The sequence below is a fragment of the Aedes albopictus genome, chromosome 3, assembly GCF_035046485.1.
Source record: "Aedes albopictus strain Foshan chromosome 3, AalbF5, whole genome shotgun sequence".
Taxonomy (NCBI): domain Eukaryota; kingdom Metazoa; phylum Arthropoda; class Insecta; order Diptera; family Culicidae; genus Aedes; species Aedes albopictus.
This window is the reverse complement of record NC_085138.1, coordinates 434925338-435069516: the sequence shown is the minus strand read 5'-3', so window position 1 is coordinate 435069516 and position 144179 is coordinate 434925338. Positions and strand designations below refer to the sequence as shown.

At 40.8% G+C, this 144179-nt stretch overlaps 2 protein-coding genes and 1 long non-coding RNA gene across 3 annotated transcripts; 2 read left to right on the top strand and 1 right to left on the bottom strand.

The window, feature by feature from the left end:
* The first annotated feature begins 28109 nt into the window (after positions 1 to 28109).
* On the top strand, positions 28110 to 132925 carry LOC115268044 (toll-like receptor 6). The gene is made up of 2 exons (XM_062856539.1): positions 28110 to 28131; positions 125431 to 132925. Exon 2 carries the CDS (start codon positions 126646 to 126648, stop codon positions 131023 to 131025), a length of 4380 nt encoding a protein of 1459 aa, XP_062712523.1. The 5' UTR covers positions 28110 to 28131; positions 125431 to 126645; the 3' UTR covers positions 131026 to 132925.
* Positions 77255 to 78055, bottom strand: LOC134292095 (uncharacterized). The gene is made up of 2 exons (XR_009999460.1): positions 77560 to 78055; positions 77255 to 77490 (listed from the first exon to the last, which is right to left on the bottom strand). It is a non-coding gene; the product is annotated as an uncharacterized LOC134292095 (long non-coding RNA).
* Positions 85466 to 88677, top strand: LOC109414046 (tigger transposable element-derived protein 1-like). The gene is made up of 2 exons (XM_062858334.1): positions 85466 to 85495; positions 87127 to 88677. The coding sequence occupies exons 1-2, from the start codon at positions 85466 to 85468 to the stop codon at positions 88675 to 88677; spliced, it is 1581 nt and encodes a 526-aa protein (XP_062714318.1).
* Positions 132926 to 144179: the final 11254 nt, after the last annotated feature.

The following is a 144179-nucleotide window of genomic DNA, read 5'->3' as shown; positions in this document are numbered from 1 at the left end:
TGAATGTAACTCTTTGCAAATGAATGATCCCATCCCTGCTCTCTATGTAATGTTTTAAGTATAAAATAAACGTGCCAATTACAGATTTGATGGTCTAACTGCTGCATCTCTGCATACTCAAAACATCTTCAGTTTATTCCTTGATCCATCATTCTCTCTATCTTTATCATTGCATCATGCCATCTTCTTTTAACAGGATCAGAAACAGTCGATATCTTCGTTTCATTCCCTCAATCCATTCAGGGGTCCTGATTTCCACTTTTCAACCCATTTTTTGCATCTTTATTCACATTGGTAGCCACGCAGCATCGATCGGTTGACGCTTTTGTTTCGTGAATGCTTTTGCATCCGTTTTTTTTTGTGTTTTCAGAAAACATTTATTATTTCCTTTAATAACCTAGCATTACACTAAAAATGTATGCATTCCATTGAAAAAATCTATTCTAATTATGCTGATAGCTGCCGATTGCTCCCTTTCATTCTTCACCATTCATCATTCACTCATTCGCTTCCGATCCGAACTACGAACGAACAGTAACGAATAGCAATACAAAGTGAATAGCGCACTGTGTCACACCGGTGATGGAATTGTGTGTTCGATCAGGACAACCTGTTTGCTGCATCTTTCTCAACACGCTTCAGCAAGGAAAAATTACTAATATTTTTGGGGAATACCCAGTATCACCGGCGTACTTAGAGGAAAAGCCGAGTGGATCAGTCTTTGCTTTAGAATTTTAGTTATTAGAACATTTCCATGATATTTACCCCACGCAACGATTGTCGAACTAACATTCCTTCCCTTCCCCGATAGATCGTAAGGACGTGGCCAGCGCCGTTATTGACCCAATAAAATTTGAGCTCTTGAAACGTATACATTGAGGATGGTGGCTAATCCCAAGCCCCAAGCCTATTGGTTCTCTGTGCAATTTCGCTAGCTCAGGTTAATCACGGAGTAACAACTACGAAGTGTTCGGTCACCAATGCTCATGCTCATGCTCATTTCAATGATATTTCCCCCCCCCCCCCACATAATCCGCAGAGAACATTCAGAAGTGGCTGAACCACATCCGGATCTTAAAGGAGCATGCTGTTTAGGGAAACTCCATTCCAACTATTGGTGATCTTCCAATATTTCATTAAAATTTCCTTCCAGGGGATTTAAAAAAAAAATCTTCCAGGAATAACTTCGAAAATTTCAATGTTCCCAAGGATTCATTGCAAAAAAATACAGTTAGAATTATCTCCAAAGTTTTCTAGAGATTATCACAGAAATTATTTTCAGATCCTCTTTATGAAACGTTCTTTGAGATACCTTCCGAAATTGCCCAATGGATTTCTTCAGAAAACTCTCCAGGAATTCTCTTCAGATAGTGTTCTGTGAAGAGAAGGTCCATATAACTTTCAGGAAATTATCCACGGATTCGTTCAGAAATGCCATTCAGGTGTGAAAAACTAACAACTGAATTAAAAAAAATACCTTCAGAACATCAAAATTTCGGAATTCCTCCAAAAATTTCTTTAAGAGCTTTTACGCACTTCCTCAGAAGTTATTCTTAAGTTTTATAGAAAAAAAAAAACCTGAGATTTTCTTTGACAGTCCTGTAGACTCCTTCTGATTTTTTTTACGAGAATCCTTCACATTTTTTTCTAATGATTTCTCTGTAGAAGCTGCTATGGATTCGTTTCAAAATTACTTAATTATGCCTTTAGAAATTACTACAGAAATCCAGTCCTAAAATCTACCAAGGTTTCTGTCAAAAATTCTTCCAGAGATTTTTAAAGAAATTTAGGCAGGGATTTCTACGGATATTATCGCAAGAATTTCTCCATAAACTACTCCAAGAATTTTTTGAGGTTGATTTTCATGTTCTGTTTTAGAAAATCTTCTAGAAGTATAGAGAGTCTTTCGGAAATATTACAGGAATCACTTCTGTATTTTCTAATGGAATTTCTTTAAAAAAATCGTAAATGCAATTCTTTAAAAATCGCATCAGAAATTTTTCAGGAATTTCTCTAGGGATTCCAATAAAAATTTACACAGGAATCTATCCAATAACATCTTTGGTCTTTTTGCAACGCGAAGAAATAGGTTGACCTTCCTCGGTCCTAGAATTTCTTCTCGAATTATTTAATGCATGTTTTCAGAAATGTTTCCTAACAACTTCCACAGGAATTCTTTTAGAATTATCTCAAGAGTATTTTCTCAGAATATACAGAAAATCTTCCAGAAATACGTCCACAAATTACTCGAGGAATAATTTCCGAAAATCTTCCAAGACTTTTATCGAAGGATTTCTCCAGGAATTTATCTCAAATTTTCTCGAAGTTGCACCAATTGTTTCTCGATAAGTTTCTCCAGGTGTTTCACCAGGAAGTTCTACAGAAATTCTTCCTAGGATTTCTTTAAGAATTTTCTCTAGCTTTCTCTAAAGATATATTATTGAGTACTTCTTAAAAGCTCCTTAGGGATTCTTAAGGAGATTTCATCAGAAACTTTCCAAAATTCTTGCGTGGATTCCCTCAAAAATATGTCCAGAGACTTCTCCAGAGTTTTAAGGATTTCTTCAGGAATTTAGCAAAGGATTTCTACTAAAGTTGTTCAATGAAATTTCTCAGAAATACCTATAAAATTGTCTTTGAAAGTCTGCGAGCGATTACTTCGGATTTTTTTTTTTTTCCAAGGTCTCCTTCAACAGATCCTTAAGAAATTTCCTCAGGAATTCCTGTTGAAAGTACTACAAGGATTTACTACCATCAGAAATATTTCCTGGGAATCTTTCAGAGATTCCGGCAGGAATTGTTTTAGGATTTTCTCTTGGTTTTTTGAGAGGCTGTTTCATGAACTGCACAAGAAATACAAGAAGAACTAGAGATATTTCTGAAAAAAATAATTAACTTTTTGAAGGTATTTTTTAAAAGAATAACTTGAAAGACTGGAGACCCCTCTGCAGGTATTCATAGAAGAATGTCTTGAATAATTCCTAGAAAAATGTCAAAGCACAGTTTATGGAGTATTTTTTGCAAGAATTTCTAAGAGAATCTTTGGATCATCGAAAAAAAAATATTCTGCAGAAATCCATGAGAAAAGATCTCAATAAATTCTAGGCAACCCTTCCCGGAGGAACTTTATGAGAAACCCGAGAAAGATCTTCCAGAAGAATTTCTTGCGAAATTTCTAGAGAAATTTCTGAGATATTCTCTGAAAATGTAAAGGTACCATAAATTATTACCGAAACAGATCATGAAGAAATATGAATTTCTAAAGGAAACCCCCAAATTTCTAAAAAAAAAATTGAATCTCTGTGAAAATAATTCTTATGGAATTTCAACTTTTGAAATAGCCTCTACAGTAATTCCTTGAGAAGCCCCTGCAAAAATTCCTAGAAGAATTTCTTGGGAAACTTTTACAAGGATTCCCAAAGAAATCTTTAAGAAAACTCTTGGTTATATTCTTGGATCAATTCCTTCAGAAATGTTTCAGGAAATACATGAAGGAATACATACATACACGAACTTCAGTAGCAATCCTTGAAGGAATTTCTTAAAGAGTCCCTGAACAAAGTATCCCAGGAGGAAATCCTGGGGAAATAAAAAAAAAAACATGGACATGAATGTATCCTTTAGGGTTACCCGGAAAAACCTTTGGAGAAATTCTTACTGAAATCATTCCAAGAAATCCTGAAAAGTTTCTTTTCCTAAAACTTCCAGAAAGAGTTTTATAAAACCTCAAAGAATCTCTAAAGGAAAATCTGGCGTAATATTGAAGTCATTTCCATTGTGGTGTACCGCCAATATAGGGAGCGCTGATATGTGGAAACTTTGAGCAACGAGCTCTGATTTTACTACTGCCTGGGTCAGCCGACGCAAATCCCACCTTCGTCACCTATAACTCTGCTGCTGCACGTTCTCGAAAAAATCATAATCCGCAGCGCGACCGTCGCGTCGCCATGATGCAGTGATCATTCATGTGATCGTTTCGACCCCCCCCCCCCCTTGACGACCCACCGAGTAAAGTGACAAAAAAAGAAAATGAGATTTGTTCCGGCCTAAGGTAGTTGAAAAAATTACAACCACAACGAGAAATTGGGAGATGTCAGCTGAAAGCAAAAACTTTCATTTAATCAAACTGAACGCTACATTAAACTCCGTCGAATGCAGACCGACTTGCCAGCTGGATGGAAGCAAAAAAATCAATATCGATATGAAAATACATTGCAGTGATAAAACTTTCGTCGCCAATCGGCCCAAAGTCCCCAATTTGCGATAAATTTCAAGTCTTTTGCACGCTCACTGGAGTCAGCTCAGCCACCTCCCCGTGCCGTGGAAAATCAACCCACCCATCGGAAAAGAGGCCTCTCACAAGCAAACAAATCCTACCTAACGATCCGGACACTCGGACAGCTGACAACTTAATGGCACCTCGGGTTGCCAAATCGAACTCTGCCTGGTGGTGCGGATGCGGTGGTAGCGGGTCGTTCATCTCTGTTGTGTCTGTACGTGGTGCGTGTGGTTTCCCCCCTCAGTTCCCGGTATCCGTATCCAGCATGCCCACACAGATCAGGTTGATTCTGCGAGAACAGTATCGCCACAACAAAACTAGATTGCTAGTACACTATTGCATATCGGTGTAGATCCAGCTCAAGGGGCCTGCAACTCTAAACTTTTACTGAACTCTACTAATAGTGCGCGATTAGTATTTGTAGAATTTTTAGTATTTCCTAATCAAAGCAACATTGCCAATGACGGTTGTCAAGCCTAGTTTGTTATTTAGTTTTTCACTTCAGCCGCTGCAGTCACAGTAAAAACGAAAGTGAGCTTAAACGTTGGTGATTGCGAGCAAGGATTGAAAAATGTGTAAGTTGCATTTTTACGACATTGTTGCAAGTAGTTTTTTGTAAAGATTGCTTGATTTCTTTTCAGGAAAATGGACGAAATACTACATCGATCAGCCAGCCTAATTGAAAATAATTTGGCTGGGCAAATGCGACGGGTTTTCAAACAATAGCCAACAGGACCGGCGAATATTTTCGAAGCGTAGTAGTTGAAGATGCCAGTTGTGAATATAAAAATGAATAACATGCCACTAATAAAATGAACTGGTGTTGATTAAGTTTCTCTTTTCTTTTCCGCTGCATGAACGTGCTACGACTGGCTTGCAGGCCTAATACCAATTCCGTAACTTTGCGGAGAATCAGAGTGCACAGTTATGCTTAGAATCCTTCACTGGCAATAGGCATTGATCATCCGCCTCTAATCTTGGGAACAGACGCTATTGTTAGCCACTCCTCAAGTTTGCAAGAAGCAAACCCACTTCTTCCTTATTAGGCTACCGATCACGTAATTTCCGGCCGGTGCAACGGAGAGGCAAAAATATTAGTTCATGATGACCTCAATAGGTTTTGTAAATATTACGCAATACCAGGCCTTTACCGTTATTGTGGACTCAGTTTTACCTATGTAGAGAGGTTGAACCAAATAAATGAAATTAATGAATTTAGTTTCCCGAAGGATTTTAAATCCCATAAACACGGGAAAGGAAAAATCCACAATGCAGTCGGGAACCGAAATTGTCGAACTTGTTTACAAGCAGATGACATAGGGTATTGGTTCCCTTATTAAGCATGTGGCTCCCATTTTCATCCTACTAAAAACAAAGGAATGAAGCGCTGTTTGATTTGTTTCTTATTTTTGTATTTTTTGTTAGAAGTGAGCACGCATGAAACACAAAAGAACGGAATGAATCGGTGCCGTAATCGCTTGTTCTCGGATAGGATGAGAATGGGAGCGTGAGATTACTGATGGCACTCGTACCCTATTTTGTCAACAAGAGTATCGATTTCTCGCATAGCATCAAAGCAACCGGCCTGCTGTGCTCGCCATATTTGCTTAGTATTTCTTAGTATTTTATAGTATTTTTGACTACTACAGAAAGTTTAGAGTTGCAGGCCCCTTGATCCAGCTGAAAACCACGTCCGCACCAAGTGATGAATGGACTTGAGGGTAGTTCCATTCGGACGAACAAAAAAGCCAATCGATTGAGATTATGAAGTGGATACACGAAAGTCGTCTTCCTGTGTATTCGAAGTCAGAGCGGGAAGAAGTTACCACGCTGCCAACATAGTTCCGCTCAGTCGCTGGGGAATCGCTCTCTAAATTGAAGCATAAATTTGGATCAGTGGAATAGGTTTCGTGATTTACGTGCGAAATGCGAATCCAGTGCAGTGTCACCACCACCACGTTTTTGCTCTAGATCTGCTGAAGAACGTGATTGTGAATATTTTCACGTTTGTTCGACAGCCAGCGGTTCGAATTTAAAATCGATAAAACTATCATAGGGTATCGTGCCACTTGGGCGGTGGCTTCTATATTCGTCTGTTTTCCACTATAACTCAGTCAATTTTGAACCAGTTGACTTGAAATGTTGTACACGGGTAGATACTATACCTACCTCACCGCATTCCAAAAATTGTGTCAATTGGTTCAAATTTGACTGAGTTATAGCAGAAAACAGACGAAAATAGAAGCCACCGCCCAAGTGGCGCGATTCCCTATTACGAACTTTTTGAAAAAAAGTAAACGAAACGCTCATGCTTTACTTTGAATCTGTTATTCCGGGATCTATTAATCATACTTTCTTCCATTTTCAACAGCTTGATATGGGGCGCGATTGCAAATAGCATTTCAAGCAAATGTTATACATGCAAAAAATCAGAAAAAAAAAATATAATTCTGATTTATAAAAATAACTACGAAAACGGCTCGTCGATTATTAGGAAAGTGGAATGATCTCGTGCAGAGATACGTGTAGTATCTAGCCGTGTATAACATTTCAAGTCAATTTGTTTGAAATTGTGCTAGTTATTGCGAAAAAGTGCCCAAAATACCAGCCACTGCCGACATCCAAAAGGGAATTCTTCTAGAAGTATAGTACCGTAAACCGGGGTCAAATTGATCTCTGGGTCGAAATTGATCAGACATTTTTCAGTTAGATTAGACATATTTTGAATGTTTTTCTTACAAATATAGTACAGTATCTGATTTATACTGCTCAATTGTTGTGGGGAAACTATTTAGATCATGCTCAATCTAACTGTAAAACGTCTGATCAATTTCGACCCGGAGATCAATTTGACCCCGGTTTACGGTACTCTCTTGTAGACAACAGGGCATTTTTTTTATTACCGGACGGGATTGGGCCGAAGGGTCCCAGATTTTCATGAAACTTTTTCCACAGGCAGGGCTCATGGATACATGAACAAAAAATGAGGAAAATTCAGGGTCGTCTATTTTCCCGGAAAACTCAGGTGAAAATTCTTTGTTTTCCCCTACTTACACTACTTACTTTGAAAAATCATAACTCAAGAACGAAGCATCATAGAAACAAAGTTATTTTAGAAAATGAAAGCAAATTTTCTCAGAAATCCAAAAAAAATTACACACTGGAATAAGTTTTCCACTAAATTTTCCACAGTTGAGAAAATTCGTAAAGAAAAGCCGGAAAAAACAATGCCCGAACTCGCAGGAAATTTTCACAAAAATAATTTTGAGAAGATAATTCCATAAGCTTTAATCGCTGAAATTTTTGGAATGCACTTTTTTTCGTTTTTGAGTTATGACCAATTTTGTTAAAAATGTCCCAATATGTCTTGTAAACCTTTTCTTTGAAAAATCATAACTCAAGTACGAAGCATCGTAGAAACAAAGTTTTTTTTTTCAGAAAATGAAAGCAAATTTTCTCAGGAATAAAAAAAAATGTAAAGGAAAAAGTTTTCCACAACATTTTCCACAGTTGAGGAAATTTATAAAGAAAAAACGGAAAAACTATGCCCGAATTCACAGGAAATTTTCAAAAAAATATTTTTGAGAAGGTTCTTTTATAAACTTTTATTCTCTGCTTTAAATATTTTTATGGGTTATAAAATAAATGTCAATTTCTAGCATACTTACAGTATGTTTTTGGCGTACATATACTTGACCTGATGGGTTGCTCAAAACAGCCATTTATGATCTGGGCATTCTGGTGAAAAATATTTGTTTTTTGGTGAAAAATATTTGTTTATTTGTTTGTTTACCCTTTTCTTCAAATCGTTGTCTTGTGAAAGCTTTGCATACTTCGACAACCATTTGCAGTCTTCCTAATGTCAATTAGCCACATAGGGTGTGATAAACAGGTTTAAAAACTTATTACACTCATCCGAAGGAGGGGACGCTACTAAGTGGGCTTGAAAAAGTCGGTACGAAGTTTAAAACAAGCATTATATCTTTGAATTCTCTTATGAATTCTCCAAGGAATTTCCGAAGGTGTTAACAAAAGAGTTGATGAATAACTTTTTTTTTTGTTTTTATTATTGTGTATTTTAATTTAAATGCTAACTCTACACTCTAATGAATAACTTCAAAAAACAATTTCTTGCAAGAATTCCGAAAAGACCGAAGAAAATTATTTTAAAAATCCAAAAAAATTCCCAAAGAAGTTGCCAAGCTCATTGCTGATGGATTTGCCTTATTGATTCAAAAAGAATTGTCGGAAAAAATCTAAATAAATTAGCAAACGATTTTAAAAGGTACAGTTCTCAGAAATAAACAACGAAGGAAACTAACTTAACAAGAGCTTAAAAGATACCGAAAGAAATTTCAAATGAATAAATGGATTAATTCCTAAACGGTTTCCAAAGAAACTAAAAAAAAGTGCTTGAAAAATTACCAAAAAAAATATCAAGTACTTTGCCAGATAAATAGCAATATAAAATCCCGAAAGCTAATAAGGAATTATGTGATTACAGGGATCATTGACCAATTACTTGTCGTAATGGACGCGAATTTACGGAATTTAGGGTGTTAGAAGCAAAGGGGTGTAAGCGACAAGAACCCACTTTCCAGAATATGAGGTTTGAAGTCTTTCACCAATTTTTCATCCCATACAAAATGTAAGGAGTTTAAATTTTGACCTAATTTTCTCCTATTAATTGTAATTTTTCTGATCATTGCAATAATAATCTCGAAACCCCGAATTAAACCGTTTATCTGGCTTAAACTCTGAAAAAAAAGCCGCAATTCTGAATTTTGAGCCGCCATGTTTGGACTCCTGGCTTCGATTGTGTTGTTCTTTGCTGTGCATGCATCGCTCCTGTAAGGGGTGAGTATGGCAGCATAATCGATCGCGTTCGCTATTGTCTCGCGTGAAAATCAAAACAATAGATGCGCAGGTGTTTTGTGTTCAGTATTGTGTTGTTCTTTGCTGAGTATCGTGTTGTTCTCTGCAGAGAAGAACATTAATCAAGACTATTAGATGATCGGCATTGAACCACAAAAACCACACAACAATTGGTGAGATCTTTCCAATATTATTTATTAATAAATAATTCTACTTCAGTATATACAGGGGATAGACAAAATGATCGGGACAGGAAAAATTATCCATTCTCAAAGAAATTTCAAATAGCTGTAACTTTTCGAAAAGTGCATCAAATTTTCTCAAATTTTCACTGTAAGTTGATCAACTAGTTGTGTATCAGTGGACAAAATTTGGAAAATTTCGGACTATTCTGCACGAAGTTATAAAGATTCTTGAAAAAGTTATAATTATCCGATAGCCAACTTTGAGCTGCAATATCTCCGGATTCAATGAACCGAATACAATGAAATTTTGACCATTTATGACTTATATAATGAGCTTTGCAAAACTTTTGACTTAACTTAAAATTCTTAACAATGAAGAAAATTATTACGATCTGATTATTTTTCTAATAAAACACCAAAATTTCTTAAACTTCGACATCATTTCAAAATTTTAGATGCTAATTATAGTTCATTTAAATTCCCTCTAATTGATTTGAATACAGATATGTTTTGAAAGAAAGTAACAACATAGGCGGCAATTCATTGAAAAAGTAATGGGATGCAATTTAAAAAAAAGACCAATTTACTAAAAAAAACATAAAATTAATGAAATAGCTATAACTTTTTCTCTTGTTAATAATTTCAAATTGAGTCAAACGTTTTTCAGAGATCAAGTCATAAATGGACAAAATTTCATTGCATTTGGTATATTGAATCCGGAGATAAAACAGTTCAAATTTGGCTATCGGATAATTCTACCTTTTTCTAAAATTTTTATAACTTCGTGCAGAATAGCCCGATCATTCGCAAATTTTGTCCACTGATACACAACTAGTTGATCAACTTACAGTGAAAATTTGAGAATATTTGATGCACTTTTCGAAAAGTTGAAACTTTTGCCTGTCCCGATCATTTTGTCTATCCCCTGTATTTGCATATAAGTTGAAAATTCGCTATTTTCAACATCCTTTCATCTATTGGAAGCTGCTTCAGTTCTGGGCTCTTTCTAAGTTGATGAAGGGATTTATAAATGCAAGGACTTGGCCAGGTGTGTGGAGTTGAGAGAATCTATGACATTGTAAATAGTAGCGACATCAGCAATGCCAATGGATATATTCAACTTTGCAACTCCATCCAAGATTTGTGCAAGTATTCATGCTATGCTATGCTATGCTATGCCATTTTTGGACTCCGGGCTTCTTCCCCATACCATATATACCCAAAGTGTATGTTTTTAGAGACTGAAACTTCATTCAATAGCCATTATCTTGGATTCCCGGGTGCAATCTTGGGTATTCTGGTGGCCATTTTTGAACTTCGGACATCTTCCACATCCCAAATACACCCATATTGCATGGTTTTAGTGCCTCAAACTCCATTAAAACGTCGCCATATTGAATTGGGAGCAGCTATCTCAGATTTTAGATCACCGTCTTGGATAATCTGGTCGCCATTTTCGGTCTCCAGCCATCTTCCCCAAACCAAATATGTCCATAGTGCATGGTTTTGGAGCTTAAAGATCATTAAACATCCGCCGTTTAGAAATATACGACGCCATCTTGGCTTTAAGACCGCCATCATGGATATTTTGGTAGCAATTTTTGCACTCCAGGCATCTTCCCCATTCGAAATATACCCATATTGCATGGTTTTGGAGCATATAATTCTATTAAATTGCCACCATCTTGAATTTTTAGCCGCCATCTTGAATATTCATCCGCAAACTTTGATATTCTAATCACCATTTTTTAGATTCCAGACATCTTCCCCACACCAAATATACCACATTGCATGGTTTTGGAGCCTACAGCTCTATTAAACAGCCTTACTTACCTTACCGGTCAGGCTAAGGCCGGGGTGGCCTCTACTGTACATAGTAGCCGTCTCCATTCCACTCGGTCCATGGCTGCTTGTCTCCAGTTCCGCACTCTGCGTAGGGTCCGCAGATCGTCCTCCACAGCCGCCATCTTGAATTTTATGCCGACATCGTGGAATTTTTGGTCTCCAGTGGTGATTTCCGCACAACATTCGTCAATCATGCTTAAAGATACAAAAATCGGCGCAGTTTGATGTGTCACATGATAGGGCTTGGTTTTGTTTTATACACGGCCAGTTCTACCGGTGTTGGTCCGGATAACTGAAATGGTCATAACTCCGGAACGCCCTGACCGATTCGAACCATTTTCAATAGCATCTGTTGCGGTAAAATTCCGGTTAGAATCGAGCTATAATTCGAACAATCGGCCAATGGGAAGTGTCTTGAAAGTGGGTGACCTTTGTTGAACACATACATACATACATACATACATACATACATACATACATACATACATACATACATACATATACACATACAGACATCATTTCAATTCGTTGAACTGAGTTGATTGGTATATATATTGTATATGACTTGGCCGTCTGAGCCTTCAATCGAAAACTCTTTTTTTGAGTGAACATATCGCCCCCTTAATGCTAGAACTAGGTAAATCGTTTTGGAAAGTGCGGATAAAAATGGCTGGTAAAACTTATCCTGGTATAAAAAAAACTCTTTGTTGGTCTTAAAAGTTGAATTAATATGTGTTTTCAGATTTTCAATTTACAAACTTGTGTTTATTGTGGTGTACGTTTAGATATAAACAAATTTCTTGCGATTTCGCAAAACCAGTTACCTAGTTCTAGCATTAAGGGGACGATAACGCCTTGCAGTACACTTTGGTGTACGAGAAAGGCAAAAAGGTCCTTAAATCTTGAAATCTGAAGATTTTTTTATATAATCAGCTCAAAATCGACTAAATAGGCACTCAAACCCCTTTGCATCTGGGCCCCTCAATTAATAATTATGATTTAACAGAACTCAAAATAAACAACGATTTAAACAGCAACGCAATTTTTTAATATGGGAAAACGAGGTTTATTATTTGCCCGACGTTTCGACACCGGGGTTTTGTGTTCAGGGGTAATTAATTTTTCGTTTTTGGTCTTATGTTTCTTCTAAACGAAAAATTATTTACCCCTGAAGATGACACAAAACCCCACTGTCGTAACATCGGCAAACCTCGTTTTCCCATATTAAAAGACTGTGTATTAAACAGCTACATCGTATCGTAGATTGAAATCCTCAGTCGATCCTCCAGAAGATAAAATAAACTAATTTTCCGACTCTATTCCCGCCTGATTTCAAGGGCGTGGTAGGTTCTATTATTCAATCATTTGATACTGGGTCATTAGGCCGAAGGCCATTAGGCCGAAGGTCATTAGGCCGAATGGTCATTAGGCCGAATGGTCATTAGGCCGAATGGGCATCAGGACGAATTGAAAGTTAGCCGTTGTTTTTACCTTTTCCAACAATTTTTGAGAAAAACTAGTTGAACAATGAAACTAGAAAGAATAGCCTATGTTTTAAAGAAGGAAAAATTTATGAATTGAATATCAGCAATTTCAGCGCCAAAAACTATTTTAGCAATGATACTAGAAAGAACAGCCTATATTTAAAAGAAGGAAAAAATCATGGGTCAATCATATCAGTAGATTCAGCATCAATAAAGTATCTTCGTGCCTGTCACACGATACACACATGCAAAATGGTCATTTGTGGAGCAGACCTGGTGTGATGGTTAGAACACTTGACTATCACGCCGAGGACCTGGGATCGAATTCCACTCCCGACAAACTCACAAAATGTGAGTTCTTCCTTCGGAAGGGAAGTAAAGCGTGGGTCCCGAGATGAACTAGCCTAGGGCTAAAAATCTCGTTAATACAGATAAAAAAAATGGTCATTTGCAGAGGAAGCTCTCAGTTAATAACTGTGGAAGTGTTCATATAACACTAAGCTGAGAAGCAGGCTTTGTCTCAGTGGGGTCGTAACGGCAAGAACCATTCGGCCTGATGACCATTTGGCCTAATGACCATTCGGCCTAATGACCATTCGGCCTAATGACCATTCGGCCTAATGACCATTCGGCCTAATGACCTTCGGCCGAATGGCCTTCGGCCTAATGACCTTCGGCCGAATGGCCTGACACCGTTAGATTCTATGAGATAGTTCAACAATAAGTTATAGTTTCACTTTAACCTTCTTCGTGCATTAGCTTGCGTTCACCTCGTTGACGTAGTGCACGTTTAGGGGTCATAATGACCCCAATGCACGACGAAGGTTAAATCAGCGAGTAACATGCTCTAAACTTCAGCATGAAAATTTATCCAACCATATTCGAAAAGTGGTACGCAAGTAGTGCCAAACAAAACAAAATTAAAGCTCATGAGGTTCCACGTCCGCTAAACAAAACCACCCCCACGGAAAAATTCGGAGCCGGAAGAGTCAACCATGCGCAAGGACGAAGACCCCGCTAGGAGCATCCGGAAATTAGTTCACGAGACCGTTTTGTCGTTACAACTACGGTCCTTCGACTGTTGTTGCCGTTGCTCCATTGCGCGTGGTCCCCTGTAAAGTCCACTCCGTTACACGACCTAGCCTCATCTAGAGCTCTAGTCAGCCGGGTGTAAACGCGGATGCTGCTACAGTACCAAAGCGACTGACTACATAGCCTCTGTGCTCTGGTGCGATCAAAACCAGAGGAACCGCAGTGTCGCTGCTTCCGTTTTTGTCGTCGTTGTCGGTTGCTACACCGAGGCTGGCTGGCGGCGTAAATTTATGCTCACGCTTTTTGGTGGTTCCAAGCGGACCAGGCCCAGGCTCAGCAGGTCCAAGCCGGAGATTCCAGCTCGGACTGGAGGAAACCGTTGCGCGTTGGTGCTGCTGTTGTTGGTGCTCAAATTTGAAATTGCGAAAATTATTTTTCACTGGTCGTAAATTTCCGAACGCTGCTGTGCACTGGACAAAACTACAATATTTTATATGTTTAATAGATGATATGATGGATTTGTTGGTTGAAGCTAAATGTCTGCAACAATAACTCATTATTGTTTTATTTCAAAAATGATTAGAAATCTTTAGAACCTAACAAAAAAATAAAACAAGAGATATTAAGTGTTAAATATGGAACGAGCTCACCAATGAATATCTATCTTTGAATCGCGTGGAGATTTCATGATTTTTCGTCAGTGTATCTAGGACGAAAAAGCACCCGGCGATTCCCGGTGTAAGGATAAAGATGCACTCGATCTACTGGTACCAATGTGTGAGGATGGGTTTGTAACATTTATATGAACGTGAGCAAGTACGTTACGTTGGTACGTTATTGGTGGAATCCGTGCGGGAGGTGGCTTCTGGGGAAATTTTGGGACGAAGTTTTTGGTTCATTTTCGCTTGTGTAGTATGCGGTGCGGTGGAATGGTTCTGGCATCATAGGATACATAACTGCCGTGACTGGATCCCCACAGTAAATCATCGACCAGGAAGGATGTGGACAACGAGACAGTAAGGGAGCAGTGTGTAAGGTGTGGTTTTTGCAACATTGCTCCATATTTTCGGTATTGCGGGGAATGTCGGTTGTGCTCTTCTGTGTAGGATGGAACTACTGCAGCAAATTTTGTGGTATTTAAATGTAGGTATGAGTTTGATTCTTGCTGCGAATGGAAAGTTTTGCAAAGAGAGCATATGATAACTTATTCATTGTACACAACTATGCTCTTGTAACTTCCGGAATATGCTATATCGTGTTCTTACCAAACTTGTGGCACTCGAACCTGCTATTTTTCCATGTGGATTACTTTGTATCGTAATGATCAATGAACTATGATGTTTCAACGCACGTTAGATTAGACAACGAAAAAAATCAATATGCATCTACGAAATTCAGTAAATTCGTTGTGAGGATTAGTTGAATGTTGTGAGGCATCAATCTATCCATCTGAAAGACAGCAGCCACTTTGTCGCCAATATCTACCCCGGTGCTTTACGTATACCGTCTATCCCCCTTGGGCGTTCTCCAGTCAACACCAAACATTATCCCAAATTTCATTCCGTGACACAATTTTACTCCAATGCTCACGGCATCAACCAAGGCAACGCCTTCGAGCTGATAAATCTCCTTTCGTTTCCTTTATTCATCCTGACGTGCCTTGCGGAATGATTTGCGCCCGGAACGACCATGACTCACGCCAAAAACCAACGGCGACGGCGACGACGCCTTCGCCACCCCCAAAAACCAAAAAATTCATGCGAAAATTGAATTTCGATTGACAGTTGGTCCCCATTCCGCTCTCCTGGAGCCTCGTCCCAACAAACGAACGTAAACCCACTAAATGACATCCGAACGAAACCAAAGCGCCAAGTTTGCTTTTCTGCTTTGGCGCGCCACTCCTCATCCCATTTCACCTTACTGCGCATACACATTTTCGGGAATCACCCGGATTTAAGCATATTTCATATCCAATTTATGGCTGATGCTCATCGCTTCTTCCTCTTTTTTCGTCTTCTATGAGAACACCATCATTCGACGAACCAAACCGTGCCACCGTAGCCGTCGTTGTCGTCGAAGGATTTAAATTTATGTTGATGTTTATTAAATTTAGACCACATTGAAGCTTATGTGCCGCCGCACCCGAAGTTCAATTTTTACTCCAGCAGGCAGCCCCTGGCTGACTGGCTGGCAGAGCCAAAGTTGAGTGCGGAATCGGGGATTTGGCGCGTTCCTTGCTGCGATCGATTCGGCGGGCAGATTACGAAACAGGGCGCACAGTGGGACAAATTTTGGGAATAATATTTTACACAGGACTAAACTAGTCAGAACGATAGACTAGACAGGACTAGAGACTAGACAGGACTAGAGACTAGACAGGACTCAGAGACTAGACAGCACTCAGAGACTAGACAGGACTCAGAGACTAGACAGGACTCAGAGACTAGACAGGACTCAGAGACTAGACAGGACTCAGAGACTAGACAGGACTCACAGACTAGACAGGACTCAGAGACTAGACAGGACTCAGAGACTAGACAGGACTCAGAGACTAGACAGGACTCAGAGACTAGACAGGACTCAGAGACTAGACAGGACTAGAGACTTGACAGGACTAGAGACTAGACAGGACTCAGAGACTAGACAGGACTCAGAGACTAGACAGGACTCAGAGACTAGACAGGACTCAGAGACTAGACAGGACTCAGAGACTAGACAGGACTCAGAGACTAGACAGGACTCAGAGACTATACAGGACTCAGAGACTATACAGGACTCAGAGACTAGACAGGACTCAGAGACTAGACAGGACTCAGAGACTAGACAGGACTCAGAGACTAGACAGGACTCAGAGACTCGACAGGACTCAGAGACTAGACAGGACTCAGAGACTAGACAGGACTCAGAGACTAGACAGGACTCAGAGACTAGACAGGACTCAGAGACTAGACAGGACTCAGAGACTAGACAGGACTCAGAGACTAGACAGGACTCAGAGACTCGACAGGACTCAGAGACTAGACAGGACTCAGAGACTAGACAGGACTCAGAGACTAGACAGGACTCAGAGACTAGACAGGACTCAGAGACTAGACAGGACTCAGAGACTAGACAGGACTCAGAGACTAGACAGGACTCAGAGACTAGACAGGACTCAGAGACTAGACAGGACTCAGAGACTAGACAGGACTCAGAGACTAGACAGGACTCAGAGACTAGACAGGACTCAGAGACTAGACAGGACTCAGAGACTAGACAGGACTCAGAGACTAGACAGGACTCAGAGACTAGACAGGACTCAGAGACTAGACAGGACTCAGAGACTAGACAGGACTCAGAGACTAGACAGGACTAGAGACTAGACAGGACTAGAGACTAGACAGAACTAGAGACTAGACAGGACTAGAGACTAGACAGGACTAGAGACTAGACAGAACTAGAGACTAGACAGGACTAGAGACAAGACAGGACTAGAGACTAGACAGGACTAGAGACTAGACAGGACTAGAGACTAGACAGGACTAGAGACTAGACAGGACTAGAGACTAGACAGGACTAGAGACTAAACAGGACTAGAGACTAGACAGGACTAGAGACTAGACAGGACTAGAGACTAGACAGGACTAGAGACTAGACAGGACTAGAGACTAGACAGGACTAGAGACTAAACAGGGCTAGAGACTAGACAGGACTAGAGACTAGACAGGACTAGAGACTAGACAGGACTAGAGACTAGACAGGACTAGAGACTAAACAGGACTAGAGACTAGACAGGACTAGAGACTAGACAGGACTAGAGACTAGACAGGACTAGAGACTAGACAGGACTAGAGACTAGACAGGACTAGAGACTAGACAGGACTAGAGACTAGACAGGACTAGAGACTAGACAGGACTAGAGACTAGACAGGACTAGAGACTAGACAGGACTAGAGACTAGACAGGACTAGAGACTAGACAGGACTAGAGACTAGACAGGACTAGAGACTAGACAGGACTAGAGACTAGACAGGACTAGAGACTAGACAGGACTAGAGACTAGACAGGACTAGAGACTAGACAGGACTAGAGACTAGACAGGACTAGAGACTAGACAGGACTAGAGACTAGACAGGACTAGAGACTAGACAGGACTAGAGACTAGACAGGACAAGAGACTAGACAGGACTAGAGACTAGACAGGACTAGAGACTAGACAGGACTAGAGACTAGACAGGACTAGAGACTAGACAGGACTAGAGACTAGACAGGACTAGAGACTAGACAGGACTAGAGACTAGACAGGACTAGAGACTAGACAGGACTCAGAGACTAGACAGGACTCAGAGACTAGACAGGACTCAGAGACTAGACAGGACTCAGAGACTAGACAGGACTCAGAGACTAGACAGGACTAGAGACTAGACAGGACTAGAGACTAGACAGGACTAGAGACTAGACAGGACTAGAGACTAGACAGGACTCAGAGACTAGACAGGACTCAGAGACTAGACAGGACTCAGAGACTAGACAGGACTCAGAGACTAGACAGGACTCAGAGACTAGACAGGACTCAGAGACTAGACAGGACTCAGAGACTAGACAGGACTCAGAGACTAGACAGGACTCAGAGACTAGACAGGACTCAGAGACTAGACAGGACTCAGAGACTAGACAGGACTCAGAGACTAGACAGGACTCAGAGACTAGACAGGACTCAGAGACTAGACAGGACTCAGAGACTAGACAGGACTCAGAGACTAGACAGGACTAGAGACTAGACAGGACTAGAGACTAGACAGGACTAGAGACTAAACAGGACTAGAGACTAGACAGGACTAGAGACTAGACAGGACTAGAGACTAGACAGGACTAGAGACTAAACAGGACTAGAGACTAGACAGGACTAGAGACTAGACAGGACTAGAGACTAGACAGGACTAGAGACTAGACAGGACTAGAGACTAAACAGGACTAGAGACTAGACAGGACTAGAGACTAGACAGGACTAGAGACTAGACAGGACTAGAGACTAGACAGGACTCAGAGACTAAACAGGACTAGAGACTAGACAGGACTAGAGACTAGACAGGACTAGAGACTAGACAGGACTAGAGACTAGACAGGACTAGAGACTAGACAGGACTAGAGACTAGACAGGACTAGAGACTAGACAGGACTAGAGACTAGACAGGACTAGAGACTAGACAGGACTAGAGACTAGACAGGACTAGAGACTAGACAGGACTAGAGACTAGACAGGACTAGAGACTAGACAGGACTAGAGACTAGACAGGACTAGAGACTAGACAGGACTAGAGACTAGACAGGACTCAGAGACTAGACAGGACTAGAGACTAGACAGGACTAGAGACTAGACAGGACTAGAGACTAGACAGGACTAGAGACTAGACAGGACTAGAGACTAGACAGGACTAGAGACTAGACAGGACTAGAGACTAGACAGGACTAGAGACTAGACAGGACTAGAGACTAGACAGGACTAGAGACTAGACAGGACTAGAGACTAGACAGGACTAGAGACTAGACAGGACTAGAGACTAGACAGGACAAGAGACTAGACAGGACTAGAGACTAGACAGGACTAGAGACTAGACAGGACTAGAGACTAGACAGGACTAGAGACTAGACAGGACTAGAGACTAGACAGGACTCAGAGACTAGACAGGACTCAGAGACTAGACAGGACTCAGAGACTAGACAGGACTCAAAGACTAGACAGGACTCAGAGACTAGACAGGACTCAGAGACTAGACAGGACTCAGAGACTAGACAGGACTCAGAGACTAGACAGGACTAGAGACTAGACAGGACTAGACAGGACTAGACTAGACTAGACTAGACTAGACTAGACTAGACAGGACTAGACTAGACTAGACTAGACTAGACTAGACTAGACTAGACTAGACAGGACTAGACTAGACTAGACTAGACTAGACTAGACTAGACAGGACTCAGAGACTAGACAGGACTAGACTAGACTAGACTAGACTAGACTAGACTAGACTAGACTAGACTAGACTAGACAGGACTAGACTAGACTAGACTAGACTAGACTAGACTAGACTAGACTAGACTAGACTAGACTAGACAGGACTAGACTAGACTAGACTAGACTAGACTAGACTAGACTAGACTAGACTAGACTAGACTAGACTAGACAGGACTAGACTAGACTAGACTAGACTAGACTAGACTAGACTAGACTAGACTAGACTAGACAGGACTAGACTAGACTAGACTAGACTAGACTAGACTAGACTAGACTAGACTAGACTAGACTAGACTAGACTAGACTAGACTAGACTAGACTAGACTAGACTAGACTAGACTAGACTAGACTAGACTAGACTAGACTAGACTAGACTAGACTAGACTAGACTAGACTAGACTAGACTAGACTAGACTAGACTAGACTAGACTAGACTAGACTAGACTAGACTAGACTAGACTAGACTAGACTAGACTAGACTAGACTAGACTAGACTAGACTAGACTAGACTAGACTAGACTAGACTAGACTAGACTAGACTAGACTAGACTAGACTAGACTAGACTAGACTAGACTAGACTAGACTAGACTAGACTAGACTAGACTAGACTAGACTAGACTAGACTAGACTAGACTAGACTAGACTAGACTAGACTAGACTAGACTAGACTAGACTAGACTAGACTAGACTAGACTAGACTAGACTAGACTAGACTAGACTAGACTAGACTAGACTAGACTAGACTAGACTAGACTAGACTAGACTAGACTAGACTAGACTAGACTAGACTAGACTAGACTAGACTAGACTAGACTAGACTAGACTAGACTAGACTAGACTAGACTAGACTAGACTAGACTAGACTAGACTAGACTAGACTAGACTAGACTAGACTAGACTAGACTAGACTAGACTAGACTAGACTAGACTAGACTAGACTAGACTAGACTAGACTAGACTAGACTAGACTAGACTAGACTAGACTAGACTAGACTAGACTAGACTAGACTAGACTAGACTAGACTAGACTAGACTAGACTAGACTAGACTAGACTAGACTAGACTAGACTAGACTAGACTAGACTAGACTAGACTAGACTAGACTAGACTAGACTAGACTAGACTAGACTAGACTAGACTAGACTAGACTAGACTAGACTAGACTAGACTAGACTAGACTAGACTAGACTAGACTAGACTAGACTAGACTAGACTAGACTAGACTAGACTAGACTAGACTAGACTAGACTAGACTAGACTAGACTAGACTAGACTAGACTAGACTAGACTAGACTAGACTAGACTAGACTAGACTAGACTAGACTAGACTAGACTAGACTAGACTAGACTAGACTAGACTAGACTAGACTAGACTAGACTAGACTAGACTAGACTAGACTAGACTAGACTAGACTAGACTAGACTAGACTAGACTAGACTAGACTAGACTAGACTAGACTAGACTAGACTAGACTAGACTAGACTAGACTAGACTAGACTAGACTAGACTAGACTAGACTAGACTAGACTAGACTAGACTAGACTAGACTAGACTAGACTAGACTAGACTAGACTAGACAGAACTCCGCCAAAGATACCTACAGGAATTTTCGTTCAGGAATTTCTCAAGAAAATATTCTCAAAATTTCTTATTGGAATCTGCAAAGATATTTATCACCAGGAGTTTTTAAAGGGATTCCTTCAGGAATTTATTCACATACTATTTCTTGGATTCTTTCTTGTAGTTATGTTATGTACAATTTCCGAAAAAAAAAACTTTCGGAAGCAATTCTGGAGAACTATTTAAAATTATTCCTGCAAGAAGCTTTGAAAGAATCCCAAGAGATATTTATGAATAAATTGCAAGAACAATTGAAAGAAAATTCTTGTGAGAGTTCCTGCAGAAAATGTTTAAGGCATTTCTGAAAAAAATCTTAGAGCCACCCTTGGATGATTTTCCAAAAAAAAAAATGTGCGATTTTAAAGTAATATTTTAAGAAATTTCTGAAAAACTAGACATCCCAGGGAAGTTCTTGAAGTAATCTGAGGAGGAATTTCCGAATAACTTCTGAGAATTATTGGGGTAATTTTTGAAAAAAAAAAATATTGAAGAAATCCCTCAACAAAATTCTTGGAGGGTTTTTCGAAAGTATTCCTAGAGTAACCTCTGGACGTATTTCTAAACGAATTACTGTAGAAATTCCTAGGAACTATTTCGAATAAATTACTCGAAAATTTCGTGAAGAAATTTCAAGTGCTCTCCTCAGAGGAATATCTTATACAAAATCCTAAAGGAATCTTTGTACGAACTCCTCCAGGAATATCTGAAGAAGTTCCTGCCTGAATACTGAAAGAAGTAATACAAGAATCTCTGAGGGATTTTTTGCAGGATTTTCTGGATGAACCCCTGAAGAAATTGCTGAACAGAATCCCGAGGGATTTTCCAATACAATCCCTACAGCAATTCCTGACCCAATCTTTGGTGAACTTCTTGAAAATAGACCTTTACTAATTTCTGAAGGAACCCCTAGATTTTTAAAGTAACCATTAAAAAATTATTAAGGATTTTCTTGAAGAGGGTAGGGTTTATAAAATTCTGCAAGAATATCCGGAGAAATTTCCGAAGGATTTTCTAAAATTATTCCTGGCGGTGTATCAGAAAACAACTTTTACAAATGAACCCAAAAGAATTCATGGAGAAATTTGTAAGGAAATATCTGAAGGAAAGTAGAGAAATTTCTTAAATTATCCCTTCAATTAATTCATTGGCTGAGTTTTCAACAGAAACCGTGGTGGATTTTGAGTTTGAATTCCTGAAGTACTTTTTGGAAATTTTGACGAAAACAAACCATAGAAACATTCCTAAAATAATAATTGTACAAATTAAAAGAGAAATCTCATAGAAATACCCAAAGGAATCCCAGAAGGAATTTCCGATGATCAATTTGGAAGAGTTTCTGAAGCATTATGTGGAGGAATTACAAAAGAAATTCCTATCAAAATTTGTGGAGGAATTTCAAAACTTTTGGTTTTCTTTTTTTTTATCTGTATTAACGAGATTTTTAGCCCTAGGCTAGTTCATCTCGGGACCCACGCTTGGTCCTGGAGGAAGGAAGAACTCACATTTTGCGAGTTTGTCGGGAGTGGGTTTCGATCCCAGGTCCTCGGCGTGATGGTCAAGTGTTCTAACCATAACACTAGGTCCGCTCCACATTGGTTTTCTGATTAAATTGCTAAAAGCATTGAACGTGGACGTGGCTCTAGAAAAAGCATTTGCAAAGAAATCTGTGGATGGTTTTGTACGTACGTACAGATTTTTGAAAGAGTCTTTTTAAAAAAATTTAGGTAACCAAGACGGAAAGGTTTGCTTGAGAAATTTTCGGAGAAATTTCTGGACGATCCTCTAGGGGATATTTTAGCAGAAATTTTTCAGAAATTTCTGAAGCAATTCCAAAAAAAAAAATCAAAAGGAATCCTTGGAAGACTTTTTGGAAGGAACTCCATGAAGCAGCTCTGGAATTAATCTGAAGAAGGTTTTATTAGGGAGTTTTCAATTTATTTTCTGGTGTAACCTCTGCAAAACTAAAGGAGTCAATACAAGACCGTATATAATTGTTTACGCCTTGTTCATTTAGAGGCATACAATTGCAAGATAGTTTGTTATATTTGTTTAGCCAATGATAAACACTAAATAGCCCACAGTGCAGTGCCTCGGATCGGGTAAAACTCAATCGGATTTGGCGCGCAAAGTTCGCAACTGTTTATTGATTGGATGTACTTCAACCACTCCGCAGATCTGATAAATAGCTAGTATGCATTGCAGCTGGCTTCGGCGGGCGTTGTTGGCAAAAAGGGTCTGACTAAGCGCGTGAAAATTCCGGATAAAAAAAAAAAACAAGCAGCGAAAAACGTAATCCCCTGACTGACTGGCACAACGAAATCGCAAGGCAAAAAAGAAAGAAAAAACTGCACACCATTTGAGCCAAGTGGCACTAGGGCAATAATAGTAATAATAATAATTCAGGCTCAAATCAAATATTAATTTTATCCCGATAAATCAAAATCAAATAGAGCTTGCGAATTCGACTGAATGACTGGCTGGCTGGTTGGTGCCAGCGGAGGCAGTGAAACGAATGAAGCAGACAAGTGCGGATCATGCTGGTTGGTGTAGTTGGGTTGAATGCAGTCACACCCTCTCCTTCCCAGTGCAGAGCAATGCATCCTGACTTCGCGGAGTGCAAATACTGGCGTAGGGGACTACCGTAGGACCAGCAGCAGCAGCAGCAGCAGAGTGCAATCCACCGAAGTGCATTGCTTAATAATGCGAAGCTTTGAATTATTATGCGATTGTGATGCAGTTTTTTGAGTGAGTGACTGATGAAGAAGAGGGTCGGTCGTCTGACGATGCATTTGATGAACTCTAATTATGGTGATGATGTGTAGTGAGGGCGGGATCGGAGGAATTTGCTGTTTGAACAGTAAGGTTGGCATCTGTTTGCGAGGGGGATTTTGTTTTAGGGTTTCGAGATGAAAATGTTCGTTTTTCTTGGGTAAACATATCACAAGATTCCATACATTTTTCTTTTTTTTTGTATTCGCTGCATAATTTCTTCCTTGTAACTTGTAGGGTATCGCGCTACTTGGGCGGTGGTTTTCTTCGTCTGTTATTTTCGTCTGTTTTCCACTGTAACTCGGTCAATTTTGAACCGATTGACTTGAAATTTTGTACACGGGTAGATACTATACCTATCTCACCGCATTCCAAGAATTGTGTCAATTGGTTCAAGATTGACTGAGTTATAGTGGAAAACAGACGAATATAGAAGCCACCGCCCAAGTAGCGCGATTCCCTACGTAAAGTTTATTTTTGATATCAAAAACTTCGAAAATTGTTTGCTTTTTTAAATGTTTTGAAAATCGATGAAAAATAAAAATTCGAGAAAAAATCGTAAGAAGCATTTGTCTATTCTGTGGTACATAGCATTTTTTTTTACCGGAAGTAAGCTTTCTACTGAAAATTATAAAAAAAAAATCGGAGGGTAATGTTTTGGAAAATTTAAATTATATGACACCTAACATAGATCCGCGAAAAGTTCTACTCTCAGTGTATTTTCCTCAAAGTCTTTAAAATATTCTAAAACATCTCCGAAGATATCATTTAAGTCCAATAAACCGTTTTCAGTTCTAAGTTTTTGAAGAAGATGTTATGTGAGGAAAAATGGTTCTGTGTTTGTTAATGCAAAAGTAAATGATTCATAAAATCCAGTGCATGAACAATATATCATCAAAACAAAAAAATATCGAATCAGAAATGGGCATTTTTTTCGTGTTTTTGGCTGTAAACCCGAGCAAAGTTTCATAACAATAAGATAACATACTGTGCTATCTGACATCAAATGTTACAATTACCAAAACGCGTTCTCAAAATGCAGAAATGTAACGCCAAGAATAAAAAGTAGAAGAAATACTCGAAATGATCCAAATCAGTTTAGATCTAACACGTTTAGATGAAAAAAAAAATACCACTATCATGATCATACGAGTCGACTGTTGGCCGTTCACTCGTGTATTCTAAAACCGGCCATTCTTACCGGTGTAAACGAAAAATGAATGGAATGGAGGATAGATACATTCAGTACGAGAGTCAGACATGTAGTGTGGTGAAATTCAATCGCGCTCGAGGTGAGTTTCAACAGCCAGTTGTGGTACACAGCAGATCGGTGTGGTGGTGAAACTTCAACACTGATGTTTAATCTTCTCTTCTGCTTGAGCTGCATTTTTCGGAGTTTTACCGAAGCTGCGAGTTGTTGGTATTGGTGAAATGTTTACCATTTCTCGGGTCTCGTGCCGATCGTTTCAATATAATGCAACGACGACTCACACAGAAGTAACTTTGTTTGTATGGTCAGTGAGGGGTCCATCGATGCGCAAATCGATAAAGTGTGTAGAGATTTGGCGTATTTGCTTTGTGCTGGTCTTCTGGCTTAATATGCCATCGAGTTCAACCTTCGGGTCTGCTTGGCATTCGATCCCCAGCTAGCGAGAGCGACGAATATGTCTCGTCTTTGCTTCGATCATGTGTATTTGTTGCTTCTTCATTGAAAACTGTTTTGCCTCGTCAAAAAGGATATAAGGAAAAATATATATTACGGCAGTTTTGTTCTCTTCTTCATGGGAGGTTTCTCAGAGGTGTCATAGAAAAAATAGCATATTCTAGGAATTCAAATTCGGTTTGCCATTATCTTAGCCTTCTTCATGAGTGAATATGAGAAGGCTAACGCCCGACAATGCGTAACGCATTGAAACGTGAACACGCGCTTAATTGGCGAGGGTGCTTTAGTTTAGTGAATATTGTTATGACGGACGCATGTTCGTTGTCGTGCGCGTTCAAATGTAGAAAAAAAATCGGCTGATGGCGGATCGGCCGAATGGTAGAAAAAGTGATCGGATACCACACTATTGAACTCAAAGTTGGCCTCAAGTCTTCTCCAACCAAGCTGAATTATAGGACCAAGTTTCAGGCAATTTGGTCTACAAATTTGAATGGTTTTTGTGGTCAAATTCAAGTTATTCAAATGAAAATTTTTTTTGTTTCTTTTATATTTGATTATAAACCATGGACTTTTTCCATTCTATTGAATGGGTTCAATTATTATACCCATGAATAATTTAAATTTGGGTATTGTTAATCGTTTTCCAACAGTCAGTACTTGCATATTGACGCATGAACATGAACACGATCATGAAGTAACAAATTAACAAAAAATACAACAATTGACAGAGGTAAATGAGCCTTCTTCTTCTTCTTCGAAGATACTGATATCGTATCTCACCGGGTTCCAAAATTTGTGTCAATTTATTCAAAATTGACTGAGTTACAGCAGTTATAGTGGGTTTCCGTGGCCGAGCGGTTAGCGGCGTCAGTCGTTTAAGTGTCTCGTAAGCCACGGAGTGTGGGTTCGATTCCCGATCCAGTCGGGGAAAACTTTTCGTTAAACGGAAAATTCTCCACTGGGCCACTGGGTGTAATATGTGTTGTCCGTTGTCGAATGTTTGTGGTGTTCAGTCTGTAGAGGCCGCAAGGTCGAAGATGGTGTAATTGTCTTTTAAAAAGTGCCCAAAATAGGAGCCCTGCTGAAATGGTTCCACTTCCCTATTTATATCACTGATTAACAGTAGTGATATTTGCAGCCCATTTTCGTTTGATCAGCACATTTTGGGGGCATTATAACTCAAGAGATGTTGAGAACAATAGTTGTCACTGGGCTGGTAGATACCCCAAGCAACACACATGTTATATAAGAGTTATGACAGCGCAAGTTTTGGTTGTATAGACGTTAATTTTACGTAATTCTGTGTTGGATTAACGTCAAATAAACTTCTATACAACCAAAACTTGCGCTGTCGTAACTAATATATAACATGTGTGTTGCTTGGGACACTTGGTTCAACGAATGTCGAGTGATACACAACTGATTTATTGGACAAACGGATGATAACTTATCTGAGAATTCTGATTTTTATATCGTAAAGCGGGAAGAAAATTAGCAAAAATCTGCTTTCAATCGGACGGACTGATAAAAAGTGTATAGTAGACCGAGTGCACTATGGCAAGAATATTTATTTGAGCAGTAGGGACGTTGACTGGTACGAAATTCACGTTGAGCGTGAACAGAAACGAACAGAAACAGAACAAAAACTATTGTTTTTGCGTAACGTTCAAACGGAGACAAAGTGAAAATTGCAGCTTAGCCAATATTGTAACCCTGGTAAGCACGAAGCATCTTTGTATAAGGAACTTTATGGACACCCCAACATGGTCATGATTTCCATTTCTGATATTTTGGTAATAGTAAGTTTAAAACCATACTCTCTTCAAAATTTAATGTGCATTTTGAAATGTATTGCATCAAATCGCTTGGAAACTTTTTACAAACTCACGGGAATGAAACTCAGATAACCTAAAAATAATATATTCTGATTTTGATGCATGATGCATCTCTTAGGGCATAAATCAGTACAAAGTAAAATTTGATGTTTTATTTGTATGGAAAATTCGCTGATTATTATTTTGGTATTGCCATACCTGAGGTCATTATTCACTTGTTATGCCCAGAACATACACCAGTTATTATTTTAGGTATTTTACCTCTTATGCAGGGCTTCTTAATACCTCATTCAAGTTGTAGGTATTCGGGTTTTCCATACCTGAGTTTGGTATTGTTCAGCTATTTTCTCCTGCTCGGGTAGAAATTCATAAATTTCGTCATATTTTATAAACTCGTGTCAACTTCCACAGATCCGATGAATGTCTGTCAATAGAAGAGTACAACATTATCTATCTTTTATCTTTCTATACATTTTCCGATACATAATAGTATAGGTATATACTAAACGCTGTTCTTTTCTTTTTGGTTTCAGGACATCGAGCTAAGTTGGTAAGTATCTGCAGAACTAACAATAAAGTTTCTGTTGAAGAACTTAAAAACTTCCTGTGTTCCTCTAGTCTATTAAACATGGACTACAAACTGTTTACAAAAATTCTTTCGAAACGGATTGCGTTGGTTTTGGATCGGTTATTGGGCCCAGGACAATGTGCAACCGTGGATGGCAGATCCTGTACAGACAACCTCAAGGACATCAGACGTCTTGTGACACGTTCGGTTGAGTCCAAACGTTTCAAAGGATTTCTACTTAGTGTAGATTTAGAAAGAGCTTTCGACAACGTGGATCACGCTTTCTTGTGGAAAGTGCTCGAAAAATTAAGTTTCCCAGCTGGTTTTATACAATGTCTAAAATCGTTGTACAATAAAGCTACCTCCAAAATTCTTTTGCACGGGTTTTTAACACCAGAGGTCAAAATACAATCCTCGGTACGGCAAGGATGCCCGCTCAGTATGATCCTTTTCGTGCTTTACGTCGAGCCTTTGATTAGGAACTTACATGCTAGCTCCAGTGGTGTTCTGGTTTACGGAAAATTCCTGAAAGTGATAGCATATGCCGATGACATTACTATTTTTGTCAGAGGCCAGGACGAGCTGGATTTGGTTATGCAAATCATAGAATCGTTCACTCAACATGCAAGAATACGGGTGAACCTACAAAAATCATCTTTTTTGAGGCTCAACAATGCAAGATCTGGTCTAGACATGGGCAACTCACTCTCGAATCGACTCGCATAACCGAGTGAGTGAACCATGATTCTTTTCAAAAGAGTTACGATTCAGTGAAGTTCATAACGGGTCCAACAATCTGCCAAAAAGAGTTGGCTGATTACGCACTTTCATAATAATTAGACGCAGAACATCGCAATCTTTGCCATTTGATCATTTTTTGTTTAGTTTATTGTGTGGCTGACTCGCACCAGTGATTCGATTCTTTAGGGACAGGAACGAAAATCTGTGTTATCTTACATTTTATCACGTTATGCTAAGATTGTTAATTCGATGTCGAAGTCCGTATCAAGAGAGCAGATTTTCTCAAAAACTGGACATATAAGATAGGGAAAAAAAATAAGAAACAAAACAAACAGCGCTTATATCCTTTGTTTTTCGTAGGATGAAAATGGGAGCCACAGAGTGCATTGGAGAGGCTCGGAAAGTGCGGTCGGTTTTTCGTGGTGGTCGTCGGCGTCGGCGTGCTGAGTGTGTAGCTGAAGGCCGGAATTGCGCGCGCGTTACCTTTGGTGTTTCGATTCATTTTTTGCCATTCGCTTTTTGCGCTTTTTGGTTCAGTTGATGGCAAAGGAAGAAGACCCGGCTTCAGTCAGTGTGTGTAGTGACGGCTCGACAGCTGGAGACAGGATTCGCGCGCGCGTTGCCTTCGATTTATTTTTTTCCTTTCGCATTTTTAGTTCGATTGATGGCAGGCGATTATCCGGTGAGTTTGTTCCTTGTTATTCTCTTTCTATGGATTCTATATCAATTATTATATTAATTCAATTTTATACCATAGGTGATAGTTTGTATTCATATGTTTATAATGTCCTCTTTTCAAATATTTTTTTCATTGACTTTGTATACCGTGTGCGCACCTAACTTTGCGCAGGTCCAAACTTTGCGCATTCTTGTAAAATAACGAAACAAATAACTAAATGTCAATATATTCACCAGTTTAATCATTGCACTCCCAAGTAACAATTTCAATTCCTTTTAGATTTAAATATTTTTATGGAAGCTTTATCACAGCATGACCAATTCATGGAACATTTGTAATTGTTTTTATCAAGAGAAAACAATCTTCGTTCGTTTGCGGTTTTCAAGTTGTCTTCAAGTTAGTTTTGAAATTCGCGCATAAAACAACTGGATTCACAGGAGCATTTAATCTTATAATAAGTTTTAAGACGTATTTGAAGTTATTTTTAACACATAACATCAACATATTTTATTAAAAGTTTATGCTTCGTTCATTCAAGTGCATTTCATCTGACTAATCCTTCTTTAAAAACATCTTGAAACCTTCTATTCTTGAGTTAGAGCCATTACTCTGGAATAAGAATTATGCGAAATAATAAGACAACGTACTAAATAATGAATGCACCAAATTGGTTGAAAAACCGCGTTCTCATGCAAATATAAACACTTAAACAGTTTTGCTCACTGATAATTTAGCTATTCTGGTTCTTAAAAGTAACCATATCAACGAAATAATGATTTTACAGCCAATCAAAAACGCGAGTAGCTGGCTGCTGTCGTCCTGCCTTCAACCATAGTTACTCACACAGGCCACAACTATACGAATCGAAAATTAAATGGATACTTACTGTGACTCTTCTCATGTTCATGCTAAATAGTGTTATTTAAGTAAGTTGCACTCAATTATTTAACGCAAAAATACACAAAACTATAATATATTTACAGGATTTACGCGAAATGTACAGAATTAACTTTCTAGCTCCAAAAAGGTAAACAAACAATTGTCAAAGGCTGTTACTCTTGAATAAAACGAATAAGTTTCATTTAAGACGAACAAATCTGCCTCAAGATCATCACTAGTAAAAACAATCTTCAATAAATGCTGTTGATTTCATACAAGGAAACTAGGTTCCGTCATTGTGATGATGATCACAATGTCGAGTCAAGTACAAGACACTGAAGAGATGCAAATTCTTAGTGGAATTCAAAGGAACCGTACTTAACCCGATTTTCCTTTTATTTTCCGTCATTGTTTTGAGGTGCTTTGGATTAAAGGTAATAACAATTGATGGCGGCTGCATGAGTTTTGTTCGCTTGGAACGGCAGCCATGTTTAGAAAGAATTGGAAAAGTGGCGTAGCCTTTTGATTTTTATAGGATATTCATGTCTTCGTATATTAATGATTGATATTATTTTTGAGGCGCTTTGTTATTTTTGTATGTTTTGGGTGGCATATCAACGAAAAGGTGGATATGGCATGGAATATTGTGATTCCCTGTCATCAATGATCTGTCAGGCAATTTAGACATTTCAATTTGATGAAAATTAATTCGCACTTGAATTAACATTTCATCTATGAAACAAAACTAGTTCGCATCTGCATAATGCTTAGGTAAAAGATTTTATTTATTATGCACTTTTAGCACTTTTGGGGAAGACAGCAAAAGATCAACATGCCTCAAGCTATTCTTGTTAAAGTTTTATGAAGTTCTTATAATCAATCATCAGTAAAAGTACATAAATACAACTAGTTTCAAAGCAGTCTTCAAAAGCAGCCTTGGAGATCTCCTGAAGAGTGGGCCAGATTCGTCTTATGGATATTTTATGCCTATTTTATCTCAGATTTGCAGAACAAAGAGCTTTATTGCTAAGTTTTATTATTCTATCTTAGAAATTACTTCAGGATTGCAACAAAAGTATAATTGTTACTTGGGCTAGCATTGTGTAAACATAAACATTATTTGACAAATATTTAATGTCCATACAATCTTTGTTTATGTTGAATAATAAACAAAAAATACACAAAAATGTCAAAATTTGTCTCGCCTTAACTCGGTTGCCAAGAAGTAACTCTACTAAAAATCAACATGTTACTCGATAAAACTGTGCAACGATGATTTATTTTGCAGTCAATTGACAAAAAAGGTGATATTCTAGTAATATCAATCACAGTTCATAAGAAATTTTTCAATTTAATTAGTAAATAGTGGTGCGCAATGTTTGGAACCATTATTTGCACTGTGTTCCTAATTTTTGCGCACTTTCAGTAAATGCTTGTTGAACGTGAATACATGACTTATGAACCATTTGAATATTATGTAACACCAATACTGATAATTTCAGGCCTGCCTCTCCGCCATGTAGCAGATTTTGTATAGAAATTAGTAGAAATTTGTATGAACCGTAGCACTATGTCAGGCACTCTCCGTCTGTCTACAATGAGACGTGATTTGTGAACAGTCCTTCATTTGGATTTTCCGGCGGTCAATGTTAGGGACGATTCAAATATGACGTAAACCATTTTTAAGACTTTTAGAACCCCCTCTTCCCCTGGGCCACCCCGTCACGCTTCATAGTATACCTAATACATGACATATCACACTTTCTCAGACAACCCCAGCCCCCTCCCCCCAAAGATGGACGTCATATTTAAATGACCCCTTATTATTCCTATCCGTAACGGTCACTTCATTTATCAGAAAGCTTTTATCTTTGATCTTTAGCCACAGGAAACAACCCCTCATGAAATTTGGATTGTTCACACGGTAGGTGCCTAGTACGAACCACAGACGAAATCAAGAACTCCGCAGGCCTCCGTTCCCCCTCCCTCGTAGGACAAAGTATTTCAACAAAGATCAATTAAGGGCACACTACCTGATCTGAATAACTTTAGTTTAATGGGCAAACATTATTTAAATAATACCATTTTTGATTACTTTTTGAGCAATTCATAGCATGCGCAAAGTTAGGCACACTATGCGCAAAGTTAGGAACAATCGAAGATTTTGTGCGCAAAGTTAGGAACAAGGCAATGGAATAGTTTTTCTATTTTAAGTATTTTTTGTTTAATATTATGATTTTTTTTTATATTGCAGACTCAAAGAAGGATCATTAGTCTATCGTATGAGCATGTTGTTCATGATATATTTTGTTTGTTTGTATTTTTTGTAACGACTAGAAATTTGATTTTTCTTAACTGTGCAAAGTTTGGTACATGCACGGTAGTTCGTCACCATGAGTGTCGACTTGGATTTTTGTTCCGTTGTGTCACTGTGCCGGATGGCATCTTACAAATTATTTCTTTTTCTTGAACATTTTTTTGTGCAATCCTCTAACGACGTACTGTTTTTCTTTGTATCTGTCTATGTATATTTGTTGTCTGTATTTTTATGAATAAATATTAGCAATCACCTTACGTGGGTGGTCGATTGTTTGCTTTCCGCGTGATGCGAACAATAGCACTTCCGTCTGCATATTTTGTTGCTTCTTTTGTAACACATGTTGAGCAACCACCTGGCGAGGGTGGTTGGTTGTTTGCTTTCCGCGTGAAGCGAACAACATCACTGCAGTCTGCACGGCATACTGCAACTTCAAAAGGTCATATTACTTATCAAAGTGAATCCTGACCCAACGATACCTTCCCTACTAACAATCACTCCTTCCTGCAGCCTTTGGTGAAGACGTGCGGTAAACGCCAACTTTCACATAACAAAGGTTGCTATTAACAATCCTTTTCTCTTCCAACCTGACTGCAAGGACGTGGCCGGCGCCGTTATTGTACCGTAAAAGAGAGCCTCTGAAGCGTGCACAGTGAGAATGTTGACCACTCCCAGTCAATTATTCAGTTGATTCATTATGCAACTGTCATTGGTTCGGGTCAATCACGGAGTAGCAACCATAGATATGTGCAGTCAGTCTAAGCTAAGCTAAGCTAAGCTAAGCTAAAACTGGACATATAAGAAAGGATTCGGCTCGAAAAACGAAATTTTTCATCAAATTCCGGAAATGAGTTATTGAATCGGTCAAAAGAGTCGACTCTTTTTTTAGAGTGAATCGGAAGCGATTCGCTCTCAAAATTGAATCAGTTTTCCCATCTCTTCTGGTCCACAGAAAGTACGTGAGGTGGATGAGCTGACAATTCTGGGTGTCATTTTTGCTGGATGTTGGTCGAAGGTCATCGATAAGAACTATTCAAAGCTAATCAGGAGCATCCAGTTTCGCCTGCTGACAAACGCACAAAGGAACTTAAACATTTTGGAACGTGTGTGGATTCTGAATACGTTTGTACTCTCCAAATTGTGGTACATTGCACAAGTTTTTCCGCCAAAGAATTGCCATTTGGCCAAAATCAACAGCATGGTCGGAAATTTTCTATGGAGTGGATCTGTTTTCAGAGTGGCTAGAGATCAGCTCTATCTAGATCACAGTAGAGGCGGTCTGCGTTTGGTTGATCCGGAATCTAAATGCAAAGCTCTTTTTGTGAAGAACATTTTGAACCTGCGTAATGATGTAGCTGAGGAGAAGTATTTGCTGGATATTCCTAATAATGGACGCCTGACGAGAAATGTAAAAGAGTGGATTGAACTTGCGCGATTGATTGACCAGGAAGCCAACCCAGAAGCTCAATCGTGCAAGCAATTATATTACAAGTTCCTCAGAAGTTGCGAGATTTCAGTGAGGGTTGAAGACCATTTTCCGGATGAAGATTGGTTCACCCTTTGGAAAAATACGAGCTACAACTTTCTCTGCTCCGAGGACAGATCCAACATATTTCTACTGTTGAATGATGTGATAGCGAACAAAGAAAAACTAATCATGTATAAGATAGGGAGACTTTCTGATGTAAATTGTGAAAGTTGTGGTGTACCTGACTCAAATTTGCACCGTGTGACAGAGTGTAATAGAACCAAAGAGATACGGCAGTGGACAGAACAAATATTGAAAAATAGGCTTAGAGTAAACTTTTCAAGAATAGATGAAATTTTGAATTGGTCGATTGACGAAAATGATCTTCAGCAAAAAGCAGCATTATGGTTAGCAATGCATTGCATCAGTTGGAATGTTAAAGTAAAAAGAAATAGTTTGTTTTGTTTTCAAAAGAGCATTAGGGAAATAAGATGGACAAACAGGAGAACATTTGCGGTTCATTTCGGTAATAACTTGAACATTTGTTAGAATAAGGAACTTTTAAGTAAGTTTTGTAATGAATATGAACAATCAAAAAAAAAAAAAAAATGAAGTCTTGCAGACGCGCCAACTTGGCCAAATTATTGGGGGGGCAAAGCCTGATTTTTCTGATGTTTTATATGGGAAAATCGAAAAATCGTCAAATATTGGGGGGGCAAAACTATGCTTGCCCCCCCTAAGTTGGCGCCTATGAAGTCTTGAGTAATCTCTGAAAAATTATCAAGAAATTTCGGCAGAAATTCCGAACGTATTCATGGAGAAATTAAGGAAGGGTCTCTTTTTTTAATTTTTATTTCTGTGTATTTTAACGGGTTACGTACAAAAGGCTGAATCACATAAGGCTGAATGATCAAAAGGCTGAAACACATAAGGCTGAATGATCAAAAGGCTGAAAGCGTCAAAAGGCTGAAAGATATCAAAAGGCTGAAAGATATCAACATGTTGAAAACTTTTGAAAGTAGAGAATCGAATGAAATGACATTTTGGACATTTATGGCTAATCTATTGGTCTTTGATAAATATTTGACTCGACTTGAAAATGATCATAGGAAACAAAAGAATCTTTGCTCGAAAGTACATTTGGTCAAACGGTCATTTGGTCAAAACCCATTTTACGGAAGAGAAAGTATATGACATTCAATCGACTATTCATCGAATGGACATCTGGTCACGTGAGCTAACTCTAACTGATGAAAAGACATTCAAGTGGAACATAATCTTATGGATTTCGGTATCATAATGTCTATGTTATTGTACTTTCTTCAGTATCATATCGGCCAATACTCCGCTAATACTAAACTATTTTAGCTCAAATTTACAAAGGATTTCGCCAACAATTTATTTCCACTCGTTTGAAGTACTATGTGTGTCAACTCGGAAACTAGGTTGAATGAGCCTTAGATGTAAACAATTGTTCGGGTAATTCGGGTAATAAGCGGTAGTTGAGGCAAAAATTATTGTACCTAACTGTTGCTCAAAAATGTTCGAACTTTGTTCAGTTCTAAATTTATAACGCGTGCGAGCTCTAAATTGAACACTAGCGAAATCCGCGAAACTGAAATGGCCATACCTCCACCATGTTTCCACAGATTTCAAACATTTTGAGCTCATTAGATTCAGGAATTCTTCTGCTATTGGAACATTATCTGAGCGTACCAGTCCGGTCAACATGGGTTTTGGAAAATCCGGATTTCCAATCATATGATTTAATACAATACAGTAACGGAGTTATTGGCATGAATTATCGAAAATCATAAAATTGCCTAAACCAATAGAGTCTGATCGTCGGTCCATCAGTTGGCCATTCCTGATTAAGTTTCTCAAGGAACTCCGGGTGACTAAACAGGTTTATTAGCATCACATATCGGCAGAAACTATTTCCTCCAATGTTGTGCGCATAAGAATTCAGAACCGAGTTGCAGCACTGCACTGTGTACGCGTTCAATTTGCATTGAAGTTCATACTCGGCACACTGCGATCAAATATATTTGAACATGCAAATTGAACGCGGCATGAACTGGATAGGACTGAACCCGTAGCATGCTGACTAACATGTTACCCTGGTATCTGTGATACTAAAATGTTGCGCCATTTCAATTTTGGAAATCTTTTGGGCTAATTCAATCTCCTTTTATTGAAGAGTGAACCAGTCCGATCATCGTGTGTTTCGAAAAATCTAAATTCCTGGAGCTGTATTTCAATATCCGAGACCACAATGTCGTACCAAAGGATCTATGATGCATTTCCCTGTGACAAAACATAATAACGTCCAAACATGTAGATGCGGCACAAGGTTCTAGTCCTAGGAAAAAAGACACATAGGATTTAATGATGATGATAAGCGCATGTGAACTCAGAGTCGAATGGGAACCGAGCGGGCGCTCTTAAGCAGCAAAAGCTCTGACAGGCAAGTTCAATGCTTTGTCGACCAAAAAATTTAAAGTGTTCAGTTCATTTTTTGCTCACGTTCTGTTCGAATACAATACTGCTTGAAAGAATAGCCTATTTTATAAGAAGGAGAAACATTTGGTAAAAAGTACGCAGCTTCAACACCTGAACTTAAATTATGGTTCTTTCAACATTTTAAAAGAAAGAAAACCTTTGATAAAAAAAAGATGCAGCTATAACATTCAAACACAGTAAGAAAGGCCTATGTTCAAAAGAAGGGGAAATCTCCGATGAATCGTTTTTAAGGAATATGCGCACGCAAAAGCTCGCTGCATTTTACACATTGGTAAGAATGCCAACACTGAATATATTGAAATACCTCAAAAGAACAGCCTATTTTTAATAGAAGGAAAAATCACTCACGGGAGAGTTATTAGTATGCAAATATTATCATCAAACCTTTCCGCTTGGTCGTTATACTGTACTATTTGCGGCCACAATACTTACTCTTCCATCAGAGATTTTTCCCGCTTTTTTAGAAAGGCTGTTCTTTCGAGGTAAATGCATAGATCATAATTTAACTATTCAACTAGGCTGCCTAGTAAACCTGCTTAGCATTAAAATCATTATAACCCATTCGCCTTAGTGGCATTTGAGGCCTGATATCCTTCGGCATAATGACACAGCACCAATGGGAACGACATTTCGGCAAATGCCACTCCGGGGAATAGTATCCCGGAAAATATAATACCTTGTGTAATACCATCTTTGAAATCATTAAACCCTCAGCTCAGATTCTATAGAGTTCATTATTATGCATAATTCAAGTTTTGGAATTTGCCCTGTTTTCAGCCTTTTGTTATTTCAGCCTTTTGTAATTTCAGCCTTTTGTTACATATCCATAGTTTCAGCCTTTTGTATTCAGCCTTATGTGCATTCAGCCTTTTGAAATTCAGCCTTTTGTTACCATCCCATTTTAACTTATGCTGATTCTACACTTAGGAGTTTATTTTAAGGATCTCATTCAACGCTTTCTTAATGATTTTTTCGAAAAAAATCTGAAAACGGAATCCCTGGAGTATTTTCTTGAAGAATCCACCGAACAAATTCTGAAGTAATAACCGGAGCAATTTCTGAATAAAATCTCGGAAAATTTCATGAAGTTGTGAAGGAATTTTTGGAAAAATTTCGGATGGAATGCGTGGAAGAATATTTGAAGAAAATAAAACCAAGAGAAATCTCCAAAGGAAATCTTCAAGCAATTTTAGATGAAATAATGGAAAATTTTCAAAATAAATCGTGAAAAAAAAAATTCTAAGGATTTTGCCATGCAATCCATTGGTGATTTTCTGAAGAAATCCATGGAAATCCATGAAACAAATTTGCAGATATTTTTGGAAAAATCTTTACAAGAATTTCTAAAAAAAATCTTTCAAGAATTTTTAGAGCGATTTCTAAAGAAACTCTTGGAGAAATCTCTAATAACATCTTAGAAAAAAATCTCAAAAAAATTCGAAGGTAATCCGTGGAAGAAATTTCTTGAAGAATCTATAGAAGATTCTGTAATAGAATGCTTAGAGAATTTTCTGAAAGAAACTTTGGATTAATTCCCAAAACTTCATTAAACCTCTCTGGCTTTGAAAAATGAATCCTGTTGTGTTTTCTTAGAAAATCCCTGAAAGAATTTCTGAAGAAAACCCAGGAAAATTTTCAAGAGAAACTTCATTAATTCATCATAAAACGAATTCATTTCAATTTAACCTTAATTTTGTCAACTTATCACTTTTAATTCGACCATCGTCGTGTTTTTGAACATCATCCTCCCTCACCGAGAAGAGGCCATTGTTCTGTATCGAGCCCAAATCGATATAAAAGCAATTAAACGATAAATGTTTGAGTCGCGAACTCTCGCTCGGCCGGCCATACCACTCGTTGATGTTTCACAATTCATTTTTCTCGATTCGATTATTTTTTGTTTCATTTGATTCGCCCTCGCATTGCCGCCAAAAGCCGACCAAACCGCGGCGGAGGCGGCATCTGTCAAGTGGAAAAATTAAATCGCCGAAATTGGATCCACTTCAACTGGTTCAGTTTGAAGCCGAGAGAGAGAAAAAATAAACTCATTTTTCCTCCGAACTGCGTGGTCGTTCTCTTGCGCACCATAATGACGATAATTCATAACACTAGTTTACAGCATTTTTGAACTCGGTAAGTTGATGATCGTTTTTGGTGTAGAATCATGCCCTGAATTCGAAAACGCGAAGGAAAAAAATTACAGTAGAGCGGAATTTTTTTCGACTTTCCATACAAGGTTGATGATTAGAAATGGATTTTTGTTCTATTTTTAAGCAATGTCGCTCACTTCAAACATCTCAGTCTCCGTAATCAATGCTCCGATTTAGCTAAATTTTTTACTGTAACTCGCCTACATATGATATGTGAAATAAACGTTGAGAAAGAATTTTTAAATTGTTTTTTTCTCATTGAAAAAAATACATTTCTTCATATATTTTTGGAAATTTTGCTAAAATTTAAGGAGATCGTCATCAAAACTCGCAAATATCTTGAATTTCATCAATCTGACGCAAAACCTGTATTCAGATGATCGAATGGTATTATATTTAGCTTTCAATTTGTGGAAAAAGATTTAAAATTGGTTGAACAAATTCCAAGATATTTGAATTTTATTAAATTCTATATTTTAAAAAGTTGTAAAACTCGATATTGAGCTAAAACTCAAAAACTGTTCCACTTTAATTTTTTTAAGCACGGATTCGAAATCAGCGCTAAATTATGCTTCAAAAATTTTGGTCGTTGACAGTAGTTCACGACTTTCGTTTTATTTTGTAAACTAGTGTAATCAAAGGACAATAACTCATATTTATCATTGTTATCTGAAGCGCCAACCATAACGACGCACGGACGGACGGACGCACGGTGGTTGAGGTGAGCGAGAAGAGCCCATCAGGATCAGAGCCCAGTCAGTGTGGACGTTCTGGGAGCTGTTGTCTGGTTGTTCCTTTTGTGTGTTGTTAGTCCCACTGGTGCGGCGCGGCGGCGGTGCGACAATGTCGGTGATGAGAACAGCGATAAATCATAAATCGTTGAGAACTTTTGCACACTTTTTACTGGGCCGAATCGGCACCTTTTGAATAGGTGCAACCCTGGCTGGGTGGAGTGGTGAACGAGTGAACGGGGAAATGAGCAAGCATATCGGGGCAAGTGTATTTCATACCTCCTACAGGAGAAACGATCGAAAAATGATGACATGAAAAGTTTGACTTTTTGTGGACTACCGCTCAGCGGTTGTCCTCCTCCTCGGGCTTGAGAATGGGCGAATGTATCAAATTTCATGCCGACAGTAAGGATGTCGCTGTCGAAAATATGCAACAAATAACAACGTTGATGAAGGTTCGACGGACGGTTCAGTTATGTCGGTGGGGTAGGGTTATTCTCCTATTCAAGGACACTGAATGAAGACTTCCGTCGTCGGTTTGGTTAGAGGTGACGTAATTGTTAACAGGTAGTATGAATCATTAGCACTGCTGATATACATACGATGACCTAGCCTAGTGATGGGGGTTTCAAAAACATCTCCTGGAATTCCTACAGAAATTCCTCCAAGAATTCTTTCAAATATTCCTTTACGAATTTCACAGACATTTAAAGGAATTTCAATGGGATTTCTTGAAGATACCTCTGAAGATTCCAAGAAATTCTTTAGAAAAGTTCTTGAAAAGATTCCAGAACAAAATGCTCTGAAGCAATTTCTGACGTAATCTATGGAGGAGTTTCTGCAGGAATCTTCGTAGAATACCTGGAGGAACTCCAGTTAGCCTAATGGTTAAGGCTACGGATTGCCAATCCGGAGACGGTGGGTTCGATTCCCATTCCAGTCTCAGCTCCTTGGACATAATGTATCATTGTACTTGCCACACAATGTACAATTTCATGCCATGGCAGGCAAAGGAAGCCCTTCTTTTAATAACTGTGGAAGTACTCTAAGAACACTAAGTTGAAGCGAGGCAGGCCAAGTCCCAGTGGGGACGTAGAGCCATAAAGAAGAAGAAGAAGACTTGGAGGAACTCCTTGAGGTGGATCTATAGGAAATCCTAGAAGAATATTACACTGGAACCAAGAGAATTCAGGGGCGTTTTAAGGGGTCGTTTCGGGGAATTTGAGGAGCCTTTTAAGGGTGTTCTGTCAAGATTTTTTGGTGTTTTTATGGAATTACGGGGAATTCTAGAGTATTTCAATAGTGTTAAGTTGGTTTCAGGGGCGTTCCAAGGGGCTTAAGGGACAATTCAAGGGATCTCAGGAGCCTTTAAAGGGCGTTGCAAGAGGTTTGAGGTTTAAGATATTTCAGACTCTGCATGAAACTTTCTGAAATGCCTCAAAAATCCCCTTAAAATCCCCCCCCCCCCCCCCCCCCGGGGACCCATATTACGCACCTAAGAGGCTTCGAAACCCCTGAGAAGTCCTCCGTAACGCTTTCGTAGCGCCTTTGAATCCCCCGAAAATGCTCTGAAACGCCTTGAAATGCCTCCAAAATACCCCTTAAACCCCCTTGAACCCCATGTAACGCAACTGAGACGCTCCGAACCCACCGAAAACTACTCCGTAACGCTTCCGTAACGCCTCTGAATCCCACCGAAGAGGCTCTGAAAGGTCCTGAAAAATCTCCAAAATCCCCCTTAGACCCCCTTGGACCCCATGTAACGTACCTCAGGGGATCAAAACCCCCCGAAAACTTTCGACATAAATAATAGCGTTGAGATCTGTGAAGTTCTTGAAATGTCATTAAGAGACATTATATGGATATTCCAGACTATCCGAACTACCTTAGAGTTCTGAACTTCGTGAAAATAGTACACTAAAACCCCAATTTACGCTCACTTTATTTGCGCCAAACTCAATTTGCGCTCCCCGATTTACGCACCAATTCCCAAATAACGCTCCCCCCATTTACGCACTAATTCCCAAATAGCGCTCCCCCAATTTACGCTCCTCAGGCGTAAATTGGGGTTTTAGGTTTTCGGGAACAAGTAACAAGTTAGAGTAGAAGGTAAGATAGAGGGTTGGGTAGAGGGTTAGGTAAAGGGTTTGAGGAGAGACTAGGACAGAGGGTTGAGAGATGAGAGATGAGAGATGAGAGATGAGAGATGAGAGATGAGAGATGAGAGATGAGAGATGAGAGATGAGAGATGAGAGATGAGAGATGAGAGATGAGAGATGAGAGATGAGAGATGAGAGATGAGAGATGAGAGATGAGAGATGAGAGATGAGAGATGAGAGATGAGAGATGAGAGATGAGAGATGAGAGATGAGAGATGAGAGATGAGAGATGAGAGATGAGAGATGAGAGATGAGAGATGAGAGATGAGAGATGAGAGATGAGAGATGAGAGATGAGAGATGAGAGATGAGAGATGAGAGATGAGAGATGAGAGATGAGAGATGAGAGATGAGAGATGAGAGATGAGAGATGAGAGATGAGAGATGAGAGATGAGAGATGAGAGATGAGAGATGAGAGATGAGAGATGAGAGATGAGAGATGAGAGATGAGAGATGAGAGATGAGAGATGAGAGATGAGAGATGAGAGATGAGAGATGAGAGATGAGAGATGAGAGATGAGAGATGAGAGATGAGAGATGAGAGATGAGAGATGAGAGATGAGAGATGAGAGATGAGAGATGAGAGATGAGAGATGAGAGATGAGAGATGAGAGATGAGAGATGAGAGATGAGAGATGAGAGATGAGAGATGAGAGATGAGAGATGAGAGATGAGAGATGAGAGATGAGAGATGAGAGATGAGAGATGAGAGATGAGAGATGAGAGATGAGAGATGAGAGATGAGAGATGAGAGATGAGAGATGAGAGATGAGAGATGAGAGATGAGAGATGAGAGATGAGAGATGAGAGATGAGAGATGAGAGATGAGAGATGAGAGATGAGAGATGAGAGATGAGAGATGAGAGATGAGAGATGAGAGATGAGAGATGAGAGATGAGAGATGAGAGATGAGAGATGAGAGATGAGAGATGAGAGATGAGAGATGAGAGATGAGAGATGAGAGATGAGAGATGAGAGATGAGAGATGAGAGATGAGAGATGAGAGATGAGAGATGAGAGATGAGAGATGAGAGATGAGAGATGAGAGATGAGAGATGAGAGATGAGAGATGAGAGATGAGAGATGAGAGATGAGAGATGAGAGATGAGAGATGAGAGATGAGAGATGAGAGATGAGAGATGAGAGATGAGAGATGAGAGATGAGAGATGAGAGATGAGAGATGAGAGATGAGAGATGAGAGATGAGAGATGAGAGATGAGAGATGAGAGATGAGAGATGAGAGATGAGAGATGAGAGATGAGAGATGAGAGATGAGAGATGAGAGATGAGAGATGAGAGATGAGAGATGAGAGATGAGAGATGAGAGATGAGAGATGAGAGATGAGAGATGAGAGATGAGAGATGAGAGATGAGAGATGAGAGATGAGAGATGAGAGATGAGAGATGAGAGATGAGAGATGAGAGATGAGAGATGAGAGATGAGAGATGAGAGATGAGAGATGAGAGATGAGAGATGAGAGATGAGAGATGAGAGATGAGAGATGAGAGATGAGAGATGAGAGATGAGAGATGAGAGATGAGAGATGAGAGATGAGAGATGAGAGATGAGAGATGAGAGATGAGAGATGAGAGATGAGAGATGAGAGATGAGAGATGAGAGATGAGAGATGAGAGATGAGAGATGAGAGATGAGAGATGAGAGATGAGAGATGAGAGATGAGAGATGAGAGATGAGAGATGAGAGATGAGAGATGAGAGATGAGATGAGAGTTGAGATGAGAGATGAGATGAGAGATGAGATGAGAGATGAGATGAGAGATGAGAGATGAGAGATTAGAGATTAGAGATTAGAGATTAGAGATTAGAGATTAGAGATGAGTGATGAGAGATGAGAGATGAGATGAGAGATGAGAGATGAGATGAGATGAGATGAGATGAGAGATGAGAGATGAGAGATGAGATGAGAGATGAGATGAGAGATGAGATGAGATGAGGGATGAGAGATGAGGTGAGAGATGAGATGAGAGATGAGATTCAGTGGTTCTCAAGCTGGGGTCACAGGCCATGCTGTTTTCGCAAGAACCTAAAGGCCGAGGAGGAAGAGGGAATGTTTATAAGATTATGCATCTCAAGGAGTATTTATTACAATACAGGTCGGACTCGATTATCCGGGTGAGTCCAAAATTATTTCACCCCGGATAATCGAATCACCCGGATAATCGAGCCATGCTTCTTTTCTTTTATTTTTGATGTTCTTCATTCAAAAACTGTTCGTTAAACATAGGAGCTAACGTACATGACGTTGTAGTGCCTAAACTTAACGTCAGTTATTATTATACCATGCTTTTTTTTGAAAATGAAATTTTGGCTGGCAAATGTGAAAAAATAAAAACAATTTTCAAATAGGCTTAATCCAATTTTCAGGTGTTGTATTTGATGTTTATCACATGTTTTGACATATTATAAACTTAAATCTTGTAAACAAAGCACAAACAAACTTTTCCCCGGATAATCGAGCCATTTTTGCCGGATAATTGTACCCCGGATAATCGGGCCCCCGGTTAATAGGACGCAATCAGTGAAGTACTAGATTGAAAGTAGTGAGCTGGATTTTTGTTTGGTGAGATGATCAATTCTCCATTTCTACAATGAAATGGTGTAAACAGCGTGGGTTATATGATTTCTTTACTAATTTGATGCTGTTTGAGCAAAAGTTTGGATAAATGTGATGTTGAAGTTGCAAGAAAAAATAATACAAAAGCACAGTTATCCAAACTTTTGCTCAAACAGCATCAAATTAGTCAATAAATCATATAACCCACGCTGTTTGTACCATTTCATTGTAGAAATTGAGAATTGATCATCTCACCATACAAAAATCCAGCTCACTACTTTCAATCTAGTACCTCACTGATTGCTTCCTATTGAACCCCCGGATAATCGAGTCCGACCTGTATTCTGGTGTTGTTAACATCAGGCGTTTTCAAACTGTAGTTGTGGGCCATTCCTCAAGAATCTAAAGGGCGATGAGGAAGTGAAATCGGCTTTTCAAATTATGTAGATCAAGCAGCATGATCAGTAGGTCGGCTCTAGAGGCACGTTCTCCTCTATTTGGGAAATTTGTGTCATCACCAGCATTATATTATAGGGTCCGGGTCATTTGGCCGAACTCCATTTGACCGAATGGGTCGTTTGGTCGAATGCCGGAAAAATGAATGATAAAATAAAGTGACCATGGCATTGTTTGCCGTTTGAGTATGTCCCAAAAGAACAGCCTATGATTCAAAGAAGGAAAAAACATAATAAAATATCGGTAGTTTCAACGCCAACCAATCAATGAATATCAAAACTAAAAAGAATAGCCTATGATTGAAATAATGAAATACTTCTGATGATCATATTGGCAATTAGAATGTCAAAAACTTCTACTAAATTCTTTTGATCATGATTCGGCCAATCGGCATTCGGAAAAACGACCCTTTCGGCCAGATTGTATTCGGCCAAATGGCGTTCAGCAAAACGACATTCCGCCAAATGATCTGAAACTTAAACTTTGCTCTTCTTCCTAGCACTTTCGGTTCTCGAGATATTCACGTGGCCCGTGACCATGGATTAGAAATCACTGATTTTTCAACATATCATCAGAGATACTGATCCTTGAGATGATCAACCCGTAAAACATTTGCTTTTCTTCCTAACACCTTCGATTCTTGAGATATTCACGTGGCCCGTGACCATAGATTGGAGACCACTGATTTTCAACATATCAATATCAGAGATGCTGATCCTTCAGATGATCAATCCGTAAAACATTTGCTTTTCTTCCTAACACCTTCGGTTCTTGAGATATTCACGTGGCCCGTGACCATGGATTGGAAACCACTGATTTTTCAACATATCAATATCAGAGATACTGATCCATGAGATAAAATTCCGTAAAACATATGCTTTTCTTCCTAACACCTTCGGTTCTAGAGATATTCACGTGGCCCGTGACCATAGATTAGAAACCACTGATTTTTCAACATATCATCAGAGATGCTGATCCTTGAGATGATCAATCCGTAAAACATTTGCTTTTCTTCCAAACACCTTCGGTTCTTGAGATATTTACGTGGGCCGTGACCATAGATTGGAAACCACTGATTTTTCAACATATCAATATCAGAGATAATGATCCTTGAGATGATCAATCCGTAAAACATTTGCTCTTCTTTCTAGCACTTTCGGTTCTTAAGATATTCACGTGGCCCGTGACCATAGATTGGAAACCACTGGTTTTTCAACTTATCAATATCAGCGATACTGATGCTTGAGATGATCAACCCGTATAACATTTGCTCTTCTTTCTAGCACTTTCGGTTCTTGAGATATTCACGTGGCCCGTGACCATAGTTTGGAAACCACTGATCTTTGCAATACAACTACATTGTGATAAGTACATACTCCCTGAAGTGCAGAATGTGAAAAACCTTTTAACCTTATCCTCACACCTTTGGTTCTTGAGAAATTCGCATGGCCCATGACCGCAGGTTGGGAACCACTGAACTTAGCAAAACTGGTAAATTATTGATTGTAGTTAAATAACTTATAACTTTTTCACAGTTTAAGAACTTTGTGATGTCGATCTTCACAAACTAATGGTAAAACTGAAAAATACACTCCCCCGATTTACGCACTAATTCCCAAATAGCGCTCCCCCCAAGTTACGCTCCTCCAATTTACGCTCCCCCCGTTTTGAGCGTAAATTGGGGTTTTAGTGTACCACTAGTGTTTATCCCCGCTCTCCATATTACACCTTCTAACGCAATGTTGAACAGCAAGCACGAAAGACCATCACCTTGCCGTAACCCTCTGCGAGATTCAATGGACTCGAGAGTGTCCCTGATACTCGAACTACGCACATCACTTGATCCATCGTCGCTTTGATCAATCGTATCAGTTTATCCGGGAATCCGTATTCCTGCATAATCTGCCATAGCTGTTCTCGATTGATTGTATTATACGCAGATTTGAAATCGATGAACAAGTGATGTGTGGGCACGTTGTATTCGCGGCATTTCTGCAACACCTGGCGGATGGCGAACATCTGGTCCGTTGTAGCGCGTTCACCTATAAATCAAGCCTGATATTGCCCCACGAACTCTCTTGCAATCGGTGATAGACGGCGGCATAAAATTTGAGAGAGTATCTTGTAGGCAGCGCTCATTAGTGTGATCGCGCGGTAGTTCCCGCAATCCAACTTGTCGCCCTTTTTGTATATGGGACATACGATACCTTCCATCCACTCCTCCGGTAATACTTCCTCCTCCCAAATCTTAGTAATGACCCAGTGTAGTGCTCTCACCAGTGCTTCTCCACCGTATTTTAGAAGCTCGCTTGGTAGTTGATCTGCTCCAGCGGCTTTGTTGTTTTTCAACCGGCCAACCTCCTCCTCAATCTCTTGGAGGTCAGGGGCCGGAAGTCTTTCGTCCTGTGCACATACTCCTAAATCTGTAACCACGCCACCTTCGGTACTTGCAACGTCGCCATTGAGGTGCTCATCGTAATGCTGCCGCCACCTCTCGACCACCTCACGCTCGCTCGTGAGAATATTCCCGTAATTACCTCGGCACACGTCGGCTTGTGGCACGAAGCCTCTGCGCGAGCGGTTCAGCTTCTCGTAGAACTTTCGTGTGTCCTTAGCGCGGGACAGCTCTTCTATCGCTTCGCGATCTCGTTCTTCCTGCTGGCGCTTCTTTATCCGGAAAACTGAGTTCTGCCTGTTCCGCGCCTGTCTGTAACGTGCCTCGTTCGCTCTCGTACGGTGTTGCAGCATTCTCGCCCATGCTGCATTCTTCTCGCTTTCGTAACGCCTCTAAATTCCACGAAAAATTCTCTGAAACGTCCTGAAATGCTTTCAAAATCTCCCTCAAACTCTCTCAGACCCCATGTAACGCACCCGAACCCCGCGAAAACTCCTCGTAAAGCTTATGTAACGCCTCTGCATCCCGCCGAAAATGCTCTAAAACGTCTTGAAATGCCTACAAAATCCCCCTCAAACCCCCTCGGACTCCGTGTAACGCACCTGAGAAGCTCCGAACACCCCGAAAACTCCTCCGTAACGCTTCCGTAACGCCTCTGAATCACGCCGAAAATGGTCTGAAACATCCTGAAATGCCTTAAAAAATCCTCCTAAACCAACATCCCTAAAAACGCCTCCGTAACGCCTCTGAAACCAGCCTAAAATGCTCTGAGACTTCCTGAATTGACTCAGAAACACCCAAAAACGAACCTGTAACCTTCCTTTGCTCTCCTCTGTAAACACCCCTTGACCACCGTTGCAATAGTTCCCGTTATAGTTAAATATGCTTATGCAATATATTGGTTCTGAGTAGCTTTCCCTCTTTTTATGCGGGGCATAAAAAAGGTGCATAAATTAAAAGTGCATAAAAAGAGGTTTTAGCCGGGGCCCGTGGCGTAGTTGGTCACACGTTCGCTTCATATGCGGATGGTCATGGGTTTGATTCCCAGCCCCGGCGCTTGCAATTTTTCGTCAGTTGCTTTTTCCCCGAGAGCAACTGACACTGACCCTCTTCTGAGCCCCATGGCTCAAACGGACCTGGATACCTGGACATCGGCGAACTGCTACTCATAATGGACCCCCAATCGGACTGGAAAGGAACAACGGCCATCCATCATCATCCTTGTGCTCATCAATCTACTAGGTATAAAGTAGAAAAAGTGAAAGCAGCAGAAAGGCAACCAGTTCTATAAAGTAGAATAGAATCTAGGCGCTGTACAAAAAAAAAATGTAAGTGCAGCTGTCAATTGAAATTGCTCACGTAGTGCCCCAGTGGACAATAGAGCTGTAAATTAGGTTAAGTGATTAAGAATAAAAAAGAGGTTTTAGTGTATAAGAAACTTTTGGAGGAATTCAAGAAAAAAAATCCTGGTGATTTCTTCGTCCTCTTAATCTTTCTGGACACGCGCCTGTTTGATGCTTAAACTACATCACCGGCTTCGCACAATTTTTTAATGAGATAATGCGAGAAAAATTGCAACAGATTTTAAGGTACACCGGGGTAAGGTGAAAACCAACGACGAAAAAGATGTCAATACAATCTGAAAAATTATCTTTTACCAAAAGATTTCTTATTTCAAAAACTATGCGTTATGACATTAATCATGGTTAGGTAGTATTACGTTAACCTGTTGTTTCATCTGACCTCAGCCGTTTCAACTCTCCCCGGTGTACCTTTGGCGTAATGTAACGTAACGCACTCTCCGGCCTTTCAGTTTTCCCCACCCGATCTGATCGCTTGTGGCAGAGTTTACCGAAAACATTTTCCATGAAATATGAATAAAGCTGCAATTTTTGCCTTTCTCGTACACTAAGTGTACTGGAAAGGCTATATGTTCACTCCAAAAATGACTTTTTGATAGAAGGCCCGGAGGGTCGCGTCACATATACCAATCAACTCAGCTCGACGAATTGAGGTGATGTCTGTGTGTGTATGTATGCGTGTGTGTATGTATGTGTGTGTGTATGTGTGTGTACAAAAAAAACTCACATCACTTTTTGGCAGTAAACCTCAACCGATTTTAATGACCAACGGTTCATTCAACGCGGAATCTGGTCCCATTGTTTCCTATTGAAAATGGTTCGGATCGGTCCAGCCGTTCCGGAGTTATGGCCATTTAGGTGTTCCGGATCGGTACCCCAGGAAGGGGCCCGATATGAAAACGCTACAAACCCATTCATGCGACACATCAAACCACGGCACTTTCGAAAACATGATGAACGGTAAACAGGAAAATAGTCTCGGGCCATATCTGAACCGGTAGTGTTCCGGAACCGGTTCCGGGTGACCCGCCGGAAGTGGCCAAATATGAAAGTGAACCAAACCCTTCACGCGACACATCAAACAGCGGATTTTTCGATAACCTGATAAACAGTAGGCAGGAAAACATTCTCAGACTATATCTGAACCGGTAGTATTCCGGAACCGGTTCTGGATGTTCCGCCGGAAGTGGCTAAATATGAAAGTGAACCTAACCCATGCATGCGATAAAACAAACAGCGGCTTTCTCGATAGCCTGATGAACAGTGGGAAGGGAAACATTCTCAGACGATATCGGAACCGGTAGTGTTACTGAACCGGTTCCAGATGTCACAACGGAAGTAGCCAAGTATAAAAGTTAACCAAACCCTTACATGCGACGCATCAAATCGCAAGCTCTTCAGGCAACCTGATAAACGGTTAAAAAGAGAATAGTTTCAGATCATATTTGGATCAACCGATAGGGTTCCGGAACCGGTTCCGGTGTCCCGCTGGAAGTGGTCAAATGTAGTGGATATCAAAACCCATGCCTGTGGCACTTTAAACAGCGGCTTTTTAAATAACGTGATGAACGATTAGTCAGAAAATAGGCTCAGACCACAACGAAGATCTTTATAAAGGCCACCGATAGTGTTCCAGGACCGATCTAGGCCGGCCGGAAGTGGCCAAATGCCAAAAAGAACCAAACCTGTGCATGCGACACATCGAACCGCGGTCTTTTTTTAAACCATGAGGAACGATTAGCAAGAAAATAGGCTCAGACCACATTAGAGGCTACCGATAGTGATGCAAAACCAGCATTGGGTGCTTCCTAGGGTGCTTCGCAGGAACTTCAAAAATGAACAAAGTCAATGCAAGCGATAAATATGTGTAAGAAAACAAAATCTTGACTGAACTATGGCCACATACATACAGACGTCTTACTCTACTCACTCTCCATCGTCCTTGTTTTCAACGGTTGAAACAAATATGTATTAATCGTTGTTGCTTGTTTGACGTCTACTCACTACCAACATCAAGCCGCAGTGAAACGCAACCTGATTAGCATTTGGCGTTTTTTTTTTTTCGTAACGATGAATATAATAGCAATATGTTACAAATGATATGTCTGTTTGTCTGTACTAAAGCAATCTCATCAAATCACTGAGGTGTAAAAATATACAGTAGGATAGGTCAACGTTATATGAGAAAATTATCGCATTAACCCCGGAGAAAGTTTTTTCAATCCTCTTTTCCGTCTTAAACTACAGGGATTTTTTTTATGGGATTTAGTATGGGCAATTTCACTTGCTTGCATTTTTTGTCAAATTTTACATGAATTTTGTAACCTATGATAATAAAATATAGCCTAAAGTGTGAAGAAAAAACTATGTCGAAGACCGTAAAGCAGGGCTGTACAACATACGGCCCGCGGAATCGATGAATGAAACTTGGCCCAAGGATTGAAATATTTGAAGATATTTCATATTTAAATAAAATTTAATATTAAAAATAAACTCGAAATAGGTAGAGTGTTTTGTTAAAAATTTTCAAAGATTAAAAAAATTTAATACATAAATTTAAAAATTTTAAACTTGAAAGGTACAGCCAAATTTGAAGCAGAATTTCAGCAAAATTTACTGAATTTCAGAAAAACGTTGCTGCTGAACAGCAGAGTTTACTGAACGAATCAGGAAAGTTTGCTGAATTTCAGCAAATTGTTTGCTGCAACCTGCAGTTCGGCAAAATTCAGAAAAAAAGTATTCAGGGTGATTTTTGCAAAACAATCAAGAATTCTTGCTCACATTTTATGACCCAAATGATGTCAGTGTTGTGATTTGCCGTGAGAACGGGTAATCGGATGTACAAAATTTCACTGTTGCATTCGTGCTTTCGAAATTTGATGTCGAAATTTAATGTCTGGCCCGTCGACTGGTATGGAGTATCACTTGTGGCCCGCGGCCACGAAAGGTTGGGCAGGCCTGCCGTAAAGTCATCTGTGATTGTGAAAGACGTTATATCCTAGCTTGTAATTATCGTCTTGATGTTGATCGGTCTTCAGTGATAGTGAAGGTGCTCAAGCAGTCAACTGAAAATTCTGATATTTTTCAGCCCAGTCTATACGTTTAACGTAACGTCGGAATATGTTCAATTAATAAATTTCCCAATTATATTAAAATTATTGCTTTTCTAAATAAGGTATTCTCAGGATTCAGGAACAGTTCGCATTACGTCGACGGAAAGATCATGCTTCGGAATGATGGCCCTAGCACAGAAACTAGCTTAACAAACAATAGTAGAAGATTCCAAAAACAGGACCGAATTCTAAACCGCTCGATAGGTAGGAGATTGTCAACATCACGACGGTTTCAAACCGAACGGACTCAATAAATACCAAAACTTCCGTATGACATTTTTAAGTTAGGCAAGGCCATCTTAACTAGGAAACCTTGACCGATTGAACCCTTGAAAAGGCCCCATACAGATCGAAACGTCGGAAAAAATCATAAACTAGTGTTTTCGATTCCCCCAAAAGGCTGAAGCCAACATTCTGAAGCAAAATCATCCCAGTCGTATCCCAACCAAGGAAAGATCATGAGTACATGTTCGACGAGAAAGGCACTATCACCACTAGGTGGATTAATCTGGGTTTTTTTCCTGCGATATTACACGCACGCAGCAGTTGTTGCTGAGCGCTGATTTTTTTCCGCCGTTCTCTGCGTAACATCGCAATGTCCTCCGTAAATGACTCCAACGAACGAGAGGTTCGGAGTGGCCCATACCGACAAGAGCCAACGGTCACGCTTTGTTGCTGTCCATTGTCTACATATATGTGAGTGCCTGTCGTGATTGTGTTTTTGTTGCAATGCACATATCCAAAAGGGATTTGGTGTGCCTTGTCGGGTCATGTGATGTCCCAGTCTCAAACTCCCGTCCGTCCGGTCGAAGGTCATAGAACTTCCAGTGATGCCACTGCCACAGCCGCTGTTGCTGCTGCTGGTGCCATGGTGTTGCTGGAATTAAACATAAATTAAATAAAGTGCCGCCGTACGGTTGGCGATAGTGGTGAATAATGGAGCCGTTGCTGGTGGCCACGAGCGTCGTCGTAATGTGCAGGCAGGGTTGTTCAGTATGAGTTTTCCAAACCATCCCTTACTTCGGGACAGACAGACAAGTTGAACTTCTGGCGCGGTAAAAATTGTTCTTCTTGTTTGCTGTTTCATTTCGGTGTGCTCTTTTTCACTGCAGAGAAAAAGTCTATCTCGGCGACCCCGCAAGTTTTGCGAACGTGTGTGCGCAATTAATTTCGATTGAGAGAGCGATAAATTTTGTTTCTTGCTCCTCCGAATCAGAGCCTGCGACGGTGTCCTGGAGACACTTGTAGGTACCATGGTACAGGGTCGGTCCTGATAGTTGAACATCATTGCTGGAAATGCCATTACAAACCGATAGCAACATTCGTTACTGAAATAATTTAGTATAAGTATTCCTTTGTTTATTTTCAAAGTTCTAGCTTAGATTCACTTGGTAAGATACTTAATTTTGAACACAATGTCCACAAATGTACCGTCAAGGCACCATTCACCGTGGATCTAAGAGGATTCGGGGCAAATAAGGGCTGTCATTTGACACCAGTCTTATAAACATTGTTGGTGACGCTTTCAATTGCCTTCATTATAGGTTAAAATTATATGAATTATATAAAATTCATTTCAAGTAATAACTTGCAAGATTTTATTAGAAAAACGAATGTTCAAATTTTCGATTTTTTCTAGATATATGGGACAATATGGGGCACGGTGAATGGAGACCTTTGATTTTTAGGGTACCCATTTACCGTGCCTTTTTGTTTCAATTAAAAAGTACGAGTAATCGTACTTTCTTGTTAAACTTACTTCGGTAATGCAAAATACATACCTGATATGTGAATTTAATTGCTTCTTGGTGGAATAAAAACGTTACTACATTTAGTTTATCGCTTAAATCACCTTAGCGCAGTTTTCGTTTTTTCACTATGAATGCAGTGAACGAGCAGAAACCCGCTTCATGTAAACACACTTTAGTGTCAAAATGATACTTTTAAATGTTTCTAATGAGCGTTTTGACATGGTAACAATACATTAGTGTTGTATTGGTGAAATTGAAGGGAAATTGTCATACCATTCAATCGTAATATGGAAATAATGAAAAAATATTCGAAGGCACACGGTGAATGGAGCCCCCACGGTGAATGGCGCCTTGACGGTACCCAACTTTTTTATGAAAAAGCATTTATGTTTATTTTCAGGATTTTTATTTTCGATTTTGTCTTATTGCACGGCATTCCATAGGAATTTCAGTACATGTTGCGTTTATTCAGAAAATTCCATTTGTGCTTTTGGCACAGATATCTGTGCATTTTACTGTTTGATTGTGAAGACTTCTTCACAACAGCCAGCCCTGCAAGAGAATTTTCCTTTTGACCTTCAGAGGAACGTGTGAGATTAAACACTATTTCGCGTCGTCGAAGGTGGCGAAAAAACCATTAGACACACAAAAGCTACCCCCCAAACGAAACCCCAACCGCAACACTGCGCCAGATGGAATTAAATTAACCGGCCGGAAAGCCGCGCCAACACTCTCAGTCAATCCACCCCGGTTTCGAGGTGTCGTAATGGCTTTCACTTTTCCGCTTCCCTGCGTTGGCTGCTGCATCCCTTCGGGCTGGGTCTGGGTCTTTTGATGGCTTATTGTTCGAGCCGGCCTGGACATCGTTAGCACACGGCGCGATAGCGCGACAACTGCTCTAGCTGACTCGACTGCCTTCAGGAGCGAGAGATGGTGAGAAACGTCTTCATTAAATCACCTGTCTCGTCCCCGAATGCGACGAGACTTAAGTCCCACAACGGAACGCCGGCAACGCCAGCAACGCACGTTTAGTAGTGTTCCATAGGCTAGGCAACCAACCCAACGAACGGGCCGGACGGAAAGCTGAAAATCCCTTGGAAACAAATTTCGAAACCGTTTCACATGATAATAAAATATGACAAAAGTGACAGCCTAATGCGACACATACATACCGCACGCCCCGCGGTCGTCTCTTACCCATTGGAGATCATTCTTCCTACCAGCCAGCGGCGACAACGACCGTGATGCGACACCAACCAACTCTCCTATGCACTAGCTAGCAGTCAGTGCCTATAGTGTGCGGGTTTCCATGTTGTAATTTATGTAAATTACTGATAAATATTCTTCCCGAATGGCTTTCTTCGGTTTCAAAAGCAAGTATGCTGCGGGAAACTGTGTGAGAGATGGTGCAATGGATTCGGAGGGTTCTCTTCGTTGGCTACAGGCTAGCATTGACTTGGATCCTGTCTGGATGAAATCGATACAGTATCAGTTATGGAGTTGAGCTGGTCGTGCGTTTCAGGATCATTTTTTTTTTCAATTCAAAAGTAAGTTTAAAATCGATGTATTGAAAGAACAAACTAAACTTACATGATTAACGAATAAAAAAATAATAATAAAGTGACTAACGAATGATGAAAATCGCATAATCGACCCACTCATTACGATAGTTCATCCTTCTCAATATGTTACATTGACTTTCTTCACCAGCTGAACTACCTTAGATACAGCGTAGTTTTATTTTATTCCAGAGGTGAGTACAGAATTGAGCTCCACCTCCGTTGTTGGCCTTTGGCTATATTCCTCCAGTTTTTCGACATTCCGATACTAAGTATCCTAAGCCGTCAGAAACCTACCATATTATACAACTTTATTACTTGGTGGGCCACCATTCGCTTCGTTAAATTTACTTCAAATAAAGCATTCTTCTCCATCGGATCGCTCTCAGTCCCCATGGACGTTGAATGCTCTTAGGCTCACTTCAACCGGCAGAAGCCATCTTGTGCGCCACGGAGGCACCCTGGCATCTCCCTGATTCTCTACTGAATAATACAAGCGCTTGTCGTTCTTCCGGCATCCTTTCCATGTAACCAGCCTAACTCAGCCTACCGTGTTTTATAAGCTTGACATCGTATATCTAGGAATTCATGCGGCGAAGCCAGATGACGTTGTTTTTTTCTTCACTCACCGTCGAGTATTGTTCATAACACCTTATGTTAAAAAACGCCAAACGCTCTTCGGTCGACTTCAATGTCCAGTAGGATCAGTGTTTTTAAAAACACGAATTTTGTAATAGTCTACAAACTACGGGACTTTAACAGATAATGAAGAGAGGAGAAAGTCTGCAAGTCGCCTTTGTCACCTTTTGCGCACGTCATTAGAATTCCAAGGTACATCAATTCTTCCTCTATTTGTAACTACTTTACTAAGATAAGAGAAATAATAGTATTCAAAGCACATAAAACATTAAAGAAGATGATGATGAACCTGGGCTTAATAGTGGAATACTTGTAAGTAAAAAGAAAATCGGGTTGAGTACTGTTCCTATTTATTCCACTAAGAATTTACACCCTTGACAGGTGCATATTTCGACCTAAACTGTAAGGTTGTCTTCAGTGTCGAGTCAAGAACAAGACACTGAAGACAACCTTACAGTTGGTCGGCGTTAAGTCAGAGAGGACCATGTGTATTTTACTTAATTTCTAGAAAAACGACTTTAAAGTTTGCAACTCTATAAGTTTTGAGTTTTTCAACAAATGTTCTTGAATTTTTCCATAAATTTTAATAACAGTTCATGACAACATCGCTCTGTATTGATCGTGAAAAAATGTAAAATAAAGCTTGAAACCGAGAAATTGCTTAGTAATTGATTGTACTTAGTCCACTCTGACTGAACGGTTTTTGGAAAATCTTCAACCAACTACAGTTTACACTTATTGTTTTACATATTTGTTGAAAAAATAATGCACAAGTAGGACAACAATTAATAGGAGTAGTGTATAATGTGAGCAGGAAGTTTGCAATTTGTTATTTCTGTTATTACACTGGTGATTACCATTTTCAATTTTTATGTTCAGTCAGAGTGGACCAAGTACAACAGTTGAATATCACATGAAGGGTAGTCAATTTATGAGCTATTTAAGGATTCTCAACTTGAACATTTAATAGCTAACAACTTTTGGATATATTCTCATAGTTCGGTACGTTTTTGAAATATTGTAGTTGCTCAGTTCATAATAATTTATTCAGAGGACTGGCATTTATCAAAAAATCGTTCAAACAGAGTGAACTAAGTACAAAATTCTTAAATAATCAGTAAAATCAATTTCTTCATGAAACGGGTTTTAGTACATTTCAATATGATACCCAACAGGTACTAAACAAACATATTTTGATTTGGAAAGGATTACGAAGAATAAGGTAATTTCAACTTTTTTTCTTAGAGACATATGGTCCACTCTGTTTGCACGCGAAATGCCACAATATGCTTCAACACGATCTGATCTGTAAAATACGATATTGACCATAATAAAATGGAATTTCACGTGCTTTCTTGATCAATAATCATCAGAAAATGCGTTAGGGAGTCATACGATTTGGAAACGTATCACATTTTGATGATAAATTATTTTGATTATTGGATTTTAACCAATACATATTTTTTCAACTCTCTTGACATCAAGCATATGGTCCACTCTGACTGCACACTATTATCGATTTTTGCAGCTCAATCAAAAGAAAATTGTGCTATAACTCTCGTTAATAGAAACACTAAGAAAATTGGGTGAATGTTCCAAGTAGCTTAAGTAAGTCTTAATCGAATGTCCTAAAAAATCTAATTTTCGTCAATTTTGTTACTTGGTCCCCTCTGACTTAACGCCGACCAGTTGAGGTCGAAATACGTATCTGTCAAAGGATGCAAATTCTTAGTGGAATTAAAAGGAACAGCACTTAACCCGATTTTCTTTTTTTCTTTTTACAAAGTGGCTTTGCGACATCTTTGCGATAGCAATAGAAACAATTCAATTTAAAAACATTAAATATTTATTTATCACATTATCCTTGATATCCGGGCCAATTCAGAGATGGAACTCTTGCGATCTTATTCTCGAGATTCTGAAGTTTAGAATTTCTAACTCTCACTATCGCCACCTAGCTTATAAACCTGGAATCGAATAGGTTACCATCGGACAACTCTTGTTGTCCTAATAATCCGCAGTCGAAATTCTTGTATATGGAATGATCCTCGAGATACATAAGTTAAGAATTTCTAAAACTTACTAGCGATATCTAGCCTTTAAACCTAGAATCAAAAAGGTCAATATCGGATATCTCATGTCGTCCTGATTAACTTTGCCGAAGACGAAATTCTTCTATTTTGTCTGACTCTTTAGACACAGCACTTTAGAATTGTTTAATCTCACTAGCTCCACCTAGTAGGTAAACCTAAAACCAACTAGTACATTATTGGGTAGCTCTTGATGTAACGATCAACTTTGCCGAAGACGCAATTCTTCAGTTCTCGAGATACATTAATATCAAATATCTAAGATTCGCTTTTGTCACCTAGCGGATGGACGTAGAATCAACTAATTCACTATCAGTTAGCTCTTGTTGTCCTGATCAACTTTGAGGTAGACGGTTATTTTCTGTGTAGTCTCATTCTCGAGATGCATATACTTATTCACTATCGGATAGTTCTTGATGTTCTGATCAACTTTGCCAAAGACGAAATTCTTCGATGTCAACTGATTTTCAAGATGCAGAAATTTCGAATTTCACACATCGGCCACCTAGCGGATAAACCTAACGAGTTCACAAACAGATAGATCGAATATGACGTCCGGATAAACTTTGCCGAACACGAAATTCGTTTATCTGATTGAGATAAAATAGTTTAGAATTTCTAAGATTCACTGGTGTCATCTGGAGGATAGACCTAGAACCATCTAGATCACTATCGGATAGCTCTTGATGTTCTGATCAACTTTACCCAAGACGAAATGTTTTTATGTAGCCATATTCTCAAGATAGAGAAGTTTAGAATTTATAAGACACACTAGCGACACCTAGTGGACAAACCTAGAACCAACTCGGTCCCTGTCGGATAGCTCTTGATGTCCTGCTCAACTTTACCCATGACCAAATTCTTCAATTTAGTCTGGCTCTCAAGATACAGCAATTTTGCTAGCGTCACCTAGCGGACTAACCTAGAATCAGCTAGTTCAATATTGGATATCTGTTGATACCGTGATCAACTTTGCCTTCCGCACTTATCCCAAGACTGGTTTCGACTTATGCCTGGTACACTACGTATTGCAAAACCATGCTTGATGCTCACAATACGAGTGCGATGGTGCTGGTAATGTTCCATGTTCACTAGCGCCGCCTGCTGGAGTAAATTTTTACTAAACTACATACTCTCGGAGAGTTCTTGACCTCCTCAACAATTTTATTGAAGACACTATATAGTCTTGAGACGTGCCTCATTTATCCATGGTAATCGCAAAAGTACTGATGTATAAATAGATCGCTGGGCGTAAATGGGTAAAGCCGGGTAAGATGCCATTTTTTCAAACAGTCCAATTTTACTGCATTCAAAGGATGTACAATTGTACAGTCACTGAACAATGTTTTCTGGAAACATCGTGAATGTTTCACGAAAAAAAATGTTAATTTTCATCGATTTTTAGCGATTTTAGAAGTTTGTTCGTAAATCGAAAGTGGTACAAAAAAACGACCTGCCTTGAAGTAAGATATCATTTAACATGGATGCCATAGGCATCAACGACCACGCACCTCAATGTGTTTTTCAATCTCCTTGAAACGCAAGGTGCATTTAAACTCATAAAAAAACTAAGTAAGCAAATTACATTGTTAAATCAAAAGAATTTCTTAGGGTTCATCTCTATAGCTTCTACAAGGATTCTTCATGCAATCATATCTTGACACAGTTCACCTATTGTAAAAATCAAATCACATTCAGGAATGATTATGATTATTGGGCCAGTCTACACCACTAGTGCATTGTGGAACATGTGTCCCTACTTCGTCTTGCTGGTGTTAGTTGTGAGTCCAATCCTTGCTGTTCTTTTTTTTTAAAGGCACGAATACCTCGTCCAATTTTGATGATATGAAGTCCACGGATTATGCCCAAGCAACACACAAGTCACAAAGGAGTGTAGACAGCGCAAGGTTTTGGTTGTACAGGAGTTGAATTCATGTAATTCTAACCCAAAGGCAAAATAACTTGAAAATGACTCGTGTCCAACCAAAAACCTGCGCTGTCGACACTCCTTTGTATCATGTGTGTTGCTTGGGTGATGATGTAATCCGCAAAACCTAGAGCATATGCGACCGGGTGACGATGGTACCACTCTTTTACACGGCTGCTTTTCTAATGGATATTTCGAGAGTAATACTGAACTACAAGTTCGACAGCCCTGTCCGTACACTTGATTAGGATCAATTAAGCGTTGCAAGAATCTGCCTAGTCAGTTTCGCCGGAAAACCGTGTTCTATCATGATCAGCCATAACTCACATTGTTTGCACTGGACCGTACGCCACTTTGAAATCAATAAACAAATAAACAGCTGGTGAGTCTGCAATAGCTGATCGGAGAGCCTTTTGAGTCTTCACACATAAAGTGCTGCGAAAAATATTCGGTGGTAGACAAGAGAAAGGCATCTGGCGGCGTCGCATGAACTACGATTCATGCATAAGCTGTAACCATATTCAGCAAAGAAACAGGAAGGGGCCCTCGGCTTCGTGATAGGTCACGCACACTTGTTGGCTTTTTGCAATTGAGGAAGACCTAATTGAGGACTCTAAACGTTCAGGGCTACTAGAAGCGGTTGGCCCAGGACCAAAACCTGTGAAAGCAAGTGCTTCATTCGGCGTAGATTCACCGCTCCGAGTTCAAGTCCATCAAGTATCAAGTAAGTTTTCCGAGTAGCTGCTCAATGCCGAGTTTGAAAAGTTCAATTGGGTGTGCGTCCTTTCCAGTAGTATTATTGATCGTCAGGTCCTAGATAACTTTTTTACTTCGAGAGCTCCACATCTTCTCCATCGTCGCTGATGCTTTATCTGTTCGTCGACACGCTAACCGTCTCTCAATTCAACAAAACCTCGAAGTGCTCTCTTCACCTGGCTGCTATCATAGTTGTATCTATGTACCAGTAAGTTTCTTTCGCGGTCATTATTCATATCGAGAGACGGCGTTGTTTATCTCCGCATGCAATTGGCAGTTTCGTAAAATTTTCGCATATCATTTTGTTCCGTTCTGTTTCGCACCTCAGTAATGACACTCTCTCCACACTGTTTCTGCAATAAACTTTCTTCTTATCCGTCGCTTTCTGGCACTCCTCATCGACTGAACCGTTTCTGGGTCGTCTTTGAGTTGTACCTGTCACTTCACGCGCTGCTGTGCTCACTGCTCCGTTGATAGATTCACAACGGTTGTTGAAATTATCGCTCACGTTGATTCCACATATTCGTTCATCCTGCCGAGCGATACTCATCAACCACACCTTCTGCTGAGAGGTGCTGGATATTGAATCGCAATGGCGGTTGATAACTGTGCTTGAATTTTACTGACAACGAGAAAGTGATCAGAGTCGATGTTAAGTCCTCTGAAGGTCTTCGCATCAATGACATCTGAAAAGTGTCAGCGCTCCATGCAAGGTCTGTTTGGTTGCAAGTTTCGTCATTTGAGTGCATTCAGATGTGCTTACAGATGTCTTTGCTTTGCTTTGCTCGAGCTGCATCGAAATTCACTAGTTTCAAACCGTAGTCATTGGTAGCAGCATGAAGGCTCTCCTTGCCAGCTATGGGACGAAAAAGGTTTTTTTTTAAATTCCCCAATAAACTTTTCCAGGAATTCCACCAAGGGTTTCCAAAGGATCCCTCCTAGAAGTTTTTTTTAAATTCCCCCCAGGATTCCTTAAAGAATTTTCCTGATATTTCTTCAGATACTTTACTAGAGATTATTTTATTAGTACTTCCTGCGATTTCTACAATGTCTCTATAGATGCTCCAACCAATACCAATACCAATTGAAATATCCATCAAGGATCCCTTCAAAAATATCGCTTAATTTTCTGAGTTTTCTTCAAAAATTCTAGCAAGCGATTTCCTCAAAACTTCTTTCATGGAGTTTAAGAAGTTCCTCTATAAAAACTACCGAGATACCTTCGAAAATTCTTTCGAAGGTTCCTCGAAGAACTCTCTGAGGTATTCCATCAGGGATTCTCGCAGAAATCATTACAAGGGTTTTTTTCTATAAATTAAATCTGCAGTGCCGTCAGAAATATCTCGTGGAATTCCTTTATGAAAATCTTCAAGTACCCATACACATAAACAAAATAAAATACAAATTGGATTCACGCAGGATTAAAAAAGAACTCCAGTATTGCACAAAAATTTACTGGAAGAAATCTTGAAAGAATCTCTGGAGAAATGTCTAAAGAAATTCTTGAGGATTGTCCGAAGGAATCCCTCGCTATATGAAGATTCGTAAAATGTTCTAAGATGTTTTTGAAAATGTTCTAAAGAGCTTTCTGGACACAAATTTCTGAAGAAATTTCTGAGTTTTCTCTGTAGGAATTTCTGGTAGAATACTTGAAAAATTCCTCAACGTTCTCTATTAATTTCTAACAAAAACAATCATTAAAAAATAGGGCGGACGGGCGGCTAGTGTATGGAACATCGGCAATGGGCCTTCCTTGTGCCCGGGCCTGCCGTAATGACAAACTTAAACATCTCAAAGAAGAAGTTAAACATCAGGTGAAATGCTGACTCTTTTCTCATATTTATTCAAGTAATCTTTGTTTACAACATATTTCTACAAGGGCTACGTCCACTATCCATTAAGCATAGTTAAAGATTCCGATAAATTTAGCTTTTTTACGATTCTCCACATTGCGTAGAATGTAATCTGTACACTTGTCACACAAATCCCCAAAGGCAATTCAATTTTTTCGAGACCCAAGTCACATCTTAGGGATTAACTTTTCGTTTGATTCTTACGCCAGCCATCCGAGCGCGGCCCAAGCGATTCATTCATCCACGAGGTTGCGCATCAACGAACACCGGCTGCGGCTGACTCCTTCAACCTTATACGCGAGGGGACATCGAAATGGAGAAATAAACTTGTTTAATGTTTCCTCCGTGTGCTCCACCGGCGGATGGTGATGACCTTCAATCCTGGCCACCGAGAAGCCCCCCGAAAACAAGTCATCACCATCAATGACAACCAACAACCGGTCGTCCGCCTTCGCTCCAACGGACAGCAACCACCAAGTGGCGATCGTGCCGAGAGGCGTGACATAAATAAGAAATCATTTAACTAATCCAATCACACAAAAACATGTGTCAAAGGGAACGGAATATAAATTAATTTCATTAGCAATTTCTTTTTTTTGTATCTCTCTGGCTATTCGTTTGATAAGCTCGCTTCTACCGGGACGGGATAATGTTTTCATTTCATCCACTACTGCGGTTGGTGTATGGTGCGCGAATATAAAAAATGGCTCGCCGAAATGGAAGATGAAAGAAATGGAGTTATTTAATTTACTTTGAGGATAGCCGAATGCTGGCTACACACCGGGGATCAGTGTTTCGCAAACTCGTTCTCTATGTGGTAAAAAAATGAAAAGAGTCCGTCACCTTTTCTTAGTCCTCATCGACATTTGTATTTTATTTTTATTTTTTGAGCCCCCTTTTGTATCAGGAATATTTTTAAAAATTTGTTTTCCGCCTTCCTAAAAATAAACCTTTTTTAATTAAAGAAAATCTAGACTATCAGATAATATTTCCAATTTTTTTCACGATTTCTCAAATATAAGATAAATTGTCTTTGTATTTTTTTTCCAAGCGTTGAATTTCATAGTTGTTTGAAAAAGGCTCTTTTGTGACATCACAAAATTTGCTTACACTCTATATCTAGTAGAGGCTTTCCTCACAAATTTAGCATACATGGGCGAGTTACAAAAGTTTGACCATCCAGGACTATTCTTCATATTCCGCCATATAATTGCTTCCTGGTTTATCTATCGAAAATCTTTTCACGATTTTTTTTAGAAAATCTTCCAGAGATGCTTTAATGAAGTTTCACAGAGATTTCTTCAGAGACTAGTTTGAAATACACTCCAGATTTTTCTATTGCATTTCAAAGCCTTTCAAGGATTCCTAAAAAAAATCTTCCAGGATTTTCCTTTGAAATTTTTCGACGAGTTTTTTGCAGAAACTCTTCTATGTGATGTTTCAGAAATTCCCTTGAGATGTTTTTAAGATTTTTTTTCCGAGAGTTGTTTTAGAAATCCCCCAATAAATTCTTTAATTTTATTTTGGAAATTCCTCAGGAGATTTCTTCAAACAAAAAATCTCAAATGCCTACTTGAAAAAAATGCCCAAAAATTTTCCTTGGTAACTTATCTAGTCATTCCTTCTTAAATTTCTTCAGATATTCGAGATACAAATCATGCATGGATTGCTTCAAAAATTCCTCCGTGATTTTGTCAAGACATTTCTCCAGAGTTCCCTTATGAAACCCCTCTAGAGATTCAAACAATATTTTCTCCAAATATTCCTCTAGAAAGCATTTCATGTTTTTCCTCAGAAATTGTAACAAGGATTTTTTCAGAAAGCCCGCCAGTGATTTCTTCAAAAAATCAGAAATTCAGAATTTCTTCAGAAACTTTCTTCAAACATTCTTCCATGGATTCCTTTAGAAAATGAATTGTATCGCATATTCCTAAAAACCTGTTTCAACAATTTATTCAGATAATTTTCCATAAATTTCGTCTAAAAGCAATTTTAGAATGGATTCGTTTAGAGCTTCCTTCAGAGATTCTTTCAGAAAATCTTCCACGGATTCTATCAGAATATACTCCAGTAATTATTTCAAAACTTCATGAAGCTTTCCAATTTTTTTTTGAGAAATTCCTCCGGTGGTTACCAGTGCTGTCACTGTAAAATCAAAGCTTCTACTTTTTGACGCCCCTATACTGGTGCGCCTCCTCGAAAAAAAAAAACTTCAGTATTGCGCCTTGCAAGAAAAAAAAGAAGAAGTTCACAATAACTGAACGAATTCCTCGATAATCCATTTACGATTTTCTGAAATTTCTCTAAATTCCTTGGAATATTGAAGGAGTTCCTGTAAATATTTCTGAAGAAATCTGGTATTTTTTGGAGACATTTTTCCTGGTGCATTTTCCGAATGAATTCCTAATGAAATCCCTAAAGGAATTCATGAGAAATTTTCCAAGAGATCTCTGAGGAAGAAATTCTTGAAAGAATCCCTTCGTGGCGTAACGCTCCCTCTGGAACAAAACCTGAGTATCCTATGAACGCTTCCGCAGTTACTATCTTAGAGCTTTAACTTTGCATGTGTATATTGTGTGGCAGGCATGAAGATGCTTTATGTTCTAGGTAGTTCTAGGTAGACATTTTCATTACAAAAAGTTACAGGCATGCGCGCCAACTTGTGACGTAGTTGGGGGGGTGAGGCCTCTCAAAATCAACCAAATCCGTAAAATTTCGACGCAGTTCATCTAGTTTAGGCATATTTACGTGAAAACTAGTGCATTGAGCTAAAAAAAGTTGAATTTTGTCCAATTTTGGAGAGCTTCGCCCCCCCAACTACGTCACAAGTTGGCGCCTATGGTTACAGGACTGACTGGGAAATTGAACCCGTTACTCTCAGCAGCATGGTCTTACTGAACACTCGTGTGCTTATTGCATCGGGCCCTATCCGAAGGTATCCCGGCCCTATCAGAAGGGAAATATCTGAAGAAATCAAAGGAAGGTTTCCTAACGATTTTCAAGAAGGAATATTTTAAGAAATTCTTAAGTTTTTTTTTTTTTTGAAGAATACCCGGGAAAATCCTCTAAGGAGTCCATGGAGGAATATCTGAAAAAATAATCGGGATGGAATCTGTAAAAACTCCGAGAGAAATCTACTTAAACATTCTCTAGGAAATCAAATTGAAATTTTCAGAAAATGTTTCTGAAAAAATATCTAAATTAATTCCTGAAAAAATCGGAAGGGAAATTCCCAAACGTTATTCATAAAGTTTTTTTTTTGTGAAAATACATGAAAAAATAACCGGAAGAATTTAAGAGGAAATCTCGTTATGATTTTTTGCAGAATTTTCTGGAGGAATCCATGCATGAACCACCTAAAAATATCGCGCAAAGTTCTCTGGAGAAATCCCTGAAAAAAATTCCTGGTGCCATTCCTTCGGGAATTACCAATTGCAGTTCGTGATGGAATATCTGTATGAATTTCTGAAAAATCTCTGATTCTGTAAACGAACCCCTAGAATATTTTTAGAACGGATCCCTATAGAAATGTCTGATGAATTCAACTGAATGCTTTCTCAACGAATCCTAACATAATTTTGAAAATAAAAAAATGTTCAAGGTATTTCAGGAGGTTTTTAAAGAATCCGACAAATCATTTCTAAACTCACCACTGGAGGTATTTCTGAAAGTTACTTGGAAGATTTTAAGGGGTTTTTCTTGAAGAATTACTATTAAAGCCACTAAGTAATTTAGAAAGCAAGCAGGCTTTTCTGAAGGTTTTTGGAGAAATTTTTGAAGCAATGTTTGAGGATTTTCCGAAAAAAACTTGAGAAATTCGTTAAGAATTCGAAATAACTGATTTTTTTTAAATCGCTCGTGGAATTTCTGAAGGAATACGTGGATGATTTTACCAGAGGATCACCGTTGCCTCTAGATAAATACTTGGAGACATATCTTGAAGAATCTGGAGCTCTAGAGAAATTTCTGCAGCATTCCATGCAAGATTTTCATAAAGAATCTCTGGAGAATTTTTTGAAAGAATCCGCAGGAGACTTTCTAAAATAACCCTCAAAGGATATTCTTAAAACACGAATTTTGGGAACAATCTATGGAAAGCTTTCTAGAGAAGTTCTTGGATAACATTCTAAGGTAATCCCTAGACAAATTTATAAAAGAATCCCTGGATAATTTTCTTAAGGAACTTTTGGAAGAGTTTTTAAGGAATACTTCAAAAATATAGTAAAGGAATCTTTTAAACGTATATTATAAAATAATTTGAAAAAAAAAGATAAATGTTCGCAGGAGCATCGAGCGGGACATCTGCAGCAGTCCCTTGTATAGTTTCTTGAACGATTCCTAGAAGATTTTTGTTGAAATCGCCGGAAAAGTGTTAAAAAAATAGTTAAAGCTTTTCCAATGTAGCCAGTGGAGGGGTTTATGTAGAAATCGTTTTGTGATTTTATAAAGGAATTCATGGAGAAATTTCTAGATTAATCTTTGAAGGAATTTCCCAGAAAACTTTGAAGAATTTCTGGGAAGAATTTATCAAAAAATCCTAACAACAAATTCTCATGCAACGCATGTACCATTTTCTAAAAGAACTCTAAAGGAAATTTTTGAGAATCCCCTAAAGAAATTTCTTAGGGATTCTCAGTAATAATTCTGTAAGAAATTCTTAAAAAAATAATGGAAGATTTTATTATGGAACACTCTAGAACAATTTCTATTATACTAATATTTTCTTAAAAAAAATCTTTAAATATTTTCCGAACAATTTTTGGAAAAAATATCTAAAAAAATCAGTGATTTTTTAAGGAAACCTCTGAAGAGTAAATTCTAAAGCATTCCCTGATGAAAATTTCCGAATTAATCTTTGGAAGATTTTCAAGAACACCTGTTGTGGGCAATAACAGGACACCAGGGTATTTCTCTCTGTATCCAATCGATGGGTTTTCAGTTAGCCTAGTAGATAAGGCTATGGATCACCAATCTGGAGACGGCGGGTTCGATTTCCGTTGCGGTTGAGAAAATCGTCTCAACTCCCTGGGTATAGTGTATCATTGTACTTGCCACACAATGTACAAATTCATGCAATGGCAGGAAAGAAAGCCCTTCAATTAATAATTGTGGAAGTGCTCTAAGAACACTAAGATGAAGCGAGGCAGGCCGTCGAGCCATAAAGAAGAAGATAAAGACAAAGAATTTCTGAACTAATCACTGCAGGAGTTTCTGAAAAAATGCTTGTAAGATTTTATGGAGAATTTCAGGAAGAGTTACTGAAGAAACCCATTAAGCAATTAGAAAGAAGTTCATGCAAGATTTTCTAAAGGTTTTTGTAAAAATTCTGAAGTAATTTTTGTAATTTTTTCCAAGAAATTCATTGCAGAATTTGGGACTTCAAAATTTCCTTTTTTTTTTAAATTGCTCCAGTAGTTTTGTGGAGAAAGGTATCTCTAGAAGATACCCGTTGTTTCCAGGGAAAAACTTGGGTAAACTTCTGCAGCAATCCATGCAAGAGTTTCATAAAGAATCTCTGGAGAAATTTCTGACAGATTCCGTAGGAGATTTCCTGAAAATAACCCCCAAAGGAAATTTTTAATACAGTAATTTTGGAAACAATCCATTAGATCCGTTCCCAACAATGCTTGGATAAATTTCTAAGGATATCCTCAAACAAATTTATGAAAGAATTCCGAGATATTTTTTCAAGGAATCTCTGGAAGAGTTTTTCAAGAAAACTTTAAAAAATTGAAAAGGAATCTTTTGAAGACTTTCTGTATGAATATTTGGAAAAATGAAGAAGATAAATTTCTGACGGAGTATCGAGCGGAATTTCTAAAACTGTCCCTTGAATAATTTCTTGAAGAAGCCCTAGGAGATTTTTTTAAAGAATCGCTGACTTAATTAATTTGTAAAAACTTTTCCAAAATAACCAGTCAGTGGAGAAATTTATGAAGCAATTGTTTTGGTATTTTCTAAAGGAATTCATGGAGAAATTTCTGGATAAATCTTTGAAGGAATCCCCAAGAAAACCCAGAAGAAATTCATAAAGGAATTTCTCAAAAATTTCTAATTAAAAATTCTCAAGCAACGCATGGACCATTTTCTAAAAGAACTCATCAAGAAATATTTAAGGAACCCAATATTTGTGCAATTTCTTAAGGAATTGCCTCAATTTTTTTGAAGAAAATTTTAAAACATGTTTTGAGAAAAGCGATCACTGAAAGATTAATGGAAGATTTCTTGGACAAAAGGTTGCAGGTATTGGTTTCAATAGTTTTAAATGAATCCCTAGAATATCTCCAAAGAGAAGCTCTTAAACAACTTCTATAAAACAATTATTTTCTTAAAGAACTCTTCATGAAATTTCTGAAAGAATCTTCGCAACAAATATCCCTGGAGGAATTTCTAAAGCATAACATCTTTGGAAGATTATTTGAAAGAATTTGCAAAAGAATTTCTGAAAAAAACTCAAGGGCTTTTCTGAAGTTATCCCTTGACGAATTTAAAAAAATCAATCCCTGTAGAAGCTTTTGAATTCATTTTTGAAGCAATCTATGCAAGAATAAGAAAAAAATCTGAGAAATCTCTGGAGGAAACCTCTTAAAAGTAACTTCTGAAGCATTCCCTGAAGAAAACTTTCGAACGAATCATTTGAAAATTTTGGAGAAAAACCCTTGAAGATATTTTTGGGTGGATAATTTGGACGAAATTTCACAAATGACAAAGGTATTTTTTTATGAGAGTCCTAAAATTTTCGAAAAAAAAACCCACTTGAAGGAGCAGAAAAGATTGAAATGTTCGCAAAGGTTATTTTGATAATTCTAAAAGCGATCTGTTTAGACATATTAGTTTATATAGAAGAGCAAGCTACTCAGTGCGTAACTTGGAATAACCTTGATTACACCACTGCTGGTTACTTCAGCAATGCTTCGTAGGAATCTTTGAGAAACTCCTGCAAGGATTTCTACAAGAATCGATTAAGAAAGTTCAGAACATTCTTCAAGGACTGCTTAAGAAATCTCTTCAGGAATTTCTCCAGAATTTTTCAGAGATAATTTTATGGCTTCTTTTTCATGAAACTTCCCTGGAAGTTTATACAGAAATTCCTTCTTCATATATTTCTCCAGGAAAGTCCAGTGGATTGCTTCAGAACTTTCCTCAGATTTTTATTAGAGTTGTTTTAATGCATATTTGGAAACTGTTCTAGTGTTTTCCACGAAAATTCTTCAGGATTTTATACAGATATGCTATCAAAAGCTCCTTCATGAACTCCTTCAGGTATATCTACAGCGATTCCATTGGAAATTTTTGAAGGAATATTTCTGGTTATTTCTTTAGGGTTACCTCCTACATGCAGGAATTCCTGCATAATTTTATTAAGAGATCCCCTCATGAATTTAATATTCTTCTAAGTTTTCCCCATGTCTTTCTCCAATCCATCAAGAATTCTCTCCAAAAATTTTTTTTTTTAATATTCACTAGTAATTTTACATGCATTCCTTAAAACAATAAGTGTAGTTTTTTAGGAAATATTATGAGATCTATTTCATGCATTTGTTTCTCCAGGTGTTGTTTCAGGGAGTACTTAAGGAAACTTTTTTTTTATTTAGAGATTTTCTTAGCAATTCCACCAAAGGTTTCTCAAGAAGTTTCTTCAGTCATTGATTATCTTCAGAAAATCCTCCTTTAATTTTTCGAGGATTTCCATTTGGATTCCTCCAGATATTCCAGGTTTTTTTTAAGAACTCCTCCAGAGATTTTTATCGGAATTCAACCAGAGGTTTCTTAGTCGATTCGTTCTGTAATTTTTTCGAAGACTCCTTTGGCATACCAAGGATTTCTTCAAATATATTTGTAGGGATTTCATAAATTTTTGTATACATTTTTACCAGAAATTTTTGTATACATTGATGATGCCATCATCAGTGCTTCTGGAACGTTGATTTGGCCGAAGTTGAAGAACCAGCCCTTGATTCTTAACCTTTACATGCATATTTTCGTCAATTGGCCAGGGTTTTGGAAAGTGGTAATCGGGAGACTTAAGTTGTACAACCAAAATGCCGTGTCATTAATTGGCTCTGTAACTTAGTTGGAAAAACACTTGTCTAGCGAATAAGGGTCGTGAGTTCAAATCTCACCTGAGCTGTGGATTTTTTCACAATTTTACATATGTACATATGTATGTTGAGTTGATTGAAAAATCAATAATTGATCACACTGATTGGTGTACCGAAGACTATGCCCTTAAGCCAAAACAAGAGTTATAGATTTTTATGACAGTTCTGAAAACTTCTACAAGACTAATTCAGGCCAAACATTTCAATAGGTCCTATCTGCATTTGAGAGGCTCTCTTTGTTCACTTTCTCTTTCATTTATTGCAATGCAATGGTACACTTTTCAACTATTTTTGCAGTACAAATCAAAAGACGATTGTTTTGACCATCGTTCAATGCAAAGAGACAATCATAATACAAATAAACAGCTGAGATATTAATGAAAGAGATAAAAATCAAAGAGAGCCTCTCTTCTGCAGATAGGACCTTTAGACATGTTTGGCCTGAATTGGCTATCAAAATGTTACTTAGAAAGAAAGCCATGAACCTGCGTTGAGAATCACTGTCCCTTGTAAGTGGCCCTACCAAGAAGATCCAGTTCGGTGAAAAACAGGGAAAAGTGTCAGAGTGTGTCTTCATGAACATTCATATTTCCACGTAAGCCAGCCAGCAACCAAATCATAATGGGATAGCTGGGTGGCGTCGGCATCGGCGTCGCTGCTTCATCTTAAATAATATGCCACTTTGTCTCAATGTCGAGCGGAATATGTGATTTCCACTCTCACTCTCTAATGACGCTGACGACGACGAGGACGAGGACCCCGGCGACGATGAGAGTGCAGAAGATACAACAGCGGACGTCCGCCGCATGATGGCCCCACAAAGCGAAATTCATGTCAGAGTCGGACGTTGGCGGCAGCGGCGGCGACGCGCAAAGTGCGACGTTTATGTTTTCCATAATTTTACATTTTTTATACGTCGGTTTAGCGGCTTTTGGCGCTTTTTATTTTCCCGCAGCCCGACTGAGTGTGACCTTCTGGACGCATTAAGATTGATCCCGCGCGCCACCGCTTTTCATCCGGTGAACGTGATTTGGATGCCGGGAAATTATAAGCGGCGAATGGAATGTGCGGTTTATTATAATGGTAACACATGGAAGAAATTTCACAATTTGCTTGATTAGTTTTTTTTGGCATTACTTATTCTTCAAATGTACTCACGTTGAATATTTCTGTTCAAGTTAATGTTTCAGAATCAATTGATGTCTACAAACTTTTTGGAACATTACATAGAAAAATGGCATGAAATTTTCCATGTGGTCAATAGAAAATGATTCAACCTTTTTTCGTCATCCTTCATCAAGTTTATCCATGCGCCAATTCGATCACTATTCGGCCATTGACCAACTGAATTCGAAGCGTAATGTTTTTCGCCATTCAAAACATACGCTGCCCACCGCATCCTGTTCTACTGTCGCTACTTCCTGTATAACAGGTAAGCTATACTGAGCAGACACTTCTCGTTCAATCTAACTCCACTACACTCTCCTCCCAAAATAACCCCCCAAACACAACAATGCAAAGTTTCTCGCCAGAAGGTGAACGACAAAATGCAAAACATCATCCCCGAAGCAATGAAGGAATTTTATTCTTTCTTCCGACTGACTCATCTTCACACCTCTCATACCTCTCCAAGACATCCTCTTGAATTCCCAGTCGTGGCGTACATTCCTGCTCCGCCACCAACGACACTCCTCAGTTCAGTGTGATTGGGATGTCTGAGCTGTGACTTCAAATCGATTTTCGATTTCACACCCTCCCGGGTGGCTCCGGTTCGGAAATGTATCTGCACTTTGCGCGAATCTTAGAATTTCCTTAATATGAATGGCAATGGAGTTTCCTCCCTCGCACACCGCCGCCGTCGGAAAGTCCACAATTTCGCCAACAGATCCTGAGCTGTGTGTGCCGATAACGATTCAAACTCAACTGACTGCGGAAAGAATCGATCGCTTTTTGGCAGTCATACAGGCAACAACGTTTGGAAACGCAGAAATTTATTCATCGATTGCTGACACGCTGTTGCTGCGCTGCTGCAGCCTTCAGGGCGAAGCCAGGAAATTCGATTACCCTCTTGACACCTTCGGGCGAAATTGAAGAAGACGCCACAGCGCACCGCCGCCGCCACCACCGCAGTACCGTGTTGTTCCGTTTTGTTTCGGTAAGAGTCCTTTTCGGTTAGACAACTACAGGGGAGGCAGACACTGTAGGAGAAGTATCTTGCGTCGTCGTCAGTACTCGAAAGTGCCTAAAAAGGGGGACCCGGAAAAGTTTCCGGGCTCGGGCTTCCTTCAAGGTGGAAGAACTTTGTCCTTTGTCGGTTGATGACTCTTTGAGATTTTCCAACACGGAGGGAGATGGGGATGCTTTGCTGCCGATCAATTTAGCATGTTTCTCTGTTTGTCTAATACTTAGAGGGAGCTTAAATATTCATGGTAGGTACTTGTTTGCTTCTTCTGAAGCGGAAGGTCAAGTTCAATCGGCTGTGAGATGTTTGCTAATTAATTAATTTCATTGTTAAACAGTTGCGCAAACTGATTCCAGTGAGTTGAAATGTCTGTAGCGTACTTTTCCCCCGCTGTTTGCTGGTGTTATTTACCTAGATATTTTTTTTTTTTTCGTATGAGAATGCCAATTCAGTGCTGATCTGTCTCATCGGTGAAAGGATATAAACACACGCTAAAGTCATCACGAAAATTCCGATCCTGAGCCATGAAACTCTGCGAGCCCTTACCATATAGGGGCTGTCCATAAACCACGTGGTCATTTTTTTGGGACTTTTCGGACTTCTCTGGAAATTCTTTCTGAAATTCTTTCAGGATTTATTCTCAGGATTCTTTTAGGGATTGCCTTCAGGGTTCTTACGCCCATTGTTATTGCCCTAAGCGACAACAATCCGCCGGAAACAACCCGACGGCCCCGGTGGTTGTACGACAAAGCTGACTGGACGACTTACCAAGCGGCCGTAGAGGATGCTTTCGACAACGTGAAGCCCTGCACAATGGAAGAAATCACTTCCGTAATAATCCAGGCCGCCGGGCAGGCCATCCCGAAGACCAGCCCAAACCCGGGAAAACGCGCTCTTCACTGGTGGGACAGCACCACCAAGGCGGCGGTTAAACTCCGCCGAAAAAAGCTACGGGCCTTGAAAAGGGCCAAAGATCGACTCCCGCCGGACCATCCGGAACTAGAACTGGCCAACGAAGAATACAAAAGCGCCCGGAACTCCTGCCGCCAGGAGATCAGGGAAGCCAAGGAGAAGTCATGGAAGGAGTTCCTGGACTCAATCAATGACCAGCAAACGTCGGCCGAGCTCTGGCAGAAAGTCAATTCACTCCAAGGGAAACGCCGAACAAAAGGGATCTGCCTGTCCCTAAACGGATCGCCCACCAGGGATCCACAGGAGATCGCTGAGGCGATGGCGGACTACTTCCATGGGCTCTCGGCCATGGAAAAATACCCTGCTTCTTTTCTCAAAACCCACCCATCCCCGCGGACCGCCCTGTCCAGTTTCAACGTTCCCCCCGACCGGGGCCAGGAGTTCAACCTCCCGTTCAAACTCCATGAACTAGAGTTCGCCCTCAGCAGGGCCAAGGGGAAATCCTCCGGGCCTGACGAGCTCGGATACCCCATGATTCGAAACCTCCCACCCAGCTGTAAGCGTAGCCTACTGCAGGCCATAAATACCATTTGGGCCTCCGGATCGTTACCAAGCGGGTGGAAAACGAGCCTGGTAGTCCCGATCCCCAAAGGATCTGGACCTGCTAACGAAGTCTCCAACTATCGGCCCATCGCTCTTACCAGTTGCGCCTCCAAGGTTGTAGAAAAGATGGCGAACCGCCGTCTCGTGGAATACCTCGAAACTAACGGCCACCTATATCAACGGCAACACGCTTTCCGGGCCGGACGCGGCACCGGTTCCTTCCTGGCCGAATTGGGCCAAACGCTGGACGATGCATTAGAGCGCAAAGAGCATGCTGAGATCATATCCTTGGACCTGGCCAAGGCCTATAACCGGGCCTGGACCCCTGACGTTCTGGCTAGGCTAGCTCACTGGGGAGTTACCGGAAACCTCCTACAATTCTTGAAGGACTTCCTTACAGGGAGATCCTTCCAGGTAATCATCGGAAACTGCCGAAGTAGCCCCCGAGAGGAAGAAACTGGCGTCCCACAAGGATCCGTGATTGCGGTCACCATTTTCCTGGTGGCCATGCACGGGGTCTTTGAGACCATCCCGAGGGGTGTCTACCTAAAGGTGTACGCCGATGACATCACCCTCATCGTGATCGGCGTGCACCCAAAGGCAATACGAAGGAAGGCCCAAGCAGCCACGAATGCCGTTGGGAAGTGGGCGGCCAAGGCCGGCTTTGAAATCTCGGCCACCAAATCGGCCAGACTACACATCTGTGACAGCAACCACCGGTTGCCCCGGGAGCAAATCACGCTCAATAAGGAAGTGATCCCAACAAGGAAAACCTTGAAAATCCTCGGGGTCACCCTTGACCGGCACATGACCCTACAAGCCCATCTGGATACCGTTAGAAAGAGCTGCGAAACCCGGTTGAACCTCCTTCGGAGCATCTCCGGCAAGAGAACCCGGAGCGATCGGACCACCCACCTCCGGGTCACCGACGCTGTGATAGGCAGCCGCCTAACATACGGGATCGAAATCACGTGCAGAGCCCGGGAACGCCTGATCAAGGTTTTGGGGCCCATCCATAACCGGGCCATTCGAACGATCTCCGGCCTTCTACCGTCGACCCCCGCCGACGCAGCATGCGTCGAGGCTGGTGTTTTTCCCTTCCGGCAGAAAATCGCCCAAACAATTTGCAACCGAGCCATAGGCTTCCTCGAGAAGACCCGGGATAATGGGCAAGGCTGCTTCCTGAGCGGGCAAGCAAACCTGGCCCTTCAATCCGTGGCCAACGCCACGCTTCCCCCGGTGGCAGGTCTCCACCGGCTCGGACCGAGAAGCTGGTCGGCCAGGGCACCAGAAATTGACCGAGCAATCAAGAGCCGCTTCGCACGGCAAGCTCAACCCCAGGAACTCCAGGCTTTTTTCCTGGAGAGGATCCGAGGCCGATACAAATATCACGCGATCTACTATACCGACGGCTCTAAACTGGGGGACCGAGTGGGCATTGGTGTCCACGGCACGGACCCAGAACTACACCACCGCCTCCCGGCGGAGTGCTCGGTTTTCTCGGCCGAAGCAGCAGGAATCTTCCAGGCCATCACAGCACCAAGGGACGGTGCCGTACTGGTGGTAACCGACTCTAACAGCGCCATCTCCGCCATCGACAACGTAATGGCCAAGCACCCTTTCATCCAGGGCATACAGGCGGCCCTAGACGCTGCCGAACATCGGACGGTACTGATGTGGGTCCCCGGGCACTGCGGAATCCGCGGCAACGAACGCGCCGATGTCCTGGCCGGCATTGGCCGGAACAGCCCCTACCTCACCCGGGAAATCCCAGCGGACGATGCCAAGAAATGGGTCAATGACACCATCCGACAAGCCTGGGCCAACGAGTGGTGGCGGAATCGGACCCTCTTCCTACGGAAGGCAAAACCAAGCATAGAACCCGGAGAAGACCTCCCTAACCGGCGGGACCAGATCATCCTGTCCCGACTCAGGACGGGACACACAAGAGCGTCCCACAACATGGCCGCCGGAAACTCCGGCTTCCGCCGGCAATGCGAAAACTGCGACACCCCTAACACGGTAGAGCACTTCCTGTGCGTCTGCCCGGCACTCGGGAACCTCCGAGAAACACACCAAATCAGCGACATCCCAAGCTCACTTTCGAATGACGAAGTCCGTGAGCGGCAAGTTATAAACTTCTTGAAAGAGGCTGGCCTATATCACGAGATTTGAGAAGCGCCATACCGCTGGCGGGACCGGTGGGCACCTCGGACCTCTCGGATTTCCCGGGATCCGAGCGGTAAGGCCCACCCCCCAGCATACCACCAACCACAGCGACCCTCAAGGTCGGCACCAGTAGCGAAGAACCGTGGACCACCGGTGGGCACCTCGGACCTCTCGGGATCCCGGGATCCGAGTGGTAAGCCCCACCCCCTTCTCAACAAACCGCCAACAAACAACTCCGCCTACCTCGCGGTCCCAACGGATCCTCAATGGCCCCCCATGGGGAGGAGCCATCCAACGCACCAAGAAGCTCTTCGAGGCCAACCCCGGCCGTGAACGGCCCGAGGCGAGCTGTAAGCCGCCTGGAACCTCGTACCCAACCACACCCAACCCGGCTAACCAGTCGGAAACGGACTTCGTGTCAACCCTGGCCGGAATGGCCCGTGGCGAGCCGCTGGCTCCCAGGACCCCACAGGATAGGACGGACAACCTGACCGGCATACAACCCCCTTCCCCCGGTGAGCGGCGGGCCTCTCGGGCCCACATCACCGGCACCATAAACCGAAGGAAAACGGACAGCAGCAAACAAAATCTTTGACAAAAATGAAATGTATTTTTTCTCCCCGGGGGCCCCCTCTGGGCCCCCACATACCCGAATGATATGTAAACTGCCAGACTTTGTAGCTTTTTACCAGGTGAGCCCCTCTGGCTCACCTTTCTCAGGAAAGAGACGAACCAGCCAAGGGCTGAAAGTCTCTCTAATAAAGACAAATCAATCAATCAATTCAGGGTTCTTCCTAGGCTTTCTCCTGTTATAAAACAATCTAGATCACAGGTGACGCGGCCTGACGGGCCTTATCACCAGGGGTTCCCCAGGCTTCTGGTCTCAGCCACGGAAGTTTTCTGGGGCGGGTAACAACCACCTCTTTTCCCAGGGCCGGCTCTTCGCTATGGGACTGATCAGGGCACAAAGAAACTAAACACCGCACTTCACTTTCAATACAGATTTATTTTACCTTTTTCGGTGTGTGTGTGTGTCGTGTCGGGTGTAATGTGTAGGCTGGCCAGCGATGACGGAATCTCGATGTGGGATGTGGGATGCTCTGCTTCTCGGCGTGGGCTCGGGAACTCGGGCCCAAGATGGCGACTAGGTGGCTTGGGTAAATCTTCACCGGCGATCGTGCCGGTATCTCGGTCGGGCTTCGCTACCCTTCTTGGATAACCAGGGTTTCTCAGCAAAACGCTAATGGGTCCTATAGCAACACGAGGGATGGGGGTCTTAGGGTTGGAACACTTTCACAAGATCACTCCTAATTTCATACCTGACTCTAATTTGCTATATGCACAGCGTAACTTTTTTATTAAACTAAGCTTTCGCTTTGGAATCACTGGTATTTGTAAAAACTCGATCTTATTCCTCCGGAGGTTCAAGTCGAAAAGACCCGATCTTGTGCTCCAAACCCTTTATAGACCTTCCCACGATCCTCATCCTCCTCCCAAAGCCTCTCGTTGTCCATCTTTCCTGTCCCTACATCCTATTCATATTTCCAATGCCCACCTTATCCTTCTGTCATCCCGGGATTCCGATGTCATAAGTGCCATGTGTTCAATTGTGTAGAGTAAGTTAACAATATTTGTTTGTTATTCAATTTGGCGGTTGATTTTCTGGGAGTGGCTTACCTAGCTATATACATATTATTTAAATTTATAACTGTTATACTCACCCTATTGGGTGATAATTCATGATGAACTCTAGTATGGCTATATCTCTCCTCTCATATTTAATCTACTCGCTTGCTCTGGATTGGGTTATAGGGTAAATGTACCAGAATGGTAACACTCCCAGGATCCCTTAAAGAATATAACTCGCAATTCCTCCAAGAATACCTACCAGGATTGCTTCAGAAATTCCTCTCGGGGTTTTTTCCGGCATTCCTCCCAAGATTCCTTCAGGTATTTCTTCTGGGATTCCTCTCGGAATTCGTTCAGGAATTCATCCTGAGATTCCTTCATGTTTTCAACCCGGCATTCCTACAGGTATTCCTCCCGGGCTTCCTTCAGGGCTGCAAAACGATAAGTCACAAAGGGGAGCGTCCAAAATAGCACTGGTCCTCACAAGTTCCTACCTCATGCTTCCACAGGTCAAGCGATGACAAAGACCGCCAGCTAAGAGTTGTGTGCTTAGCTGGAAGTGCAGCCTGGGCACTGTTGACCTTCTGACTTCAGCTAGATTGAGGAGGTACGTCGCGAGCATATGTTCATCAAGGAGGTGCGGCTCAAACAGCGTCTGTTCTGGCATCCAGCGGCTGAGTGTGAAATGCTGTTCCACCGGAAGCTATACCTAAGGTGGCAGCACCATCACGGTGGATAGGAGACCTTAGGCCAATAAGCTACTGTTTCCGATACCCAAAAACCGTTACAGAAACCGAAAATGAAAGATACGACCTTCTGCACCACTGCAGTGGACTGTGGGGGCCCAGGACTATAAGTAAGTAAGTAAGTTCCTTCAGGGATTCTTCCCGGGATATCTTCAGGAGTTCCTTTCAGAATTCATTCAGTAATTCCTCCCGGGATTACTTCAGGATTTCCTCCCAGGATTCCTTTAGAAAATTCTTCCGGGTTTCCTCCAGGAATTCCTTCACGAATTCCTCCCAAGTTTCTTACAGGAATTACTCCCAAGATCCCTTCAGGAATTCATCTCAGGATTCCTTCAAGAATTCCTCACGAATTTTCCCCTCTTCCCGGATTCTTTCAGGAACTCCTCCCGGGATGCTTCAGGTAATCCCAGGATTCCTTCGAGAATTCCTCCCTGTTTTTTTTTTCATGAATTCCTCCCGGATTTTTTTTTATCAAAAACTCCTCTGGGATTCCTTCAAGAACTCCTTCCAAGATTCCTTTAAGGATTCCTTCAGGAATTCTTTCAAGGATTCATTCAGGAATTCCTTCCAGGAATTTCTTCCGAGATTCTTTCATATGTTTCTCCCGCGATGCCTTCTAGAATTGTTCCCGGGATTTTTTTTTTCAGAAATTTCTCCCGGGATTCCTTCCAGCATTCCTTGAAAATTCTTTCGAGATTCCTTCAAAAATTCCTTCCATGATTCCTTCAGTATTCCTTCAGGAATACCCTTAGAGATTCCTTCAGAATTTTTCATTGTTAGTAATGACCTTTACTGGGGGCTTGGTGCTGGCATCGCTCATGTGCTGTAAATCTTTCCGACGCAGTCTTCTCCATGATCTTAATTTGATGCCAATTCGGCTTCGAAAAATCAACGAAAGCATTCGGAGTTTCTTCGACTCCAGTCATAGCTGCTCCACATGGCACCGTTGGGAGCCTAAAAGGCACGTGATTATGCATAAACAAATTCGATTGTTGATAGAATTGATTAAATGAATTTCGTTCAATTTTGTTATCCAAAGTTATGCAGTTTCAGGATAATGAATGCCCAACGATACTCACTCTGACCCCCACTTCAAATGACGAACGCCAACCGTTTATCAAAACAGAATCGAGCCACGCCACAGTAACCCATACTAACAGTAGCGAGTCAAACTAGGCAGTATCAACAAAATCTAAAAGCAGTGATCGTCTTTTCTTCTTAAGATCCAAGATCGAACAGGCAGGGATGGGAACACTCACTTTCAAAGAGTTACACTCACTTGCTATTTTCTCAGCTCAGAAGCGTGCAATCAAGAAACGATGTATGGACGACTTTTGCATTGTGGTTTTGTCTAAAACTTTGCCGAATAGAGTAGGGGTCGCACACGCATACCAAAGTTGTGACAGGGTTGTAAAAGCGACTCTCCACGAGGTGAGTGTAATTTACATTCACCTCGTGGAGAGTTGCCTTCGCAGCTCCCTCACGACTTCGGTATACGTGTGCGACACCTACTCTATTCGGCAAAGTTTTAGACAAAACCACATTGCAAAAGTCGTCCATACATCGTTTCTTGATTGCACGCTTCTGAGCAGAGAAAATAGCAAGTGAGTGTAACTCTTTGCATGTGAGTGTTCCCATCCTTGCAAACAGGTATGCAACTTTAAAAAATAATAATAATTGTGAAAATCGATTAGGAACATAGAATACAGACAAACCAGAAATTACATTCGGTAGGGTATTGTTCAATGTAACTACATATATGTTGAAAACTGCACTGGAAAATTGGATTATTAGAAGTTTTAAGTTATATTCAGTAAGACAATAGTGAGGGTAGTAGACTCGATTATCGGTCCGTTCAAGATATTTTTTCAATGATAATATTCTTAACATTCATACGATGTACCAATACGAAATGGTAAATTAGAAAGCTGAAAAGAAGTGTCTGTCTCAGTTGGAACATAACGCCAGAAAGTGGAAAAGGTTTCACCTGACAAAAACAAGAAACTCAGCACTTTCCAGACCCTCAATTCATGTGACGTCAAGCAGTGCAAAGTACATCATTATACTTGCCATACATCCACATTTCATTCACAGCCAGCACTGAATCCACAGACAACCAACAATCCAGCAATATACAGTCTAGACTCCTACTACACGGTTGGTTCGAGGGTGCAGTAGGAATCCGTGTTGTAGGATACCCAGAGCTTATGGGATTTACCCTAATTGGGGGTGTGAGCGAATATCTTAGGTGTGTTACAAGATAGCACCATACTTTCTTTGGCAAAGTTGTAGTACTAGAATAGATCTACCATCCAATACCTACTAACATCCAATTAGTTGGCAATTTGGCCGCTAGAGGTGCTATGTAGAAGTGCTTGCTATGTACACTCGCCAGTAGAAGCACTTATAAGTTATAACATGCGATATCTCAAGATCTACTTTATTTGGAACTATGATGTCTTCGGCAAAGTTGTTCAGTAGGTCAAGAGCAATCTGGTGATTCACCAATTAGTTTGTGATTTCGCCGCTAGGTGGCGCTAGTCGTCAAGTAAAGTTTCAAACTTCACTATCTCGGGATCCAGAGCAGATAGAAAAATGTCGTCTTCGGCAAAATTCTTCAGGACGTCAAGAGCTATCTGGTGATTTAACAATTAATTGGTGATTTTGCCGCTAGGTGGTGCTAGTCGTTAAGTGAAGTTTCAAACGTCTTTATCTCAGAATCCAGAGCAGATAGAAAAATGTCGTCTTCGGCCAAAGTTCTTCAGGAAGTCAAGAGCTATCTGATGATTCAGCAATTAGTTTATGGTTTCGCCGCTAGGTGGCGCTAGTCGTGAAGTAGAATTTTAAACTTCTCTATCTCGGGATCCAGAGTAAATAGAAATGTGCCGTCTTCGACAAAGTTCTTCAGGAAGCCAAGAGCTATCTGGTGATTTAACAACAAGTTTGTGATTTCGCCGCTAGGTGGAGCTAGTTGTCAAATAAAGTTTCAAACTTCTTTATCTGGAAATCCAGAGTAGATAGAAGAGTGTTGTTTTCGGCAAAATTCTTCAGAAAGTCAAGAGCAACCTGGTGATTCACCAATTAGTTTATGATTTCGCCGCTAAGTATCGTTAGTCGTCAAATAAAGTTTCAAACTTTTCTGTCTGGGAATCCAGAGCAAATAGAAGAGTGTCGTCTTCGGCAAAGTTCTTCAGGAGCTCAAGAGCTATCTGATGTTACAACAATTAATTGGTGATTTCCCTGCGAGGTGGCGCTAGTCTATCAAGTAATGTTTTAAACTCCGAGATAGCGAAATCCAGAGTAGATAAAAAAGTGTCGTCTTCGGCAAAGTTTTCCAGGAAGTCAAGAGCAATCTGGTGATTCAATAATTAGTTGGGGATCTCACCGCTAGGTAACGTTAGTTTGAAGTTTTGAACTGCTATATCTCGGGATGAAAAGCAGATATAAAAATATCGTTTTCAGCAAAGTGCTGATTACAAGTGAGCAAGAACAGAATAATAAAATGTACTGTTGTTTGAAGCTTGCTTCTTGAGATTTGTGCGTCTGAAGTTCTGATGCGCTTTTAAAGCGGGATTTCAAGACGCTTGTCCTTAACACATTTGATTTGACGTTTCTACTCAGCTCCGTACTATAAACTACGAACAAAATCTGTAAATTTATGACGAACTGAATTTATCAAATTGACCTCCATCGTATTCAATAGAAATTTACGCGTGATCTTAAAAATTACACTGCTGATTGCTGAGAGAGAAGTGTTAATTATAGCACCGAATTTTCAGAGAAACTAGTCTAGTCTAGTCTAGTCTACACATACACAGCCATTCATTGAAAGAATCCTGGAAAATGATAGAATCGACTAATTCTACCATTTTTCTTGTCATTATTAATGTTTGCAGTACATTGGAAATGCATTACAAGCATTAAAGCGGCCAGGCCTACTGTGCAGCGTTATTTTTTTACAATAAAGCCATTAAGTGGGGACATCTCGTACCAACCACTCAGCTTTTGAGAAAGCAAAATAAGTGAAAATCGATGGGGGTGACGATGCTAAGAAGGTTAATGTCACCCCTTGGTCCTTCGCTTCCTGGGATGGAACACAGGTATTTGGTCCGTGTCCTGGCCCTAATGCCTAGGCTTAAGCGCCTTTACTCGCTCTCTGAAATGAAACAAACTGGGTGCGAGGGAAACGATGCGTAACTAAAAATTAGTTTTCGAAGTTTATAAATGCCCACTTAAGGAAAAAATGAAAATGTAGTTTGAAACGGTCTCACCGATTTATCTGGAAATTGCTGTTTCTCGGTGTTAAGGGGGACGTCATTACAGCGCAGTCAGGCTTGCTCCTCGTCTCACCACCGTCGCGCACGCAGTCAACACAAATTCTCACACGATGATAAACATCCCATTTTTGAAGTAGTTTCACAACTCTCCCACACAACTAAATTCGGCACCGCCCAAACACTCACGACAAATACGGAAAATGAAAGATTTGCAGGATTTCGGCACGAAAAAACTTAATACAATAACGAATTATTCGTTTCAAAACGATGCCCAAGTCGACAGTCCAGGCAAATGTCACGCGCACTTTCCAAACGAAACACTTCCGGATGGCGTAGCTTACCCCCCTCGGAAAAACGTGAACCTTTCACTTGTAGCACCGGAACTGCAATCACAGTATCTACGCAAGCACTACTTGTAAACCTCGCCGGATGGCGTAGCACCACCAGCCGTTTCACGATTCGGAAGGGAAAATCCAAATAACGGAGACACGAGAAAAACACGACATACGATTCGAAAACACAACCGCCCGCACGCACGGCTTGCTACGATCCTCATAGCACCGAATTTTCAGAGAAACTTTAAAAAATCTTTATATGAGAATCGAACTCAGATCTTCCGAGTGAGAGTTCACGCCTACCCTCTATCATGTTTCAGAACCAGTAAAAAGACGTAACTACTTAATAAGAAAAATTCAATTTTCGATTGAAAAACTGGATTTAGTACCGTTTTATCATGCTAAAATCAAGTCGGTATGTGATTTAAACATAAAAGATGATATCACAGACAAACAGACGTCTCACTCCACTCACTTCTCATCGTTACCCTCTTAACGTTTAGTTCAAATATTTTGTAGTTCGTAAATCACTCGGTCACGGCGCATCGTTTTTGCTCCTGTTTGACGTTTGCTCACTACCGCCACCTACTGAGTGGTTTGCGTAACACAGCTTGTTGTGACGATTAATTTTAGCGCAATTTGTTCCAAGTGATATGTCCGTTTGTCTGTGATGCTCTATATTCAGCATATTAGATTGAAAAATTCCATTCCGAAAAAATCACTGTTCTGTTTTCACTATTGTGAAATATTAGACTTTACTGTCGTTTGTTTTTGTTGTTGTTTTGTTTGGAGTGCGAGAATCAGCTAAATATTGAAAACTCCTTGGGCGATTATTTTTCTCAAATGAGAGGATAAAAAATAAAACACTATGACTCAAGAAATTTTGATAATTACCGAAAACACTGATCATAAGCATCAAAATCGCGAGAAAAACGCTATGTTTGTGCTACTGTTGATGTTTATAAAACCATTAAACAAAAGATGTTTGCAAATTAGAACCAACAGTAGATGGCGCGCAGGTGGGCATGTTTGGGTGAGCGTAGAGGGTAGGACCTTACACCCCTGTTCTCACCAAGCTGAAGAGAAGGCAATCAAAGATAAACATGTTCCACCATAAAGGAACAAACTGTTGTACAGCTTCGACCACAGAGAGCGAAAGAGAGAAGCTTCCGCTGCGACTGAGCGTAGCTGTCCTCGTTTACGTTACTGCATGCAAATTTCAAGCGCATGTGTCTCAAAATCTGTAAACAGTACGCATGATTGACTGATTCCTGAGCGGACAGTATCATCTCACGGTAAATGGCTGTTATTTTGTAGCTTCTGCTATAATTTTCAGTCTATGCTTAACTTATGTATTGTTTAATATTCATGATTGTAAAGTGTAAAGTCAAGTATTGTGCATCCTAGCTTAATCACTCAGATCCTGTTGATCTGAGTCAGCCGCCATAAGATTGCGCCCGTTTGATTTGTACACGGCGGCTGACAGCTCCACCAGGCGGCTGCAAAACAGTTTTAGCCAAGGAGCACACCGTGTACAAATCATACGGGCGCGGTCTGGCGCGATCTGAGGCTGCGCGTTGCGAATGCAGCTTCCTGAGAATCTAAGATGAGCGCGACAATAAAATCAAACGATTGCTTATTTCTTGAGCGTTTCCTTGCTTGAGTATTCCACGCATTGGGATAGGCCAAGAAATTTCTCACGTTCTGCTTAGGCAACATCCATTTATTACGTAACGCTAGAATCGACATTTTTCGACCCCCCCTCCCCCCTCCGTAACGCTTTTTTGTATGAAAACCCGAAAATTTTTATATGGGCCGTAACGCTTGGCCATACTCCCCCCTCCCCCTAGAGCGTTACGTAATTTGTGGATGGCGCCTTACTACCCATTATCTGCTAATTGCTCTTATCTAAGAACGACCCAATCTTTTTTATCAACGCAATCATTAGTTAATCATTAATTGTTCCATTTGAGAATTTGCTGAATATCAAATAAAAAAAATCAATGTAGAATGGCTGATTTCGTTCAGTGCATAATGATTTTGACAGATGAATTGTTTATGTAGTTGTATTAGTGCCTAATTGAAGCGTATCACTGTGCTATTCGTTTTGTAGCGTGTGTTCTCTGAAAGCTTGCAACTATTTCCGTATTTCGGCGGTGATTTTGTGCGTGTTTTGACGGTAGCTTTTCGGTAATCCAACTTCTTACTTGTGTTAAAGATAGTGTGAAAAGTAACATCATGTCACAGGAAACGACAACAAAAGCGAAGGTAGGAACTCCGACTTGTTTTTATCGTAATAATGCTCACACTGCTCAAGCGCAAGTTTATTTATGAAAGAAACTGACAATCTGGCCTTAAAACCAGTTTACTGTTTTAAATTCTATTGAAATCACACATTTAAGTTTTGAAAAACAATCGATGGAACAAGAAACCAATATAAAAAGTATTGTATATCCCAGCTTAATTACTTAGATCCTTATGATTTTAGCCAAAGGCCATTCACGGTGATAAGATTGCGCCCATTTTATTTGTACACCGGCGGCTGATTATCCGTGACACCCGGCGGCTGCAAAAACAGATTTAGCCAGGGTAAATCTTTCGGGCGCGTTCTGTGGCAAGGCTAAGCGTTTCCAACAAAACTTGCTGAGAATCAAAGATAAGTGCGAAAACATTTTTCGAAATAAAATCTAGATTGAGTTTAAATAAGGGCGAAATCAACTCTCTCTTCTTCAAATTAAAGTGACAAGATACAAGTATGGTCGCACTTCTTGGCCATAAATACGCTTGGTTTAATGTTGTTTTTGGGATTCAAAGTGAGGTTATAACTGGAAATGGATAAAGACTGCGTTATTCGTTGAGCTTTAAACATTAAGTATGTACTTGTTTTTATCTATGTTTGCATAATTTTCTACTCCTGGTGAAGCGTTCTGGTTGTTTTGGACGGTTTTAATAGGCGTCACGAGATGAATGGCTAGTACTGGTAGGCATCAAACAAAAGATACGTAGGGTATTGGTTATTAAGCATGTGGCTCCCATTTTCATCATACGAAAAAACAAACGATTGAAGCGCTGTATGTTTTGTTTCTTATTTTTGTATTTTTTGTTAGAAGTGAGCACCCATGAAAACAAAAAGAACGGAATCAATCGGTGCCGTAATCGCTTGTTTTTGAATAGGATGAAAATGGAAGCGTGAGATTGCTGATGGCACACATACCCTATTTTGAAGCCTGTTATCTTCAAGAAGACGAATGTGTGCTATTTTTAAAGATTGTTTTATACCATTCCGACAAAAAAGAGAGAAACAAATCTGTTTTTTTTTTTGAGTCGAAGTGATTTTTTTACGAAACGAACTCAATAATATTACGAAGCTTTGCGTTGAAGAAAACAACGAGTGGCATTTGTACTGGCCTATTTTGGAAGTATTGTGAAATGTTCCAACAAGATCACCTGGCATAAACTTTTCAACACGTGTAAGTCTCAGCAATTCCTTCTTTGCTTCTAATTGCACGTACTCATGCAAAGCAGATGGAGAATCGCATCTAAGTGCTTCGCATCGCTCCTGTAGCAACAATGGACGCAAGATGTTGAATTTTTGCAAGCTTTGATTGCGTGGTAGCCATTTTTGTCTTTGGCCACCAGACAAACAAAGCATATGTATGTCTCTTTTATGCGGATTACCGAACACCGAGCATATGAGACAGATCAGCTATTGGGAACTCGGTAATTTATTACCGAGCACGACATTTTTTGTCAAATTGAATAAATACTTTTTATAAATGCAACTCCTGTCAGGATTCATGAAACTTAAATAATTATTGATTGTTGTTAATAATCGCAGTATACATTGTTGTCGTACAACTCTGTCACTCTACAAATGAAATTCGTTTCATTTTTTTCAGAAACGAAGATCATTGAGTTTGAAAGAAAAGCTTCAGATTATCGAAGATGTGGAAGAAAAAGGACTGTCCTATGCAACCATCGCAGCCAATTTACATGTAAACGAGTCCACCATTCGTACAATCATCCGACAGAAATGCGATATAAAGAAGATTGGGCCAGTTGCTTCCAAAATAAGCGGAAAAGTTCATCGGCTGCGGGATCCCGTTTTTTTGGACATGGAAAACGCGTTGAATTCAATGATTGAGTGCAACACCGAGCGTGGCTTTCCAGTGGACTTCAATTACATCACAGAAAAGGCTCTGGAGTTCTACTCCGTTTACAACAAAATGCATGGAGTAGCTGAGGGAAATATCAAGCCTTTCAATGCCTCCAAGGGCTGGTTTCAGAAATTCTGCAAGCGGTACGGAATCCACAACGTTCGTCTGCATGGTGAAATGGCTTCAGCTGATATTGAGGCTGCTGCAACCTTCCCGGCATTCGTTGAACAGGAAATCAAAGCTGGTGGGTATTGTCTTGATCAAGTGTTCAACTGCGACGAGACCAAACTTTTCTACAAAAAAACGCCCCAAAATTCATACGTCTCGGATTATACTAAGAAAATGCCTGGAGCAAAGGCCGACAAAAAGGGATTTTCAATCCTTTTTTGTTCCAATGCTGCTGGGTCTTTGATGACAAAGCCTCTTGTCATTAATAATGTGGCTAAACCGAGGGCAATTAAAGATGTGATGCATTCAAACCTTCCTGTGCACTACCGAAGCAATAAAAAAGGTTGGATGACACAGGACATCTTTAATGGCTGGGTTGAGAATTGTTTTGTTCCGGAACTTGAAAGCTTCTGCCGTTCACGGAATATCGGTTTCAAGGCTCTTCTATTGCTGGACAACGCGCCATCGCATCCGACAACGTTCGATCATCCCAACGTGAAGCTGCTTTATCTGCCTCCCAACACCACATCCTTGATTCAACCCCTAGATCAGGGCATAATTAGAAACTTCAAGTTGCTCTACATCAAAAAAAGCTACCGACACATCCTACATTCATCAGAAAAAGACAGTTCGTCATTGATTGATTCGTGGAAGAAATTTGATTTAAAAAACTGCTTCGATTGTGTGCAAGCAGCAGTATCGGAGATCAAACCATCCACACTACAAAATTGCTGGAAGAAAATTCTTCCCAGCTATTTTGAACAAACAGAGCCACCAACCGAGGACGAAGCGGTACTGAACGAAATTGTTCAGATGGGTGCAGACTTCGGAGCGGCAGGACTAACGGGTGATGACATAAAGGACATGATCAGGGATCAACCGGCAACAGTGGATGAAATTGTTGCCATCTTGGAGCCAGAACCAGCAAGCGAGATCGATGTCGTTGTCCCACCACCGGATGCTGAAGAAATTGATAATAGGATCAGACAACTGAGCGAACTAGAAAGCTTCTGTGCACTGGACAGTAATATGGAACGAAGCCAGAAGATGCAGGACATCATGCAAGAATTTCATCCCCAGCTCAAGCGTCTGCTCACAGAATGGAAAGAGGAAGAGACAAAGTAAACTTCATTAACTGTTTGCATTTTTTTTTATTTCCAAAATATGAATAAAACGAGAGAATGAACTTAATCCTTTTGTTGAAAAATATCACATTGTCGCAACCAAGTGGCGAAATCATCATTCAAATGTGGGATTACTTGGATAGCTCTTGACTTCCTGAAGAACTTTGCCGAAGACGACACATTTCTATATGCTGTGAATCCCGAGATAGAGAAGTTGGAAACTTGACGACTAACACCACCTAGCGGTGAAATCATAAATTAATTGGTAAATCACCACATAGCTCTTAACTTCCTGAAGAACTTTGCCGAAGACGACCCTTTTCTATCTGCTCTGGATCTCCAGATAGAGACGTTTGAAACTTCACTTGACGACTAGCGCCACCTAGCGGCAAAATCACCAATCAATTGTTGAATCACCAGATAGCTCTTGACTTCCTGAAGGACTTTGTGGAAGACGACATTTTTCTATCTGCTCTGGATCCCGAGATAGAGAAGTTTGAAACTTTACTTGACGACTAGCGCCACCTAGCGGCAAAATCACCAATTAATTGTTAAATCACCAGATAGCTCTTGACTTCCTGAAGAACTTTGCCGAAGACGACTCTTTTCTATCTGCTGTGGATCTCCAGATAGAGACGTTTGAAACTTCACTTGATGACTAGCGCCACCTAGCGGCGAAATCACCAATTAATTGTTGAATCACCAGATAGCTCTTGACTTCCTGAAGAACTTTGCCGAAGACGACATTTTTCTATCTGCTCTGGATCCCGAGATAAAGAAGTTTGAAACTTTACTTGTCGACTAGCGCCACCTAGTGGCGAAATCACCAATTAACTGTTAAATCATTATATAACTCTTGACTTCCTGAAGAACTTTGCCGAAGACGACTCTTTTCTATCATCTGTGGATCTCCAGATAGAGACGATTGAAACTTCACTTGATGACTAGCGCCACCTAGCGGCGAAATCACCAATTAATTGTTGAATCATCAGATAGCTCTTGACTTCCTGAAGAACTTTGCCGAAGACGACATTTTTCTATCTGCTCTGGATATCCAGATAGAGACGTTTGAAACTTCACTTGACGACTAGCGCTACCTAGCGGCAAAATCACCAATCAATTGTTGAATCACCAGATAGTTCTTGACTTCCTGAGGAACTTTGCCGAAGACGACATTTTTCTATCTGCTCTGGATCCCGAGATAGTGAAGTTTGAAACTTTACTTGACGACTAGCGCCACCTAGCGGTGAAATCACAAACTAATTGGTGTATCACCAGATTGCTCTTGACCTACTGAACAACTTTGCCGAAGACATCATAGTTCCAAATAAAGTAGATCTTGAGATATCGCATGTTATAACTTATAAGTGCTTCTACTGACGAATGTACATAGCAAGCAATTCTACATAGCGCCTCTAGCGGCCAAATTGCCAACTAATTGGATGTTAGTAGGTATTGGATGGTAGATCTATTCTAGTACTACAACTTTGCCAAAGAAAGTATGGTGCTATCTTGTAACACACCTGAGATATTCACTCACACCCCCAATTAGGCAAAATCCCATAAGCTCTGAGGTTCCTACAACACGGACTGCCGTGTAATAGGAATCCGTGTAATAGGTGACCGTGTAGACGGAAGCCGTGTAGTAGGAGTCTAGACTGTAATCGATAATTCTGTTTGGCTTCGCAAGTGTTGCGAAACATTATGAATTGATTCCAATTAACCTTCGCCGGCTGAATTTTCAGAGTCCAGGTAAATGAGAAAACAAAAACTCACCCAAATGCCCAAACGCAAACGCAGCACAGGCAGGAGATTAACCAAATCCTCTTTGCTGATCCAGAGAGATCATCAGGAAACAAAACAAATTGGACTGTGCTTTGGTCTGGTCCCCACACTGCTGCCTGACTGAGCTCAGAGCAATTGGTGCAGACGCTCCCGACCCAAGACAAAACACTAAATCCCAAATGATTGACACTTTACGTGATCACTCTTAGAGCTCCTCAAGGTCTTCGTCTTCTTTTCTTCGCAAGCAGCAGCATTACCCTTCGCTCGCGCGACCAGCGACGTCTCATGAACAACCGAGTTGGCCTTTTCTCGGTTCGGTTCCATTCCAGTATCGATCCGAACGGGACGGCCGGTCGAAGGCTCCCTCGTAGAATGCGATTTTAGTTTCATTCTCTGCCTGCCTCAACATCTCGAAAGAGATATGCGGTAAGCCTAGACACGCCGAACAGATTTGAGAATTAATAAGACGTTGGTGCGGGATGAGGCTGGTGATGGCTGGGCGAGAGATATGATTTTTCTTCCACCAAGACTTGCGAGGAACACAAATTGTCTGTGACCTGCCATTCATTGGGTTCTTCCCATCTCGACCAAGAAGGTGATTGTAGGCCCGGCCCGAAGGATGCCTCACTACCAAACGGAGCGGCGGCCTTCGTTATGTGGTTCGTTACATGATTGATTTGGGACAATTAAATGTCACTCAAAAATTCCCGCATTGATGGACCTCATTCATGGTTTGTTCCCTCGATATTTTTCTCCTCTCATTTTTATCGGATCGAAAACGATGGAAAGGCCATTTCGAGGGTTCGAATGTTGGATCCGAGCTCAACAACGTGATACCAATTTAATCCAGCACGGCGACGACGACGCAACAATTCCGGTGACCGAAAATCCAAATTAATAAAAACATATCATTTCATTCGGTGACGCTTTCGATTTCAATTACAAATTTATAGAAAATTGCGGAAAAAGAGATTTTTTCGCGACTGAGAATCTGGAATTCGTGGCAGATCTAGAGGAATGCAATATAGTGAATGATTCCATCAGAATTCTAGAACAGTACTTAGACACAAAGTTCGTTGACAAACCATGACTACGTTCAGTTTTTATTTCCAGTATTAGATTTGTCAAAAAAAAAAAAAAAAAAAAACAGGGCAGAGTCAGAACATTTGATCAAGATTGTAATACATCCTTCCATTGTATAGCAAAAAAGGCTCTGTGACTGTTTTAAAAACATTCTTAAATCCAACTGTGCGGATTAGAGCTATGTTGGACGCTCCTTTTAATTTGTCGATTTACCATTTTTTGGTTTTTGACAAAATTTACAATTTCACATTTTTTTATTGTGTGGCGGCAGCCAAGATGGTAAATTGGGCTCTGACAAATTAAGTAAAGTTAGGAAGCCATAAATCTAATATTTTACATTAATTAGCCATAACATCAATCCTAAGCAGAGGAGGCCAAAATTGTAAGCACTTAGGTCCTAATTGGCGAGTTTGCTAAAATTTACCTCCACCCCTCCCAACGTCAAGAGATTCCCCAAAAAATCCTCCAACCTTCCGAACCGTATCCGGCCGGTGCCTAATCGACCGGTTGCGTGAAATCCCTCGGCACCTGCTTCCATAAATTATTAGTCCGGGTCCATTTTCAACCCATTCGAGTGGATTAACCTTCTTCCCCCCGGCCCTGGCTCAACCAACCAACCAACCAGCTTACACACCGCACAACTCGTAGGCACTGTGCAAGCAATACCCAATCCAACAATAGTATACAGTACCGACCGACACACAGGAACCGATCCGAATAAGCTTAAATGCTTCACACCGCCGGAATAATCCCAAGTGCACGAGATTTCGGATCGCCACCATCGCCACCACTCGTTGTTTCCGTTTCGCTTCAGTAATTTGCCATTTCACGCATCATATCCCATTTGGCATCAGCAGTAGTAGCTACCTAGTGGTCGGCCAATGAGAGAAAATAAAAACAAGAGGCGCGCAGAAATGTGTGCACCACCGCAATTTGTTGCGACAATAATAACAATCATCATAATCATAAACAGTGCCATAATTCCAGAGCGGCGCGGTGGTGAGGATGAGCCGTCATGAGACAGTGTTGGACGAGGTTTTGGTATGGTGCTGAGGACTGGGGATGAACAGAGATGCTTTTTTTGGTTGGCAGATCTGCTCAACTTCACTTAAACAGTAAATCACATAAGCGATTGATCCGGTATGAAATTGGCAAAATTTCATTTTCACATTTGTTTTTCTATGAAATTAATTCATCTCAGACAAGGTAGATGACTAGTCTTAAGAATTCTTGTAAAAAGTAAAATATGTATGTAAAAGCAGATAATATCAGCTGTGGTAGATACAATGGTACATGTACATATACCTCAATTTAGTCAGCATTTGATGTTTTTTAATTTCTTAAGAGGTTCCTTCGAAAATTTAGAGATTCGTTACAAGCACTTGATAAAGCGTAATTGCTGATTGGGCTATATTTCTCGAACGATCTTTCTGTACGAGTAGTGCAGGTTAGAACCACTTTCTGCTCGGTCGCCTCTTGTTGCAATTCTGCGGTGTTAGATAAAAGTAAGTGAATCCGGAATTTTCAGCTTTATTACGACGGTCTCCGATGAAAACTTCCCAAATCAAATCATCATGCTACAGATTATATCAGAAAATCTTTCATGTGTCCTCCAGAAGTGTCACAAACAATTCTTTTACGAAATCTGGCTTAAATTGCTTCACCAATTCCTCCATGATTTCTCGCAAATCATTCCAGGAATTGTTTGAGAAATTAGCCCAGGGATTACTGCAAAAATTTCTCTGAATATTTATTCAGAAACTTATCTTGGCATTCGTTTTGAAAATCTGATGGAGATTCCTTTAGAAAATTCTTCTAAAAAATATTTCGTAACTTTGTTTGAATCAAAAATTTTTTCACGGTTTCTTTCAAAAAATCTTCCATGGTTTCATTTGGAAATTTTCTTCAGGGATTTGTTTGTTTTTTTCCTTTTCTACAAATTCCACAAAACATTTTTCCGAAGCATCTTGAATAATTTATTTCTGAAATCAATCCATTTTTTTTTTTCAAAAAATATACTTGAATTTGAGCAGAAATTTTCCCAGGGATTCATTCAAAAATTCCATCAGATATTCCTTCAGAAATTTCTCGGGGTCATCTTAGACTTTCCAGCTCCGAAGTATTAATTAAACTTTCAGCGAAGCCTTCAGAAACTATTCCAGAGATTTTCAGAAAATTTTCCAAAATTTCCTTCGAAAATTTCAAAATGTCCTTGTGCCACTTGCGTGCGCAGCCTTTTCTTTTTTCTCGCTCGTTCATTTTGTTGAACGCAAGAAACAGCGAGATAAAAGAGGGGGAAAAGTACCCCGTCTATTATCTGGTTCTTTCGCGTGATTGTTTACGAGAGTGAGTGAGAAAAAAGAAAAAGCTGCGCACGCTTGAGCCTTGTACTGCAATGCTAGATAAGCAAAGAAAATAATAAACATTTTTTGAAAACATCAAAAAACCGTTTGCACAAAATCACTCGTATCACTTACGAATCTTCTAGGGATTCCTTTGGACTTTGGAATGTCCTCCAGAAATTCCTCCAAGAACTTCTTGAGACAGTCTTGCATGGATAGCTTCCAAAAGTGTTGCATGGGTTCTTTTAGAAAATTCTTTAAAAATTCCTTTCAAAAATTCTTGCATAGATTGTTCCAGAGATTCATCTATGAATTTCTTCAGATATTTTCAAAAAGATTCCTCCAGAAATTTTCAAAGCATTCATCAATACCTTCCATGAACTATCTTAAAAATACTACTTGATTTTTTTTTTAGAAAATGGTTCACGGATACATTAAGAAGCAGAAAATCAGAACACCTTCACAATTTTTTCGTAGAATTTTCTCCAAGGATTGCTCTAGAAATTCTACATGAGATTACACAAGTTTACAAAATAAAATGAAAGTCGTGAACTTCTGTCAACGACCAAAATTTTTGAAGCACAATTTAGTGCTGATTTCGAAACCGACTTTCAAAAAATTTAAAGTAGAACAGTTTTTGAGTTTTAGCTCAATATCGAGTTTTACAACTTTTCAAAATATGTAATTTACTAAAATTCAAATATATTGCGTTTTGTTCAACCAATTTTAAAACTTTTTCCATAAATTGAAAGCTGAATACAATACCATTCGATCATCTGAATACAGGTTTTGCGTCAGATTGATGAAATTTAAGATATTGACGATTTTTAGGGACAATCTTCTTAAATTTTAGCAAAATTCCCAAAGTTTTTTGAAGAAATGTATTTTTTTTAATAAGAAAAACCCAACTTAAAAATTCTTTCTCGACGTTTATTTGACATATCATATGTAGGCGAGTTACAGTAAAAATTTCAGCTCAATCGGAGCATTGGTTACGGAGAATGCGATGTTTGAAGTGAACGACTTTGCTTAAAAATAGAACAAAAATCGATTTCAAATCATCAACCTTGTATGGAAAGTCGAAAAAATTTCCGCTCTACTGTAATTTTTTTCTTTCGCGTTTTCGAACTCAGGGCATGATTCTACACCAAAAATAATCATCAGCTTACCGAGTTCAAAAATGCTGTAAACTAGTGTTATTAAAGAAATTTCCAAGATTTCTTCACATTCTTTTAGATATTCTTTCAAGACATTTCTTTTCAGAATTATTTCTTTCGGAGTTTCTCATAAGGATTTTCACAGGAAGGCTGGAAGATTCCTGCAGAAATTCACACAGAGATTTCATCAGAAATTCTGCAAGGTTTTCCGTTATGTATTTTCTCTCAAATTCCTCCAGGATTTCCTTCAAGCGTATCTCTAGGAATTTCTCTATAAATTTCTCCAGGAATCCATAATATCTCAAGAGGATTTGTGAGTATTTCACCAGGAATTTCCAGGTGCTCCTTCAACTATTCCTCCTTAATATTCATCAGAAAACCCATCTATGGATTCCTGAAATGTCCCTGTTCATCAGCGATACTTTCGGAAATATCTCTAAAGACTTCTTCAATATTCCTATAATTATTTCAGAAATGTCTGCAGGGATTTCTTCAAAAGTTTCTCAAGCGGTTCCTTCATTTCTCCAGGAATTCATCCATGGGATGGGAATGAAGGGGCACTGAAATCGGGGAACCTTGACTAACTAACTAATTTGTCACTCATCTTGTCATTAAACTGCCGATGCATTACAATGACCTTTTTATGAAATTTGCTACAAATTTTGAAATTTATTCAGCTGAGTACACGCCAAGATAGTATAAGGCATCTACCAAAAATATCACGAATTTCTTTCAATTCTCAGTAAGAAAGTCATAAGAAACCTTGAATGAAGCTTTGAAGAATAGTCTGGCGAATGGGCAGTTTGCATGCATCCGTCTCCCACAAGTGGCCGTTGGAGCAGTTCTCGTCACAGCGTCTCGTGCATTAATCAGAAGATGCTTCAGACCAAATTTGTTTGGTGTTCACTGAGAGTAAGCAAATATTCCAGAGTTCTTCCTAAGATTTCTACAGGCATTGGGATAATGAGGATTACTTCAGAAATTCCTTCTGAGATTCTTTCAAAAATTCTTGCTGGGGTTCCTTCTAAAATTCCTTCAAACAATTCTCCAGAGACTGCTTCAGAATTTTGTAGATTTTTCAGGAATTTCAGCATGGTATCTCTTCAAAAGTTAGTCCATGTTTTTTTTTCTGAAATTCCTTTGATAAAATCTTTTAAAATGCTGCAGAGATTTCTTTGGAAATTTATCTACAGGTTCTTCCATTCCAAGAAGTTTTTTAGATCCTAGAAGGAACTTTTTCAAATACCCCTCCAGTGATTTTTTTAGAAATTCGTCCTGAAGTTTCACAAAAAATACTGGATTAAATCTTGAAAGAATTCATGAAGGAACTTTTAGGGAAATTCTTGGGGGATTATGCGAGGGCATACCTTAAACAATCCTGATTATACCTCTGAAGATATCTTGAAGAAATTCTTGAAAATATTCTTACGGGAATCTTAAGCAAACATTCTTGAAACAATTGCTTGTGTTCTCTGTGGAGAAATTCTTGGATGGATACCTGGGAGAATATCTGAAAAGTATTCAAATTCTCCCTAATTCCTATGAGAAATTTCAGCAGAAACTATGCAATTAAATTCAAGGAAAAATAGCTTGAGAAATTTTTGGACAGATTCCTGGAGGGATCCGTAGAGGGGGTTTCGATTTTTTTTAAATGTCTGCAGATTTCACTGCAGTTATTACTGGTAAAGGTACTGGTGGAGTTCTTGAAGAAACCTCTCAAGTAATATCTAATGGTCCCTCGGAGGATTATTTGGAAGAGCCCCTGGAGGTACCTCTGGAAGAACCAATATAAATTCTGAAGGTATTGGTACACTTAAATCACCTAAACTTCTAAGGGAAATCTGGCAAAATAAGAAAAAAAAAAATCTTGAAATAATTCAATATAGAACCTTTAAACAAAAAAATGAAATAACTGGAGAACTCTCTGCAGGTATTCATTGAAGAATTTCTTGGAAAATTCTTCAAATAGTGTCAAGAAATAGATTCTACAATAATTTCAGCATGAATCGCTGAAAGAATCTTTGCAGAAATTTCTGAAGCATCTCCGGGAAAATAATCTGGAAGATTCCTTGAAGGAAGATATGAATAACTCCTTAGCAATTCCTGGAGGAATACTTGAAGGAACTTTTAGAGAAACCCCTGGTAAAGCTTCCAGAAGAATATCAAGAATTTCCAAAAAAAAAATGCCTCAGAGAATTCCAGAATATATTACTCTTTATCCAAGGATCCGTTGCAGAAATCCTTACAAAAAAAATCTGATAGAGTTCCTGAAAAAAAAAAAATATATTAAATTCCTATAAGAAAACCCCAGAGAAATTTCCGAAAAAAATCTCTGAATCTTTTGTGAAAAATTTCACCTGGAATTGCATCTTTTGATGAAATTTTGGGGAAATTCTTGGAGAACCCGCTGGAGAAATTCCTAGGAGAATTTCTTGAGAAATTTGAAGCAGAATTCCTGGAGATATCCCCAAGTAAAACTCCTGGATGAAGTTTAGAAAATAATCCAGCAGGATTTTTCTCAGATTTTTTTAGAACTACTTGACCAAACTTATGTAGCAATCCTTGAAACCATTTCTTGCAGAGTTCCTTGAGAAATTTCAGAAGGAATTTCAGAGGAAACCTTTGGAATAGCTTCAAGATGCATCTATTGAGATTTTTTTGAGAGTTGCGATGGGGTTGCGGTCATCCGACGACATGGAACTGGGTGAGATCATTCCAATTTTTTCTTCTTTACAAACTAGAAGAAGTTGGGGTAATTTTTCCAATGCGCTTCCATGAAGACTCCTGGAGTCTGTAATATCGGCAAATTAATCTTGTAGTTCTGGTGCAGGCCTAATATTGAAGAGATAAAAATGTTAGACGAAAGTGATTGCAGTTCACAACGTTCATTGAGCAAATTTAAAATAATTGTCTTAATTACCTCAACGGCTGTCAATCACTGTTACCTGTGACCATGGGACTACTCTTAGTTGAATACATAATTCGAAAATAGCTGTCTAAGCTTGAAAGTTTATTCTCCGTATACTCCAAATTCAATACTGTGGGAATTGCGCAACTATTTCCGAAAGCCGGTCGGTTTTCTCGGTAGGGAGATGGGGACGCGTATATTGAATGCGAAATCAGAAGCGCGCGGTTACTTTTGTGAGAAAGTCGATCAATATATTGACGCGTTTAGTATAGAACGATCGTAGACGTATGTGCATTACCCTTACTATCGTGAAAAAATAAATCATAATCGGGATGAAGACCATGTCGTCTATTTTCATATAACTAGTGGATCATATCACCTACCAAAGGTGTCTCCAAGATCCACACCTTACCCTACCCACCCTACTAACAAATACTCCTTCCCGATTGTGGCGATGCTGTGGATTCCACGATTTCTAGTAACAACGGTTGTCGAACTAACATTCCTTCCCCTTTCCCGATGACTGTAAGGACGTGGCCGGCACATTGAGAGTGTGTAGCTAGTCCCAAGCACCGTTCATTGGATCTCTGTGCAACTTTGATTGTTCGGGTCAATCACAGAGTAGCAACTACGATGTGTACGGTTATCTTTGGTTTGCTTTTGTTTTGCTTTGCATCTATTGAGATTTTTTTTGAGAAACTTGAAGACGAACCATGAAAAATTCCAGGAGGAATTCTTGGAAGAATCTTGGAAGTTGCCTTGTTTAGTGTTAACTATCCTCCAGCGTCATGTACCAGTAGTAAACACTCGTAAGCCGAACTGCTCACTTTTGACCTAAAGATATCCCTTCAGTCTCAGTAAAGTTCATGCTCTGATATTTCTACCTGCCAGTATGTCAAAACTGTTTTATCGAGATTTCGCAGATTCATTCAATTTAATCGATAATGATATTTATAGCGTCATACATTTCCCGTGCATAATATAATGCATCCGAAGTCCAATGGACACTCAAACGTACTTCAACTGCACGCATTATGCATGTCACTCATGCTCTTGATCCTTCTTCACTCATACCATCGAACTCCCTGGCAACCGTTCGAACACGCTCGGAATAAATTGCGTAACCCATCTGCGTTTATCCCACACCACTTGCGATGACCACTTCATTTGCCATTCCAAACATCACCCGGTGCAACCAACAAACCACTCCGCTTGAGTACATTTTTAATGAGATTCTGATTTAAATACCAATTCATTCATCTTCCGCCCCCTCCCAAACATTCCAGTACAGGTTGCACTGACATGCCTGATGGTTCCATCATACTGCGCGCTGTTTCACATAGAACTCTTCGTAAACACTCTCGAGAATCCGGATTAATTTCGTTCCACCTGTCGTCGTCGACGTCATCGTCATCGTCGGACCGATTCGCAGCCGCACCACACGCAGAGGTAAATGGTATCAACAACTGTCAAAAACAAAAGCTTTTCCGAAGCTGCTGCTGCTGCTTGCTGCTGCTGCAGCAACAGCAGTGTGGTACAAGTTGGGTGGGTAAGTGGCTGGAAGCGAAAAAAAAAGTTTGCCGCGCGCGCCGGTGATGAGCACCGGCGGCAGCCCGGACTCCCATGATCAAAGCATAAGGATCTCGCGTTGACAGCGTGAAATTGGCGCGACGACGACGACGGCGACGAGCTTCGCGGATGAGAAACTAAGCGTTAATAGGGCGTTTCGTTTGTACCAGGTCTGCGTTTTTCTGCGGAAACTTTACCTAGGTGGAAAAGTAGAACACCGTCAAGGCATTATCACACTGCGCCACCTCCCCCCACCTTGGTTGAGCAGCAACCAACCGGTGTGGATGATAATTGAATACAGCTCGTCGACTTGTTATACTGACTGCTGGTTGGCTGGACGCTGACAAAGACGTGAAGACATGCTGAGCTAGGGGAAGTGGGAGTGTTGACGGCACAAGGAGAGAATGAAAAAAAAGTGCTCGCCAACCACACTTCTGGGAAAACTCGTCAACTGGGAGGCCAATCATTACTATCGATTTAACTTCTTGCGGGTAGCCTTGCGGTGGGTGGCTTGGTGGACGGAAAATTACACCGCCATTGTAATTAATTTCGCCAACTTGTAATTGAGTTGAGTTTATTGGAAAAAACTATTAGGAGCATGGTGGAGAACGATGGGGGTTAAAGGGAAATAAAAAGAATACAACAAATCGGTATTGAATTCAGTGAAATCGTATCTTATATGACATGATAACAACCAGCATGGGATCGTGAGCATGTTTTGTGGTGAGCCAACTCCAGTTTCCTGGATCTCATTCACGCCTCCACAACCTTGATCGACTGGGCAGTAATCAACTCCACTTCTTCGAGCGATTCTCCGTAGATTTCCAGCATAATATCGTCAGCGAAGCCGATGATCTCCACCCCCACCGGGAACTCTGACCTCAACTCCTCAACGTACATGACATTCCATAACACCGGACCCAGCATGGAATCTTGCGGGACTCCTGAGGTTATGTGAAAGCACTTCCGACTCAGCTCTGTATCGTAAGCTAGTACTCGATTTTGGAAGTAACTTCTGAGAATCTTGTACTGATACCCGCGTATCCGAAGCATCGGCAATAGCTAGCCAAGTGGCGCTATTGAATGTGTTCCTTACATCTAGAGTCACTACCCGAGCAGGAGAAAATAGCTGCGGAATACCAAATAACCTATAGATACCTATAACCAAATAACCTATAAATACCTATAACCTGAATGAAGTATCAAGGAGCCCTGCATAAGAGGTAAAATACCTAAAATAATAACTGATGCATATTCTACGATTTTTTTTTTTGTTGAGATTTGAACCACTGCGACCATTACTTTGATCTATTGTGGTATACCCCTGTTTAGTTTCGCATTTGTTCAGGACGACGAGTTACCATTGGGGGGCATCCATAAAGTACGTCACACTTAGAGGGGGGAGGGGGGTTTTGAAAAGTGTGACAAGCAATGTATTAAATATAGGAAAAACCCGTACGAAGGGGGGAGGGGGGATTAAAATTCCCATTTTTAGCGTGACGTACTAAATGGATGCCCCCTTGAGGGTTGACGTCGTTTGCTTATTATGCGAAGAACCCCAATCTGAGATGATTCTTAGGATAAAATCAACCATCAAATTGGGATTTTACAACCAAATTTCAGAAGGATTTAGAATACCCTTGGTGAAATATTGTTTTCTACGCACAAAAAGTGCTGGACAGTCACATAACAGATGGTGAGAGGTCTCAATTGCATAGTTACAGAATCGACAGACATCAGTTTGACATCGATTAATATTTTTCATTCTACGAATACCACGTGAATAATGACATCGGGTATTGCAATACCTCAATAATAACAGACGATTTTCCCATACAAATGGTGATTTTTCCATAATTGCATAATACCTCAAGCAGTCCTCAATACCAAACCAATAACTCGACGAGATATTATTTGACGACGACTTAATACATACACAATACCAAAACAAGCTATTTTCAATACCGAGATAACCGACCAATACCTTGTCTTGGTATGATACCTAACTTTGGTATGCTGCAGTTATGTGTCAGTTATTCGTTCCTTCTCGGGTACTGCATAGTAGCGAATCCCCCTACTCTTACGTTGGAACGCTATCTCGGCGGTTTTTGTAACTGACATGATAGCGTCTACGCTCGACCTCCCCTTTCGGAAGCCGAACTGTCTTCTCGAGAGACCATTTGGCAATAGAACCAGCCTCTGCCTCTTCCATACTTCTGGTGAAACTCCCTCGTCCATGCGTTTCTGAATATCAGTCCTGAACATCTCTGGAGCCTCTGCGCAATAACTACTTTTGAGGCCAGGTTCAGAATTCCGTCTGGACCTGAGGCCTTACCTACGCTAAGGGACTTAGCTATCTCCGCAAGTTCCACATCCGTGACCTTCTCCTCATCGCCAGCCCCAGTCCCCGGCTGTCCTACGAAATAAGGCCAAGGACTAGGATCATGACGCGGAAAAAGCCCCTCGATGATTCCCTCCAACATCTCTGGAGATTTCTCTGTTGTAGGAGCCATTACACCTCTCGTCTAAGCCATCATGATCCTGTAGGCATCACTCCACGGGTTCACATTGGCACTCTGACAGAGAGCCTCGGAGCAGGCGTTTTGCTTGCCCTTGTCTCGGTCTTCAGCGCGGCTTTTCATCGGCGTAAACCACCCGCCGTTCGTTTCGCTCTTCTTCAGATTGTGCTCGCTGCATCCACCACCTAGCCCGTAGCAAAGATTTTTAATTTATTATATTTAATTTATTATATTTGCCCGTAGGCAGACGCGGCGCAGGTCCGGAATCACTTGAGTTCACCATTAAGCCGGTGGTCTCCCATTTCTAGGGTGGACTTGCCTGGGCATGGTCGCATCGCACGCACGTGAGAACACCGCTATTAGCTACGAGGGCTTGGCTTCGGCTTAGCCTCCTCTGACTCTACCCGCTGCCCGCTGTTGTTGTACTCAGCAGGAAACAGCTAAAGGTGATCGCTGAGACTGTAGCCATCGCCTACCCTCCAGTTCGAACTACTTATTTGGCTGAGACTATAAAAAGTAACGTCAATAATCGGCAAAACTCCGCATCGTTCCGACTGAAGGTACTCTCGGTATCGACATTAACCAGGTCGACATCTAGTATGGCCAGTGTCTCTAGCAAGATCTGACCCCGCTGGTTCGTAAAACGGCTTCCCCAGGCATTAGAGTCACCCGCTATTACCACCGGCCTTCACCCTGTCCAGCATCTGCGTTATACGGAGGCGTTTTTTAAAGCTACAGAAGAAGACCCCGTTTATTTTGGCGACCACGTAGCCCTCAAAGTAGTTTACACCAGTCCGCTATGATGGCGCGATATCTGTTCCCCAGTTAGAAACCGCCTGAAAAAGCAGTTTCTAGCTGCGTCACAGTGGGTCAGGTTCAGCTGCATTACCTGTACTCTGACTTGTTCACTGTGGCTTTCTTGAAGGTCGAGCACCTTGGACCACCCTTTAAATGCCTGGCGTTCACGGATTTCAAACACGTGAGTGAACTCCCTTGTGGACCTTGTGCCTTACGGCCTTCGCCGCCACATCGCTAAAAACAGCTTGTGTCCTGGATCCAGTCACCTGAATCAAAGGTTTGATACGCCAGAGCCCTGCATTAACGCGGTAAGGGAAGCTTCAAGCTTCTCGCATTTCAAATGAGCCCTCTTTCTTGTGGATGGAGCAGATTATCCCTTTCATTCCATTTCCTTGATCCTGGCTATGAACCGGTGCAAGCAGATAGCCAAATTTTCTGGGGCCCAACTTCATGAATTCAGTTGCTGTACCATCCCTACCAACTACTTTGTTGTTTTTGAGCTGGTGGATGGCACCCTTAACATTCCTCAGCGAGGGACTTGGTTTGATATCGTTCTCTGCTGTACCATCGTAGTCGTGTTTTCCGGTGCCTTGATCATCCGCGCCTACATTTTCCTCGCCATTCAGGTGCTCGTTAATGTGCTACTTCCACCTTTCGATCACTTTACGTTTGCCCGTCAGATCAGAAGGCTCCTTACCCCTATACATTGCGGCTTGCGGTACGAATCCGTTGTTGGATACGTTGAGCTTCTGGTAAAACTTACGTGTATCTTGATAACGGCACAGCAGTTCCATTTCCTCACACTCTGACAAGGCGAAAAAGGCGGGTCTGCTGCTTCCGCTTCTATCAGTAAAGCTTTGTATTCTGTCGGGTTGCATGCTGCAGCATTACCGCCCACGCAACGTTCTTCTGCTTCAAAATCACTCTGCAATCCCTGTCGAATCATTCGTTCCATCGAATCTTTTCCGCGTACCGGATGAGGCTCTCAGCTGGGTCATCGAGCTGTTTTAACTGTACTCCACTATTTAGTTCTCTAGAGAGGCCTCAGGGAGCTCGCTCTCGTCCACCAACGCTGCCTCCAAGATTCTGCGTGTATGCAGCATCCGTAGCTTCAGTAGGCCCAGGTTGTACCGTGACCTTCACTGGTACTAGGCATTGAAGTTTGGAGACGGAGAAGTGCCGTCCGTCAATCGGGGTCGATTCTTGATTCCATCTGCCGTCATGATCTCCAGGGTTACGATACGGGAGGCTGTGTTGGAGTAAGGTGCTATGAATGGCCATATACTTGGAGGTAGCGGAATGGATGAGTCGTAGGCCGATTTCGTACGTCAGCTGATAGGCGCTGAACTTTCCAGTCATCAATCTGACTTCGTTTTCCAGACCAACCTGAGCATAGGCATTAACTTAGGGGGGTAAGCACGGTTTTGACCGACGATTGGAAAGTTCGGCGCCAACCAGCTGGCGAACGAAAATTGCCTACGCCTAATCGACTTCGCCGCCTCCAAGAATATGGCCATTCGTAGCACCTTCTTCCAGCACAGCCTCCGTATCGTTACACCTGGAGATCACCACAACAAACGGATTCGCAAATCGACCACGTTCTGGTTGATGGACGGCGCTTCTCCGACATTATCGACGTCAGGACCTATTGTGGCGCTAATATCGACTCTGATCACTACCTGGTGATGGTCAAACTCAGGTTCGTTGAAGAGTGCAGTGCGGTTCTGGAGGAAAAAGGCACAGCGCAGGCGGTAATGCTGCAGCATGGAACCCGACAGAATGTGGAGCGATACAGACTGAAGCGGAAGCAGCAGACCCGTCTCTTCCGAGAGAAAAAGCGCCGCCTGGAAGAAGCGGAGTGCGAGGAAATGGAACTGCTGTGCCGTTCACAAGAAACACGTAAGTTCTACCAGAAGTTCAACGCATCCCGAAAAGGCTACGTTCCGCAAGCCGAAATGTGCAGGGATAAGGACGGGAGTCTCCTGACGGACAAACGTAAGGTGATCGAAAGGTGAAAGCAGCACTTCGACGAGCACCTGAATGGCGAACAGAGAATGTAGGTACGGGGGATCAAGGTAGCGGAGAAAATGACTATGTTGGTGCAGTAGAGGATGGGAACAAACCAACTCCCACGCTGAGGGAAGTTAAGGATGCCATCCACCAGCTCAAAAACAACAAAGTGGCTGGTAAGGACGGTATCGCAGCAGAACTCATCAAGTTGGGCCCGTAAAAGTTGGCCACCTGTCTGCACCAGTTAGTAGTCAAGATCTGGGAAACCGAATAGCTACCGGATGAGTGGAAAGAAGGGATAATCTGTCCCATCCACAAGAGAAGCGACAAGTTATTGTGTGAGAGCTTTCGAGCGATCGCTATTTTGAATGCCGCCTACAATGTGCTATCCCAGATCATCTTCCGTCGTCTTTCACCGAAAGTAAATGAGTTCGGGGGAAGTTACTAAGCCGGCTTCATCGACGGCCGGTCGGCAACGGACCAGATCTTCACCGTACTGCAAATCCTCCAGAAATGCCAGGTCCTGTTCATCGACTTCCAACAACGGATTCGACCGCACAGAGCTATGGGAAATCATGGACGAGAACAGCCGGAAAGCTTACCAGACTGATAAGAGCAGCGATGGACGGTGTGGAGAACAGCGTAAGGATTTCGGGTGAACTATCCAGTTCATTCGAATCTCGACGGGGACTACGACAAGGTGATGGACTTTCCTTCCTACTATTCAACATCGCCCTGGAAGGTGTTATACGACGAGCCGGGCTCAACAGCCGGGGTACGATCTTCACGAAATCCGGCCAATTTGTCTGTTTTGTGAATGACATGGATATTATTGCTAGAACATTTGGAACGATGGCAGAACTGTACACCTGCCTGAGACGTGAAGCAGAAAAGGTCGGACTGGTGGTGAATGCGGCAAGGACAAAGTACATGCTGGTAGGTGGGACAGAGCGAGACAGGACAAACCTTGGCAGCGATGTTACGGTAGACGGGGATATTTTCGAGGTGGTAGAAGAATTCGTTTACTTCGGTTTCTTGCTAACGGCTGACAATAACGTAAGCCGTGAAATACGAAGGCGCATCATCAGTGGAAGTCGTGCCTACTACGGGCTCCGGAAGAAATTGCGGTCAAAAAAGATTCACCCCCGCACCAAATGTACCATGTTCAAGACGCTAATAAGACCGGTGGTTCTCTACAGACATGAGACATGGACGATGCTCGAGGAGGACCTTCAAGAACTCGGAGTTTTCGAGGAACGCGTGCTAAGGACGATCTTCGCCGACGTGCAGGAGAACGGTGTATGGCAGAGAAGGATTAACCACGAGCTCGCTGCACTCGATGGTAAATCCAACATCCTGGAAGTGGCTAAAGCTGGATGGATACGGTGGGCAGGGCATGTTGCAAGAATGCCGGACAACAACCCTGCAAACCAATTGGTTGGTACAAGAAGGCGTGGAGCACAGAGAGCACGATGGGCGGACAAGGTGGAGCGTGATCTAGTGAGCGTTGGGCGTGACCGACGCTGCAGAGCTGCAGCTGCAAATCGAGTATTATGGCGGCAAATGGTTGATTCAGTGTTATCATGAATTTGATGTTGAACAAAATTAATGAATGAAATGAATCCATTCTGTTATTGATTTTCTGATGCAATTCATTACGACGTTGTTACGACTGGTTTGTGGAGCCGAATATTTGGTTTTTCTTTGAGGTAGGGATGAAGGACCCGAGAAGTATTGTTCTAAAGTACTCACAGTATATCTATAGATTGAATGATTGATGGCTTTCCAGTTGAACGTTTCAATCTTTAATTCAACAGTTTAATGACACGATACATCACCTTTAATTATAAGTACCTACAACCGAATTGACGTAAGCTCCAGCGAAATCCGACAAAGTCGGATATTGGAAAAGTGTTTCCACCCACGCCACGCTCGCTACTCTGGTTAATTCAATTTTACCACATTCCTCACCACATTCCCGGTTCGAAGCTTCCGTATACAGTTGCCAAATCCATAGACCAACGTGAGGCACCATCCCACCACCTTTTAATTCAGGAGGGCCGGATGCCACCAGCCAACCATCATCGGGCGTCGGGCGGAAGAGGTATCGTTTCGTTAGTTTAACTCCTCTCTATCGAAAACTCAATGACGAAGCAGTTGTTCGTCTCGGCGTCGGCGGCGGCAGCAGCAGTAGTGACAGAGGCGTGATCTCGTTGGGCGCCACAACACGGTAACAAGGGAGCTGTGCGAGAGGTGATAGACAGTTTGCAAACAATGGTGGAAATTTAACTATTACTCAGGCACGAAGCGCTCGCTCTGGTGTTGGCAGACGGCTTGACGCTTCCTCCGTGGAACCATAATGGGCGACCGAAGAGGAGAGCAAACGGATTGCCATCAAACTTTAATTAAATCGATATCATTACCGGTTTGATCGCGGGTTTGGGGCTTTCGCGCCTCACCCCAAGGGTACTCCATCATCGTGTCGTGGCCCTTTGCCGGGGAAGGACTTTCGGCGAATCCATTACCCGGTGTTGTTCAGGTTCGAGAATTAATGATATTCGGTTAGGCAGTTCGCCTGATACCCCGACCCCTGCGTTGGTTCCGTTATCTCCTTGCGTGCCAGATGATGTACTACTGGTCACATTTTTCGGCTGTAATGTTTTGACGCTGCTGGGCTGCCGCCACGCCGGTCGCTCGAGTGAGCGTTGATGGTCCTGTCGTAGGTGGTGGCGGTATAGATACTCACGTTCGCCGCACGCTCGCCAGTATCCGTATCAGCGAGTGCGGCGAACGGATCCTCACGTAGTCACCTACCGCATGACACACAAAGCAGCATACTAACAACACACGCGCGTTCGGCGCTTATATTAAATTATGAATCATTTATGTTAATACGATGTGTAAAGTGGTTGCTTTTTGCGAGACTGAGGAGAAGAGCGTGACGATGGCGATGCGTTGTGGCCCGGTTAGGATGAGCCCGAGCCCGAGTGGTGGGTCCTGATTGTGAGAAAAATGCGACGGCACGTATAGACATACACCACACATAGTCGAGCAGACGGAGGATAGATGATGATGATGGCGGTTGGTGGCGTGTGCTCTGAATTGTGCCGTCGTCGCCGCCGCCGCCGCTTTTGTTTGACGAGAGTAGATAAGCATTAGAGGTTACATCCATCTACATGTAAAACCATCTTCAGCCAACCGACCCACCCAAACAGCCGTGCCGTTTCCTGCCGCTTTACATAGACAATAATGGATGCCAGGAAGCTTATCATAAGCGTGGGCCAATGCGACACAGTTGAGAATTCCGCAATCTTCCGAGGTGGGTGACGACGAGAGGGTTTTGGAGGTAACATATTGGGCTGATAGAATGAAGAAATGTTTTTGATGTTGCTACACGGTGTCAAAGCGTTTCGCTTCGTGGAAGACGTGGAACGCAGATTGAAGGAATGACAAAGCAGTTCACTGGTGGAGCCGATCCATACAGTTAAAGAGGAACACTTCATTTAATGTCTGAGGGGTCGTCCTTTTGAGCTAACAATGACCAAGCGATGATATTGAATGCAAATATACTAGGCGATAAACAATATGATACACATATTAGCATTCACTCGCCAAACCTAGGTGCAAAACTCATGCCCACGTGGTTGCTAGTAAGCAAGAATCAAATTCTACTTATCATCAAACTGGAAATTCCGAAAATTAATGCTGCTTCCGATTTTGATAACATATTTTCATTCTGGCTTACTTACACCTTTCAACAGATAGACTTCCTTGATACGATATGCGGAAAATTTATTACAAAAGGACACATTGTTGCTTACGATTTGAACTTAAGACTTTGAAAAAAAAAATCGTTAGTCAGTGTGAATTAATTTTAAAGCTGTGATTAACCCTTTTGAAAGAGTGTTCCAATCTATGGCTTGATGGTGGGATTCTGGGAAAATCTAGATTATACAAGTTTCGAGGCCAATGCTGGCTGACTTTTCAGTTCTGGTGAAATTATAGTTAGAACTGTGGTAGGATCGAATCCTGATAAAATTTGCAGTTCAATCTGCGGTAGGAGAATTCTGCTCTGATTCTCTGCAAAATCTTGTAATCTTGTGGAGTTGGAGATTAGTGACGGTTCCGGAGGAGATTTTTACTAGAACGTGAAGGAATATTATAGTGGTATTCTGGAAGAGAAGGAGGAGATCCAGAAGTAAATCCTGGGGGAATTCAGTACACAACTGCTCAAGGAAATCATTAAAAAATGTTGGAGGAATTGCTCAAGAAATCAATTCGGGATAATGGCTTTCAGTCTGTAGAAATCAAAAACAAGATGTTGTGAATTTCTCAGAAGATGGCACAATAAATGTGTACGAAGCATCGGATGAAAGCATTGTTAGCGCACATACCAGCGTTGATGGCATCGTCACTGTAGGGTCCGAATGAATGGGGAAATTATCGAGAACTAGCACTGTGACCAAGACAACTGATTAGCACATACGACAATTGTAGTTCAAGTAGACTGTATTTTAAGGTAGATAAGATCACAATACGAAACGACTGCTTAACTGAACTGGCGATAGTTTATTCTAACTACGGAACGGTACAAACGCGGTTGTTCTTACTGCATACGCGTATATTTCTTCATGTGTATCTCTTATACTAGGTCTATTATTGACTACTCAGAACTACTATTAAGAACTACTAACTAGATCATGGTTCTATGGTGGTTTCATGGGCATCTTAGTCACAAACATTTTTAGAAGAACAGATATTGCAGAACTTTGGGACAATACTGGACTGAATACAAAAACTATCTACATCTACAAATATAAATGTATAGTAGGGTAAGTGTACCAATTATGGCTATAGTACCAATTATTCGCCATCGTTAATTTTTACCCTTCAACGATGTTAATCAACAAGAAAAAATTAGTGAACAATAGGTCACGTTCACGAAAGATAGTCGCACTCATTCAAACTCAACATTTTCCTCAAATCATGGTAGAAATAAATCATTTTCCTTAAAATATCTGCTTCCTTGCACTCGTTTTCGCCATAGTGTACCAGTTAAGGCTAACCCCATGTATAAATAGCTTTCCTTAGTGTAGGTAAGTAAGATTGAATGTAAATTAAAATTAAGTCGATGAATAGATATACAAATTTGTACTGCAAATTTATATCGGTGTGCGACTTAACGAAGGTTCATCTTCCTTTTGACGTGGAATGGAGGAAATGAAATGCGAGGAAAAAAAAGAGCGAGCGAGAAATGATCTCCGCTTGCAAGCACTCGTAGAAAGGAAGCAGCGAGAGAAAGAAATATGCCAAAGGAGTGTGTATGTGTGTAAGCGCGCCGGCCTGGTAAGCTTGTTTGGAAGTACCTACACTTAGGTAGTGCCATAATTGGTACACGCACCCTATCAGCTATACTGCATCGGAATTGCATCGATTGTACCGACAATTGTTGCAGAGATCGCTACCAACTACTACAGTGCAACTTTCCCATTGCGAACTTCTATTCACGGATAAACATGCATAATAATCCGTTTCTGATTGCAACAAACTGGAAGCCATCACCCCGAATCAACATATTACAGTCGTATCTCAAAGAAAATTCCTCAGTAAAGTCCTGTAGGAATTTTATAAGACACTCATAGACATATTATATAATGCAGTCTTGCCAGAGATCACAGTCATTGACACCTTTTCGTCGATATTCGGCTGCCTTTGTCTCCGACGTTCGCAATACAAGCAATCAAACTACCGTACGAGACAAAAATGTCAATCGAATGCACTTGACCACGATTGCGCCTTCGGGTGACAGTTCGGCTTTTGTTATTCCTGTCTTCTTCCACAATGAGAGCTGCGTTGGCCATATGTGGGTCGTATTCAATTAAACAAGCAAGAATAAACTAATATTATCATCTAGATTATCATTCATAATCGGAATTGGCTGAAATCCGTGCGAAAAGCTAGAATTAGACAAATCAAATGTCATCGTGTCAAATGACATTAATTTTACCCTTTATTATGTTTATTGATCATCGTCTGACCGCTCGTGTTGTGTGTAAGAGGTAACGGTAGCGCATGAATGTAACAAAGCAAGCTGACACCCGACTGCGGCACCGAAATGAAGGTAGTGAAAAGTGTCGAATGTTTACAAGACTGATATAATGAGCTCCTGGAGTTATTCCATAACAAATTACATACAAACTCTTTGACTAAATCTGTTTAAAATTACTGGAGGATTCTAAGGAACTAATATGGCCGCAGTCGTAAAGGCGTAAAACCAAGCTGAAGGTGATTGGTTCAATTCCCAGTCGGCCCAGGAACTTTTTGTAATGGGAATTTTCTAGACTTCCTTGGGCATAGAGCATCTTCGTGTCTGCCACACGATTGACAAAGGAAAAATTGTAATTGACAGAGCAGGCTTCCAATTAATAAGCTGCTAAGCTTTGTCTAAGTCTAGGTCAATAGGAGAAGAAGAAGGATTTTTATCAGGAACATCTGAGAGAATTCCAAATGAAATTGCAGAAAGAACACAAGGAACTCCTGAGAGAGCCCCGAAAGTGATTGCTGGAGTATTTCCAGAGAAAGTTCGGACATTGTCCTGTTGATGGACGACATCGCGCCCGAAACCGGTCGACGAAAGGTAAATTTTAATATCTTGGCGATTGAAAGAACTATAAGTGTTATGTCTCGTCTCACGTTGCGCGTATTGTGAATGTTGAAAGAAGTTCCTGGAAAGAATTTCTGAAGGATTCCCGAAACAATCTAGGAAAAAAGCAGAAAAAGATTTTGGGCGTTCTTAAAAAAAATATTCTTCCAATATCCAATTGGGAAAATCTGTAAAGAAATTTCTTGTGAAGGTTTTTTATGAAAATATCCAGGAAAAATCACGGAAAGTTTTCTCGGAAAAAAAAAAATCCCAGAAAAAACTTCTTCAGAAATAGCAGAAGGAATGCCTAGGGAATCCAGGAAAGAATCTCGAAAAGGATTCTTAGAGGCGGTACCATCCTGCGCGTGCGGCGCAACAATGATGGGACACCCAAGAAATAGTTAACACCCCTCTACTGGTGCAATCCAACGACTGCTGATGTGTGTACACAGTGCAGCACAGGCCCAGAAATAACGGTGATAGAGAGCAACGAAGGTTATCTTACAGAGCAGTAAAAGCCGCATTGAGCAAAACGAGCAAGCTCGACAAGAACGCCTGTTTTGACGATCTCTAACACAAAGCTATTGTGAAACTGTGGGGTAGCTTAGCTTAGCTTAGCTTAGCTTAGACTGACTGCACATATCTATGGTTGCTACTCCGTGATTGACCCGAACCAATGACAGTTGCGCAATGAATCAACTGAATAATTGACTGGGAGTGGTCAACATTCTCACTGTGCACGCTTCAGAGATTCTCTTTTACAGTACAATAACGGTGCCGGCCACGTCCTTGCAGTCAGGTTGGGAGAGGAAAGGAATATTAGTACCAACCTTTGTTAAGTGAAGGACCGCGTTTACCGCTGCGACTCCACCAAAGGCTGCAGGAAGGAGTGTTTGTTATTAGGGAAGGTATCGTTGGGTCAGGATTCACTTTGATAAGTAATATGACCTTTTGATGTTTGTTCGCCATGCCGGCCGCCGTGACATTGTTCGCTTTACGCGGAAAGCAGACAATCGAACACTCGCGTTGAGTGATCGCTCAATATTTACCACAACCGACGTGTCCGAACAAGCTCACGATGTCGCCATTGTTCGCTTCACGCGGGAAGCAGACAATCGAACACTCGCGGGGAGTGATCGCTCAGTGTTTACCACAACCGACGTGTCCGAACAAGCACACAATCTCGCAATTGTTCGCTTCACGCGGGAGGCAAACAAAAGATCACTAACGTCAAGTGATCGCTCAATATTTACCACAACCGACTAGTCCGAACAATCTCACGATGTCGCCATTGTTCGCTTCACGCGGGAAGCAAATAATAGACCACTCGCGTCAAGTGATCGCTCAATATTAACCACAACCAATATGTCCGAACAAGTACACAATCTCGTCATTGTACGCTTCGCGCGGGAAGCCGACAATCGAACACTCGCGGGGAGTGATCGCTCAGTGTTATTGTGAAACTGTGGGGTAGCGCATACAAAGTAACCACGAGTCCACAAAGTGACGGGTCCTGCGGGTCCACCAAACAGGTGTCCGGAAAAGATGAAAGTCATCATCGAGGCATTGTTTCCGATGCACCAGTCGGTGATCTGACCGCCCACACTGTACGTCAATCAGAATAGTCACGACGAAGAAAACAAGATAACTAACGAAGTGTTGACCGCGATAGCAAAAGTATTACCAACCGAGAGAGCCAAGGCCCGGACGGAATACCAAACGCGGCTCCAAAAAACAGCAATCCACGGAAACCCGGATGTGAGCACATTTCAGAAGCCTATACAGAAGGACAGTTTCCCTGACATCTTTGCAAGCGGCAGAAGTTAACTATGCTGACGCCAGGCAAACCTCCCGATCGGCCGATATGTCTGTTGGATACTGGAAAAAACGGTCCTAAACTGGCTCACGAAGTACACGGAGTGCGAGACCAGTATGCCAGAGATGAAGATTTACTTTCGGAAAGGCATGTCTACAGTAGAGGCCATATGGACTGTTAAGGATGCTATGGGGCTGTCCATAAACCACGTGGTCATTTTTTGTGACTTTTCAACACCCCCCCCCCCCCGCGTGGTAATTTGTCCATACAAAATTTTTAATTTGTCCATACAAAATTTACATTGGCCGAACCAAACCCCCCCCCCCCCCAATGACCACGTGGTTTATGGACAGCCCCTCCCAAGTAACAATTATACTTTTGTGGCAATCCTGAAGTAATTTCTAAGATAGAATCATAAAACTTAGCAATAAAGCTCTTTGTTCTGCAAATCCGAGATAAAATAGGTATAAAACATCCATAAGACAAATCTGGCCCACTCTTCAGGAGATCTTCAAAGCTGCTTTTGAAGACTGCTTTGAAACTAGTTGTTTTTATGTACATGCGCTAATGATTGATTATAAGAACTTCATAAAACTTTAACAAGAATATCTTGAGGCATGTTGGTCTTTTAGCTGTCTTTCTCAAAAGTGTCAACAGTGCATAATAAATGAAATCTTTTACCTAAGCATTATGCAGATGCGAAATAATTTTCATCAAATTGAAATGGCTAAAACATTTAAATTGCCTGACAGATCATTGATGACAGGGAATCGAAATTTTCCGTGCCATACCCACTTTTTCGTTGATATGCCACCCAAAACATACGAAAATTACAAAGCGCCTCAAAAATAATATCAATCATTAATATACGAAGACATAAATTTCCTTTAAAAACAAAAGCCTACGCCACTTTTTCAATTCTTTGTAAGCATGGCTGCCGTTCCAAGCGAACAAAACTCGTGCAGCCGCCATCAATTATTATTACTTTTAATCCAAACCCCCTTCAAAACAATGATGGAACCAAGTCACCTTGCATGAACGCTGCAGCCTTTATTGAAGATTGTTTTTACTAGTTATGATCTTAAGGCAGATTTGTTCGTCTTAAATGAAACTTATATACAAGAGTAACAGTCTTTGACAATTGTTTGTTTACGTTTTCGATGCTAGAAAGTTTTCTCTGTACATTTCTCGGTGTTTCGCGTCAAGATGTGCCAATTCTATGTTGTTTCCTTGTATTTTTGCTATTAATAATGAAGTGCAACCTACCAAATTACACTATTTGGCATGAGCTTGAGCAGAGTCACAGTAAGTACCCATTTCATTTTCGATTCGCATAGCTATGGCCTGTGTGAGAAACTGATTGAAGGCAGGACGACAGCAGCCAGCTACTCGCATTTTTGATTGGCCGTAAAATCATTATTTCGTTGACATGATTACTTTTTAGCACAAGAATGGCTAAATTATCAGTGAGCAAACATGTTTATGTGTTTATATTTGCATGAGAACGCGGTTTTTCAACCAATTAGTTACATTCATTATTTGGATTGGTAAATAGTTCGTTGTCTCATCATTATTTCGCATAGTTCTTGTTCCAGAGTAATGGCTCTAGCTCAAGAACTGAAGGCTTCAAGAAGTTTTTAAAGGAGGATTAGCCAGATGAAATGCACTTGAATAAACGAAGCATAAACTTTTAATAAAATATGTTGATGTTATGTGTTGAAAATAACTTCTAATACGCCTTAAAACTTATTATAAGATTTAATGCTCTTGTAAATTCAGTTGTTTTATGCGCGAATTTCAAAATTAACTTGAAGACAACTTAAAAACCGCAAACGAGCGAAGATTGTTTTCTCTTGATAAAAACAACTATAAATGTTCCATGAATTGGTCATGCTGTGATAAAGCTTCCATAGAAATAATCAAATCTAAAAGGAATTGAAATTGTTACTTGGGCTATGCAGACGGTGCAGAATTAACAGAGAAGCGGAAACCGTTACTGTGCTGGAATCATCCTGGATATCAATAATACTTTCAACAGCACCAGCTGGGTAGCAATCGCCGATTTGTTACACAGATTGAAGGTGCCTAAGTACATATCTGTGCCAGATCTTGAAAAGCTATTTCTACGCAATTTTTTGTTGCGTCACTGTTACTTACTTCTAACAAAAACACACTTACTTGCTAGAAGTAAGTCACAGTGGTTTCTGCGTAAAAAGTCTTGCGCCGCCATGAATCTGCTGTGACAAAAGTGTAGCATGGGCGGACACTTGGTAGTGTGATGGACGATCGACTGAACTTCAATAGTCATGTCGACTCAATGTCGACTACGTCTGCAAGAAAGCCACAGCGTTGACCTCAGCACTATTACGGATCACGCCCACTCTGCGATAAGCAGCATCAAGGGGAGGTTACTAGTAAGCATACCATTGTCCATCGTACCAAATGTGGTTGGTGACATTGAAGACTGGAAGAAACCGCGCCCAGCTGAACCGTACATTCAGGCTAATGGATGCCGATTTGCGTGTCGAGGGTTTATCGAACCATGTCATCAGACGCCGTGTGTGTGTGTGTGCGATAGCTGGGATGATCATTATGTGCCTTCTAGGTGAAGATAGCGAATGCTACAGGGACCGAGACACAAGAGGAGTTCGGAAGACAGTGCGCACACTATCCATGCACACCAAAAATCGATTGAGAGTTTCAGCAAAATTTTGCTGAATTTTGCCGAGCTGAATGCTTTAGCAAAAATTTTGCTGGAATTCAGCAAAATTTTGCTGATTTGTTCAGTGAACCCTGCTGATCACCAGTAACGTTTTGCTGAAATTCAGCAAATTTTGCTGAAAGCTCAGCAAAAAATTTTGCTGGGCAAAATTCAGCAAAATATTGCTGAAAGCGTTTAGTGTGTGGGACAGCAGCAGTGGGATAACGCTGCGAATCATCTAATTCCCAGCCTGTTGATTTGGATCACCGGGGAGGTTGATTTCTGTCTGATCATGGGAAGCTTCAAACATTATTTGTACAGACTCGGCCATGCCAGGTCACCGATATGGCTTGAGTGTCCGAACACAGAAGAACCACCGGAACACATCATGCGTCATCGCCGCATTTACGTGGACAATATCGTATGTGTAGCAACGGAGGAAAGTGGAACGCGGACAACAGGGCTACAGCGAAATTGGGAGGGAGGAACAACGAACGGTTTCGGGAGAACAGGGTCTTTTCTGCTTCAGGATGTCTCGGAGGATCTTAGGGGGTCACTGGGAGATTCCAGGAGGCCTCATGGGCGCTTCAAGAGGCCACAGGATGTTCCAGAGGAGTTCCAGTGGTTATCAGGGGTTCGCCCCGGGTGTCTCTGATCCGTTACATAGAGATTTCGGAGGCATTAAAGGAAGTTTCATAGGCGCGCCTGTGTTCTCGGAGGTTTCGGAGTGTCTGTTGCATGGAGTCTGATAGAGTTTTAGTGGGATTTAGATGCATTTGAAGAAATTTCAGAGCATTTTCTGCAAATTTCAGATGTATTACAGGGGCGTTCAGAGGATTTCCAGAGACCCTCTCACAAAAACCTTGAAACACATTGAAACTTCCCTATACCTCCATAATCCAATTGAAATACCCTCGAAATCTTAGTAATCAATTTTAAATTCCCCTGAAACCAATCTGATAGGATCCTGACCAGAAATGCTTCTAACTTCTAAACGCTTCTGAAACCACCGTAATCCCATTGAAACGCCCTTCAGTCATAATCAATATGGTATTCCCCTAAAATCCCTGTGAAAGGCTCCAGAAACCCCCTGGAACGTCCCTGAAAACACATGTAACGCTCTTCAGAGGGGCCTGAGATCTCCCTTAATCGCCTTTAATGCTCCTTAAAACGTCCCAGAAATTTCCTTCATACTACTGAAACGTCCCTGAAATCCCCGTTATACCATTAAAACGCCAAAAAAAAAAAAAACCTGACGGAACGCCCTTAAAAGGCTTGTGAAATCCCCTGGAACGTCCCTGAAGCCCTTGGAATCCCCGTTTTTTGGGCTCTCTGCGCACAAATTTTGCTAGGACCGAACAACGAAATAACCGAAGTTATTAGGCATGAAAGCTTACTTTCAGAAAATTCAACGTATGTATATCTTAAAATGCTGGATTTCATTACCTCTACCCGACATTTCCAATTGTGTACCAAAATATTCGGATACTTTATCAATTAAAATCTAAAATTCTCTATTAATTTCGCCAACAGAATTATTATCATCCTCAGACCAAGCCCACTCATGGGCTCAATCAAGCGTTTTAACGTTAAGTAGAGCCCCGAACAAAGAAGCGAACCGCACCGGTCGCTGCTAAGTAGGGCTCGAAAGCGAAAAGTTTACGTACGGTTCGTAGCAGGGCTTAGAATATAGAGACACGCAAAGTACGGTCTCTATCCGTGGGCTCGTGCGCTCTCTCGCGTTTAGCTCTCTGGGTAGCGTAAAGAGGAGACGAAAGAACACGAGTATGGATTTGTTGCCAGGTATATAGTTTCTAGAGAATGATTTTCTTGTTTTGTATAGGTAGGAATTTATTTTAGTTTGCATCAAATATTTGAAATTTTCAACCAATCAATATCATAGATCGTTACATGAATACCACAACAAATTGTCTGACATAGAATTGTGATAGAGTGACAATACAAACGCAGAAAAATAATAGGTTTAAATTGACAAGCTTTGCTTAAGTATGTTATGAATAAAGTTTTCGCTTCTTCGCCAATTTTAGGATCATGCATATCGAAAATGTATTGATTTTCTCTTAAAAATAGTTACGATTGCTTATAATCGCACCTTTAGTTTTTGATTCGGCCGATCGTTTCGAAACTAATATTTGAGCCGGGTTTTCTACGCAGCAAGTAAAGCTTAGTTTCGCACATTTAGAAAAATGTCCAAATAAATAACTCGCGAAGTTCGTTCCGACAAGTTTCAAAACTATCGTCATCCGACGCAGATTCCGGTGAGAAGATGTGCGTATTTTTTAACCCGAAAAGAAATTATTTGACGGTAATAAGTGACCACAAGTTTTTCTTTCTTCACTTTCCGGGCTGAGATCCTCCGCTTTGAAAGAGCTGTGCCTCGCGTTTCGTTTTGTCGTGTATATTTCAAAAAGGCAAATGAGTTTTGGTTTGATTGCTGTTTTTGAAAATGGTGGTCGTCAGTGGGTGGTTTATTAAATATAAATTTAAAAATATAAATTAAATGCACGAGACATTAGGAAGAAAGTGTGCGAAATGTAAATTCGAGAAGTACCTTGCCGAAATAAAATAATCTGTACTCCAAGTATTTCGAAGAATCATCTTTACGCGTAAATACAACGCAGTAGACCAGGCCGCTTTGATGCATGTGTCATATCTCTGATATGCTGCAAGCATCAGTATTGACAAGAAAAGCAACACGATTGCTTTCCATGGTGATTCCGCGTATGTATGAGATTAGATAAGAGTAGTTACGATTTTTCAAAGATGCATTGAATGTACCTAACTCAACTCAGATATCATAGAAACACTTCAGTTATTTCTTTTTGTAAAAACTACATCATACCGATAAAAATTTTAAAAAATGTAGTCGAGCTGCCAAGTTTCACCAATTAAAATAGGCGGTGTGCAGGACTGCCATATTGTAGGTTCCTCGTTATAGAAAAAGCAAGGCGTTGGATGTTAAAATACAACAATTGTTGTATGAAGTGCCAAAAAGGAGAGTGGGCTCATTATGTACTTTGACAAATACGCAGTCTACTTCAAGCTGATAGAATCTGCTTCCAACAAAATATTCATATATCAGCATCCAAAAGATCGCAATATATATTAAGATTTGCGAGTGATGCTTTGTAACTGTGACTGAGTATAGAATTAGCTGATGTTAAAATACACGTTAATGAAAAAAGGTTGCGCAAACTTATCGCAGACTGTTAGAAGACAGCTTCTACTATGACCAGGATTCAAGAATCTTGACCTATGCGAAGTTGTACACCAGACAACTACGTTATAAATGTGTTGGAAATGCAAGGGATGTAATTATTCAATAAACCTAATTATTAAAAACCCAGATTAATCCACCTAGTGGTGATAGTGCCTTTCTCGTCGAATATGTACTAATAATCTTTCCGTCGACGCAATCAATCTTGCCTTAGAGTCAGTGATCAGCCCCAAAATTTGGGGCCCAAATCTCTGTGCTTTGGTAACGGACGAGAAGGAGGAAATGCTCATAACAGCCATCTGGGACTGTGCCACCTACGAATTTCTGAAGCATGAGAATACTTTGTTTAGAAATTCAATGTCATCATCGAATTGGGGCACTTATTCCTACGTTATGTTCAACGTATGGGCAGAGCCGAAAGTATCAGACCTTTTAGTTGACTGCTTGATAATCTTCACTGGAGGCTGATTCATACCAAGATGACAATTGAGGGGGTTAGAGGCAGAGGGGTGTAAGTGACCAAAAATTCAAAATTGAGATATATATCCTACGTGACTCTACGAGACCAACTTTGTTTGTTGCCGAAGACCCGTAATTTTTAAAAATGTTTTAGCATGTTTTCACATTGAACGAAAAAATTACGCTTAACCATGGATGTGATTTGTTTGGAGGCAAAGGGGTGTAAGTGCAATATTATATTAATATTATTTCTAAAAAATCAACATATTATACTTTATCACGAGTCGATGTCCATATATGACCTCTTTGTATATGCTTTGAATCATGTCTTATGTTATGGGACCACGGCACGTGCCGAAGGTAGTTTGCAAAGTTGATTGATTGACTGATTTGTCTTTATTTAAGAGGCTTTCAGCCCAGTTTGCAAAGTAATAACTCTACTTAGTTTCAATTAGTTATTTATACTTCCAAGTACTTGTTGGCAGTGATGGTTTAAATATTTTGGCTTGTAGTTCAATTTCCAGCACACAAGTTCTTCGAAAAAAACAAGATTTCTTCACGGGTGAGTAATGGAAAATTACAATACATCATAATTTTCGTCAGTATTTAGATTGATGCAATTCGCACAAGTATTATGTTATTTAGTTTTTCTTCATATTTTTTTTTTGTCAATAGTAATCAAACATCAAAGTAATACAAACAGGAGAAATGGCTCCTGTTATTCTGAGAACATACGAATGCATACATACAAAAATATTACGCAGGATGTGCACTATGGATTCATGTACGCAGTATACCTCAATGAAAGTGCGTGATTACGTCAGATCTGGTTCAAGTCTTGAACGTTCAGTTTAATATTTGGTATGATGAATAGGTGCGCGTAAAGTCACCAAATGCGTTGAAGTTTTCAAAGAAGATTTCTTGGGAATAATTGGTTGGCAGTATAACAAAATTCGTTGATTAATTACTTATTATCGCCCACATTTTGTTTCGGCTATTGGACCATCTTCAGGACTCGATACACAAATCAACACAATTTTGTATAATTTAAAAACTATCAGGTTGAAAATGGTAACACTGTCTGGTACACTTTTGTGTCATTCGTTACATCTGACATGATTATTTCCAAATGAAATAACGAGCCTTCCAAATAAATGAATAAGTAAACACAGTTTTAAAAATTGACACATTTCTTGGCTTAAGGTGAAGATCACCAGCGGTCACTTTCCAAAAAAAGTATTTTCTCAAGCACAAGTTTATAGATACCAGTGTTAGCTTTAGTCTGAAAATGCTACTCAGTGTTCACTAAGTAATCAAGCAGCAAGAAACAATTTCTAATCAACTTGTTCGAAAGATTTCCTGATAACTGCTCAAGAAAATCGAGAAGCATGAAAGACGGCCATTGTGGCGACCAGCTTGATACTCAGGCAGCCTTGTCCATAAAAAATAAAACATGTGTTAGTAGTACACATTTTCCTTAGTTTTAATTTTTTTTATTAAATCAGTTTGAAATGTTTTTTACATTTTTACATTACAAACAAACAAAAAATAAACTTGGTCGAACTAGGTGGCCTTTTTGTCATATCAGGGTTACATCGAGTAAGACCTTAAATATCAAAGTAGACTTCATAACCTTTTTTGATTTAACCATTTTTTTAGCTGGATTTTCAGCAAGGAACAAATAATATTGCTTTGAAGTCATCTTGCTTGTTAGTATCGTTTACTTACAACAACATTATATTTTTAATTTTGGGACACTTTTTGCATAGTAATATTTGAGTCTACATATAGAGGTGCAACCTTATTGAGGATTTGTTTGGCGGCAAAGGGGTGTAAGTCAATAGTTTAGTGGTGAAGGGGTGTAAGTGCCACTAATAAAAAACCCAATTTTCATATTCGAAGAAAAACAACGTAGATAATGTTTCTGTGCATCTCCAATGGTGGAGTTACTTGATAGTAGCATATTCGAAGCGATTCCGAATTTTTTCGATTGTTGTTGATTTTTTTATAAGATGTCAAAGTTTACGTCCATTATCTCAAAATCAGGTTTTGGTCACTTACACCCCTCTGCTTCTGACCCCCTCAATTACTAGCCAGGATTTAACTTTTTTCATAGATCATTTTGACAAAGTTTAATCTGCACACTTTATGCTATATTTTGTTATCATTGCTTACAAGATCCATGTAAAATTTGTTATGTAGTGGTTTGAATTGCCAATGTTATATCACATTCAAATATCCCTTTCGTGACGGAGCGCAAAAAAGTGAAATCTTCATACAAATTGCTCAACTTTGGCTCTCCAGAACTCTTAGATTTCCCTAAAAAGTAATTATTATTTTTACTCATTTGAAAGAACTACTCTTTATCTTTTGATTTCTAGCATTGACTACGTAGATAAATCGGAAATAAATAATATGCGACAGATAAAACTTTTTCATGTTTTACCGTTTTTGCCCACTTTTTGTTTACCTTGTTGTGGTAAATTTTACAGGCAACGTAAACAAAAGTTTATTCCACACATACAAGTATAAGTAATGGCTGAATTAGTGGAACAATTTACATCATATAAAACAAGGTCTAAACAGATGAAAAAATATGCAAAACTGTTACCGCTCAACAGCACAATTGTGTTGGTTCGTCACGAAAGGGATATAAACCACATTACAGAGCTCGCTCTCCAGTCGCATCAAAATGTTGCGCAGTAATTTTAGACGCAATTAAAGATTTCAAAGAATGTTCGGGGCTGATGCGCTTAAATTTTAATTTTTCCATATAACGTTGACCCATCCTACTGTAAATTTACGTCTCAGGAATCTAAAATTAATGAGATCGCTTTAGTTTTTTTTAGGTTTTTGGTTCTCTTACACATATCCATCGCTTGCATTGATTTAGTTCACATTCGTAATTCCGCTGAAGCACCCAACGCTGCTTCTACAACACCACCGGCAGCCTCTTATGTAGTCTCAGTCTATTTTGTATTGCTTACGAGACCCCCGGAAATGATTCCGGAACACTACCTTATGTTCATTAGTTTATGAAAACTGATAATCAGGTTACCCGGATTTAAAAACACTACCGGTGGTAACTTCTGTGGACTGTGCCTATTTTCTTATTATCCACGCATCAGGTTACTGATAAAAAAGCGATTTGATAACGCAAGCATGGGTTTGATCCACTTTTATATATGTCCATTACCAGTGGGACACTCTTAACCGGTTCCGGAAAATTTACATGGTTCATTTTTACATTTGACCAATTCCGGCGGGACACCTGAAACCGGTTGTGGAACGTAATCTCAGCTGATTTTCTTAATAACCGTTCATCAGCATATCGAAAAAACCGCGATTTGATGAAGCGCATGCATGGAGTTCGGTTCCCTTCTACATTTGACCACATCCGGAGGGACACCGGGAACCGATTCCGGGACACTACTAGTTCTCCCAAGCATGGTCTGGGATATTTTTTTTGTAACCGTTCATCAGGATACCTTAAATGCCATTTGATGGTTCGCGAATATTTGTTTGGTTTGTTTTTGCATTCGGTCACTTTCAGCGAGACACCTCGAACCGATTCCGGAACACTATCCGTAGTTTCTAATGTGGGCTTAGCTTATTTTCTTGCTGATCGTACAAGTTATCGAAAAGGCTACGATTTGATGTGTCGCATGTATGAATTAGGCCACTTCCGGCGGGACATCAGGAACCGGTTCCGGGATGCTACCAGTTCAGATATGACCCGAAACCGGTACCGTAACACTACCGGTCAGATATAGTGCACGACTATTTTCCTATTTACCGTTCATCAGGTTATAGAAAAAGCTGCGATTTGATGTGTCGCATGCATGGGTTTGGTTCACTTTTATATTTGGCCACTTCCGGCGGGATACCCGGAACCGGTTCCGGAACACTACCAGATCAGATATCAGAGACTATTTTCTTGTTTACCAATCATCAGGTTACAGAAAAAGCGGTGATTTGATGTGTCGCATACATGGGTTTGTTTCACTTTTATATTTGGCCACTTCCAGCGGGACATCCGGAACCGGTTCCGGTATGCTACCGGTTTAGATATGGTCTTAGACTATTTTCCTGTCTACCGTTCATCAGGTTATACAAAAAGCTGCGTTTTGATGTGTCGCATGCTTGGGTTTGGTACACTTTTATATTTGGCCACTTCCGGCGGGGCGCCCGGAACCGGTTCAGGAACACTACCGGTTCAGATATAGTCTGCGACTATTTTCCTGCTTACCGTTCATCAGATGAACGAAAATGCCGTGGTTTGATGGGTCGCATGCATGGGTTTGTTGCAATTTCATATCTCGTCCCTTCCTGGGGTACCGGTCCGGAACACCTAAATGGCCGTAACTCCGGAACGGCTGGACCGATTCAAACCATTTTCAATAGGAAACAATGGGACAGTATTCCGCGTCGATTGAAACCTAAAACGTTGAAATCGGATGATATTTACTATCCAAAAGTGAGGTGACATTTTTGTACACATACACACATACACACGCACACACACACACACACACATACATACATACACACACACATACACACACACAGACATCATCTCAACTCGTCGAACTGAATCGATTGGTATATAAGACTTGGCCCTCCGGGGGTTCTATCAAGATTTCATTTTTGGAGTGAACATATAGCCTTTCGGTACACCTTGGTGTACGAGAAAGGCAAAAAGATGCTCATAATCTCAAATTCAGATAAATTTCTTGCGAGAAAGGCAACATGAATATTGAAGAGATGTATATTATTTTAGATAAAAATTCAACCTACAAGTCATACATTGAGCAACAAACATATAATTTAAAAAAAGATTGCTTGAATTCCAGTATTACAACAATCATACAATCATAAATTATTGAGAAAATGATATCTTTAAACGCACCAAAACTGGTACAAATCTCCAAGGGAATTATTTATTTGAATTCAATTTTTACTAACAGTTTTCAGTCTTATCCAAAACCCCTTCTTTCAAAATATGAGCACAAATTATTATACTGAATAATATTTGCAATAACCCCATAGAAATACACAAAATATTGCGATGATTTACAGAAGTGCAAAAAAACCAATGGTACGGAGAGAATAGAGACCACCGGTGCGCAAAGGCGACCGATCATTATTTTACTCACATGGAAACGAACGACCGGTGCGAAAATGGGTTGATAACGAAATTAAAAATCGTTAACGACGTGCTGCTGCGTGCGTAGTATTAAGCCCACGGGTGGGCTTGGTCTCAGTGCGAAATCAACTCCATAATCCAAATTTAGCAATCCGCCCCAACAAAATCCAACAGCAACAAGACAGTCTCGCGCACCGAAATCAATATTTACTCGCTGGATTTAAATTTTCTCGAGCAAGCAAACTCATCTTCCCCTTCGTAGCGTTGCATTGCTTTAGCACTTCTCCCTCGCGTGCGACTAGAGGTCAACCATCTCCACCCCGATGTTTCACTTTCCTTTGGTGTTTTTCTTTTTTCCAGACAAGAAAAGAACTTCACTCACCACCACACGACATTGCATTGGTTGGTTGGTTCGATTTCTGCGTCCTTGCATAATTAAACTCAAATCCTTGCTATTCATTATGCCATTCCTTGCAAGCGAGCTTGCTCCCTCACAGCAGCAGCAGTAGCAGCAATTTACAATGATTGTGAACATAAATTTTAAAACTTTTCCCTTTTCTCTACATTTTTTTTTTCGCAGGCCCTTGCCGAGTTGCAGTCGGGTGTGCAGTAATTAAAGTCGACAGCCGCACGCCGAGAGGACCCCCTGGTGGCCCTAGAAGAGATGCGAGAGTAACACCGGCAGCAGCACCAGCACCAGCACCATTCTCGATGCAGTAGAAATTCTCGAAACAAAACGTTTTCGATTACTGCGTGAAGACGAGAAGGTGAAGGACGAAGGGAATCATCCGTCGCAGGATTAAACGTTTTTCGGGACTGGAACTGAAGCGAAAAAAGTTGTACAATAGAGTCACGAGTTTCCGAACGAAAGAGCGGCCACAGCAAGAGCAATTCCAAATTGAGCGGAGGGAAGGAACTCGGAGGAAAAAACTCGGTGTGGAACTATATCAGCATAAATGAAAATTAAGTGCAGTTTTGCGGCAGTCAGTCGGTCGGTCGTTCGGTCGGTGGTGGTGAAGAAATCAGAGTGGAATAATAAACTGGAGAAGGCAAAACAGAGCGAACGGAGTGTGTAGAGAATCGACAGTCAGCGGTAGAACAAACACCGAGAAGTGAGTGAAGTGTGGTACCACTACAGACGGGAGTGTGGAGACTTTGATGCTCTGTTCGTACGGTATCCTGTTGGGTTCGGGCGAGCTCGGGCGATACACATACCAGTGAGAGGCGTTCGGGTGGCTTCGGCTGGATGAAGAGAAGGCCCGAATGGCATAGCTCATATATACAAGTGGATCGTACCGTCGAACAGTTTAGTACAACTTTAGACGCCCGCGATGAAACACGTTCGCTTGTGACCCGTGCGTTCGGTGGTTCGTTTTTCGTGATTTACTGTGACAACGATTAGGTCGGTACGAAAGGTCGGTTTACATACAGGACTACGAAATCTGGTACGAAAGTGATGTGATAAACAGATGAACTGGTCACAGGCTGGAAGATTGAACAAGTGTCTAAAGTGGATAGCGGGAAAACATGAAACATTGGCGCAGATGAAAGATTGTGTGACATAAAACGCCTTTGCGGACTGCTCTTGTTGCGTTAGTTCCTTAATGTTTAGTTTGTTCTCACGAGTTTGTGTTTTGGCGCAGAAAAGAAGGAGGAAAAAGTTTGCTTGTGAGGCGCCTGAAAAATGAAGTGTATTTATCTTAAATGATTGAAGCAACCGATAGAAGCAAAGAAGAGGTTCAATTTATGACCAGTGGAAGAAAGTGCGGAACGTGAGAATACGCAGGGTGGAAAAATGAGTCTTATTACGCAAAAAAGCGAGTTGGTGGCGTTCCCGGCCTTGCTGCTGGTTCTGCTGCTCTCGGTCCACGTTAACTACAGTCTGCAGTATGATTCGGCCGAGGCTCGCTACTACCCGTCTAGTCCGGTGGAATCGAATCTGCGGTACGACGCCCCGGACGACTGCAAGTACCGCGTTACGCCCGATGATGAAGTGGATCTGGTGTGTAATTTAAGAACTGTGAACAGTGAGTTCGATAATACAAACTTTAGTGTGATACCATCGGAGCATACGGCTTCTCTAACGGTGATTTGTAACGATGCCATTATGGCACGAAGCAAACTGCAACCCAAATCGTTCGCTCATCTAATAAGGTTGAAGAGTTTATCGTTGGAGCACTGCAAGATAGCAAAGTTTGGGAACGACGTGCTGGCTGGGTTGAGTGATTTGAGGAATTTCACTTTGCGGACTCACAACATAAACTGGCCGGAGCTGAATCTGGAGATCGAACCGGAGGTGTTTATGCATGCGAAGAACCTGGAGCAGCTGGATTTCAGCATGAACAATATCTGGTCGCTTCCGGATCATTTGTTTTGCTCGTTGAATGGGCTGAGGTCATTGAACATAAGTTCGAACCGACTGCAGGATGTGAATGATTTGGGATTCCGGGAGAAGGTTAAGGATGAAAATGCCGGTCATAACAATACAACGATTAGTTGCAACTTGGATCTGGAAGATTTAGATGTTTCGAAGAATCATTTCGTGCTGCTGCCGGCAAGTGGCTTTGGAATGCTGAAGCGATTGAAGCTACTCAAGATCCACGACAACGAGATTTCGATGGTTGGCGATAAGGCATTGAATGGATTGAAAGAGTTGCAGATTTTGGATTTGAGCTCCAACAAAATCGTTGCTCTACCTACCGACCTATTCAAGGATCCTGCTCAATCGATTCAGGAGATTTATCTGCAGAACAACTCCATCAGTGTTCTTGCTCCGCATATTTTCTCCAAGTTAGAACAACTACAAGCCCTAGACCTGTCGATGAATCAGCTGACTTCAGCTTGGATCAACCGAGAAACATTCTCCGGACTCATTCGCCTCGTTTTATTAAACCTCGCAAACAACAAAATTACCAAACTGGAGTCGGAGATGTTCACAGATTTGTACACCTTGCAAATCTTGAATCTCCGTCACAATCAGCTGGAAATAATCGCTGCTGACACCTTCTCTCCCATGAACAACCTGCATACACTACTGCTGTCTCACAACAAAATCAAATATCTGGACGCCTACTCCTTAAATGGCCTATACGTGTTGTCCCTACTGTCCCTAGACAACAACATCCTAACAGGAGTCCATCCGGAAGCATTCCGGAACTGCAGTTCCCTTCAGGACCTCAACATCAACGGAAACGAGCTGACTCAAGTCCCACTCGCTCTCAAAGACATGCACATGCTGAGAACTGTCGACCTCGGCGAAAACTCCATAACCGTCATCGAAGAGCCCGGCTTCCGAGGAATGGACAACCTCTACGGTCTCCGTCTTATCAGCAACAACATAGAAAACATCACTCGCAAAGCATTCAAAGACCTCCCGAACCTGCAAATCCTCAACCTCGCCCGCAACAAAATTCAAAACATAGAACCGGGTGCCTTCGAACCGGCCTTCAGCGTGCAAGCCATCCGGCTAGACGGCAATCTACTCACCGACATCGACGGTCTGTTCACCAAAATGCCCAACCTGATCTGGCTGAACATCTCCGACAATCGGCTCGAGCACTTTGATTACTCGCAAATACCCATCCACCTGCAGTGGCTCGATTTGCATAAAAACGAACTGACCGAGCTGGGCAACCGCTTCGGGATGGATAATCAGCTGTACCTGCAGACCCTGGACGCCAGCTTCAATCGGCTTACGAAAGTAACCCCTTCCTCAATCCCGAACAGCATCGAGTTTTTGTTCATGAACGATAATCAGATTATGCACGTGGAGCCGCACTGCTTCATCCACAAAACGAACCTGACACGGGTGGACCTGTACGCCAATCAGCTGACCGGGCTGGACATCAAGGCTCTGCGGTTGCAACCGGTGCCGGACGATAAGCAGCTTCCGGAGTTTTACATCGGCGGGAATCCGTTCGTGTGCGATTGCAACATTGATTGGCTGCAGAAGATTAACCACGTGACTTCGCGCCAATATCCGACGATTAACGACATCGAAACGGTGTACTGCAAGCTGATGTACAATCGGGAGCGGTCTTTTATTCCGCTGATTGAAGCCGAACCGAAGCACTTCTTGTGCAACTACCAGACGCACTGTTTCGCGCTGTGTCATTGTTGTGAGTTTGACGCGTGTGATTGTGAGATGACTTGCCCGAACAAGTGCCAGTGTTATCACGATAATAGTTGGTCGACCAATGTGGTGGACTGCTCGGCCGCGGGTTACACGGACATTCCGAACAATATTCCGATGGACACTACGGAGGTGTATTTGGATGGGAACAATTTGGTGGAACTTTCCGGGCACAGTTTTATCGGGCGGAAGAATCTGAAAGTGCTTTACGCGAATCATTCCAATATCGAGATCATTTACAATACGACGTTTATCGGACTGAGGCGGATGATGATTCTGCATTTGGAGCATAACAATATCCAGAAGTTGTACGGTAATGAGTTCAGTGCGTTGGAAAGCTTGCGGGAGCTGTACCTGCAGGGGAACAAGATTTCCTACATTGAAGATCATACGTTTTCGGAACTGAGAAAGTTGGAAGTGTTGCGTTTGGATGGGAATCGGATTTCGGGTTTTGAAGTGTGGCAACTGGCGTCGAATCCCTATTTGGTGGAAATTTCTCTGGCGAACAATATGTGGACTTGTGATTGTAGTTTCCTGAACAAACTGAGAATTTACTTGCAATCGAACACGGAGAAGATAATCGATGCCAATGAGATAAGTTGTGTTTACAATAATTTGACGAGTATTCTGAAAGAGAAGAATGGCACCAAGTGTACGTTCCGGGGGGAAGGCATGAGTTCGATAGTGCACACGCAGGAGATTGAAGACATGCTGCCGTTGTTGCTGGTGGCGACTTGTGCTTTCGTCGGGTTCTTCGGTTTGATCTTCGGAATGTTTTGCTACCGGAAAGAACTAAAGATCTGGGCTCACAGCAGCTGTTTCGGATCATTGTGCTACAAATCCGGAACGTTTGTCAACGAGTACGACAAGGATCGTCTGTATGATGCGTACATCATCAATTCCCTTCAAGACGAGCACTTTGTCAATCAGATCCTGGCTTCGACCTTAGAAAACGACATCGGATTCCGATTGTGCTTGCACTACCGAGATTTCAACATCAACACCTACATCGCCGATACCATCGTGGAAGCGGTTGAAAGTTCAAAGCGTGCCATTCTAGTCCTATCGAAGAACTTCCTGTACAACGAATGGACCCGGTTCGAGTTCAAAGGTGCCATCCACGAAGTGCTCAAGCGGCGCCGAAAGCTGATCATCATCCTGTACGGAGACCTTCCGCAGCGGGACCTGGACGCCGATATGAGGCTGTACCTTCGAACGAACACCTGCATCGAGTGGGACGATAAGAAGTTCTGGCAGAAGCTCCGGATTGCGTTGCCGCACGTGAAGAAGAGCAACTGCCTAAACAAACGGTCGGCGATCAATATCTACGCGACGGCCAACGAGTACAACACCGCCACTACTGGGCGGGGAGGAGGCGGAGGAGGAGGAGTAGGATTGGCAGCTGCAGCTGCCTTGGGACGTGGCGGTACGCTTCCGGCTCCGGGCCATGGGCGGCTCGAGAGCCACAGCTACGCCACCATCGGAGGCAACTGCCCGAGAAACTGTGATAATTATGATACGGTTAGTAATTGTAAATATAATACTACGCAACACGAGAGGCGGCTGAATGACTTCAGCCGGAAGGTGACAGCGGAGCGGCAGCACGAGTATGCGGTTCCTTCCAACTGTCTGCTGGACACGACGCACGAGACGTACAACACCAGCTGCGAGCGGATCGCGGGCGAAACGTTCGAGTGCACCTCCAGCAGTAAGTACTCGACGTCGTCGCGGGGTTCCAGCGAGTGTTCACACTCGATCGCCTCCAACCACCACGGAGGGCCTCCGCCGATCCCGAACGGGGGGCCTCCGAACATCCTGTCCACGACCTTCATGGGCAACAATTCCAGTGCTTCAAACAACTTGAACAGTAATACCAGTAGTAGTTATAACAATAGCAGTAGGAAGCCGATTAACGTCGGCGTAGGAGGAGGCGTGGCCAGCAGTAGTAGTAGCAACAGCAAGGGTGATAAGTCCAGCACGATTGGACACGAACAGAAGAACAATTTCAATGATAGAAGACTGCCACAGGCCATGTGGGCATAACGATTACTTAAATACAGGTTAGTTAATTATTTTTATCGTTGAGAGGCAGGCCGAAGCAGATGATAATACTCTATAGAAGAGAGCACTCCGCACTGTAAACAGTCAACTCACAGATTATACCTATAGTTATCACACAACCATGATTATCTACGCAGCAGAATACTCTACAGCTCACTCACAGTCCTATAGTAACCATTAACTACACACAACCCACTTGTACACCAAACACACTCTGAAAAAAAAAATGGAACGAATGCTCTCTCACTTAGTAGCAGGTCAGTTTTTAAAGGTTACTCCGGGTAGATTTTGGCTCTCTCTGTAAGGTCGCGGGGATGTGATGAGATAAAACTCGTTAAATTTCTTGATTTTATGCAATTTCAAACATGGTTTCTTTTTCTAAAACTTGTTTATACATAACTAGAGGAATTTGTTTCAGGAATTCTCTCAAGGTCCTTTTCAATTTTTTACTTGTTATTCCTTCTTGGATTCCTCTCGGAGATTCTTCCTGATTCCTACTGGCACTTTTGAAAGATTTGAAGAATTATTCTGGGATTTTCACGATAACCCTACAGAATTTATTTCCAGAATTTCTTATACAGTATTGAATTGCTCCCAGAGTACCTCGTAAGATTTTTTTCCGAAGTTCCTCCTACAATTCAGACGAAGAATGGTTCGTGGGACTTCTCCCAGGATTTACCTCGAGATTTCCATAGCAGTTTCTCCCACGATATTTCTCTGATGTTGTCATGAAACTTCTAATAATATTTCCCTCAGAGTTCTCCAGTGTTCCTCATGGGGCTTCTCCAGGAGATCTTCCCTGGATTTCTCTCAAAGTTTCTAAACGAGTTCTATTTGAGATTTCTACTGAAACTCCTCCAACGATTTATTTAGAAGTTTTTCACGAATCTTCTACAAGAATTGCTCCTGGGATTTCATCCTGTAGCTTCTTAACCTTCCGCAACTCGCGCGGTTGGCTACCTGCGTCAGCACCACGCTAATGCTGAGTACAAAAAGTGAGATTTTTTCAACGTGTTGTACAAAATACAACAGCGCGATCGCTCGAGGGTTAAATATACATGAGCCTTCTCCTAGAGTTTTTCCAGCGAATTTCAAAAATGTCTTCCATGGGAAACTTATTAAAGGGTTTCCCGAGATTCCAACTGAAACCTAAACTATCAGTTTTTTCGGAGTTCTTACCGAGATTTTTCTTAGAATATTTCTTCCGATTTTTCTCCTGAAATGCTTCTAGTCTTGGCTCAACTCGTTTACAATTTAAAGACATTCGTTGTCATTCATCACGTTCATTGTCGACTTCGTTCGCTTGGCAATTACCGGAGTTATTTTGATAATTCCTCCAGGTGCTAGCAACTTTCTACAAAAGTTCGTTAAAAATCGTCAAGAATTTCCGATAGAAATTCCCATTGGAGTTGCTTGGCGAATTGCCCCCAAAAACTGGAGAAGTTTCTTCCAGATTTCTTTCTATGATTGAGCCTCAGTTTCTCCAAAAGTTTCTTAGTGTATTTCGCTTGGAGTTGCTCCAAAAATGAGTTCAAAAAATCACTCCATGTAATTCACCGCCAATTTTTCTAGAAGTTGCACCGTTTTTTTTTTTCAAGGAGTATGGGTGGAATTTATTTTTTTTTTTCCACATTCGGAATTTTTTGGAAAATTGGAAAACTTCTCCAGTTAATCCATCTGAAATTTCTTCTGCAATTATTTTGAGAATTTCATCGGCACTGCCTATGGAAATGTATTTGATTATTTCTTTGGGAACTGCTTCGATTTTTTTTGTGAATTTCTTCTGAAAGAATTTTAAGAATTCCATTGGCAATCATTTCGATTTTTTCCAATTTATTTTTATTGTTTTGGCCATTGCTTTGGCAATGATTAAAAAAATGCTTCGGCAATGATTAAAAAAATGCTTCGGCAGTTCCTGTGGGAATTTGTTTGAGAATTGTTACAATAATTCTACTGTAAATTCCAAATGAGAATTTATTTCAAAAAAGTATTTTCAGAATTCAATCGATAATAATTTCGACATTTATTTGGCAATTTCTTCAGGAATTTCATTCTGCTTTGGGAACTAATTTTCAAAATTCCTTTGGCAGTTCTTTTATGAATTTATTCATCCGTTCCATTGGAAATTGTTTTGTAAAATCAATTTCTATGGAAACTGACTCGGGGATTCCTTTGTAAACTCGTTTGAAGAACTGTTAGGCTTACTCGTTTAAAAAGTGACGTTTTTTACAATGCCATCAAGATTACTTCCGAGAACTTATTTGGGAGTTCTTCCATAATATTCTTCAAGGATTCGCCATGTATAGCACTGGAAATGGCTTTAAAAGTTCCTTCCAAAAATCATTTTTAAAGTTTTTTGGAAATTCATTTTGAAGTTAGTCCTGTAATATTTTCAAGAGTTCCTCCGCCGGTTTTTCCGGGGCTTCCTGCGAGTATTTCTTTTATATGTTGTCCGCCAATTTCTTTAAAAAATTTCGCATGCAGTTTTTCAAGATTTTTTTTAACAAACATCTTTAAAAATTTCCTCGTGAACTCCTGCTAGAATTTATTTGAAAGATTTTCTACAAACTTCTTCTAGAGTTTTTCCGAAAGCTTTCCAAAATTGCTCTGAGAATTTCGTTCATAGTTTTATAGGAATTCTTTCAGATGTTTCTCCCTGAATTCCTTTAGCAGTTCCTTGGAAGTTCTGTGTAAATTAGTTTAAAGCTTCTGAATTTCCGTCACAGGTTTTCCCAAAATTTCTGCTGGAGCATCCCATGATGATCCCATCCCAGGGTTCTTAAGAAAGCACTACAGTCAGCGTCTTCAGACACATTTTGAATACTCCTCGAATTCCTTAGAAAAACCTGAAATTCAGAAGGAATTTCACATGGATTTTCTTGAAAAGTTTCCTGAACTATTCTTGAATGAGCTGAAATAATTCTAAAAAAACTTCCGGAAGAATTTCCTCAAGAATTCTAAGAGGAATTTTGGAAGAGATTTCGCGGAAAACTTTTTGAAAAACTTCGGAAGAATCTTCGGCGAAAATTCTCTCAACAACATTTGAAATCAATTGCAGATGAACTTTCAAGAAAAAAATCAGAAGGAGTTTCCAGATGATATTGGCGAAAAAACTTCTGATAAATTTCCCCGGAGAAACTTCCGGAAGACTTCTCGAAGGAACTTTCGACAGAATTCCCGTGGATCTTGTGTAAAAGCTCCCCCTGGCAATTTTCGAAAAAATAACGTAAGAATTCCTTGGAAATTTCCAAAGGTATTCCTGAGGAATTTTTTGGCAAATTTCCCATTTTGAAAGTGTTTTTCAAGAGTCGCTGAAGGTTTTCTGAAGGAGCTCCGGAAAGAAATCTGGCAGAAAATTTTGGATGAGCTTCTGAAGGAACTTGCGATGATTCTGAAGGTTCTTCCGGGGCGATTCCTAGAGAAATTTTCTTGAAAATTCCCATATAATAATCCGTGAGAATTTCCAGAACATTTCCAGAACTTCACGGAAATTTTTTCCACGAAAATTCTCGCAGTAAATTTTGAAGATAATTCCTGAATAATTTTCGAAAATAAAAAATCTGTAGATGTTTCCAAATGAAATTTGCGAAGATTTTCCTGGAAAACTTACTTTTCTGGTATGAATTTCCAGGAGAATCCCCGGATGGCATTTTGAAAAAAACATCAAAGCGTCTTTTGAAGATTTTGTGGAGGAACTACAAAAGAAATCTGTACTGAATTTTGCATAAATTTCTAAAAGTACTTCCAACACAATTCCCAGAGAAACTTCCGTAAGACTTCCTAGATAATCTTCCATAAGAATTTCCAGCGGACTATTGGATAAACGCTTGGAATTCCCGGAAGAACTCTTGGAATTCCCGGAGGAACTCTTGAAAGAAATGGTGATTTTCTCAGAAAAGCTTAAGGAAAATTTCCGGAGCAAGTCCAGGAAGAACTCCTTGACTTCTGGAAAGAAAAATCGCTGTAGAATTCCTGAAATAACTTTCGAACATATTCCTGGAGATACTTCTGGACGAATATCCGGAAGAATTCTCAAAGAAACTTTCAAAAGAATTAATGGAGAAGAATATCAGAAAGAGCTTTTGGAAAAGATTACATAAAAAATTCTACGAAAATTTCCAAAGAATCTTCTAGAAGAACCCCCGTAGGAATATCTAGAAGAAATCTCAAAGCAAAGTCCGGAAGAATTCCCAGTGGAACTTCTGAAGGAACTCTCACTGAAACTCGTAGACAAATTCCCAGTAGAACTGCCCAAAAGAAAACTCCAGAAGTTCTCGGAGGAACTTTCAGAGAAATTCTCGATAGAATTCTTGGATAAATTCACGGATAAATTCCTGGAGGAATTCCCGGAGTAACTCTTGGAGGAACTCTTGCAGGAACTCTTGCAGAAACTCTTGCAGGAACTCTTGCAGGAACTCTTGCAGGATTTTTTGCAGGAACTCTTGCAGGAACTCTTGCAGGAACTCTTGCAGGAACTCTTGCAGGAACTCTTGCAGGAACTCTTGCAGGAACTCTTGCAGGAACTCTTGCAGGAACTCTTGCAGGAACTCTTGCAGGAACTCTTGCAGGAACTCTTGCAGGAACTCTTGCAGGAACTCTTGCAGGAACTCTTACAGGAACTCTTGCAGGAACTCTTGCAGGAACTCTTGGAAGAACTCTTGCAGGAACTCTTGCAGGAACTCTTGCAGGAACTCTTGCATGAACTCTTGCAGGAACTCTTGCAGGAACTCTTGGAGGAACTCTTGGAGGAACTCTTGCAGGAACTCTTGCAGGAACTCTTGCAGGAACTCTTGCAGGAACTCTTGCAGGAACTCTTGCAGGAACTCTTGCAGGAACTCTTGCAGGAACTCTTGCAGAAACTCTTGCAGGAACTCTTGCAGGAACTCTTGCAGGAACTCTTGCAGGAACTCTTGCAGGAACTCTTGCAGGAACTCGTGCAGGCACTCTTGCAGGAACTCTTGCAGGAACTCTTGCAGGAACTCTTGCAGGAACTCTTGCAGGAACTCTTGCAGGAACTCTTGCAGGAACTCTTGCAGGAACTCTTGCAGGAACTCTTGCAGGAACTCTTGCAGGAACTCTTGCAGGAACTCTTGCAGGAACTCTTGCAGGAACTCTTGCAGGAACTCTTGCAGGAACTCTTGCAGGAACTCTTGCAGGAACTCTTGCAGGAACTCTTGCAGGAACTCTTGCAGGAACTCTTGCAGGAACTCTTGCAGGAACTCTTGGAAGAACTCTTGCAGGAACTCTTGCAGGAACTCTTGCATAAACTCTTTCAGGAACTCTTGCAGGAACTCTTGGAGGAACTCTTGCATGAACTCTTGCAGGAACTCTTGGAGGAACTCTTGCAGGAACTCTTGCTGGAACTCTTGCAGGAAATCTTGCAGGAACTCTTGCAGGAACTCTTGCAGGAACTCTTGCAGGAACTCTTGCAGGAACTCTTGCAGGAACTCTTGGAGGAACTCTTGCAGGAACTCTTGCAGGAACTCTTGCAGGAACTCTTGGAGGAACTCTTGGAGGAACTCTTGGAGGAACTCTTGGAGGAACTCTTGGAGGAACTCTTGAAGGAACTCTTGGAGGAACTCTTGGAGGAACTCTTGGAGGAACTCTTGGAGGAATTCTTAAAGAAATCAACTGTCAACCTGTTAACTGAGAAGGAATTCCCAATGAAACTTTTAGAGAAATTCCTGGTGGAGCTCCTAGAGGAACACCCAAGGAGAACTCTTGACGGAATTTCCAATCAAACTTTTTGAGGAATTTCCAGCGGAACTCAGAAAAAACTATGGCGAAATTCCTTAAGAAATTTTTAGTAGAACTTTTGAATTCTTATAGAATAAAAATCAAAATCCAACTATTGCAACTATTGAGCAAGTATTTGAGTTGAGCTATCTCAGGATCCAGAGTTGCTGGAATCTGTAGTTCAATCACTGTTAGTAATACATGTTTTTCAGTTTTCAAAAAGAAAGCTCAACCTTAACACCCTCACCGTTTCCGTTCTCACTATTACATCTTGAACGCATTCAAACAACCATGAATGCAGTCTTCCAAAGAAAGCGAATGGCTCAGCGAGTGAAATATGACATTGGCTCTGACAGAACCTTTCCAAAGTAGGTACGTTCCCAACCGAAAGAACCAAAAGTAGAACTTCCAATCACAAAAGAAGAATTCTCACTGACTCTCGCCTACCACCTCCCAGTCGTCCGATTCCCACTCACTGTTCCACCACGGCAAAGGAACCAACGGAAGGGAACTAATTCTAATCTCTTCAAAATCAATCTTCCATTACGGGGCCGATGATTGAAAGCGTTTTTCAGTTATTTTTGCTTTTTCACTTCTTTTTTCGTAATTCCTTTTGTTGCGATTGAAGAAGTTCTAAAGGAACACAGCGCACAGCGGAGGGAATGAAGATTTAATCTGATTCTTCACGCCTGGATCCTCTGGACGCGCGCGAGTCTTATAAACTCCGGCTATGGGTAGACCACCCTATTGCTTGCAGCACACCGGAGTTCGCTAATAGATTTAACTATGCTTAAAATACGTACGCTTTTTTTTTTGTGTTTCTGAAAAACAACAGAACAAAAAACTCTGGAAATTCTCCCCATTCCGGACGAAAATACGAGCGAGGAAAATGCGATTAATGAGGGGAGCAATTTGCCTTTTCCTGTGTATCAAAGTTCTTCGACGGGGAATGCTAGCTGCTCCTCGTTTCGATTGATAATGTTCTTTCTAAAGAATGGGAACCGAGGCGTACGCCTGAGCGATGCGATTCGGTATGCGGGTATGGAATCGAAACAAAACACAAAAATTGAACGCATCGAGAATGTTAAGTGATTTCGTATGGAAATTTAATTGACAACCATCCGCTCGCTCATGGGGCAAGTCTCACGTGCACGCGAGAGTGAGGAGAATTTACGATGAAACAACTTTCGTTACGCTCACAAGATAATTGAATCGAAAAAGAGTTTTAATTCAACACACACGCACCCAGTCCGAAACTGGAGGAGAGCCAAAAGTTTTGCTACCTAGTTAGAAACCATGTAGCAGTTAATCAAAACAAGCAACTCGAGCCATAAATTAGTGCTACTACACTCTCCGGAACTGAATCGATTTACATTTTTTTTCTGATCCCCCTAAACCCCACAGTTCAGGTGAAGCAGTCACGAATCTCATTAACCGAAACAAATTAGCGCTGATGATTATCCACAGCCGCCCCCCTCGAACAAATTACCCACATTGTATGATTTCAACCACGAACTTATCGAATCTGTGCAGTTCTGAAATGTTGCAGTTGCCATGTTTGACACAAACAAACGAGTTCCTCCATATTGGTGGATGGTTAGGTTTCCTATTAAGAGAATTATATGAAAATACGCTGATGAAAAAAAAGAAAACGATGAACAAATTCAAAACCACGAGTAAAACTATTTTGTTGTGTTGTTTTTATTACCTCATCGAAGGAAGGCAAATAAGCGCGAAGAAAAGTTGAAAACGAAAGCTACCAGTTGAAGATACTAGCATTTAAGTACCAGAGTCCTGTCTGTAAATATAGAAATTTTTAAAATTTAAAAATTCCTAGCAATTATCAAATTATGTACATATTGCAGCAAACAACTGAAATACGACTTACGAAAACAAAGCTAGTACACACGGAAACAATACACACAAAATAAAAACAAAAACTTTGCAAAAACAAACCTACGCATGACAAAGATACCATTTAAGATGAAAACTAACTTAAAAATACGAACAAAACAACTCGCTCCTTTCGATTTAGTTTAAACTGTAAGATTAACAAAAGAAATTACATAAAAATACTACACGATGCATTCTGATCCCACTCTGGAATCAGGTCAGCGTAAATTGTTGAATAGTCACATTCAGTCACAAACACTCCCAGTGAATGCATCAATGCATTCCAGCAGCTACACATAATTGTACATATTGAAAAAAAAAAAAGAAAACCTCGGAGCAAAACCAGCATTAGGGAAGAATTGAGAGCAGAAGAGAATTGTAACTATATTAGTCGCTAAGAGTCATTACCACAAAACAAAACAAAAACCAGACGCTCTAGCAACACTCCTAGCACTAAGCGATACAACAGAACAACAACAACCACAAGCAAATTAACAAAAATTAAAAAAAAAATGGAAAACAAAAACAAAAAAGAGAGAAGAATTTTAAGAACAAATATATGAAAAAAAGTGCACGCCAGTGCCCAAATGACAAAATCAACAAATTACGAAAAATAAAAACTATAATTTATTTTTGAAAAATTAATCGTGAGGTGTTCTCAAAAGCCTGGAACGTTATCCGAACAGTCCATTGCGAGATGATGACATGGTATGTATGATTGTCTTGATTGCTGATGAGTTAGTAATTGTTTCCCTACCATATGCGATGAATCCTCGCAACTAGTGTTGTCTGCTGGGACAGAACAATGAGTGAGTGTGGACCGTAAGTACACTTGATTTAAGGACAGTCCTTTTGAAGTGAGTATCTTGAGAATTACGCGATATATCAGCAGAAAGTCTTCAGAGAAGTTGTTAAGATCTTTAGAAATCCTTCGAACAGGTGGCACTGAGGGGAAAAATACTGTTGCTTATATCTCAGCTCAGTTAGGAGCTGAGATAGATGGCGTTTTCCAAAAAACCGTTCGAGGGTATAAGATTCATGGGTCGAAAAGATTTCCGGTTAGAAATTAACGCAGTTGATGTAATCTGTATCTCGGATATGTTGGACTACACATATGGCTCCCACAAGGCTGTATCTATCAAAATACTCAGTAATTACCCATGGTTTCTGCTGTGTTTCCTATCAGGTTTCATCTAGGAATTGAGAAAAAAAATATACAAAAAAGTGCTGTCATGGTAAAAGCAGAGCTGGTTATTCTAGGTTTCCAAATTTCAGCACCTCTATAAAAATGATTTAGGTATTTCTTCTCAAATCAAGACGATCATACTTTAGTAAAAAACCCAAATTAATCCACCTAGTGGTGATAGTGCCTTTCTCGTCAAATATGTTCTCACGATCTTTCTGTCAACGTAAGTCAAAGTGTTCCTGAATCCTGATATATTTTTAAGAAAAGCAAGCATTTTATTAAAGCCATCATTGAATTGACTTAAAACTTATTGAAGGCACATAGTCCGACGTTATGTTTAACGTATAAGCGAGCTGAATAATACCAGACTTCTCAGTTGACTGCTTGAGCACCTTACTAACACTGGAGGCTGAACAATATCAAGATGATACTAACAAGCTAAGATATAACTTTTTACACAATCACAGATCACTTTGCAGTCTTCGACAAAGTTTTTTTCTGCAGATTTTAGGCTATATTTTATTGACCGTTGAAAACAAGAATGATAGCTAGTAACCCAAGCAACACATATGTTATATAAAAGTTACGACAGCGCAAGTTTTGTTTGTATAGAAGTTTATTTGACGTTATTCCAGCATAATGTTAGAATTACGTCAAATTAACTTCTATACACGCATATCAAAACTTGCGCTGTCATAACTCTTATATAACATGTGTGTTGCTTGGGAAGTATAGTGAGACGTCTGTTTGTATGTGGGTTTAATTTGTCAAGAATTTGTTCTCTTACACATAGGTATTTATCGCTTGCATTGACTCTATTTACTGTCGTAGTTCCGGCGATGTACCAAACGCTGGGTGTGCGTGCAACTCTACCGACAGTCTCTAATGTGGTATAAGCCTATTTTCTAGTTAACCGTTCCTCAGGTTATTAAAAAAGCCGTGATGTAATGTATCGCATGGTACATTTAATTACTTTCGATGCGGTACCGGAACGGGTTCCGGAGCACTACCGGGTCTCCCAAATATAGTCTGAGACTATTTCATTGCTAACGAGCATTAGGTTGCCTAAAAAACATGATTAGCTTTATCTCATTCATGGGTATAGATCACTTTTACATTTGACCAATTCCAGTGGGACACCCAGAACTGGTTTCAGGACACTAGTGGTTGTCTTAAATATGATCTGAGGCTATGTTCTTACAAATCGATGATTGTGTTATCAAAAAAGCTGCTATTTCATGTACTGTCAATCCCTGCGTATTCATCACTCTTTAATACGACATTTTTTCAATTCGACAATGTCACAATACGAATGATCCGATATTGTGCTGTTACTCACACCCGCAGCGGCTCCTCGTGCAGCTGCTACTTCCGGAAGTTCAAATTTGGTGCTTTCCGACACCTGATCCGTTTTGTGATCAACCGCAGTGAACTTCGGAAGCCAACAATCGTAAAAGGAACAAGCTATCAATTCGTACCACCACAATATCTGTAGGATTTGTATTCAAAAACAAATCCTACAATCTAACCAAAAACTAAGATATAATTAGTTTATCGAATTAAAATTTTTCCTAGGTGATTTGACAGCAATCATTGTCGAATTAGCGTGGTTTTATGGTACCACACGCACGGGTTTGGTTCAATTTCACATTATGCCGCTTTCGGTTCACATTTTACCACTTACCGATTATCCCTAATGTGGTCTTAGACTAGATTCATGCAAATTGTTAGTCAATTTTTCTGAAAAGTCGCGAATTGATGTACTGCATGCATGGGTGTGGTTCATTTGTGCATTTCGCTGGTTCCTGCGAGACACTCGAAACTGGTTCCGGATTCCGGCAATCGGTTGCGGAACACTATCGGTTGTCCCAAATATAGCCGGAAGTTTTTTATTTTTGACAAATCGAGATACCTAAAAATCCGCGATTTGATGTGTTGCATGCATGGGTTTAATTCTCTTTGATATTTGGCCATGTTAAACGGGACATCCAGAACCGGTTCCGGACACTACCGGTTCAGAAATGTTTTGAGAATATTTTCCTGCTTCTGTTCATCAAAATAACAAAAAATGCCACTATTTGATATGTTGCATGCATGGGTTTGGTTAATTTTTATACTTGGCCACCTCCGAAGGGACATCTGGAACCAGTTCCGGAACACTACCGGTTCCGATATGGTTTAAAAATGCTTTCCTGCTCACTGTTCATCAGATTATCTAAAAAGCTGCGGTTTAATATGTCGCATGCATGGTTTTGGTTTAATTTTATATTTGGCCGCTTCCGGGGAACACCTGGAACCGGTTCCGAAACACAACCTGTTGAGATATGGTCTGAGAATATTTTCCTGCTTACTGTTCATCAGGATATCAAAAAAGCCACTATTTGATATGTCGCATGCATGGGCTTGGTTAACTTTTATTTTTGGTCACCTCCGGCGGGACATCTGCAACCGGTTCCGGAACACTACCGGTTCCAATATGGTCTGAGAATGTTTTCCTGCTTACTGCTCATCAGGTTATCGAAAAAGCCGCAGTTTGATATGTCGCATGCATGGGTTTAGTCCACTTTTATGTTTGACCACTTCCGGCTGGACACCCGGAACCGGTTCCGGGACACTACGGGTTCAGATATGGCCTAGACTATTTTTCTGCTTACCGTTCATCAATTTATCGAAAATGTCGTAGTTTGATGTGTCGCATGGATGGGTTTGTAGCGTTTTCATATCCAGACCCTTCCTGGGATACCGGTCCGGAACACCTAAATGGCCATATCTCCGGAACGGCTGGACCGATCCGAACCATTTTCAATAGGAAACAATGGGACCAGATTCCGCGTCGAATGAACCATCGGTCATTAAAATCGGTTGAGGTTTACTGCCAAAAAGTGATGTGAGTTTTTTTGTACACACTCACACATACACACACACATACATACACACACACATACACACATACAGACATCACCCCAATTCGTCGAGCTGAGTCGATTGGTATATGTGTCACGTCCCTCCGAGCCTTCTATCAAAAAGTCATTTTTGGAGTGAACATATAGCCTTTCCAGTACACTTAGTGTACGAGAAAGGCAAAAATAAAAAAAAAACACTCCGTCGAGTGAAACGTATTTTTCTCTAGTGCATTTTTTGGAAACAGCATACAATCAGTCTTAGTTTATTTCTCACCTTAAGGAAAAAAATGTTTTCTGATTCTTAAAACAAAACAACAACCACCTCCCAATAATAACATAGACTCATCAAAACTCTAGGAACTCTTGAAACTTTTTTCAAGATATCTGTCTATACATTTCTAAAAAAATCCGTGTTATAATTTCTGAAGAAGTCTGGACTAAAATACATAAAGAAATCCATGGACTGCTAGAGGAGTCCTCGGATAGATTCTAGACGGAAATCCTGGCTTAAATTGATTTCAAAGGGAATTCTCAATTCTCAATGAAACCCTGAAGGAATTAACTAAGAAATCTTGGAGGAGAACGTGCCTCTTGAGCCGACCTACTGATGGTCAAGTCGCTGGAGAAATTTTTGAAAAAAAAAATGCCTCAGGAATATCTGTAAAAATGAGGCCAAGGGAAAATCTTTAAGAAATTCAAGGAAGATTTTCTGAAGATTTCAAGAAGGAATGCACTCCTTGATCAACCTTTAATGGAACTGCTAAAAAAAACACAAAAGAAACTTTGGGAAAATTTCCATTAAAAATCCCCTAACCCGGATAGAAGAAAATAACTAACGAAGATCAACTTTTGCTATTGAAAATGAATAGCTGAATGGCAAAATTTGTTATTGGTTTGTTGGGAAAAAGAGCTAAAAGAACAAAAATAATAACTGACTTTGTTCCGGAAAATAACTCAATAATAACTGAAGTTATCCTTATAAAAAACAAACCAAGGACAAAATATTTCAAAATGGAAAATAACTTAATAAGTTATTATCGAGTTATTGAGAACAAAGTAAGTACAGAATAAGTTATTTCGACAGAGATCATCATTATTGTAAATTTTGTTCTTATGAATGGAAAAAAATGTAGTGTAAGTTCAGAAATGTTTTGTCCTTGGTTTGATCTTATTATAACAAAATTAGTTATTATTAACTTTTTTTCTGGAACAAAGTGAGTTATTATTTTTTGTTCTTTCAACGCTTATTCCCAACAAACCAATAACAAAATTTGCTCTTCATCAATATTCTATTTAAAATAAAATAAATACAAAATAACTCATCAATAACAAAATAAGTTATGATTTCAAAATATGCCATTGGGATGTTATTTTACTTAGGATGCTCAGAAGCACTTATTTTGTTATGATTGCATATT

What these genes read in the sequence shown, in the direction of transcription:
- LOC115268044 (XM_062856539.1), top strand. Translation starts at nt 126,646, where the DNA reads ATGAGTCTTATTACGCAAAAAAGCGAGTTGGTGGCGTTCCCGGCCTTG.
- LOC109414046 (XM_062858334.1), top strand. Translation starts at nt 85,466, where the DNA reads ATGTCACAGGAAACGACAACAAAAGCGAAG. An exon ending in AAACGACAACAAAAGCGAAG is followed by an intron (nt 85,496 to 87,126) that starts GTAGGAACTCCG and finishes CATTTTTTTCAG; the next exon opens with AAACGAAGATCATTGAGTTT.